At 47.0% G+C, this 144,179-nt stretch overlaps 1 protein-coding gene, 1 long non-coding RNA gene and 2 other non-coding genes across 4 annotated transcripts; 2 read left to right on the top strand and 2 right to left on the bottom strand.

Annotated features, from left to right (window-relative positions):
* The first annotated feature begins 47,623 nt into the window (after nucleotides 1-47,623).
* Nucleotides 47,624-47,733, top strand: LOC114806979. The gene has a single exon (XR_003755032.1). It is a non-coding gene; the product is annotated as a U6 spliceosomal RNA (small nuclear RNA).
* Nucleotides 47,734-59,134: 11,401 nt separating this feature from the next.
* LOC120638052 lies at nucleotides 59,135-118,416 on the top strand. The gene is made up of 3 exons (XR_005659508.1): nucleotides 59,135-59,209; nucleotides 107,877-107,928; nucleotides 118,332-118,416. It is a non-coding gene; the product is annotated as an uncharacterized LOC120638052 (long non-coding RNA).
* ARHGEF37 (Rho guanine nucleotide exchange factor 37) lies at nucleotides 93,354-130,650 on the bottom strand. Its single transcript, XM_029051241.2, has 13 exons — nucleotides 130,494-130,650; nucleotides 118,323-118,534; nucleotides 117,357-117,480; nucleotides 112,853-113,000; nucleotides 110,428-110,627; nucleotides 109,528-109,658; nucleotides 107,914-108,018; nucleotides 104,189-104,299; nucleotides 102,852-103,181; nucleotides 99,624-99,752; nucleotides 96,244-96,439; nucleotides 94,807-94,979; nucleotides 93,354-94,119 (listed from the first exon to the last, which is right to left on the bottom strand). The coding sequence occupies exons 2-13, from the start codon at nucleotides 118,521-118,523 to the stop codon at nucleotides 93,892-93,894; spliced, it is 2,076 nt and encodes a 691-aa protein (XP_028907074.1). The 5' UTR covers nucleotides 118,524-118,534; nucleotides 130,494-130,650; the 3' UTR covers nucleotides 93,354-93,891.
* Nucleotides 124,150-124,288, bottom strand: LOC114806670. The gene has a single exon (XR_003754732.1). It is a non-coding gene; the product is annotated as a small nucleolar RNA SNORA7 (small nucleolar RNA).
* Nucleotides 130,651-144,179: the final 13,529 nt, after the last annotated feature.

Below are 144,179 nucleotides of genomic sequence, written 5' to 3'. Positions count from 1 at the left end.
CTTAGCTTCTCTGTGACTCAGTTTCCTCATCTGTAAAATGAGGATTAAAAACCTGTTATCTCGCCCCCTTACACTAGGAGCCCCTTATTTAGGTGGGGATTATATCCTACCCAATTGCACCGTTATCTACTCCAGTGTTTAGTACAGTGTTTGACACCTAGTAAGCTCTTAATAAATACCATTATCATCATTATCGTTATTATTAAGATTATCATAAGGTCCCTCGCTCTTTTCACCCAATTTATACTAGTGATAGAGTCCTGACACCAACCTAAAGTTCCCAGCTTGTTCAGAGCTGCCAAACCTGTACATCGAGGGTGGGTAAGCGAGCTCGCTCTCATGGCTTCCCCATAATAGATGCCCACGAGGTACCGTAAAATTCCCATCAGGAAAAGACCACTCGATCAATCGTGTTTACTGAGTGCTTATCGTGCGCAGAACACCGCACTAAGCACTGGGCAGGGAACGTGTCCACCAACTCTGTTATACTGTACTCTCCTAAGTGCTTAGTACTGTGCTCTGCACACAGTGAGCACTCAATATCCAGTGATTGATTGAGGGTACCATAGGACAGAACTGGTAGACACATTTCCTGACCTACAAGGAGCCTCGGAGCTGGCTCCTTTCCAGTCTCCCTATGGCAGCGGGGTGAACAGTCGTCTCTCTCAGGGGGTGAAGGGAACATATGGGGGCAGGGAGGGGAAGGAACCCTGGATCTTAGGTCTTAATTCTCATGTTCCAGTCCTGTACCTCTGGGGTTAGAGAGCTCCCGGAAAATGTGGGTACGCTGACCCAGATCTGGACTGCTCTTCCTTGGAGGGGAAGAGGGAAAGAGGAAGGGGAAGGAGTCCAGAAGAAGAGGCGGGGAGTAAAAGGCAAGCCCACTGTGGGCAGGAAACGTGCCCGTTTATTGTTATATACGGTAGGCGATCCGTAAATACGACCGACTGACTTTAGAAGGTAATAATAATTATGGTATTTGTTAAGCATTTACTATGCGCCAGGCACTGAGATGCAGAGTGGCTTAGTGGAAAGAGCACGGGATTGGGAGTCAGAGATCACGGGTTCTAATCCCATCTCCACCACTCGTCAGCCGTGTGACTTTGGGCAAGTCACTTCACTTCTCTGTGCCTCAGTTACCTCATCTGTAAATTGGGGATTGCGACTGTGAGCCCCACGTCCCACAACCTGATTAACCTGTATCTACCCTAGAGCTTAGAATAGTGCTCGGCACATAGTAAGCACTTAACAAATACTATCATTATTATTATTATTATTCTAAACGCTGGGGTAGATACAAGGTAATCAGGTTGTCCCACATGGGGCTCACAGTCTTAATCCCCATTTTACAGATGAGGCAAGTGAGGCACGGAGAAGTTAAGATCTCACTTGGGACTCGCACCCAAAGTAAGAGGGAGAACAGGTATTGAATCCCCATTTTGCCGATGAGGGAAGTGAGGCACAGACAAGTGACTTGCCCAAGGTCACACACCAGGTTAGTGCTGGGGCCAGGATTAGAACAGAAGTACTCTGACTCTCAGACCTCTGTTCTTTCCACTAGGCCATGCGGCTTCTCAACAGAGTAGGCAGACAAGATCTCTGCCCTCAAGGAGCTTCCAGTCTAGGCAACGGTGATTCCCTAAATCTCCGTTGAGTGGTCTGACGCGAGCAACACTAGGCTGGGGGACGCTGGGGCCTGTTTCACTGATACTTACAGGCTCATTTCCACTCAGAGCTGGTAGGTTGGGAGTGTGGAATGACTAGATGGCTGTGCTTTCTTGCCTCGAAACGAGCAAAATCAAGGAGAGCCCAGGGAGGAAGTGCTAGCCCAACTCTGGCAGCTCCGTCGGCACCCCATAAATCCCCGCTGATGACTTGCGGGTGAGAGGGGTGAGGGCGTTCGGCCAACTTGAAACGTGGAATTGTTCTGGGCTTAGGGAGTGGCATGGGAGAATGCCTGAATTCAGGAGCGGGAAGGCGAGGATGAAAGTAGCAGCGCGGTTTGCCGGTACCGAGGAGAGGGATTATAGAGAAATGGGAGTTGCTGGAGAGACCAGGGGCCAGCACAGGCTTGGGAGAGTCACCCCACCATTGAGGGATATTTTTGTTTAACTCTGGGGGTGAGCTGTGGGCAGCAGATTAGGCAGGAGCGTTTCTTCTGCAAATATAACAAAGGGGAGCAGCTATTTCCACGCCAATGGGTATGCTTCATCCTCAACTGTGCAGTGACCGGGCCCTTTTTAAAGTAAATTAATGCTTCCAAAACCCAAGAGACCATTTCTCAAGGGTCGGCCTAATTCCAGTTCCATGATTTACGTATGCAGATCAGCTCCTGGCTGTACGGATGGTCGACATATTAACTTCTTTTCTCGATCAAGTTCCATTTCCAAGGATAAACCGGCGTGGGTGAAGAGTCCATTTTGGACATTTTGGAGAAGCAGCATAGCCTAGTCGAAAGAGCTTGGGTCTGGGAGTCAGAAGGACCTGGGTTCTAATTCCAACTCCACCACTTGTCTGCTGTACGATAACAATAATAACAATAATAACTGTGGCATTTGTTAAGTACTTACTGTGTGCCGGGCACTCTACTAGTGCTGGGTTGGACATGGGCAAGTCACTTCTCTGTGCCTCACTTGCTCCCTTTGTAAAATGGGGATTAAGACTGTGAATCCTAGGGGGCATGGAGGTGTCCAACCTGATTAGCTTGCATCTATCCTTATCTATCCCAGCACTTAGTAATAATAATAATGCTTATTATTATTATTATGGCATTTGTTAAGCGCTTACTACATGCCAAGCACTGTTCTAAGTAGTGGGGTAGATACAAGGTAATCAGGTTGTCCCACGTGGGTCTCACAGTCCTTAATCGCCATTCTACAGATGAGGTAACTGAGGCGCAGAGAGGTTAAGTGACTTGCCCCAAGTCACACAGCCGATAAGCAGCAGAGCAGGGATTAGAACCCACAATCTCTGACTCCCAAGCCCGGGCTCTTTCCGCTAAGCCACGCCAGTACAGTGCCTGGCACATAGTAAGCATTTAATAAAAACCAAATATCAAAAGTCTAGCTTTTCTCTTTCTTCTCACTCTGCTGTTTCCTCACTTACCCTTTGGACCCCTGATCGCTCAGTCTGCCGCTTTGGCTGTGAAAGAGGCCGGGAAAGAATCAGGGGATCAAGGGGAGGATCCGATCCAGGGCCCCGAACTCAGTCGGAAATGATTTCCTATCACGCCCCGGGCCGCGCGGACGTCCTCCCTGCTCTCCTAGACTCAGGCCCGAGGATTGGAGGCCGGAGCCGGGCTATTTTGGAGTGTCTAGCTAATCTCGCATAACCCCGGGTGGGGGCCAGAACGAGGTCACTAAACTTATCGTGTCAGTGACATTACAAATGAAAGGGACACCGATCGGCCACAGCCTTCACGGGTTAACGGACCAGATGCCAATTGCCGTCCCTACGGGAGTCATTTCCCTCCATGGGCCACGGGCCCTAGCCTCATCCCTACCCCAGCTGCCTTTCGGTCTCTGCCCTCGCCCACTCGGGACTCCTGGGTCACCGACCCTTCTGGGGGTCCCGAGACCAGCGCTGACAGCAGGACCTGAGACCCCGGAGTCCCGTCGCCCTCTCGGGCAGGCAGCCGTCCCCCGCAACGCGACCACCCACGCCAGATGGCCGACTGGGCCGAGGAACGGAGCCGCCATCCCTCACTCAGCGCTCGAGGTGAACTCTCCGGAATGGACGCCTCGGGACGGGGAATGTGAAAACGAAGACGAGAGGGACGGGATCGGCTCCCGGATCCTAAGCCCTTCCTGGCTCAGGCCCTCTGCCCGGGGCGACGGGGAGCTGTGTGAGACCAAGGATCCCGGAGGGGCAGCCCAGGCCTCCGTTCCTCCTGTGTGACGGCCGGAGGGGGCCCCTCGGCTCCCGCCTCAGTGCAGCGGGACAGCTGTGGACCATGTGCCCTGGACATCATAGACGATGCTTTATTTCCCCGCTGGAGACAGGCAGCTGCTACGGATTGCTAGCAGCTGAGACATTTTATCAGCAATCTCATTAGGGTCGCAGATGAATTTAACATTGCCAAAAAATCCCAGTGACTATGGCACCATTCAGCTAAAATCAATCCCTAGATTGGATCGGGAAGAGTAGAGCAGAGGACTGTCTGGAACTCCCTCCTCCCTGTGGTCCGCCAGACCACAGTGCTCTGCACACAGTAAGTGCCTAATAAATACTATAGATCTACTAGAATAATTTAATAATAATAACAATAATTCCGGTACTTGTTAAGCACTTACTAAGTGCCAAGCACTCTTCTAAGCACTGGGCTAAATCCAAGTTAATCAGGTTGGACACAGTCCCTGTCCCCCATGCGGCTCCCAGTCTCAATCCTCATTTTCCAGATGAGATAATAATAATGTTGGTATTTGTTAAGCGCTTACTATGTGCAGAGCACCGTTCTAAGCGCTGGGGGAGAGACAGGGTGATCGGGTTGTCCCACGTGAGGCTCACAGTTAATCCCCATTTTCCAGATGAGGTAACTGAGGCCCAGAGAAGTAAAGTGATTTGCCCAAGGTCACACAGCAGGCAAGTGGCAGAGCTGGGACTAGAGCCCATGGTTTACGTGGCTCAGTGGAAAGAGCCCGGGCTTGGGAGTCAGAGGTCATGGGTTCGAATCCCGGCTCTGCCACTTGTCAGCTGTGTGGGTGTGGGCGAGTCACTTCACTTCTCTGTGCCTCAGTGACCTCATCTGGAAAATGGGGATGAAGACTGCGAGCCCCACGTGGGACAACCTGATTCCCCTGTGTCCAACCCAGCGCTTAGAACGGTGCTCTGCACGCAGTAAGCGCTTAACAAATACCAACATTATTATTATTATTTATCCACTACACCACGCTGCTTCTCCTGGGAAATGTCTTCTTCAGGAAACCTTCCCTGACTAACCTTTCATCTCCCCACCCTATTAGCCTTCTCTTCCCGCACTGTCTACGCACTTAAGTCGTACCCCCTTAAGCACTTTGATACTCACCCTCCCCCCAACAGCTGTTACCCGTATTAGCTTATAACTCTGCCGTTTCCCCCAACTGTAATTCATTCTACTGTCTGCCTCCCCCCGCCCCCCGCTAGACTGTAAGATGCTTGAAAGGAAGGATCGTGTCTACCAACTCTACTGTTTTGTATTTTCCCAACCTCTTATTAAAGTCATCTTTGCACACAGTAAAGGTTCAGCGTGGCTCAGCGGAAAAGAGCCCCGGCTTGGGAGTCGGAGGTCACGAGTTCGAATCCCAGCTCTGCCACTTGTCAGCTGTGTGACTGTGGGCAAGTCACTTCACTTCTCTGGGCCTCAGTTCCCTCATCTGTAAAATGGGGATGGAGATTGTGAGCCTCACGTGGGACAACCTGATTACCCTGTATCTACCCCAGCGCTTAGAACAGTGTTCTGCACATACTAAGCGCTTAACAAATACCAACATTATTATCATTATTATTATTACCAATCATTCAATCCTACTTATTAAAAGCTTATTATATACAGAACAGAAATAATAATAATTGTTGTCTTTCTTAAGCGCTTACTGTGTGCCAGGCACTGTACTAAGCGCTAGGGTGGATCAGGTTGGACACGGTCCCTGTCTCACGTGGGGCTCACGATCTCGATCCCCATCTTACAGGAGAGGGAACTGAGGCTCAGAAAAGTGAAGTGACTCACCCAAAGTCACCCAGCAGACAACTGGGATTAGAACCCACGACCTTCTGATTTCCAGGCCCGTGTTCTTTCCTCTGCGCCATGCCGCTTCGAAGAGCTTGGGGGACTAAAATATAGCACAGTTGGGAGACACGTTTCCTGCCCTGAAGGAGCAGATCTTGGATCGACTGACTAAGCAAAGCACGGTCACCTCCGGTGTCGGGCAAAATTCTTGTTTCTTTCCAGACTCTTCCCTTCTCCCTGCTCCTCAACTGCTCCGACACAACCGCCTGTTATAGCAGCAGTAATAGTGGGAATAGTAATAGTAATATTCATTCAATCGTATTGAGCACTCACTGAGTGCAGAGCACTGTATTAAGCAGTGGGGAAAGTACAAAACACTAGAGTAAGAGGGGGAATAGTAATCGTCATAGTCATTCAATCGTCCAATCGTATTTATTGAGCACTCACCGGGTGCAGAGCACTGTACTAAGCCGTGGGGAGAGTACACAACACTAGAGTAAGAGGGGGAATAGTAATCGTCATAGTCATTCAATCGTCCAATCGTATTTATTGAGCACTCACCGGGTGCAGAGCACTGTACTAAGCCGTGGGGAGAGTACACAACACTAGAGTAAGAGGGGGAATAGTAATCGTAATATTCATTCAATCGTCCAATCGTATTTATTGAGCACTCACCGGGTGCAGAGCACTGTGCTAAGCAGTGGGGAGAGTACAAAACACTAGGGTAAGAGTGGGAATAGTAATATTCATTCAATCATTCAATCGTATTTATTGAGCACTCACTGGGTGCAGAGCGCTGTACTAAGCAGTGGGGAGAGTACACAACACTAGAGTGAGAGTGGTTACACTAAGTTGTAATAGGAGGAATAGTAATAGTATCTTTGACTGGGTATAGAGCACTGATCTAAGTGATGAGAGAGCATATGCAGGTGGGAATTAGATATGGTCACTCTCCCTTAGGGGGTGGCTCCCAATTTAAGAGTGTAAGTGGGGCAAGGGGACTGGAGACGGGACAGCTGAAACAATAAAGCAAGACACAGACAAATAAACAGACTACACCAAAATCAACAAGAGGCTGTACCTAGAGGAGCAGGATTTCAGGCTCCTTGAGGTTCGGAGTGCAGGGCACTCCCGTAACCACAGTGACCGCTACAGCAGCCGCCAAGTTCCCAGGGTTTTGTGGACACCTCATGCCGTGCGTGTTTTTTCTCTGTCGCACTGATGGGGCGGAGTCTCCTCGGTGGCAGGGAGAGAGCGGTGACTGGCCGATCAATCGATCAGTCATATTTATTGAGTGCTTACCGGGTGCAGAGCACCGTACTGAGTGCTTGGGAGAGTACGAAATAGAATTGGTAGAGATGTTCCCTGCCCACGACAAGCTTAGAGATAGATATTAATATGAATAAGTCAATATTGGGTTCGTACGTGAGTGCTGCGGCGCTGAGGGAGGGGTGAATAAAAGGGGTAAATCCAAGATCAAGGCGGACGCAGAAGGGAGTGGAAGAAGAGAAAATGAGGGCCTAGTCAGGAAGGCTTCTTGGAGGAGATGTGCCTTCAGTAAGGCTTTCAAGTAGGGGAGAGTAATCGTTGGTCAGATAGGAGGAGGGAAGGCGTTCCGGTCCAGAGCCTGGACGTGGGCAAGAGGTTGACGGCGAGACACAGAAGAGATGGAGGTACAGCGAGTAGGTTGGCATCGGAGGAGCAAACTGTGGGGGCTGAGGTGTCGTAGGAGAGCAGGGAGGTGAGGTAGGAGGGGTAAAGTGATTGAGAGAGAGGTTTAAAGCCGAGGGGGAGGAGTTTCTGTCTGACGCAGAGGTGGATGGGAAACCACCGGAGCTTCTTGAGAAGGGGGGAAACGTGGACTGAATGTTTTCGTAGAAACACAAAGCGGGCGACGGAGTGAAGTGTGGATGGTGTGGGGAGAGAGAGGAGGAGCAGCGATCAGCCGGGAATCCGATACGGTAATCGAGGAGGTCCTGAAGAGGCAGAGTGGCTGATTGTCTGAAACGGGGGATGCCAAGAGTGCCCAGGAATACCTACTATCCCTGGCCAGAGTGCACAGAGGAGTCTGAGTGTAGGGACCCTCGGTGAGGGAGGGAAATGGGTTCCGCGGCTCAGCGGACCCATGCCAGTTTCCACCTCCGTGAATCCCCGCAGCGTCCGTGCTGGGCCACGCGGGAAGAAGGCGCGTCTTCGTTATCTCATTATCATCGTCAACAACAACAGTTACGGTGGGCAGAATACCGTGCAGTTGCACCCCATGCTACAACTGAGTTACGTTTCTCGAATGGCTGTCTGGTGGGGTTTCCCTATAGACTTGCACGTTATAAAGTAGGGCTCATTCCAGAAGCCGCAGGAAAATGTAATAATGATAATCATAGCGATGATGGTATTTGTTCATTCGTTCATTCAATAGTATTTACTGAGCGCTTCCTATGTGCAGAGCACTGTACTAAGCGCTTGGAATGGACAAATCGGGAACAGATAGAGACGGTCCCTGCCCTTTGACGGGACGGGTAGAGTCTAATCGGAGGAGACAGACAAGAACCAGCGCTTACTACGTGCCAAGCACTTTTCTAAGCACTGGGGTAGATACAAGGTAATCAGTTTGTTCCACGTGGGGCTCACAGTCTTAATCCTCATTTCACAGATGAGGTAACTGAGGCACAGAGAAGCCAAGTGCCTTGCCCAAAGTCACCCGGCAGGCGGGTGGCAGAGCTAGGATTAGAACCCACATCTCGCAACTCCCAAGCCCATGCTCTTTCTACTAAGCCACGCTACTTCTCTAATAAGACTAATAATTATGAATCTTGTTAAGCGCTTACTATGTGCCAAGCACTGTTCTAAAAACAAGACAATCAGGTCGGACACAGTTTCTGTTCCCCATGGAGCTCGCAATCTGAGTAGGAGGGAGGACAGGTATCGTATCCCCATTTTGACAGAAGAGCTAACGGAGTCACACGGAAGTAAAGTGACTTTCCCAAGTTCACACGGCCGGCAAGTGATTGGAATCCGGGTCCTTGGATGCCCAGGCCTGTGCTCCTTCCACTAGGCCACGTGGCTGAAGTATCTTTATGCTGCTGTAACATTAAACACACCCCCTCAGTATCGCAGCTAGAGAGTTTCCGGTACCCCACCAATCTCGACTACGCGGGAGGGAGAGTCAAGCAGAGGCACACCCATTCCATTCCTGGTTCGGGCAGCGGCCGGCGAGTAGAAGACAATCCGCTACAAATCAAAACTCACATGTGCCGGGCAGCGGCGGCACGGGGGAGAGTCGAGGGTGGAGACTCGAGTTTACTGCGTGGAAGGAGGCGACGGTAAACCACTTCTGGATTTTTTCCCCAAGAAAACTCTGTGGAGACACTACCAGAACGATCGCAGATGGCGGTGGGGCCTTCTGGGAGAGAGATGTCCACGGTGCCGCTAAGGGTTGAAGACGCCGCCGCAGCGGGAGACGAGACAAGAACATTAAACATCTTGCGAAACGGTTGTCTAACGGTTGCTCAAGTATTTACTGCCATCGTTCTCGTCTGCCCGTCTCCCCCGATTAGACCGGAAGCCCGTCAGAGGGCAGGGACCGTCTCTATCTGTTGCTCTTCACATAGTAAGCGCTCAATAAATACGATTGAATGAATGAATGAATAATTCAGAACATAACATCCTAATAGTAACTAAATGACGTGAGAAGTGGTCATTCATTCATTCAATCGTATTTATTGAGCGCTTACTATGTGCAGAGCACTCTACTAAGCGCTTGGGTAATCAATTGCTAGTATTTATTGAGCACCTAGAGTTTGTGCAGGACCCTCTACTCTGTATAGCACAGTGAATGTCGGCCCACTGTTTGGACGGTGATCCCGTTATTAGGCAGGGATTGTCTCTATCTGTTGCCGATTTGTCCATTCCAAGCGCTTAGTACAGTGCTCTGCACATAGCAAGCGCTCAATAAATACGATTGAATGAATGAATGTTAGGGGTTCTTTTTTGTTTTCTAAGTGGTGTTTGTAGAGCGCTTAGTATGTGCCAGGCCCTGTGCTAAGTGCTAGGGTAGACACAAGCTAATCGGGTTGGACACAGTCCCTGTCCCACATGGAGCTCACAGTCTTAATCCTCATTTTACAAATGAGGTAACTGAGGCACAGAGAAGTGACTTGTCCGAGGTCACCCGGGAGACTTGTGACGGAGCAGGAATTAGAACCCAGGTCCTTCTGACTCCCAGGCCCGCGCGCTATCCATTACGCCGCACTGCTTCTCTTGTGATTCTTTCACCTTCGGTTTAACCAAAGATTAAAGGGGCAGGTTCCAGGGATAAAAGGTACCAATAAATAGATAAGAGATAAGTAAGCAGGCTTACACACAAATGCTCAGGCCAGACCGGGAAGATGGAGAGTTGAGCTTTAAGGGGTCTTTGAAGGAGGAGAGGGATGTGGTTTGACAGAGTGGACAGAGGAAGATCATCTAAATAAGAGAAAAACTATGAGCAGTGGTCAAGAGACAAGGGGGTTGTGAACGAGGTAAGTTAGATTCTCATGAAGAGTGTGAGCTGGGGTGGAGAGGGAGAAGAGAGCAGTTAGGTAATAATAATAATAATGTTGGTATTTGTTAAGCGCTGACTATGTGCAAAGCACCGTTCTAAGCGCTGGGGGAGATACAGGGTCATCGGGTCGTCCCACCGTGAGGCTCACAGGCTTCATCCCCATTTTACAGAGGAGGGAACTGAGGCCCAGAGAAGTGAAGTGACTTGCCCACAGTCACACGGCCGCCAGGCGGCAGAGCCGGCATTCGAACCCATGCCCTCTGACTCCTAAGCCCGGGCTCTTTCCAAAGAGGGAGACAGCTGGCAGTGGCTTAGTGAAAAGAGCACGGGGTTGGGAGTCAGAGGACGTGGGTTCTAATTCCGACTCCACCGCTTAGGTGTGACTTTGGACGTCACTTAACTTCTCTGTGCCTCAGTTTCCTCATCTGTGAAATGGGGATTAAAATGGCGAGCCCCACGTGGGACAACCTGATTATCTTGTATCTAGCCCAGCGCTTAGAACAGTGCTTGGCACATAGTAAACGCTGAACAATCACTATCATCATCATCAACCTTGAAGCCAATGGTCAGGAGTTTTTTGTTTTAATGAGAAGAAATGGGGCATCATTAGAGGTTTCTGAAGCAGCATGACCCAGGGGAAAGAGCCATGGCCCAGAAGTCAGAAGACCTGGGTTCTAATCCCAGCTCTGCTGCTTGCTTCCTCTGTGACTTTAGGCAAGCCACCTAACTTCTCTGGGCCTCAATTTCCTCCTCTGTAAAATGGGGATTCGGTGCCTGTTCTTCCTCCTACTTGGACTGTGGGCCCCATGGGGGACCGGAACTGGGTCAGACCTGATGATCCTGTATCTGCCTCAGTGCTTAGTACAGGGCTTGGCACTTAGTAAGTGCCTAACAAATATCACAATTATTGTTACAATTCTATTGAAGAGGGAAATGTGTTTCAAGCTTATCAATCAGTCCTATTTTTTGAGCATTTACTGTGTGCAGAGCACTGTGCTAAGCACTTGGGAGAGCGTGATAAAACAGAGTTGGTACACACGTTCCCTGTCCACAGTGAGCTTACAGTCTAGGGGGGGAGAAGCTACATTTTAATAGATCGATTCCTCTCCCTTGAGGATCATAAGGCCTCTCTGATGGCTGGAAGCAATTCTCCCCTTCATCCAAGGGTAAGGCAGCTGGAGAAGAGGGTACAGGCCAGTCAAGAGGAGGAGGAGAATGAGGAGGAAGAGGAAGAGGAGGAGGAGAAAGAAAAGAAGGAAGAGGAGGAGGAGAAAGAAAAGGAGGAGGAGGAGGAGGAAGAGGAGGAGAAATTCATTCATTCAATAGTATTCAATGAGCACTTACTATGTGCAGAGCACTGTACTAAGCACTTGGAATGTACAATTTGGCAACAGAGACAATCCCTGCCCATTGACGGGCTTACAGTCTAATCTGGGGAGACAGACAAAAACAATAGCAATAAATAGAATCAAGGGGATGGACATCTCATTAACAAAATAAATAGGGTAATAAAAGTATATAATAATGAGCGGATGAGCACAGCGCTGAGGGGAGGGGAAGGGAGAGGGGGAGGAGCAGAGGGAAAGGGGGGGGAAGGGGGTTTAGCTGAGGGGAGGTGAAGGCGGGGGCAGAGAGGCAGCAGAGGGAGCAGAGAGAAAAGGGGAAGCTCAGTCTGGGAAGGCCTCTTGGAGGAGGCGAGCTCTCAGTAGGGTTTTGAAGAGGGGAAGAGAGTTAGTTTGGCGGAGGTGAGGAGGGAGGGCATTCCGGGACAGCGGGAGGGTGTGGGCCGGGGCTCGACGGTGGGAGAGGCGAGAACGGGGGACGGTGAGGAGGTGGGCGGCGGAGGAGCGGAGCCTACGGGGTGGGCGGTAGAAAGAGAGAAGGGAGGAGAGGTGGGAAGGGGCGAGCTGATGGAGAGCCTCGAAGCCCAGAGTGAGAAGTTTCTGTTTCGTGCGGAGGTCGATAAGCAACCGCTGGAGGTTTTTAAGAAGGGGAGTGACAGGCCCAGAGCGTTTCTGCAAGAAGATGAGCCGGGCAGCGGAGTGAAGAATAGACTGGAGCGGGGAGAGACGGGAGGAAGGGAGATCAGGGAGCAGGCTGACACGATAATCCAGCCGGGATATTACGAGAGCCCGTAGCAGTAAGGTAGCCGTTTGGGTGGAGACGAAAGGGCGGATCTTGGCGATATCATAAAGGTGAGACCGGCAGGTCTTGGTGACGGAGTGGATGTGTGGGGTGAATGAGAGAGCTAATGCTCGGGGGGGAATAGTTGGGGTCGACTCTGAATTCCTTCCACGTATAAACATTTCACTGAAGGAGGAAGATCAGGAGGAGGAGGAGCAGAAGGAGGAGGAGAAGAAGGAGAATGCTTGGGGTTGAATTCCTGCCACCTGTAAACGTTTCGCTGAAGGAGGAAGAGCAGGAGGAAGAGGATGAGAAGGAAGAGGGGGAGGAGAAAGAGAAGGAGGAGCAGGAGGGGGAGAAGGAGCAGGAGAAATAGGAGGAGGAAGAGAAGGAGCAGGAGCCCCCTATTCACAATGCAAGATTTGGGGTTACTAGCTTCCTCCTCAATAGAAAGGGGAAATTGAAATTCACTCGTATTAGCAGATACCCAGAGAGTGATCTCTCTATCTTTATTCAGTGGAATATATTTACTTGTACTGAATTCACAATGAACGCATGGCACTCCAGGAATTGAACATGCAGCTCTTCTTTTAGACAAGAAGAGCAATCATCCGCGGAACAAATCGTTCCAGTTTTCATTTCACTTCATTAATGAGTCTGATCTTCCCCCCAGTGGAAAATACTAATAACCCGGGGTGGAGAGAAAAACAGAGAGTCCCTTCCCCCACCCTAATCTTGGATTCTCCTCTGGGGAAACTACCCTTGGGACTCGTCTGCTGTGTGACCTTGGGCAAGTCATTTCACTTCTCTGTGCCTCAGTTACCTCATCTGTAAAAATGGGGATTAAAAAAGTGAGCCCCACGTGGGACAATCTGATTACCCTGTATCTTCCTCGGCGCTTAGAACGGTGCTCTGCACATAGTAAGTGCTTAACAAATACCATAATTATTATTATTTTGACTTACAGCAGCAGACACCGCTTGGGAAACGGCACAAGCAAATTTAATAAGTGAAAAGTAGTGCCCATCAATCACTGAGAAGCAGTGTGGTCTAGTGGATAGAGTACCGGCCCGGGAGTCAGAAGGACCTGGGTTCTAATCCCAGCTCTGCTACTTTTCTGCTGTGTGACCTTGGGTAATTGGCTGACCTTCTCTGTGCCTCACATAGCTCAGCTGTAAAATGGGGGATAAGACTGTGAGCCCCACGTGGGACATGGAATGCAGCCATCCTGATTAGCTTGTATCTACCCTAGTGCTTAGTACAGTGCCTGGCACCCAGTAAGTGCTTAACGAATACCAGCAAAAACCAAAAAACGGAGCACTGACCGTGTGCAGCGACCCGCTCTGCAGGTGCAGAAAGTTGCCGGTCCAGTGTCTTCTCAACTCAGTCTAGGTTCCCTGCTGTTACAGCTCTGTTCATAACTGTCATGCTGTACTATCCCAAGAGCTTAGCACACTGCTCTGCACGTGGTAAGTGCTCAGTAAATACGATTGCGTGATTGTGAAGGACACAGGAGAAAAACTTCAGGCAGGGCCGCCTCCCTCTCCCTTCACTAATAAAAAGAGGAACGGCGTTCCCTTCTGACTCCGCATGGCTTCATTCATTCACTGTCATATTTTATGGAGCGCTTGGCACTAGCCGCCTCTAATAAGGTTACACAAGTCACCAACTGTCTCTTCTGGCCCTCTCCCCTTCCTCCTCACACTCCTTTTTTTATGGTCTTTGTCGAGTGTTTACTGTGTGCCAGGCACTGTACTAACCGCTAGGATAGATACAAGCCAATCAGGTTGGACACAGTTCTTGTCCCACGTGGGGGCTCGCTCACAGTCCCAATCCCCATTTTACAGATGAGGTGACTGAGGCACAGAGAAGCGAAGTGACTTGCCCAAGGTCACACGGCAGACAAGGGACAGAGCCGGGATTAGAACCCAGGTCCTTCTGACTCCCAGGCCCACGGTCTATCCACTAGGCTCCGCTGCTTCTCCGGTGTTTTACCCATCTCAGGGTCAATAGCGATACCTAGTCAATAGCGATAGCTACGGAAATATAAGCTAAAAAACCCAACTACTTTATCTGAGAAGCAGCATGGTCTTGTGGAAAGAGCACAGGCCTGGAAGTCAGAAGACCTGAGTTCGAATCCCGGCTCCACCGCTAGCCCGCTGCTTGACCTTGGGCATGTCATTCAACTTCTCTGACGAATCGCCAAATTGGACATTCCAAGCGCGTTAGTACTCTGCCCTGCACACAGTAAGCGCTCACTAAATACGATTGAATGAATTCTCTGTGCCCCAGTTTCCTCATCTGCAAAATGAGGATTTAATACCGGTTCTCCCTCCTACTTAGAAATGGAACCCCACCTGGGACCTCCTTATCTTGTAACTATCTCAGTGGTTAGGACAGTGCTTGGCACATCGTAAAGGCTTAAGGAAGGGTTGGAGTTGACTCCGAATTCCTTCCACCTGTAAACTTTTCACTGAAGACAGCGACAAGGAGGTTAGCTGAAAGTTCACGTCCGTTTCCGCCTGTCCACTGTTTCCGCCTGTCCAATATTTGTTTAAAAAGAATAAAACAAAAGTCAGGAGAGGTGTCGGGTAGACAGAGGACAAGGAGACGGAAGACTAGCCTACAAGTCTAGAAGGAAGCTGAAGAGGAGGTTCTCCTTACTCTGGTTAGGGGAGAGGTGGAGGAGATAAGCCACAGGTTTTTGGAAGAAAGCTGCAAAAACACAAGTTTTAAAGGCTGCCTCTTGTTGCCAAGAGGAAAAAAAAAATCAATATAGAGAAGACAAAAGGCTAGATCTGAGGGCTAACCCAATCTGACACTGTCTCTGTGATTTACATGTCACGCCGCTGACTCCGGACAGAGTTGGAACGTGGCTCATCCCTCTCCTCAGCGTTGTTCCAAGGCAAACCAGTTCCCTGTCCAAGGTCAAGATGGAGAGTCTCATCTTATGGGAATGAAACAGAGGAGCCACTGGTGGCACTGATCCCAAAACCTGACCCAGTGGCCTTGTCACTGTCACGGTCACCTCAGCTCTGAATGGTCTCCCCTGCTCTGAATAACCTCCCCAGTTCTGAAAGGTCCCTCTAGCTCTGAACAATCCTCTCAGCTATGAATCCGTTCATTTATTCCATCGGGTTCATTGAGCGTTTACGGTGTGCAGAGGACTATGCTAAGCGCTTGGAAGAATACAGTACAACAATAAACACATTCCCTGCCGACAAGGAGCTTACAGTCTAGAAGAGGGGAGACAGACATCAATATAAATAAATTAATTAAGTGCTCTGGGGCCGGGAAGCGGGGAAGAACAAAGGGAGGAAGTCACGGTGACGCAGAAAGGAGTGGGAGAAGAGGAGAGGAGGAGCTTAGTCTGGGAAGGCTTCTTGGAGGAGATGTGCCTCCCCGATTCTGAACAATCTCTGATCTATAAATCGAGAAATACTGCTGGAGCCTAAGAGGGATAATGCTTAGTACAGTGCTCTGCACCCAGTAAGCGCTCAATAAATACGATTGAATGGGTGAATAATTATTTTTTTTACCACACTCCCTATCTCTACATGGCAATATACGGTGATATCAAAATAATCTCTACAGTTTCCTCAGCTCTGAATGGTCTCCCCCATCTCTGCACAGTCTTCCCAGCTCTGAATGGTCTCCCCAGAGCTGAACGGTCTCCCCAGCTCCGGAAGGTCTCTCCGGCTCGGTCCCGATAGTCTAAACGAGGGGCCGGTTGTATTGGGCTGCAGGTTATTGAGTCAACAAATGTGTTTTTGATGCGGGAGGGCTCGCTGCCAGTGACACGAGCCACAGGCTGGAGAGTGACGAACGGCTAAGATCCAGCAGAACGCCCCGGATGACAGATCGTTGTGGCTGTTTAACATCAAGTTTCTCCCAAGTCTGGATTCCATCCAAAGGATTTCAACAACGTTGTCAGTAACAGGAGCTCCATCAAACCGGGGCCGTGTTCAAGTCACGTGTTGCCACATTCAGCGGGGAGAGCCGCCCCTGGCCTACCAGGAGCATGGAGCTGCACTGATAACTGTTCTGCCATGTCCAGTTAAGGCGAGGAATACTGCTGGAGCCCAAGAGGGTTAGTTATTTTTTACCACACTCCCTATCTCTACATGGCAATATACGGTAGTATCAGAATATTCTTTGCAGCAGCAGGTCACAGAGTTAAGGACTGGAGCTGATTTTTAAAGGGCAACGGGTATCGTGCATGACAGTTTTGCATGACAGTTTTTGTGGACGGAATCCTGGCCTCCCTCTACAGATGGTTGAATCCACCCACTTTGCTTACGAGCATTTTTCCTTTTTTTTTTAATGGTATTTGTTGAGTGCTTATTATGTGCCAGGCACTGTACTAACCACTGGGATAGATACAAGACTATAATAATAATAATGTTGATATTTGTTAAGCGCTTACTATGGGCAGAGCACTGTTCTAAGCGCTGGGGTAGATACAGAGTAATCACGTTGTCCCACGTGAGGCTCACAGTCTTCATCCCCATTTTACAGATGAGATCACTGAGGCCCAGAGAAGTGAAGTGACTTGCCCACGGTCACACAACTGCCAAGTGGCAGAGCCGGGATTCCAACCCCTGACCTCTGACTCCCAAGCCCGGGCTCTTTCCACTGAGCCACGCTGCTTCTCAATAATGACGACGATGGCATCTGTTAAGCGCTTACTATGTGCAAAGCACTGTTCTAAGCGCTGGGGGGCTATAAGGTGATCAGGTTGTCCCACGTAGGGCTCACAGCCTTCATCCCCATTTTACTGATGAGGTCACTGAGGCACAGAGAAGTGACTTGCCCGTGGTCACCCAGCAGACAAGTGGTTGGACACAGTCCCTGTCCCACATGGGGCTCACAGTCTTAATCCCCATCTTACAGATGAGGTCACTGAGGCACAGAGAAGTGAAGTGACTTGCCCATGGTCACCCAGCAGACAAGTGGTGGAGTAGGGATTAGAACCCGGGTCCTTCTGACACCCAGGTCTGTGCTCTATTTGCTAGGCTATGCTGGTTCCCCTGGCCTTCAGATGACAAAATACATATATTTTTTCACATCCAGCTGTCCACCTATAGGAAGTAGGGATCGAGACTCTCCTTCTTTGGCTGGGGGAGGGGGGTGGAAGGGAGAGGGGCAGGGGGTAAGGAGGTTAAAGGGTCAGGGTTATAGGTGAGAGTAGCAGGGAGAGTCAACCGATCAATCGAGGGTATTTATTGAGCGCTTACTGTTTGCAGAGCACTGATCTAGGAAAGTATAATATGATAGAGTTGGTGAACGCAATCCCTGCCCACGAAGAACTTACAGCCTCCTACTTAAACTGCGATCTCCATGAGGGACAGGACTGTGTCTGACTTAACTCGTACCTTCCCCAGGGCTTAAAAAAGGGTTTGACACATAGTAAGTGCTTAATAAAGACCATTGAAAAAAATGGGAGCTTGTCAAGCCAGTCCTTAACTAAGACATTTCGAGTTAGTATGGAAGGTGCTTGTGTTTCTAAATGTACATTCTTTTCATCTTTGGAATACACGGGTTTAATTTTACAACACTAGCCTCCTTTGTGGCACCTGTTCCAGGAGGTTGGGAAGTGGGGAAGAGGGGGAAACAGGGAAGGAGGAGGAGGAGGGAAATTTGAAGAAGGGGAGGAGATAAGCAGGAAAGTCCAGGGGATGGAGAGGGGTCACGGGGGTGGGAGCCTGCTGTTCACCACAGAGTTACCAGTGCTGATCCATACAACAATTTTACTTCACTTACAGTAAGGCCTGATGACACATTTTATGAGAAGCAGTGTGGCTCAGTGGAAAGTGCCCGGGCTCGGGAGTCAAAGCTTATGGGTTCTAATTCCGACTCCGCCACTTGTCAGCTGTGTGACCTTGGGCAAGGCACTTCACTTCTCTGGGCCTCAGTGACCTCATCTGTAAAATAGGGATTGAGACTGTGAGCCCCACGTGGGACAGGGACTGTATCCAACCCGATCTGCTTGTGTCCACCCCAGTGTTTAGTTCAGTGCCTGGCACATAATTAAGTGCTTAACAAATACCATAATTATTATTATTACCATAGCTACTTAACTCTTCTACAACAGGATACACCCATGTGGGTAATTTTGGTAACAAAAGAACTCCCGACCTTGCTGGAGGAAACCAATCCCCCACTGATAACACTGTTCCTGGGAGAAGAAAATCCAAATGAATGGATCACTCTGAGCAATCAGTCGGTCGTTCGTATTTTTTGAGTGCATGCTGCGTGCAGAGTACTGAACTAAGGAATTGGGAGAGTACAATACAACAGAGTTGATAGATAAATTCCCTGCCCACACTGACTTTCAGTCTAGAGGGGGAGACAGACATTAATATAAAAAATAAATTATGGTATATATGTACATAAGTGCTGCGGGGCTGACAGAGGGGTGAATAAAGCATATAAATCCAAGTACAAATGGCTTGATTTGAATCACATAGTGTGACAGTTCTTTAAAATCCCACTTCCTACACTCAGGCTCTCCTGATTGATTCTTTCTGCCTCTGGTTAAACTAAGTTGATTTCCTCTCTCCAATCCCTCCTAATAAGCAGCCAGGGAAGCAGAAACGGACCTGGGTCCTAAACCAAGCTCTGACACATCCTCTGCATGACCTTGGACAAGTTACTTAACTTCTCTGTGTCTCAGTTACCTCATCTGTAAAATGGAGATTGAGACTGTGAGCCCCATGTGGGACATGGATTGGGTCCAACTTTCAATCTACCCCAGTGCTCAAAACAGTGCCTGGCACATAGTAAGCACTTAACAAATCTGTTATTTGTTTATATATCTATATTAATGTCTGTGTTTCCCACGCCACCCCTTACGCCCGCCCTGCCCAGCCTGTGAGATCGTTGTGGACAGGACTGTGTTTGTTACTATACTGTACCCCCAAGTGCAGTGTTTTGCACAAAATAAGAGCTCAGTAAATATGAATGAATGAACAAATACCATTTTTTTAAAAAAATTTATAGCTACAAATTCCTAGGATGTGAGAAGGACTTCCCAGGATGGAAGGGTCAAAACGATTCAGATTCTTCCTCCCCTAATTGGACAGTCTTCCTCCAAGGATCTCTAAATGAGAATCAGAAGGAATAGAAGGAGCATGGCGTATGAGGAGCAGCGCGGCTCAGTGGAAAGAGCACGGGCTTTGGAGTCAGGGCTCATGAGTTCGAATCCCAGCTCTGCCACTTGTCGGCTGTGTGACCGTGGGCGAGTCACTTAACTTCTCTGTGCCTCAGTTCCCTCATCTGTAAAATGGGGATTAAGACTGTGAGCCCCACGTGGGACGACCTGATTCCCCTATGTCTACTCCAGCGCTTAGAACAGTGCTCGGCACATAGTAAGCGCTTAACAAATACCAACATTATTATTATTATTATTAATGGAAAGAACACGGGCCTGGGAATCAGAAGGACCTGGGTTCTAATCCCAGCTCTGCCACTTGTCTGCTTTATGACCCTGGATGAATCACTTTACTTCTCTGTGCCTCTTTTACCTCACGCACACAGTAAGCACTCAGTAGATACGACTGAACGAATGAAAGAACCCCGTGAAAAAATCAGAAGAAAAATGTTTCATCTCCTTGAACAACAGGGCCACGCTAAATTGTCAGTAACTTTTGAAGTGGTTGATTTGGTGGGTAGGTACCTTTGTAACTGTCACTTGTCTACACATCCAGTTTTTACTTTGAATATATGTGGTGAAACCCAAAGCCCAACCCCAAAACTGGCATTCCTGTCTTAAAGGACGGTAATGTGGAAAGCTCCCTTGACCTCGCCCAACTATTTGGTTAAGCCTTCGGTAACAGACTCACCTTGGCGAAGGAGCCAACCCGGTGGTTCCTTGGGAAATGGGTCAAAGCAAGCTTCCCTGAGAATAGTTTATTTATTTGCTGACAAATTACATAATGTTCCCACCAGATCAAAATCTCAACCCGAAAATGCAGTCCAGACTTAAGCAAGCAAAATACTTGAATCGACCCGAAAATATACTCCCAATCTTGACTACTCTCACGTCTGCTAAAAATGAGGTCTCTCCCAGAAAATGAAAGACCACCCTAATCAAAGGCAAACAGCACCACCCTCCACCCCCAACATCAGCCAACAGATCAGAGGGGTGTAAATTTCAGAGACCTTGATCTCACCAGGGCGAAAGACACCACTGTTTGCCCCAGGGGCTGGTTATAAACAGGCCACAGTTGCCCAGGTGGAAAAAGACAATCTGAGAGAGAGCAAACTGAAAGCGTTCAATAAATACAATTGATTGAATGAATGAACTGTTTGCCGAAGGTGGTAGGAATTTGTGGCACAAAATGGAGTCTCATCCCCTACTCTGGAAATTGTTCTATCAGTGGTATTTAATTAGCGCTTAACTGTGTGCAGGGCACTGTACTAAGTACTTGGGAGAATATAATATAGTAGAATGAGTAGACCAGATCCCTGCCCTCAAGAAACTTGCAGTCTAGTAGAGGAGACAGATAAATTACAGATAGGGGATGTCATCAAGTAGATATGTTCACACAACACTTATGTATGTACACAACTAACTCTGTTGTATTGTACTCTTCCATTCTAGCTCTATGTGGGGAGGGAATGGGTCTACCAACTCTATTATATTGTACTCTCCCGAGTGCTCAGAACAGTGCTCTGCACACGGTAAGTGCTCAACAAATACCACTGATTGAATGAAGACTGTAAGCTGGTTGTGGGCAGGGAATGTGTGTGTTATATTGTAGTGTTGTACTCTCCCAAGCGCTTAGTACTGTGCTCTGCACTCAGTAAGTACTCGATCAATATGATTGATTGATAGATAGTGACAATTTAAACGCTTAAGAGGTAGGAAAGGACTGAAGTGGCAATCGGAGAAAATAAAATCAGGGAGAAAACAGCCTACACCTGGAGGAGGGGTAATCTTAGAGGTCTTTGAAGAGGGGGAGAGCAAGTGGAAGAACATGACAGGGTGGGGAGAAGGTGTGAGCCTCAGGTCACTCAATCAATCAGTAGCGTTTTCTGCACCCCTCCTATCACGGAGAAGTGTTTCGAGAGCTTAGGCAAGTCTAGTAGAGTTGGAAGACATGATCCCTCCCCTCAAGAAACTTCCAGTCTGGTGGGTCTGTGACAGGAGATGAAAGCGACACGTGGTGGCTAAGCTGGCTTCAGAGGAAAGAAGTGGGTAAGCTGAGGGGAAGAGGGAGGAGAGGGATAAAGAGGAGGGAACTGATCGAGTGCTGAAAAAGGAGAGAATGAGAGATTGTAGAAATTAAAGAAACTGGATTCTACAGGTCTGTCCAGTTGCAGACCTTGGGGCTTTAGTCAGTCCGGGGCCCTGCTAGGGACGAGACAGCCATTATACCCAAGTCTGTTCCCAGCAGAGAGAGGAAGGGCACACGTGGATTTATGGTTCTTCTGGAAGACAGCATGGAAATTAAAGCAAAGGGAAAATGGAGTGAACCTGGTGTTCATGGAAATGAACTGAAAAGGACCTGCCCCCATTTCCTTGGCTGGTCAGTCAAGGTCAGGTTGAGGCCAATAAACCACTTTCTGAGCACTTGGCTCATGGAGCCACAGTCATGTTTGTTAATCATCATCATTATCGGTATGTATTGAGCACTTACTATGTATAAAGCACTGTATTAATTGAACACTTACTATGTGCAGAGCACTGCACTAAGTGCTTGAGAGAGTACAATACAACAGAGCAAGCAGGCATGTTCCCTGCACATAATGAGTTTAAGGGTGACAGTCGTTAGTATAGTCTGTAATGGAAAATTGATCAGTCAGTGGTATTTACTGAGCGCTTACTATGGGCAGAGCACTCTCCTAAGTGCTTGGGAGAGGACGATACAATAGAGTTGGTAGACATTATCCCTTCCCTCAAGGAGCTCACAGTCCAGTGGGAAATGACCAAAGAACCTCAATAAATAAGGATTTGGGTTGGAGTAAGAGGCTGAGGGGCCTGGTTGGGGGAGAAGGTGAGAAGGGATAATAATGATAATAATTGTGATATTTGTTAAGCACTTACTATGTGCCAGGGACTCTTCCTAAGTTTTGGGGTGGATACAAGCAAATCAGGTTGAACACAGTCCCCGTCCACATGGGACTCACAGTCTTCATCCCCATTTTTCAGATGAGGAAACTGAGACACAGAGAAGTGAAGTGACTTGCCCAAGGTCAGACAGCAGACACAAGGCAGAGCCGGTATTAAAACCCAGGGCTTTCTGACGCCCAGGCTCGTGCTCTATCCACTAAGCCATGCTGCCTCTCAGCAAGGTCATCTGCGGTGCAGCCTCAGCTCCAAAAAATATCCCTGGGGTGATTGCACTCACCAGGCTTCCCCAGCCTGAAGCAAGGATAAAACATTGTAGGAAAATAATAATTATGGTATTTGTTAAGCACTGACTATGTGTCAGGCACTGTACTAAGTGCTGGGGTGGATACAAGGAAATCGGCTAGGACACAGCTCCCTATCCCACTTGGGGCTCGCAGTCTTAATCCTCATTTTACAAATGAGGTAACCGAGGCCCAGAAAAGTGAAGTGACTTGTCCAGTGTCCCACAGCAGACAAGTGGCAGAACCAGGATTCGAACCCATGACCTTCTGACTCCCAGGAGCATGTTCTTTCCACTAGGCCGGGGAAAACCCCACTGCTTAGTCCTGTTGGATAGACAGGCAAAAAAGAGCAGATGAGTGTGACTAGCCCAGGCCATGCAGGTCAGCTGTAATGATTATAATAATCGTCATATCTGTGAAGTGCTCGCAATGTAAAAAACACTGTACTAAGTGCTGGAGTTGATACAATACAAGCAGATCGGACATAATCCCTATCCCTCATGGGATTAAGACTGTAAAAGGGACAGAACAGGTATTTTATCTGCTTTGTAACAGGTGAGGCAATTTTAGCACAGCTAGTTTGAGTGACTGCAAATGTCACACAGCAGGCAAGTGACAGAACCCAGCCTTCCTTACCCCCAGGCATGTACTCATTTTACTAGGCCTTGCAGCTTGGACCCCACAAAGAGTCTGGGGCTCTGGGAACAGCTTCTGCGACATTGAAATCACAGAGTCTGGAATTGGTTCATATCCTCCCCGCTAGCCCTTTCTCCCTCCCTGATACCTCCAACTAATCACCCTGCCTACATATTTCATTCGACCTTTTTTGCCCTTGAGGTTTTAGGGGCTGTCAAAGAATCCATAAAGCACCTAAACTGGGTTGATCCCATGGTCCCTAAAATTCTGGGCGCATCCCACTGAGGTTGGGTCTTCTAGTCACTTTCATTCTCACCCCTTGAGAAAGCCCAGTAGCACTGTTGAAGGGTCCAATATTTTGCCAGGGCTCTGAATGACCCAGAAAGGATTTTGGCACGTACCTGTTGACATTTTATAGAAAACAATTCGGGAACGAGGAAATCATTCTCTCAGAAATCAGCCATCCGGTGGGTGAGAGTCCGCCTTGATTTGGTTCCAGACTCTCAGATTTTCTTCTCCATAGACAGATTTCCCTCTGATAAGCCAAGTAAGGGAAACTGGGCCTTAGCAAAGGCCAAAGGAAGATGTCAGGAAAGGAAACTCAACCAAGGCCAGCTGCAGATGATAAGCGAGGTAAGCTGTTCATGCAGGTGCTCTGCAATGAGATAGACCTTGTGGAACTTCCTAAAGATGGCAGATGCCCCTCTCTTTTTTTGTTTGTTTTTTCAATTGTATGTGTTAAGTGCTTACTATGTGGCAGATATTGTGCTAAGCCCTAGGTTAGATATTCAGGATTCAGGATGCACACTGTCTCTGTCCCATATGGGGCTCACAGTCTCAATCTCTATTTTGCATATGAGGCAACTCAAACACAGAGAAGTGACTTGCCCTAGGTCACCCATTAGACAAGTGGTGGGGCCGGGATTAGAACCCAGGTCCTTCTGACTCCCAAGCCTATCCACTTGACCACGCTGCTTCTCAAAGACGGTCATGACCCTGGCCTCCTCAAAGGGTCCAGAGTGATTAAGTACAGTCTAAAAGGGGTGGGCTTAGAGTCGAGATCTCCAGGGCAATCTTTCAAGGGGGGCAGTAGGGGAGAAACTTGTGAAATGTGGCGTGTGACATACACTGTACCTACAGGGAGGCATGATAGCGTCATGCAGAACATAGAGCATGGACCTCTTGGCTCCTGGTTGGCCCCAGGGAAACCGAATGTCTCCGGCTAACCCTGGATCTCTCTCTGAAGCGCCACCCTCTCCCCGACTCCTTTCACTGCCTTTTCTGACAGACCAATGATAATACTTGCATTTGTAAAGCACCTTCTGTGCTGTTCTAAGAACTGGGAAAGACATAAAATCATCAGGTCAGACACAATCCAGTCCCACATGGGGTTCTCAATTTAATAAGAGTGGGACTAGATATAAAATCCCCACTTTGCAGATGAGGAAACTGAGGCACAGAGAAGTTAAGTGATTTGCCCAAGGTCAAACAGTAGGCATGTAGCGGAGCTGGGATTAGAGTCCAAATCGTGTGACTCCCAGACCTATGCTTTTTCCACTAGGCCACATTTCTCCTCTAATCAATCAATCAATGGTATTTACTGAGTGCTTATACTGTACTAAGTGCTTGGGAGTTGGTAGATATATTCTCTGCTCACAACAAACTCCCAGTGTGTGTGGGAGGGGAGATTATTAAGCCAAGGTGCTTAATGATCAACACAGCTGGAGGGGGTAAGGCGATTGGAGCTACGGGAGTTAAATAAGAGAAAATGGGGGTGTTGACTGAGTACTGCTAACACTCAAAAGCTATCGCCATCTCAGCAGTTAGGGTCTGCCAACCCTCTCAGGCCCAATTTGAAGTCTGTCACAACTGAAGAGGTTTTGCCCTGGACACAGATACAAGTATGTGGTTTGGATGAGATATTAAATCCCTGAATCTTTTTTCTTTATCTTTAAACTAGAGATTGGACATTTGACCACCTTGATCTCCTTTTGTAGTAGTTAGGGTGTTGGGGATTTAATCTTCTAAAATGGCTATAAAATCTTCTGGAAACATATTTGATTTGGAACAAATTCAACCCAACCTCTCAACTGGGAGAGGTTATGATGGCCATTAACAATTTCCAGTTCTATCTGGTTCCCTAGCTGGAGCCACGCTATTGCCGTTATAATCCCCGTGTCTCTACAGCATGGGCATAGTTCTGATAGTTCCTTATTTACCCTTGTCACAGTTTGGTGTATTACTTCTGCAGCCTGTTTTCTACTCATAAGGATGAGGAGTGACTGCTCTGTGCAATTTGGGAATGAATTTTGGTAATAGAGGAGTTAGGTGGGCTAACGGCGAGAGTACGGGCTCGGCCCTCAGGACCTGGGTTATAACTGTAGTTCCGTCACTTGGCTTTTGGGTGGCCTGGGGTAAGTCACTTAACTTCTCTGGGCCTTGGTTACCTCATGTGTAAAGTGAGGATTAATACTGTGAGTCCCATGTGGGCCATGGACTATGTCCCACCACTTGTATTTATTGCACACTTATTAACTGCAGCACATTATACCAAGTGCTTTGGGAGAGTACAGTACAACAGAATTACCAGATATGCTCCTTGCCCACAGTGAGTTTATAGTCTTGATTAGCTTGTATCTGCCCCAGTGATTCCAAAGGAGGTAACGGTAAACCGCTTTCGTATTTTTACCAAGAAAACTCTGATGACACTACCGGAACAATTGGAGGTGGGGTGTTCTGGAAGAGATGGGACCATGACCTGACAATATGACAACAGCCCCAGTGCTTAGAACTGTGCCTGATACCTAGCAAGTACTTAACAAACACCCTTCCCAAAATAAAGTGGTGGGAGTAGGGTAGTGTGGTTGGGGACAGAGAATGTGTCTGTTTATGTTGTATTGTACTCTCCTAAGCACCTAGTTCAGTGCTCTTCCCTCAGTAAGCCCTCCAAAAATACCATGGCTTGATTGATTTGATTATGGCTCACTGGCTTATTTTTCTAGGAGATTTCTTTTGGATTTCTACACGTACTGAACAGCATTTCATTTGAACGGGAAGAACTCGATGTACCACAGTGAAAGAGATCAGGATTTCTGAATTCAAATTTGGAGTTAACTGGCTAGAACTCTCACTTCTGTATCTAAGGGAAAGAAAAAACTGGTCAAGACAGAATAGGGTTAACAATATGTTTAAACGTGTTGTTGGTGTTCTGGAGATGCTAAGGACTGTGGAGGGTGAACAAAAGTTTCTTTTGCTTCATTCTATGTATTTTTCTGATAATCATTTGTCTGAGTTCTACAGTCTAGGGGCTGCTTATAAAATGGGCACTGAGGCAATTGGAAATTGGAGAAGCAATAATGGAACCTAGTAAAAGGAGCGTGGGGTTGAGAACCAGGAGACCTGGGTTCTAATCCTAACTCTGCTGGTTGTCTGCTGTGTGACCTTGGGTAAGTCACTATCTTCTCCGTGCCTCCATCTCCTCATCTGTAAAAGGAAGATCAAATAATGTTCTTCCTCCCTCTGACTAGGAGCCCATGTGGGACAGAGACTCTATCTGACCTGATTGCCTTGTATCTACCCCAGTGCTTAGCACAGTGCTCAACAGATAGGTGCTTATGGACTATTCCAATTATTATTAGTAATTCCAATTAGTAATTGATTAAACTGTAAGCCTGTCAAAGGGCAGGGACTGTATCTGTTACCGATTTATACATTCCAAGTGCTTAGTACAGTTCTCTGCACATAGTAAGCGCTCAATAAATAATATTGAATGAATGAATGAATTATTTACAAGTGGAAGCACCTGACTTGTGCCTAGGATTGATGGCTATTGTACTTTTTCCCTCTCTCCCTCTCTCTCCCTCTTTGATTCCCTATTTTTCCATCCATTCCATTTAGCCTATTGTCTCTGGAGCAAAGAAAATACATTAGTAAAGTTCTCCCCTGCTTAACATTGTGGACATCTTGGCAAAATTTTGTTGGGGTGGAAATGGCAAGATTGTGGTAAGGAGAGGAGCCCTTAAATATATCACTGATAGAACAATTTGAAAAACACTTTAGAAGCAGCGGGGCCTAGTGGATAAAGTACACTGGGAGTCAGAGGACCTGGGTTCTAATCCCCGCTCTGTCACTTGCCTGCTGTGTGACTCTGGGCAAGTCATTTAAGTGTTCTGTGCCTCACTGGCCTCAACTGTAAAATGGAGACTCAACTCCTTCACTTATCTGTAAAATGGGGATTAAGACTGTGAGCCTCACGTGGGACAGCCTGATGACCCTGTATCTACCCCAGCGCTTAGAATAGTGTTCTGCACATAATAAGCGCTTAACAAATACCAAGATTATTATTATTCCTACTTAAACTGTGATCCCCATGTGTGGCTGATTAACTTGTATCTACCCCAGTGCTTAGAACAGAGTTTGACACACAGAACTTCAACAAACACTATTTAAAAAACAAAAAACCACTGCATTAAGTCAGTATCTTCTAGATCCTAGAAATCTCTTATATGGCCCCATTGCCCATAAATCAGTTTATTTTTCTCTCGAGTATGAAGAAAAATCCATCAGTTAAGTCGGCTGTTTGGGCTAGAGACAGGACCATAAGAGAAATTTACTCATAAATAGTTGAAGCCGATGAGAAGCAGTGTGGCTTAGTGGAAAGAGCATGGGCTTGAGAGTCAGAGGTCATGGGTTCAAATTCTGCCTCTGCCATTTGTCAGCTGTGTGACTTTGGGCAAGTCACTTAACTTCTCTCTGCCTCAGTGACCTCATCTGTAAAATGGGGATGAAGCCTGAGCCCGCCACATGGGACAACCTGATTTACCTTGTATCTACCCCAGCGCTTAGAACAGTGCTTGGCACATAGTAAGCTCTTAACAAATACCATTATTACTATTTATTAATGTCATGAAGTGACTTACTGCTTTTTGGTGGAAACACAATACTCACCAGACTTCGTGAAACCATTTGGGGTTTGGGAGAGGTGGGCTTCGCAACTCACACTGAAATTAATTGGAGCCAGTAAACGGTGCATTGGTTGCCCTAAACCAAATGATTGTTCAAGTTGCAAATCTGCCCACCGCATTCTCTCTCAGAGAAATGTAGAATTGGGAGCCACATCGATCATCCTGTCTTCCGTAGGAGCGAGTTTTCGCTGCCTCGCCCAGTCTCTGATATAATTCACCGGCTGTGAGAGGTCTTTCACTGTGGTGAAAGCCGGGCCTCGTATCAGAACCCGAATTGATCTGTATCATGCTTAGTGTCTTTAACAATATAATGCTAAATGAGAAAGGGTCAAGGCAGGGACTGGTAGGTAGTTTGGTTCGTGCTGTGTCCCTGGGCATGTCCAGTTATCTGTCACCTAAATTTTGGCATTTTTAAAATGCTTACTAACTTACTACTGTACTAAGTGCTGAGGTGGGTACAAGCAATTCAGGTTGGACATAGTCCCTGTCCCATATGGGCTCCTAGTCTCAAAATCCATTTTACAGATAAGGTAACTGAGGCTCAGAGAAGTAAAGTGATGTTCCCGAGGTCACCGAGCCGACAAGTGGTAGAGTTGGGATGAGAACCTCCAGCGTGGTCTTCTCTGTCCCTTTCCCTGCCTATTTTTCTTCTTGCCTCCAGAGTTTCAGCTCCTGGCCCTCGCACCTCCCCGCGGAGTGGAGGAATAGGGTTGGGGGCTAGGGCCAACGTCTGGCGTCGGGCCTGCTCAGAGCCCGGTGCAAGGCTAAGAAACAACTTCTGGGCCCAGTGGCCCTCTTAACCTAAAAAAAGTGGTGAAAGAAAGCCTTTTCCATCCCTTCCAGTTGTTCCTAAAACCACTCCAGCCTAGGACTGGCCCAGGTACAGTCCTGGCCCTTCCAATAGGTCTCGCCACTCTGGGCCCAAGTGAGGAGATGGGTAGCCCCTGAACTTGGTGTCCCAAGAGCAGAGTTGTCTAGTGACTCCCAGTCACCACCTCTTGCAAACAGTCCCAGCCATCACTCACCCCACCCTGCAACGACTAGTATGTCAGCCAGCCTCCCGCCTTGGATTGTAAATTGCCGTGGCAGGAGAGTTTGCGTACGCCAATGAAGCTTAGGGCTATGCCAGTGAGAGATACTCTCTCATCAGGGTTACCCATAATGGGAAGCAGCGTGGCTCAGTGGAAAGAGCCTGGGCTTCGGAGTCAGAGGTCATGAGTTCGACTCCCGGCTCTGCCACTTGTCCGCTGTGTGACTGTGGGCAAGTCACTTCACTTCTCTGTGCCTCAGTGACCTCATCTGTCAAATGGGGACTAACTGTGAGCCTCACGTGGGACAACCTGATGACCCTGTATCTACCCCAGCGCTTAGAATAGTGCTCTGCACATAGTAAGCGCTTAACAAATACCAACATTATATTAAAGTGTCAAAGTTGATTCACCTGTGCTGGGAAGCGGCGGCGTGACAGGCGGAGGCGCTGGATGATCAAGTGATCAAATGTTGATCCAAGGCAGTGGCAGAGACTTTAGTTTTTACTGGGCAGAAGAAGGCAATGGTAAACCACTTCTGTATTTTTACCAAGAAAATTCCCTGGATATACACACCAGAATGACTCAGAAGATAGGACATTCTGGAGAGAATATGTACCTAAAGTCGCTATGAATAGGCAACGACTCTCCGACATCTAAAAAGGCAGGAACTCTCTCAAGTGCCTAGCGTACACACACACTCACTCAATCACTCATATTTATTGAATACTTGGTGCAGAGCAGCCTTACTTGCTCCCTTTATTCACCACCAGCACCAAAGCACTTATGTACATATATAACTTTTTAAAATACTAATGCCTGCCTCCCCTCTAGACTGTAAGCTAGTTGTGGGCAGTGAATGTGTCTGTTGCACTGTACTCTCCTAAGCGCTTAGTACAGTCCTCTGCACACGGTAAATGCTCAAATATGACTGACAAGAGTACAATATAAAAGTGGGTAGAGACATTCCTTTCTCACAATGAGCTTACAGTCTAGAGGGTTGAGACAGACATTAATATAAATAATTACGGGTAGGCACGTAAGTGCTATGGGGCTGAGGGAGGGGTGAGTAAAAGGTTCAAATCCAAATGCAAGAGGGATAATAAATGCTATTTACTGACAGAATGAATGAATGGGTCTCTATTCCTCCTCCTCTGCTTCCTCCTCCTCACTTGGTGTCGTCTTTTCCTGTAACTTATGCCTCATTAGCCCCTCTCATGTTCACCCTTGTTCATATTTGCATCTGTTCTGTAGAATGTGGAAAATAAAAGTTCTGCAGTGGGAAGCAACCTGGGTGTGGAGGCCAGAACAATGGGTTTGTCTGTGTGAACGTAACCCAAACTTCAGTGGAGGATTGAGCAACTATCCAACCAATTTGATCAGTGGGAGAAGCAGCACGATCTAGTGGATAGAGCGCAGGCCTAGGAGTCGGAAGGACCTGAGTTCTAACCCCGGCTCAGCCGCTTGTCGGCTGTGTGACTTTGGATAAGTTACTTATCTTCTCTGTGCCTCGGTTACCTCATCTGTAAAATGGGGGTTAAGATTGTGAGCCTCATGTGGGGCTTGGACTGTGTCCAAACTGATTTTAGCTTGTATCTTCTCCAGTGCTTAGTAGAATATCTGGCAAATATTAAGTGTTTAAAAAGGGCCATTAAAAAGGACCTTGCTTTTAATTCCAGTTCTGCCAATTGCTTGCTGTTCCACCTTGTCACTTAACGTCCCTGTGCCTCCATTTTTCTCAACTGTAAAATGGGGATTCACTACCTGCTCTCCCTCTGCTTAGATGGTGAGCCTCATGTGGGACAGGGATTGTGGTCAACCTGATTAACTTATATCTACCCCAGTGCTTAGAACAGGTCTCATCACCGAGTAAGCGCTTAGGAAATGCCATAATAAAAATGACCAAAAAAAATGCGTGGGCATTCAAATCAGATATTTCAGCTATGAAGGAATTCAGTCAGGTCAGATCACCTGGATCTTATGAATGTCTGGCTATCTACCATGAATAAATGAATCACTTAATTGCCAAATCCCCGATTCACTGTGTGCTATGTAGATACTGCCGGTGGTTTCAAGAACAATTCAGGAAATGTTTTCCAGAGGAAAATGTCTTGGGTGCTTCCTAAAAATGCCGTGTCTGTGAGAAACAGATGGTCGGTGGACTCCAGAGATTGTCTTGCAATATACGTATTTATATTCTTTTAATATATATTCTCCATCTTTAAGGAGGTCACAGATCTCTACGGAAATGTTTGAATCATTTCAAACCACATCTCAGAAGAGCAGTGTTCAAGAAGAGGAAACCCAATTTATGGATGAGGAAACTAAGATGTGGGGAGTGGAACAGGTCAAGAAGTAGTTTGGTAGAATCCATCAGCTTAGGGTGTACACGTCCTCTGAGGAGTAGAATCTGAAAAGACTTCTTTTCCCCACCTCTTTTGAAAAACTCCCAAACTGGGAGTTGGGAGACCGAGTCCTAGTCCTGCCACTGCCCCTGCCGTGCTAACCACAGACGAGTCACTTAACCTCTCTGCGCCTCAGTTTCCTTGTCTGTAAAATGGAGTTATCCGCCTCTTCCTACCTCACAGGGAAAGTATTAGGATACGGTGAGATAACTGATGTGAAAGCGCTTCAGAAATTTCAAAATGCTAAACAGAAAAAAAGGTGTCCCTATTATTTTCCTCCTGTTTGAAGGTGAGGTCCTCATGGAATGAGAGAGGGATCTTGGGGTGGGGGGAAAGAGCAGCATAACCTATCAATCATTTGTCGACCACTTATTGTGCAGAACACTGTACTAAGGGCTTGGGAGAGTGGGATGAATCAGTATAACATCTGGTAGACACATTCGCTGCCCATAATGAGCTTATGGTCTAGTGGGAGAGAGACATTAATATAAAGAAATGAATTGCCGATAGGTACCTAAGTACTGTGGGGTTGCCGGAAGAGTGAATAAAGGGAGTAAATCAGGGCGATGCAGAAGGGACTGGGTGAAGTGGAAAGGAGGGTTTAATCGGGGAAAGCCTCTTGGAGGAGACGTGCCTTCGATAAGCCTAGAGAAAAGAGCACAGACCTGGGAGTCGGAGGACCCGAGATCTATCCCAACTTTGCCACTAGCCTGCCGTATGACCTTGGGTAAGTCGTTTTACTTCTCTAGGCCACTTTTCCCCTCTATAGAATGGGCATTCGGTATCTGGTCTCCCTCCTACTTAACCTGTGACCCCCTTGTGGGACAGGGACTGTGTCCAACCTGACTGTCTTTTAATAGTAATGATGGTATTAAGTGCTTACTATGTGCAAAGCACTGTTCTAAGCAGTGGGGGGATACAAGGTGATCGGGTTGTCCCCTGTGGGGCTCCCAGTCTTAATCCCCATTTTACAGATGAGGTAACTGAGGCCCGGAGAAGTGAAGCGACTTGCGCAAAGTCCCACAGCTGACAAGTGGTGGAGGTGGGATTAGAACCCACGACCGCTGACTCCCACAGTACTTGACACAGAGAAAGTGCTTAACCAACACCGCGATTATTATTTAAGTACAAGGGAGACTGTCTTTCCAGAGAAAGAGAGAGATGATCTCCCAGCTGGTGTCTGCTGAGGAGGCAGCTCTAACGAGCATAGCAACATCTGTTTCAGCACAAATCCAGTTCTCTGTGTACCTGCTTCTTAATGACCCTGGGCTGGGAGGGGAAAGACATCCCCATGACCTTGAAAAGAAAAGTTCCTGTGTCTCTTTAGCTTTCAAATTCTAAGTTCCTGGGAGTCAGAAGGACATGGGCTCTAAGCCCAGCTCCTCTACTTGTCTGCTGGGCAATCTCGGGCAGCCATTTCACTTCTCCGGGCCTCAGTAACCTTATCTATAAAAAGGGGATTAAGATTGTGAATCAAATGTAGGACGGGGACTGTGTCCAACCTGATTAACTTGCATCTACCCCAGTGCTTAAAATGGTGCTTGGCACGTAGTAAGTGCTTAACCAGCACCATTATCATTATTATTATTAGTTAGAAGGACTTGGGTTCTAATCCCGCCTCTGCCACATGTCTGCTGCGTAACCTCACACAGGTCACTTCTCTGTGCCTCGGTTATCTCATCTACAATTCGGGGATTGAGACCGTGAGCCCCACGTGGGACAGGGACTGGGTCCAACCTGATCTACTTGTATCTACTCCGGCACTTAGAACAGCGGTTGGCATATAGTAAGCGCTTAACAAATTCCATAATTATAATTATTTCTCCTTAAATTCCATTCTGACTCCTCGCTCATGGGGCTACCCAAAACAAATCCTTCTGGGACCCACTGATCCCTTTGGGCTGCAAAGCTTCCTGTGGCAAGGAGTTCCCGTGGTGAGGAAAAGTACTGAATCTAATTATACATTACCACCGCACCTGAGGCTTCTGAGGGAGTGTACCCTGGGAAGTCAAGGAGGGAAGGCCAAGCATCCTCCCAGCTCCCTGATTCTCCCCCTAGAGCTGCTGTCCACCTTCTTGGCTGGGGAGCCATGGCGAGAGGAAATCTGGTGCAAAGGGAACGGCAGACATCCACTAAAAGGAGAAATGCCAGCGGTGCACGTGCCTCTCGGGGCCCAGAAGCTGCCCTTAATGCCAGGGCATCACCCGGCAACCATGGGCAACTATTTCCTCTGCTCCCTACTGCTCAACAACCCCCACCCCTACCTTTTTTATGGCATTTACGTGCTTACTATATGCCAGGCACTGTATTAAGTGCCGGGGTAGAGAGACAAGGTAATCACGTTGGGTATTGTACTGAGAATTAGGATAGATATAAAATAATCCCAATGGACACAGTACCTGTCCAACATAGATACCCCGGTCTAAGTAGGAAGAAGAACAGGGATTGAATCGCTGTTTTACAGATGAAGAAACAGAGGCACAGAGAAGTAAAATGACTTGCCCAAGGTCAGACAGCAGATAAATGGTGCCGCCGGGATTAGGCTCCCAGTACTGTCCACTTTCCTCTAGGCCACCCTGTTTCTCTATCCTATTCCTGGGCTCGTTCAAGACTGGCGTCTTCTCTCCTTCAAAGATGTGGAAGCAGCGTGGCTCAGTGGAAAGAGCACGGGCTGGGGAGTCGGAGGTCATGGGTTCGAATCCCAGATCTGCCACTTGTCAGCTGTGTGACTGTGGGCAAGTCACTTAACTTCTCGGTGCCTCAGTGACCTCATCTGTAAAATGGGGATTAAGACTTTGAGCCTCACGTGGGACAGCCTGATTACCCTGTATCTACCCTAGCGCTTAGAACGGTGCTCTGCACATAGTAAGCGCTTAACAAATACCAATATTATTATTATTATTATTTGGGACAGACACTGTATCTGATCTAGTTAAATCGTATCCAACACCTAGTACAGTGCCTGGTACCTAGTAAATATTTAACAAATACCATTATTATTAAAACTTTTTTATCAGAAACCTTAGTCAGAGACTACAGGCAGCCCAAGTACTGGGAAAGTGATTGTGTCCAACCAGATAAACTTGTATATACCCCAGTGTTTAGAACAGTGCTTGACAAATACCATTATTATTATTATTACTACTAAGTATTACTATTTAGTAAAAGGGTAGAGATTAGGAGGCAAAGTGTTATAAAGATTCTGACTCTGGGTGTGATGGGAATGCTGGTAAGGCGGGGTGGGAGGAGGGTGAAAAGGAGGGTGTTGCCTAGTGGGTAGAGCACAGGCCTGGGAGTCAGAAGGGCATGGGTTCTAATCCCGGCTCCTCCACTTGTCTTCTTGGTGACCTTGGGTAAGTCACTTCACTTCTCTGGGCCTCAGTTACCTCACCTGTAAAATGGGAATTAAGACTGTGAGCCCCATGTGGGACAGGGACTGTGTCCAACCTGATTTGCTTATGTCTACCTCAATATTTAGTACAGTGCCTAGCACATAGCACTCAACAAATGTTACTATTATTGCTATGTTGAGAGATGGCATTATTTCAGCCTGCCTGTGTCAGCGGTGATTGAGATTGTTTTGTTTTATTGTCTGTCTCCCCCCTCTAGACTGTGAGCCCGTTGCTGGGCAGGGATTGTCTCTGTCGCCGAACTGTACTTTCCAAGCACTTAGTGCGGTGCTCTGCACACAGTAATTGCTCAATAAATACGAATGAATGAATGAGAAGACGCGGAGTGTATTAGCTGCCGGGATCCTCTCTGTCCATCTTGGAGTACATTCACTCATGTCAGACTAAAGGCTCTTGCCGGTCGCTCACTCCAGGCCCTCAGGATCATCACAGTGAACTGCCAGAAAGTCTCCCCAGCCCTGCTCAAGCCTTCCTGATGTGGCAGTGTGAGGGCCTACTGATTGGTCCCCCTTTCCCTCTTTTTTTTAATATTAAGTATTTAGTATGTGCCAGGTACCGTACTAAGCGCCGAGGCAGATATAATCTAATAAGGTTGGACACGGTCCACATTCCACAAGAGACTCCCAGTCTTAATCCCCATTTGAATTCCCAGTCTTCATCACCATTTTACAGGTGAGGTCCAGAGAAGTGAAGTGACTTGCCCAAGCTCACCCAGCAGACAAGTGGAAGAGCCAGGATTAGAACCCAGGTCCTTCTGATTCCTAGGTCTGTGTTCTGTCCACTAGACTTCCCTCTTCAGGTTGCTGGCTATTTCGCTGCCGCTGTGTCATAAGGCCTTGGAGAGGGGATGGGAGGAAAAACAGATAATTAGTGGTCTGCTGACACCTTTCCGTGTTTATAGGCAAGTGGGTTCAAATGAGGACCAGGCTGAATTGAAATTGGCACTGAGTCCTTAAAGAGGCTTTGGCAGTTGTCCAGAGGTCTGGCATTAAATATGGAAGATCCAATTGCTCCTCTGTAGATGATTTTTTTTTCTCCATTTTTGTGAGTGTGGCCTACACCTACTTCTGGGCTTTGTTCTACTTGGATGGGTGGGGTCTGGAAACAAGTGTCTAAAAGGATCAGAGGCCAGAATTTCGCTTGATCCTTACTGAAGGCCCATCTCCTCCAAGAGGTCTTCCCTGACTAAGCCCACCTTTCCACTTCTCCCACTCCCTTCTGAGTCCCCTTACTTGCTCTCTTTATTCATACCCCCCTCCTAGCCTCACTGCATTTATATATATATATATATATATATATATATAAAATTTATATTAATGTCTGTCTCCCCTCTAGACTGTGAGCAGGGAGTAATAATAATTGTGCTATTAAGTACTTACTATGTGCCAGGCACTGTACTAAACACTGGGGTGGATACAAGCAAATCGGGTTGGACCCAGTCCCTGTCTCAGATGGGGCTCACAGTCTCCATCCCCATTTTACAAATGATTTAAATGAGGCCCAGAGAAGTAAAGTGACTTGCCCAAGGTCATACAGCAGATATGTGGCGGTGGCAGAATTAGAACCCATGACCTTCTGACTCCCAGGCCCGTGCTCTATCCACTGTGCCATGCTGTTTCTTAATATTATATTGGACTCTCTCGAGTGGTCTGCGCGCAGTAAACACTCAAATAAGATAGGCTGACTGACAGATCCATCCTGGGGGGCTGGAAATGAGGATTAAGACTGTGAGCCCCATCTAGAACATAGTAAGTGTCCAACCTGATTAGCTTGTTTCTTAACCCAGCACTTTAAACAGTACCTGGAACATAGCACTTCACAAATACCATAAAACCAAAACACAAAATTTAACTTTTCTCCGTTTCCTCATCTCTGAAATGGAGATTAAATGTATCCTCTCTCCTCCTCAGTCGGATCGTTCATTCATCTTACTGTGTGCAGAGCACTTCACTACGTGCTTGGGAAAGTACAATACAACAACAGACAGACACATTTCCTGCCCACAGCAAGCTTACACGGTCTCATTATCCATTTTATAGATGAGGAAATTGAGGGACAGAGAAGTGAAGTGACTTGCTCAGGTCACACAGCTGACGAGTGGCAGAGGCAGGATTAGAATCCACAACCTTCTGACTCCCAGGCCTGTGCTCTATCCATTATGCCATGCTCTTTCCATATCACCTTTCCACGGGGAGTCTGGAAGTTACGTACATAAGTGCTGAGGGGGTGTAAATATAAAAGGAGCAGATCAGGGTGCCAAAGGGAGCGGGAGAAAAGTACACGAGGGCTTAATCAGGGAAGGCCTCTTGGAGATGTGCCTTCAGTAAGACTTTGAAGCGGGAGAAAATAATTGCAGACCATTGCATCCTTCTCCCAGGCCTCAGGCTCTCTCTAACATCATTTCTTCCATTTCCCAGTTGCTGAGCTTGGTAGCAGGAACCTCAGAGGAGGGAGACTTGTGGCTTAAAAATTCAAAAGCCCCAAAACTGGGCAAATGCAAAGCATATTCTTTCCCAAATCAGTGGACAGACATTAGGCAGACATTCACCACATCTCCCTGCCTCTGCATGCAGAGATTAGTTTTTTCTGGGTTTTTTTTTATGGTATTTGTTAAGCACTTACTATCTAACAGGCACTGGTAATTAGGTTGGACCCAATCCCTGTCCTCATGGGTCTCACAGTTTTAATCCCCATTTTACAGTTGAGGTAACTGAAGCACAGAGAAGTGAAGCGACTTGCCCAAGATCACACTGCGGACACGTGGCGGAGACAGGATTGGAACCCAGGTCCTTCTGACTCCTAAACCCATGCTCTAATCACTAGGCCATGCTGCTTCTCTTCCCTGTGCATTCTGTTGGTGGATTCGTTCATTCAATCGTATTTGAGTGCTTTCTGTGTGCAGAGAACTGTATTAAGTACTTGGGAAAGTTCAATGCAACAATAAACACACATTCCCTGCCCACAACAAGCTTACAGGTGTATTTGAGAGTGTGTATAGGTGTTCCTCCTTAGCCTCTGTGAATTTCCACCTGTGTTTTTGTCTGCACAACTTGTGTTTATATTTCTACCGTTCTCTGTGGGGGTAGGAGGACCTCTCTGTCTCTCTGTACTTGTCTTCGGTTTGCTATTTTCTCGTACCCATCCACTGATAGGCTTGAACCCCAAACTACCTCTGGGAAACCCCCCCCCCCCACCCACTTCCTATGTGACACCCTAAAAAATCTGCACGCTTTTCCTAGCAGAGGCCGGAATATTGGGAGATCAGCCGATCGTATTTATCAATCAGCCGTATTTACCGCACACAGTAAGCATTCAGAGCAGTGTGCTAAGCCCTGGGGAGGGGGTAATATTACTACCGAGTTGGTATACATATTCCCTGCCCACAACCTAGAGGGAGCCGGGTTTTCGTGATCTTCCAAGCCGACACCTGCGGTGTTCTCGGGAAAGAAAGCGGCCGCACTGAGAAGATTCCTATAGCCTCCGGAGTCATTTAGGGATTGTTTGAGGCAGAGGGAGGGTTGGTCTGAGATCTTGGGATCCTAAAGGAATGCCAAGCCAGCTAAACTTTGCCCCTGGGAGTGGTTTAATGCTTCTGTAGCCACCGATAAAGTTAAACCCTTGATCTAGTTAAGGATTTAGTCCACAAGGCGCATTTTTCTCCGAGGGCAATACTATTATTGCTGCATAATTGAGCACGTTAGTGTAGGTCGTAGCTGTTGGCATCTGCCACCCGATCGTGTGACGCCCAGGATGTTGCCTAGGATGGGAAGCGGCCAGAACATGTGGCTAGAAGACCAGGGGAGCTGTTTCCGTGGCAGAGCCCATTAACTGCATCTCCTCCGAGCCCTGCAGTAGTCATTCATTCATTCAATCTCATTTATTGAGCACTTACTGTGTGAAGAGCACTGTACTAAGTGCTTGGAAAGTACAATTCAGCAACAAAGAGAGACAATCCCTGCCCACAATGGGCTCACAGTCTAGAAGGGGGGAGGCAGACATCAAAACAAGTAAACAGGCATCAATAGCATCAGTGTAAATAAATAGAATTATAGATAGATATACATCATTATTAAATTCAATAGAATTATAAATATGGCATATATACACACAAGCAGCATGGCCTAGTGGAAAGAGCACAGGCCTGGGAGTCAGAGGACCTGGGTTCTAATCCCAGCTCTGCCGCTTGTCTGCTGTGTGACCTTGGGCAAGTCACTTCACTTCTCTGTACCTCAGTTACCTCATCTGTAAACTGGGGATTACAGCCGTGAGCACCATTCTGTGGAAACCCAGTATGAGCTTGGCTCCACCTGGGGTGTTTCTCCCCATCTGCTACAGACCGATCCAGGAACAGATAAAGCGTACTTATTAAGTGCTTACTGGGCGCAGAGCACTGTACTCAGCCCTCGGGAGAGTACCATAAAACAGAGTTGATAGACATATTCCCTACTCACGACAAGCTTACAGTCTAGACAGGGAGGCAGATATTAGTGCAAACGTATCAATTAGTAATAAATGATGGTTAGGGTTAGGTAACAGGAACGAGGAAGGCGGTCAACCCTTGTTTCTTCCTTCCAATGTTTCTGCATCATCCCCCGATCTCAGAGCTGCCTACTCCCTTGAGCGGCAAAAGGAGGTGAATCCAGGGAGATTACCCTTGGATTTGTACCATTTGGACCCCTCCCTCAGCACTTATGTCCATATCTATAATTCATTTATATTAATGTCCTCCTCCCCCTCTAGGCCGTAAGCTCGACTTGGGCAGGGAGTGCGTCTAGTCTTCTACAACCCAGCCCCCACACTTTGCTCCTCTAATGCTAACCTTCTCACTGTGCCTCCATCTCTCCTATCTCACCTACGACCCCTCTCCCACGTCCTGCCTCTGGCCTGGAACGTCCCGCCTCCTCAAATCCGACAGACTATTACTCTCCCCCAGTTCAAAGCTTTATTGAAGAGACATCTCCTCCAAGAGGCCTTCCCTGACTAAGCCCTCCTTTTCTCTTCTCCCACTCCCTCCTGCATCCCCCTGACTTGTGTTTTTTATTCACTCTCCCCCACCCCAGCTCCATGGCACTTAGACATATTTGTAATTTATTTATATTGATGTCTATATTGACTGCTAGCTCATTGTGGGAAGGGAATGTGTGCGTTTTGTTGTTGTACTTTCCCAAGCACTAGTACAGTGCTCTGCACCCAGTAAATGCTCAGGAAATACATTAGACTAACAGACTGATGAGGAGACAACAATACCGGAATCTATGGGCTCGATAGCATCGGCCGGGCCCCGATCCCAGCGGCTTTTGTGGGATTTACAAAGCGGTCGAAGCACTCGTGGCGTGCGGGTGTTAACGACCTGCCACCCTGACGTCCAGCGACGGGCAGACTGGATGGGGCCGTGGCAGCCCCGCCGGTGACCGGGGAAGGAGAAGCAGCACTGGAGCTGCCTCCGCGGGAGGGAACCGAGCAGGTAGTCTATTTCACCCATTAGTAGCCAATCCTGGTGCCCAGGGTGGCCACTGGTTGCCTCCCTTCTCCTTCCTCTGCCCAGACAAGATGTTCATCACTGCCTGTCGCCCCAAAGTGACATTTTCCCCCTGCTCTTGATCAATCGATTGATCATCGGTATTCACTGAGTGCTTACTGTTTGCAGAGCACTGTACTAAGCGCTTGGGAGAGTACAACCAAGTAAACACGATCCCTGCCCTCATGGAACTTACAATCCAGCTGGGAGACAGACATTAGAATATATTGCAGGCAGGGGAAGCAACTGAGCTCGTTGTGGGCAGGGATTGTGTCTTTATAATAATAATGATGGTATTTGTTAAGCTCTTACTATGTGCAAAGCACCGTTCTAAGCACTGGGGGGATACAAGTTGATCAGGTTGTCCCATGTGGGGCTCACAGTCTTAATCCCCATTTTACAGATGCGGTAACTGAGGCACAGAGAACTGACGTGACTTGCCCCAAGTCACACCACTGACAAGTGGCGGAGGCAAGATTAGAACCCATGACCTCTGACTTCCCAAGCCCAGGCTCTTTCCACTGAGTCACGCTGCTTCTCTAGCCATATTGTACTCTCCCAAGCTCTTAGTAGAGTGCTTTGCACACAGTCAGTGCTCAAAAGATACAATTTGAGTGAATGAAATAATGAACTGAGTATAAGGATTTGTACACAAGGGTTGTGGGAATAGGGGGGTTGGGGTGAACCTACTTAAGTACCTACCACCCAAGTGGCTCTGCCACTTGTCTGCTGTGTGACCTTGGGCAAGTCTTGTAAATTCTCTGTGCCTTAGTTACCTCATCTGTAAAATGGGGATTAGTGCAAATTGTCAAGCCTAAAGTGTTTCCAGTGATAATGTATAGATCTGAAAGCTGGACAGTGAAATAGGATAGAAAGAACATCGATTCTTTTGAAATGTGGTGTTGAAGGCTTTTGTGAATAGCATGGACTGCCTGAGAAATATTTTTGGGGAAAATTAAGCCAAAGTGGCCTTTGGAAGGCCAAATGACTCCACTTAGATTAGTATATTTTGGACACCTAATGAGGAGGACTAATTCTCTGGAGAAGACGCTAATGCTAGGAAAAGTCCAGGGAAAACGTGGAAGAGACAAACCAGCAGCTCGATGGATAGAGACCGTGACAGAGATAACGGAAGAACTGTTAGGTTGCGGATTATGACAGGATGGGACGTTCTGGAGAAAATATATCCATGTAGTCATTATGAATCAGAAATGACTGGACGGCACGTAATAGGCCTCTGAGCCCCATGCGGGACATGAACTGTGTCTAACCTGATTACCTTGTACCTACCCTAGCACTTAGATTAGTGCCTGGCACATAGTAAGTGCTTAACAAATACCATTTTTTAAAAAAATTGGGAAATAGGGTAGGGAAATGAGCTTCTAGTCAGAGAAGGAAACCCCAGATTTTCCTAAAGACCATAATAGTAATAATAATAATTATTATCGTATTCTTTAAGCCCTTATTATATGTCAAGAGCTATTGAAAGCACTTGGGTAGACGCAGGCTATGGAGGTCAGACACAGTCTCAATCCCCCATGAGGTTCACAGTCTAATTAGGAAGGAGAATGGGTTTTGAATCAATGTTTTACAGATGAGCAAACTGAGGCCCAGGAAAGTTGTGACCTACCCAAGGTGACACAGCAACTAAGTCCAGCATTTAGAACGGTGCCCAGTGCTTAGAAGGCGTCCTTGGCACATAGTATGCACTTAACAAATGCTGTAATTATAAGTGGCAGAGGCAGGACTAGAACCCAGTTCCTCTCACTCCCTGGCCCAGCTCTTTCCACTAGGATGAGGTAATGACGATGATGGTATTTGTTAAGCGCTTACTTTGTGCCAAACACTGTTCTAAGCACTGGGATAGATACAAGGTGATCAGGTTGTCCCATGTGGGGCTCACAGTCTTAATCCCCATTTTACGGATGAGGCACAGAGAAGTTGTGACTTGTCCAAAGTCACACAGTTGACAAGTGGTGGAGCTGGGATTAGAACCCATGACCTCTGACTCCCAACCCCCTGTTCTTTCCACTAAGCCATGCTGCTTCTCTAAAACTACAGTTAATATTATTGATAGTATTTTATTATATCAAAGTGTTCTAAATCAATGGTATTTTACTAAGCGCTTATTAGAGTACAATACAAAGAATTAGCAGACAAGTTCTTTGTTCAAAACAAGCTTACAGTCTCGAGACAGACGTTATTAACCGACTGTACTGGCGCTATTAATACCAATAATATTATTATTACAGACAACCCAGGGCCAGGTTGGATTTTCTCTCTGGCTATTCAAGAGGGTTAAAACTGCAGGATTGCAATAGCTCAAGAGTTAGCTAAAATCATTCAACTCGAGATAAACAGATCCGGAATGCTTCGGTACAGCGACTGACCTCAATTTTCCCCCTCCCCAAGAAAGCAGAAAATATAGTCAGACTATCTGGAGTCCACCCAGAAAGGTAAAAAGAATTCACCATCTTCAAAGCCTTATTAAAATCCCATCTGCCAAAGGCTTTCCCCAACCAAGCCCTCATTTCCCTTACTCCCTCTCCTTCTGTGTTACCTATGCACTTGTTGGTTCATTCATTTATTGTCATGTTTATTGAGCACTGTACTGAGCACTTGGGAGAGTACAACACACTCCCTGCTCACAACGAGCTAATAGTCTAAGAGCTGTACCATTTAATCACTTGATATCCACCCCACCCTCAGCCCCACTGCACTCAGGTACCTATTGGAAATCTATTTTAATATCAGCTTCTCCCTTAAGACTCTAAGCTCCTTGCGGGTAGGGAATGCATTAACTAACTCTGTAGTATCCCGATCAGTCAGTCAGCTGTATTTATTGAGCACTTATTGTGGGCAGAACACTATACTAAGCACTTGGGGGAGTACAATATAATAGAAAACACACATTCCCTATATATGGCAATGGCTGAAACAATTCCTTGGCATTCAGATATTCTCAAAGATCCATGATCTCACCAAATGTTCATTCGAACCCTGGACTCCCCCAGAAATAACCTCCAGATTCCTCCAGTTCTGAACAGAACCAAGAACTTTGACAGGGTAGCCTACTGGGAAGAGCCCAGTCTTGGAATTCGGGGGATCTGGATACTAAACCTATCTCTGCCACTTGCCTGCTGGGTGGGCAAGTCATTTAAGTTTTCTGAGCCTCAGTTTCCTCATTTGTGAAAGGGGTGGGGAGGATTTTTGTCCCTCGCTCTTAAGTCCGTGAACCCCATGAGCGACAGAGGCTATGTCCATTCTGATTTTCTTGTCTTTACCCCAACGCTCAGTGCATCAGTCAATCCACTAACTGTAGTTATTGAACACTTACTGTGTGCAGAGCACTGTACTAAGTGCCTGAGAGAGTACACTATAACAGAGCTGGTTGATACATTCCCTGCCCACAAGAGAGACACAGTCTCCAGTCTAGGGCTTGGCATATAGCAGATAATGAACGATATCATTATTACTCTATGTAAACCACTGAAGTAGGCATTTGGGATATTACTGTAGGAATAAAAAATCTGGTCTTCAAATGGGAGAAGCAAGAAAATCAAACTGCCAAATATGCGGTGGGTGAAAGAGTAAGACCACAGACACCAAATGATTAAAAAAAAAAGAAGCAAGCAAATAAATGCATAAGAAATAAGCAGATGAATCACTTTAGCACTCACAAATCCACCTGGCAAGATCAAGAAGGTGCAGGATTAGGTAGGGAATGCCCCTTGTCGAGGAACAACGTTTTAGGAAGACTTTGAAAGTTAAAAAGGATGTGGTTTGGCAAATTTGAAGAGTGTCGATCATATTTATTGAGCCCTTACTGTGTGGAGAGCACTGTACTAAGTGCTTGAGAGAGTACAATATAACAATAAACAGATATATTCCCCACCCACAAAGAGCTTACAGTCTAGAGACAAGCTTGCAGTCTAGAGGGACGAGGGAAAAAGTTCCATGTTGGCAAGGGGGAAAGGGATGGGCATTGTTTTGGAAGTAGGAGAGTTGCAAGTAAGGTCCAATCAGAAAGTTAGTGTGATCTGGGGTGTATGGGGGAAGGGAGTGGATATCACGGGAAGGTGGCTCGAAAACGGACTTCGGCAGCTATCGCTGCTCTGTTAATGCCGCTCTTGCTGATGATGATAATGATCATAGCGTTTTAAATGCTTACTTTGTGCCAAGCACTGTACTAAGACCTGAGGTAAAGACAAGATCATCAGGTCCCACAAGGGGCCCACAGTGTAAGAGAGACTAAATCACCATTTTGCAGATGAGGTAACTGAGGCCCGGTGAAGTGATTTGCCCGAGATCACGGAGCAGGTAAGAGGAGGCTCTGGGATCAGAGCCCAGGTCCTCCAGTTCCCAGACCCGGACTCTTTCCGCGAAGCCACTAGACCACGCTGCTTCCACGCTGCTACTGCTGCTGCCGTTCGATCGTTTCCAGGGAGAACCTTGCCCCTTCTTGTTCTCTGCCGCACGTGGCACATCAAGGTCACTCACCCCGGAGGCACCAATGGATTGAGAGGGTGTTGTAGCTTCGGGGAGGATGAGGCAATCCAAGATGGCTAAATTCACCCCAGTTGGAGAGAGTATTTGAGGACACAGTCATAGGCAGTCCTGTTCACAGGGGAGAAACAGCCTTTGAACCTCTTTTTAATAAACAATCACACTTCTGATGCAGAATGAGTTTGTTTTAAGATTAGACACCTCTTGGATTGTGGAGTGTGCAGCAGAGCTGGGGCAGATGGGGGGGAGGGGTGGGGAGAGAGAGAGAAAGAGGAGAGAGGGAGATGATGGAAAGAGGGGGGATAAAAGGGAGAGAGGGGATAGAGAAAGAAGAAAGAAAGAAGGGGGGAGAGGGAAAGAAAGAAAAAGGAAGGAGAGAATGGGAAGGAGGGAAGAGATAGCATCTAGAATTACCTAGAATCTTTAATGGAAGCTAAAGTGGCAAGGTGATGCAGCCTCTGTAGCGTGGCCTAGTGAAAAGACCTTGGGACAGGGAGTCAGAGGGCCTGGAATCTAATCCCGACTCTGCCAATTGCTTGCTGTATGACCTTGGGCAAGTCGCTTAACTTCTCCGTGCCTCAGTTTCCTCAGCTGTCGTACCTACCCCAGTGCTTAGAACAGCGTTTGATCCGTAGTAATCACTTAATGAGTACCATAAAAAGGTCATCTTTTTATGGTATTTATAATAATGTTGGTATTTGTTAAGCACTTACTATGTGCGGAGCACTGTTCTAAGCACTGGGGTAGATACAGGGGAATCAGGTTGTCCCACGTGAGGCTCACAGTCTTCATCCCCATTTTACAGATGAAGTCACTGAGGCACAGAGAAGTGAAGTGACTTGCCCACAGTCACACAGCTCACAGGTGGCAGAGCCGGGAGTCGAACCCATGACCTCTGACTCCCAAGCCCGGGCTCTTTCCACTGAGTCACGCTGCTTCTATATGATTGATTCAATAAATACGATTGAACTAAGCATCAACATCTGTTATTTGTTTCTTCATCTAAAAATGGGGATCAAATCCTTTTAGCCCCGCCCCAGGGAATCTGAGCCTCACGTGGGATGGGAACTCTTGTGACCTGATTATCTTGTATGTTCCCCAGTGCTTAGTACAGTGCTTGACACACAGTGAGAGCTTACCAAATACCACCAGGATTATCATTATTAATAATGAGAAGAACTCTGGCCATGCTTCCCGAAGGCCTCACGGATTGGATGAAGACCATTTCTGGATGCCCAAAGCCAAACGGTCTCTTGGCTGTTGTCGCTTTATACCAGTCCGTGTTGAAGCTTGTCTGTTTCCAGTTCATCCTCAGAGTGACTAGTCTACCTGTCGTCGGGGTGACTGATTCATTCACTCATTCAGTAGTATTTACTGAGCACTTACTATGTGCGAAGCACAGTTACTAAGTCCTTGAGAGAAGGTGATATAACAATATAACACATTCCCTGCTCACGGCGAGTTTATAATCCAGAGGGGAGACAGACGTTTGAATAAATAAATTACAAATATGTAAATAAGTGCTGTGGGGCTGGGAGGAGGGATGAAAAGAGGGAGTAGATCAGGGTGACACAGAAGGGAGTGGGAGAAGAGGAAAGGAGGGCTTAGTCAGGGAAGGCCTCTTGGAGGAGGTGGGCCTTCAATAAAGCTTTGAGGACCGGGAGAGTGATTATCCGACTTTATTGTCGACAGTCGGGATTTCAGCTTCTGTTCCCTGTTCGGGACTGATACAATACAGGGCACCTTTGCAAAGGCCAGGGCTCCCTCTGCATATGTACAAATAGATATAGCTGTATTTATCTGTGACTTATTTATATTCATGTCTGCCTTCCCCTCTAGACTGCGAGCTCATTGTCAGCAGGGAGTGTGTCTGTTTATTGTTGTATTTTACTCTCCCCAGTGCTCAGTACAGCGGTCTGCCCACAGTAAGCACTCAATAAATACAACCGACTGAGTGGCCGAGTCTGCCTCACTGAGTTCCAAGGCTCTGCGGTAGCTCCTTCACTGGCAGGGATCTGGGAGGGGAAGGCAGTGGTCCCACAGCAAAAGAAGGGGGCAAGGTCCCCCTAAAGTAGATAAAAAGAAGCTGAAAGATTCATTCGATAGTATTTATTGAGCGCTTACTATGTGCAGAGCACTGTACTAAGCGCTTGGAATGTCCAACTCGGTAACAGAGACAGTCCCTGCCCTCTGACGGCTTACGGTCTAATCGGGGGAGACGGACAGATAAGAACGATAGCAATAAATAGAATCGAGGGGGTGAACATCTCATTAAAACAATAGCAAAGAAATAGAATCAAGGTGATGTACAGCTCCTTAACGAAATAAATAGGGTAGATGAAAGATGAAGCATAGCCTGGTGCGGTGAGCTCGGCCTAGGGAGTCAGAAGACCTGGGTTCTAATCCTGGCTCCGCCATTTGACTGCTGCGTGACCTTGGACAAGTCAGCATATATACTAAAATTGGAACAATAGAGAGAAGATTAGCAGGATCCCTGCACAAAGGTGACACGCGAATTCATGAAACATTCCACAGTTTTCCCTGACTTGCTCCCTTTCTTCTCCCTCACCCATATGTAAATATCTATAATTTATTTGTTTATATTAATGTCTCTGTCTCCCCCACCCCCCCCCCCGACCCCGACTGTAAGCTTGCCGTAGGCAGGGGATGTGTCTGTTTATTTTTGTATCGTACTCTCCCAAGCGTTTAGTACAGTGCTCTGCACACAGTCAGCACTCAATACATATTGAATTGAATGAAGTTCTCAATGCCTCAGTTACCTCATCTGTAAAATGGGGATTGGGACTGTGAGCCTGACTTGATTATCTTCTAACTATCGCATTGCTTAGTACGGTGTCTGGCATGTAGTAAGTGCTTCATAAAGACTTCCAGCTGCTTTCCCCAGCGCCCTGCCGGGACCACTCACCCGGCGAGGCTACCTTCCGCTCCATGAGCATTTCTGGGATCGTGCCGTGGCCACCTCTCCCTTGGGGGCCCTGGTGGTGGCCAGGAGGAGGATGAGTGTATGGGAGGTGTCAAATCACCTCTCCGAACAGCACCCTTCTCCTCCTCAGCCAGGAGTCAGTGACAGTCCCCGATCAGCGGGGTGGCCGGCAGGGACCCGGAGCCGACCAGCTGGCCAACGGGAGGGAAAGGTGGTCCCTTGGGGCATGAAGCCGCCGGCCACGGCCCCGTTTGTCCTCCACCTTCCGCAGCTTTCTGACCATCGCCATTATTTAGTGGATTTTGTCCAGCGGGGAAATGGGCCCAGTAGGTGGTCACATGGTGGCCCAAGGTGACTCCTGGGGACAGGGAGGGTGTCTAGCTGAGGGTCTTGGCTGGCGGGGAGCACTTGAGGCCTGGCACTACCTTGCCACTCCCCTCTAGGTCGGAAGCTCCTTGAGGGCAGGGATCATGCCTCATTACTCATTGCCCTTTGCAGAGCTCTGGGTACAGTGCTCTGCACACGGCGGTTTTTCTCTCCCAAGTAATTAATGGTGGTATTTGTTAAGCGCTTACTATGTGCCAAGCACTGTTCTAAGCGCTGGGGGATACAAGGTAAGCAGGTTGTCCCACGTGGGGCTCACAGTTTTAATCCCCATTTTACAGATGAGGTCACTGAGGCACAGAGAAGTGAAGTGACTCGCCCAAAGTCACACAGCTGGCAAGTGGCCGAGCCGGGATTCGAACCCATGAACTCTGACTCCCAAGTAATCTCACTGCACGCTCTGGCTGGACAGTAAAAGGCAGCGTGTAAGCTTGTTATGGGCGGGGAATACCTCTGCTATATTGTTGTACTTTTCCAAGTGCTTAGTACAGCACTCTACACACAGTAAGCACTCAAATACCATTGGCTGGCTGATGATTGATTGAATGTTGTCTTTTTAAATAATGTTGTCCTTTCATCTGTAAAAGGGGGATTAAAACTGTGAGCCCCACGTGGGACAACTGTTCACCTTAATAATAATAGTGTTGGTATTTGTTGAGCGCTTACTATGTGCCAAGCACTGTTCTAAGCGCTGGGGTAGACACAGGGGAATCAGGTTGTCCCACGTGGGGCTCCCAGTCTTAATCCCCATTTTACAGATGAGGTCACTGAGGCACCGAGAAGTGAAGTGACTTGCCCACAGTCACACAGCTGACAAGTGGCAGAGCCGGAGTTCGAACCCATGACCTCTGACTCCAAAGCCCGTGCTCTTTTCACTGAGCCACGCTGCTTCACCTTGTATCCCCCAGCGCTTAGAACAGTGCTTTGCACATAGTAAACGCTTGACAAATACCACCATTATTATTAAATAACCTGGCAGGGACATATCCTCCCGGAAGGAAGCAGCATGTCCTACAGGGTTGAGCATGGGCCTGGGAATGAGAAGACCTGAGTCGTAATCCCGGCTCAGCCGCTTGTCTGCTGTGTGACCTTGTCCAAGTCACTTCGCTTCCCTGTGCCTCAGTTACCTCGTCTGTAAAATGGGGATTAAGACTATAAACCCCAAATAATAATAATAATGGTATGTGTGAAGCATTTACCATGTGCCAAGCACTGTTCTAAGCACTGGGGTAGATGCAAGGTAATCAGGTTGCTCACAGCCTCTGTTCTACTTAGGGCTCCCAGTCTCAATCCCTATTTTACAGATGAGGAGACTGAGGCACAGAAAAGTAGAGTGACTTTCGCAAGGTCACACAGCAGACAAGTGGTGGAATGGGGATTAGAACTCATGACCTTCTGACTCACAGGCCTGAGCTGCTTCTCTACACCATGCAGCTACTCCTGTGGGACATGAACTGTGTCCAATCTTGTGACTACTCCAGCACTTAGTACAGTGTCTAATACATAGTAAGTGCTTAATACCTTTTTTATCTCATTTTATATTTTAAAAAGAGAGCGACGTAGAATTTGGGATCAAGAAGCTGGCTCTGCCGCTTGCCAGAGTGACCTCGGGCAAGTCTCGATTCTATTTACTGCTATCGTTCTCGTCCGTCCGTCTCCCCCGATCAGACCGTAAGCCCGTCAAAGGGCAGGGACCGTCTCTATCTGTTACCGATTTGTCCATTCCGAGCGCTTAGTACAGTGCACTGCACGTAGTAAGCGCTCAATAAATACTATTGAATGAATGAATGACCTCATCTGTAACATGGGAATCAAGACTGCGAGACCCACGTGGGACGGGGACTGTGTCCAATTGGGTTTGCTTGTATCCACCCCCAGTGCTGTGGACAGTGCTTGACACATAGTAAGTGCTTAACAAATGCCATTATCCCTATTTTAGGAGCAGGATGGGCCAAGGTGGTTCAGGGGCGGAAGTGAAGCGGCGTGGCTCGGTGGAAAGAGCCCGGGCTTTGGAGTCAGAGGTCATGGGTTCGATCCCGGCTCCGCCACTTGTCAGCTGTGTGACTTTGGTTAAGTCACTTCACTTCTCGGTGCCTCAGTGACCTCATCTGGAAAATGGGGTTTAAGACTGTGAGCCCCACGTGGGACAACCTGATTCCCCTGTGTCTACCCCAGCGCTTAGAACAGTGCTCGGCACGTAGTAAGCGCTTAACAAATACCAACATTATTATTATTAAGTGAGAGGAAGGGTCCCGGGTCCTAGCCGGGTCATGGATCTCCCTCCCAAGGCCAGGGGAAGGTTAGTTGGCCTGTGTTGAGGACTCCGAGGCCAGGACATCTATCGGAACACAGCCCAGATCAAACAAGATACGGTAAACAGCAAGTTCTCTGCCCCTCCCCGCAGTGGAACGCACCTCCCCGAGAAACAAGTCAGTATGTCCAGAGCCTGCAAGGTAAATCAGAGGCTTCGGGGCCGCCGGAGCCAAAGACAAACCGGTCACATGGACAGAAAGCAGGGTCTGCCACCCCTCCCAGGAACCCCAGGGATCGGTAGCCCCAGCCGAGGAGCAGGAAAGCAGTGACGTCTAGTGGCTGGGGCCCGGGAGTCACGAGGACCTGGGTTCTAATCCCGACTCCGCCACCTGTCCGCTGCGAGACCTTGGACAAGTCACTTCACTTCTCTTTGCCTCTGTTCCTTCACCTGCAAAATGGAGATTAAGACTGGGAGCCCCATGTGAGACGGGGACTGTGTCCAACCTGGTTAGCTTGGGTCCACCCCAGCGCTTAGAACAGTGCCTGGCACAAAGTGAGCACTTAAATACCATTTTTAAAAAAAAGCGCAGCCAGGGTGGGCTTCCCGCTACCCGGGAGAAGTCCGTGGCGTTGGCAGAGGCGGGAGGGGCCGGGAAAATGGTTCTTTTGGCCGGTGCAAAGGGGCAGCTGTACACTGTGGCCCAGAGATCTGGAATGGACGGCTCCGCTACCCTTTCTCCCCTTCCGGTTTTGGACCCCGCTTTGGCTCTGCCTTCTGTTCTGACCTTGCCCACAGTGAACTTACAGTCTAGAGAAGCTTAGGGAAAAGGAATAGTTATAGCCAGTAGTCTATAAGGAACAGCATCATCGTCGTCATTAACAACACAAGTATTTGCCACGTACACTGTTTTAACCTATTAAACTAAAAAGGTGTCTTGTCTTGTCTCATGCTAGTGACCCCTTGGACTCATCTCTCCCAGAACACCCCATCTCCCTCCGCAAGTGTAATCCGTAAAGTTTTCTTGGTAAAAATATGGAAGTGATTTACCACCGCTGTCTTGACACGATAGACTTGAGTCTCTGCCCTGGACTCTCATGCCACTGCTGCTCAGCACAGGTGAATTTTGACTTATAGCAGATTGTCTTCCATTCACTAGCTACTGCCCAGCTAGAAACGGAATGGGTATGCCTCTCCCTCCCATAGCCGAGACTGGTTAAGTACTGAAAACTCTCTCCAGGTGCGATTCTGAGAGGGAAAAGGCATCTTAATCACCTCCAAAGGGAGCTGTTGCTAGATAAGCCTGTGTCTGGCCTCTGGCCTGGAAAAACCTCCTTCCTCAAATCCAACAGTCACTCTCCCTGCCCTTCATAGCCTTACTGAAGGCTCTTCTCCTCCAGGAGGCCTTCCCTGACTAAACCCCCCTTTCCTCTTCTCCCACTCTCTTCTGCGTTACCCTGACTTGCTCCCTCTGTTCTTCCCCACTCCCGACCCCGCAGCACTTACGTACCTATCTGTAATATTTTTCATAGTAATGTCTGTCTCCCCGCCTTTAGACTGTAAGCTCGTTGTGGGCAGGGAATGCGTCTGTTTATTGTTGTATTGTGCTCTCTCAAGCACTAGTACAGTGCTCTGAACACAGTAAGAGCTCAGTAAATATTATTGAATGAATAGATGAATGAGGAGAGAAGGGCAGACTTTCATCATCGTCCTCTACCTTCCCCAGCTCTTCAAATTGCCTTGACTGAATCACATCTTTTTCAACTGTTTCATGGTATTTGTTAAGTGCTTATTACTTGTCTAGCACTATATACTAAGCGCTGGGATAGATACAAGGTAATCAGGTTGGACAGTCCATGTCCCACATGAGGCTCACATTCCTAATCCCCATTTTACAGATGAGGTAATTGAGGCACGGAAAAGTAAAGTGCCTTCCCCAAAGCCACAGATAAGCGGCAGAGCGAGGATTAGAACCCAGGTCCTTCTGACTCCTAGGCCCACGCTCTATCCACTGGGCCACGATGCTTCATCGGCTAATTCCAGCTAATGGGTCAACGGGGGTCTTGGGATGACGGATATGAAATCCTCTCTCAGCCGAAGCTTATGATGTTCATGAGGGCAGAGCGGGCAGCTGCCTTTGAATAAGTCTTCTAAAAATATTCTGTTTCAACCCACCGAGAGCACCCCTTTTTCTACCCTGTCTTCTAGCAAGGCCTCCTGTTGACCCCAAGGAGTGGGCGTGGGGGTATGCGTGCCTCAGTGGAACACATTACAGCTACCAGAAAGACAACTGAAATACCCTCCCAACACACCCGTCTAGGAACCTGTCCTAGCCTAGTGTGATTACTGGGCCAACCTCCTCTCTGATCTCCCTGCTTTTAGTCACTCCCCTCTCCAGTCCAAACTTCACTCGCTGCCAAGATCATTTTTCTAAAATGTCTCCGCACAACTCGAAGCTCTCTAATGGCTGCCCACTCCTCCTTCACATCAAAAAAGAATTCCTGACCATCAGCTTTAAGGCCTTCGATCAGCTCTCTCTCCCTCCTACAGATCCACTCTCTTCTCCCACTCTAACCCAGCTCACACTCTTTGCTCCTCTGAATCTCATCTACTCACAGTGCCTCGTTCCCATCTCTCCCACTGCTGACCTCTTGCTCCTGCCCTTCCTCCCGTCGAGAACTACTACTCCCGATAATGTATTCGTTAAGCGCTTACTATGTGCCAAGCTCTGTACTAAAAGCTGGGGTAGATATAAGATAATCAGGTCCCACACGGAGTTCATAGTCTAAGAAGGAGGGAGGTGTGGAATTTCCATTTTGCAGATGAGGCAACTGAGGCACAATCGTATTTATTGAGCACTTACCATGTTCAAAGCACTGTACTAAGGGTTTGGGAGAGTACAACACAACACTATAAAAGACACATTCCCTGCCCACGCTGAGCTTACCGTCTAGCACAGAGAAGCTAAGTGACTTGTCCAAGGTCACACAGCTAGTAAGTGGTGGAGACAAGATGAGGGCCCAGATCCTTCAACTCCCAGGCCTGTGGTCTTTCTACTAGGTCACCCTGTTTCCCTTTTCCCATTCCACAGGTTCTCCCATTCTTCCAAGCCCTTGTGAAATCCAGAAGGTCTTCCCTGAGGAATTTCTCGTCACCCCACCTTACGTCCCTCAACTGCCATTTTAGCACTTCCCTAGCACTTAAGTAGATACAATCCTTTCAGCACTGATGTACGTATCTTTACATAACCGCAATTTATTTTAGTCTTGCCTCCATCACTAGAATGTAAGCTTCCTGAACAGAATCCTATCTACTAATTTGACTGAACTCTCTCCAACACTCAGATCCGTGCTCTGCATACGTTAAATGCTCAATAACTGTGATTTATTGGCAATTTTTGATAGTAAGTGCTCAATAGTTTTGATTGATTGGTTAACTGATTGACACACAACAAACCAAAGGTACCACCAGAATAGGAGGGCACTTTGAGGATTCGCAGTGGCGTTTGACAACACCTCCCATGTGGAACGGTTTAGAAGACGGCCATAAAAGATTCCCTTTTTTATGCACCCGGACTCCTCAGGTATCACCGCTGATGTTTCAAAATCTAATGTATAATGGCCTGCCCTGAATCGTAATGATTATGGTCACGTTGATGGTGATAATGATAGCATTAATGATATCTGTTAAGCACTTACTATGTTCAGGCACTGTACTAAAAGCTGAGGTAGTTACAAGGTTGCGGAGGTAGATCCATCAACGCTACTCAGGTCCCACTTGGGGCTCACGCTTTAAGTAGGGTGTGGAATAGGAGTTGATATTGAATTCTGATTTTGCAGATGAGGGAAATGAGGCACAGAGAATCCAAGTGACAAGCGCAAGGTCACACAGCAGACGAGTAGGGGAGGCCAGGAATAGAACCCAGGTCCCTCCGACTCCCAGGCCACGCTCTATCCATTAGGCTATGCTGCTTCTCCATTATTAAAACTAGTAAGGGAACTAGTAAGGATGTGGAGGTAGATCCATCAATGCTGAGGTAGATATAGGCTATTCAGATCCCACTTGGGGCTCACAGTTTAAGTAGGGCGTAGAATAGGAATTGATATTGCGTTCTGATTTTGCAGATGAGGGAAATGAGGCACAGAGAATCCAAGTGACTAGCGCAAGGTCACACAGCAGACGAGTAGGGGAGGCCAGGAATAGAAGCCAGGTTCTCTGATTCCCAGGCCTGGGCTCTTTCCACTAGGCCGCTCCGTTTTTCGAAGAAAATAATAATAATGTTGGTATTTGTTAAGCACTTACTATGTGCCGAGCACTGTTCTAAGCGCTGGGGTAGACACAGGGGAATCAGGTTGTCCCACGTGGGGCTCACAGTCTTCATCCCCATTTTACAGATGAGGGAACTGAGGCCCAGAGAAGCGAAGTGACTTGCCCACAGTCACACAGCTGACAAGTGGCAGAGCTAGGATTCGAACTCATGACCTCTGACTCCAAAGCCCGGGCTCTTTCCGCTGAGCCACGCTGCTTCTCTATCCCATTATGAATCGTGGTAAGCGATTTCCTTTTTCCAAATAATGATTTACGGATATTGGCTTTGCAATCAAGCAGGTGCTCATCTTGCAACTCCCTGATTTGCCCAGAGGCACAAGTGATTGACTTTCAGGCAGGGGTGAAAAATTAATCGGGCCCAGAGTTCCCTTACTAGTTTTAATAATGGAGAAGCAGCATAGCCTAATGGAGAGAGCGTGGTCTGGGAGTCAGAGGGACCTGGGTTCTAATCCCAGCTCCTCCACTTGTCTGCAGTATGATCTTGGGCAAGTCACTTCACTTCTCTGTGCCTCAGTTATCACATCTGTAAAATGGGGCTTAAGACTGTGACCCCCCCCATGAAAGACATAGTCTATAACCAACCTGATTGTCTTATATCCACCCCACGCTTTGAACAATAGCTGGCACGGACTAAGCACTTAACAAATAACATAAAAATTGTGGAGGGTCACACATTAAATATTTGGCATTTCCAAAACCCATCATTAAAATTGTTGGGGCATTTATTGCCTAAAAATCCCTCTGAGAGGATTTAAGTCCTACCTGCACTGTAAACCAGAGAGATGTGTTTTTGATTTTTATGGGCAATGGTGTTATTTATGTAATTTTCCTTTGTGGGGCATAATAGTAATTTGATAGAATCGATTGTCAAATAGGGTACAGCCAGTCCGAGGCTATCTTAGAGAAGCAGTGTGGCTCAGCGGAAAGAGCACGGGCTTCAGACTCAGCGGTCATGGGTTCGAATCCCAGCTCTGCCACTTGTCAGCTGTGTGACTGTGGGCAAGTCCCTTCACTTCTCTGTGCCTCAGTTACCTCATCTGTAAAATGGGGATTAACCGTGAGCCTCACGTGGGGCAACCTGATGACCCTGTATCTACCCCAGCGCTTAGAACAGTGCTCTGCACATAGTAAGCGCTTAACAGATACCCACATAGTTACATTATTATCTTTTGTTCACCTCTGCCCTAAGTGGAAGGTATTTGCCTACATTATCAGTGCTTAGACCTCTACAAGAGTGAAAAAGATCCGTCAGGGTTCTGAACAGGCCTACTGCAGTCACGCCAATGCTGACAAACTGATTTATCTTACGCAATTTCAAAACCCAGGCTGAAAGTGATGCCGAAATGTGGTGAAAAGTCATCGGACCTAGGGATTGATCGAGTTGTGCTCAGTGGGTGTGCCAAACCATAGTTCATCTTTCCCAATGCCGTCTCCTCTGGAAGAGAAGAGAAAAATATTATTTATTTAGATTAATGCCTGTCTCCCCCTCTAGGCTGTAGGCTGGTTGTGGGCAGGGAACGTGTCTGCCAACTCTGGGGTGTTTTAATAATTATGGTGTTTGTGTCAATTTAATAATTAAGTGCTTACTATGTGCCATCCACTGTACTAAGCGCTGGGGTAGATACAAGTTAACCAGGTTGGCCCCAGTCCGTGTCTCCCAGGGGGCTCACATTCTTAATCCCCATTTTACAGATGAGGTAACTGAGGCACGGAGAAGTTAAGTGACTTGCCCAAGGTCACACAGCAGACAAGCGCCAGAGCTGGGATTAGAACCCAGATCCTTCTGATTCTCAGGACAGTGGTCTGTCCACTAGGTACTCCCCCAGGAGCTTAGTATAGAGCTCTGCACATAATAAGAGCTCACTAAATACCACTGATGATATCTAGGGATGCACACACAGCCCTGAAGATCATAATAATGTTGGTATTTGCTAAGCGCTTACTATGTGCAGAGCACTGTTCTAAGCGCTGGGGTAGATACAGGGTCATCAGGTTGTCCCATGTGAGGCTCACATTTAATCCCCATTTTACAGATGAGGTCACTGAGGCCCAGAGAAGTCAAGTGACTTGTCCACAGTCACACAGCTGACAAGTGGCAGAGCCGGGAGTCGAACTCATGACCTCTGACTCCGAAGCCCAGGCTCTTTCCGCTGAGCCACGCTGATGGCTCCCCATTGATTACATCACTGAGGGGCACTGGAATGGGAGGAATAGCAAAATCAGGCGAACACTGTGAGGGGTACTCATCAATCGGTGCTATTTATTGAGCGCTTACTATGTGCAGAGAACTGTACTAAGTGTTTGGGAGAGTGGCAAAATGCTGGCATAATCCATGGACTGCAAGATCTCCCTGTCAATTCCGGCAGAGTGTTGAAAAAGAGTGGTATTATTATATTTAGCAAGCATTTACCGTGCATCAAGAGAAGCAGCATGGCCTAGACTGTAAGCCCGTCAAACGGCAGGGACCGTCTCTATCTGTTGCCGACTTGTTCATTCCAAGCGCTTAGTACAGTGCTCTGCACATAGTAAGCACTCACTAAATACTACTGAATGAACAGTGGAAAGAGGACCTGGATCCCGGCTCCGCCATTTCTTTCATTCATTCAGTCAGTCGGTCGTATTTACTGAGCGCTCAAATTTAAAGCACAGAAGGAGGTGATGGTAAACCATGTCTGGATTTTTACCAAGAAATTCTGTGGATACACTACCAGAATGATTGTAGATGGAGGTGGGGCCTTCTGGGAGACATGCGCCGATTAGACTGTAAGCCCGTCCGTGGGCTGGGACTGTCTCTATCTGTTGCCGATTTGGCCATTCCAAGCGCTTAGTCCAGTGCTCTGCACATAGAAAGCGCTCAATAAATACTATTGAATGAATGAATGTGTCCATGGAGTCGCTATGGGTCAGAGAGGGTTCGACAGCATAAGTCAAGACAAGACTGTTGTAAGTGCCGGAATAGATACAAGTTAATCAGGTCAGCTACAGTCCCTGTCCCTCTTGGGACTCACACCCTAAGTAAGAGGGTGAATCAGCATTGAATTGTCATTTCCCAGATGAGGAAACTGAGGCACAGAGAAGTTAAATGACTTTCCAAGGTTACCCAGCAAATACGTGGCAGAAGAGGCCTTGGAACCCAGGTCTTCTGGCTCCTAGGCTCTTTCCACTCCATCACGTTGTTCTTATAGTATCGTATTCATTCTACAGTATTTATTGAGCGCTTACTATGCGCAGAGCACTGTATTAAGCGCTTGGAATGGACAATTCGGCCGGAGATAGAGCCAATCCCTGACCAATGACGGGCTCACAGTCTAATCGGGGGAGACAGATGGACAAAAACAAGACAACATAATCACGATAAATAGAATCAAGGGGTTGTACACCTCCTATCATATCATAAAGACCGTTAGCAGATATTATCCGAACCCTCTGGGCAGTACGGTGTCAAACACCTGGAGAATGAAAGTCTTTGCAAAGAGGAACAAGACGCACCTGAGCAAGGAAGCCCTAGCTGCAAAGTATCAGTGCCAGCAGGGATGAAAAAGAGGACTCTCTCCAAGATTCTGCCTCCAGCCGCTATTGTCAAATCTCCTTTGATGAAAATGACCCGGAGATCAATGTGCTGCTTGCCCCCAAACGAGCACCGCATCAACGGCATTTTGCAATTCCTCATTATCCTGATAAAAAGGGTGCCTACAGAAGCCTGCATGGTGACACCCAGACTAAGCTGCAAAGCATGTGACCAGAGGAAAGATCCCAAGGTTCAAGAGATCCAAAGAGGCTAAGGGATTTGCAACAGATCACTGGAACTCAAACCCCAGTGACCCGACAACTAAAACCCCAGCCTCTTTCCAGGACCAGCGGTACAAATAAATTAAGATGCTCGAGCTAATGAATGAACGATTCAGTCTCAGTGTAAGCCAACTTGATCTGATGATTTTATTAAGGTAATATTAACCGGGGCTAATAAGTAACGCCCTTTGGTTGTATAAATAGCAGAGCTAAGCTCCCAGTTGGGAAGCAGAAGATGGAGGAGCTGTTAAGATGTTGCTGACTTCTGGAATTCAAGCGACTGAAGTTCACTTCTGATGACGTGAGGTCCAAGTGAAGGTAGGAAGAGTGGAGAGGATTGAGGGGGAGCAAGAATGGGGCTGTGGTGAGTTCTAGTAATAATTCAGAATTGTGGTGTTTGTCAAGTGTCATGCACTGTTCTAAGCACTGGGGTAGGCACAAGGTAACCAGGTTGGAAACATTCCCTCTCACAGCCTAAACAAGGGGGAGAACAGGTATTCGATCTCCACTTTATAAATGAGGAAACCGAGGCCCAGGGGAAGTTAAGTGAGTTGCCCGGGGTCACAGACAGAGGACAAGTTTGTGTCTGCTGAAGCATGAGAAGCAGTGGGCCTACTGGAAGAGCCCAGGCCTGGAAGTCAGAAGACTTGGGTTCTAATCCTGGCTCCACCACTTGTCTGCTGTGTGACGTTAGGCAAGTCACTTCACTTCTCTGGACCTCAGATACCTCATCTGCATAATGGTGACTAGTAATAATTATGGTATTTACTAAGCGCTTACTATGTGCCAGGCACTGTACTAAGTGCTGGGGTGGATGCAAGCCAAGTGGACTGGGCCCAATTCCCATCCCACATGGAGCTCACAGTCTCAATCCCCATTTTCAGATGAGGTAACTGAGGCACAGAAAAGCAAAGTGGCTTACCCAAGGTCACCCAGCAGACCAGTGGCAGAGCCAGGATTAGAACCCATGACCTTCTGACTCCCAGGTCCGTGCTCCATCCACTATGCCATAATGTTTCCCACTCTGCCGTATTGTTTCACATTATACCATGCTGTTTCACCAGATTAAGAGTGTGAGCCCCATTTGGGACACGGATGAGATCCAACAAGAGTACCTTGTATCTATCCCAGCGCTTAGTACAGTGCCTGGCACAGAGCAAGTGCTTAACAAATAAATAATAAAGTCAATGCTTAATTTATCAGAGTAATTAAAAAAGAAAAGGTGGTACAGCTGGGATTAGGCTTCCAGGCCGGTGCTCTTTCTACTAAACCACACTATTTCTCTAGTGATGGATAAACTCCACAAACTCCTTGCCTCTTAAACTGTGAACCCTTTGTGGGTCAGGGATAGAGTCACTCCTATTACATTTGCTTCAGCATTTAGTAAACTGTTCGCCATCTAGTAAGTGCTTCAGAATATCAAAATGAATTGATTAGTTAAAAATAGCTACTGAGATTGGTTAATCACCAAGGTATATATAATTTCCAGATCTCTCCAAAGTCTTGAATTGAGTTCATCCTTGGAATGAGTTAATAATAGGAGACAGGCTGCAAAAACCAAAAGGGGATTTTAATAAAAACGGAAGGGGAAACACCCAGGGTTTTAGTCCATTTTTAAATAAATGTCTGGGCTATCGGTTCAAAATGCTAATTAATATATTTGTAAAAAATGTATGTCAAGCTCCCTGGCTTCCAACCTTAAATATGTAAATTCAAATTAATTTTTGTGACTCATTGAAAATATTCTCACCCACACCCTTGGATGAAGGGAACACCCCCATCAGGTGAGTAACAGATCTCTGCAGTCATTCCTGAGATTGTAGACCTTAGTAGATCAATCAGTGGTATTTATTGAGCGCTCATTGCATGCCAATCTCTATCACCCTGACTTGGTCCCTTTGCTCTTTCCCCCTTCCAGCCCCCCAGAACTTATGTACAAATCTTTCACTGAATTTATTTGTATTGATGTCTGTCTTTCCCCCTCTAGACTGTAAACTAGCAGCTTACAGAGCTTCTAGAGACGCTTCTAGAGAAGCAGCGTGGCTCAGTGGAAAGAGTACGGGCTTGGGAGTCGGCGGTCATGGGTTCGAATCCCAGCTCTGCCACTTGTCAGCTGTGTGACTGTGGGCAAGTCAGTTAACTTCTCTCTGCCTCAGTTACCTCATCTGTCAAATGGGGATGAAGACTGTGAGCCTCACGTGGGACAACCTGATTACGTTATATCTCCCCAGCGCTTAGAACAGTGCTCTGCACATAGTAAACGCTTAACAAATACCAACATTATGATTAAGCTCATTGTAGGCAGGGATGTCACTGTTTATTATTGTACTGTACTTTCCCAAGCGCTTAATACAGTGCTCTGCACACAGTAAGCACTCAATAAATACAATTGAATGAATGAATATCAAGAGCCTCGGAGAGTTCAGTTCAACAGAGTTGGTAGACGTCATCCCTGCCCTCAAGGAGATTAAAATAACTGGACACTGCCGCTCTTTAGCACTTCGTGGCAGGAGGCAGGGAATCCCTGGATCCAGATTGACTGGAACGTCACACCCTCCCCCTCTATCTTCCTCCTCCGAGGCCTGTGGTATCCCTGGAATTACCTAGGGGAAACAGGAAGTTTAACATAGAAGACGTTGACAGTGAGGTACCTGTATGTTCCCCCTTTCCTTCCCCCTCAATCAATCGACCAATCGATCATTTAGAGAAACAGCTTGGCCTAGTGGATAGAGCACAGGACTTGGAGTCAGGAGGACCTGGGTTCTAATCCCTGCTTCACCGTGTGTCTGCTGGGTGACCTTGAACAGATCACTTGACTTCTCTGTGCCGCAGTTACCTCATCTGTAAAATGGGAATTAAGACTGTGAGCCCCACGTGGGACAACCTGATTACCTTGTATCTCCCCCGGGAGTGTTTGGCGCATAGTAAGCGATTAACAAATACCAACATTATTATTCTTGGCACATAGTAAGTGTTTAAACAAATCCCGTCGTTATTATTACAACTATTAGTCTGCAGAAATGACTAGGAAATGAGAAATAGGGTGAGCGAAATAGCTAAAGAGGAGCAGTGGTGCTGAGATGTCAAAGGAGGGGATGTGATTTGGCAAGAATTGAAAATTATTCAGGGAAAGTCTCCCGCAGTAGGTGGGATGGCAGATGATGTTTGAAGTGGGAGAGTTCCAGGCAGGGGGAAGGGCGGGTGTTAGAGGAACTGAGGCAGGAGAATGAAAAACAAGGCTCAGTGAGGAGATGAAACTGGGGGAAACGGAGAGTGTGAGCCAGGGTGGAGTAAAATACAGTGGAAAGGTGAGGAGGCGAAAGATCAAGGCGAGCCTTAAAGCCAAGGGTCAGAAGTTTCTGTTCCGTGCAGAGATGAATGAGTAAGCTATCAGGGGATTTTGAGAAATGGTGACACAATTTTTTTAAATGGTATTAATTAAAGTGTTTACTCTGTATCAAGCACTGTTCTCAACACTGGGGAAGATTCAAGATAATCACGTTGAGCACAGTCCCTGTCTCACATGGGGCTCACAGTCTAAGTAGAAGAGAGGAGGATTTAATTCCCATTTTACAGATGAGTTAACTGAGGCACTGCATTAAGAGTTTGGGAGAGTGCAATGCAACAGTATAACAGAGTTGGTAAACACATTCCCTGCCCTCAGTGAGCTTACAGTCTACAGATGAACTCCATTTTCCTCCTTGCTAAATATGGCTCTCGTTAGGCACCTTACTATGTGCCAAGCACTGTTCTAAGCACTGGGGTAGATACGAGTTAATCAGGCTGGACTCAGCCCCTGTCCCACATGGGGCTCACACTCCAAATCTCCATTTTACAGAGGAGGTAACTGAGGCCCAGAGAAGTTAAGTGAGTTGCCGAAGATGACACAGCAGGCAAATGGCAGAGGAGGGTTTCGAACCTAGGTCCTTCTGACTCCCAGGCCCATGCTGAATCCGCTAAGCCGTGCTTCTTCTCGTTCCTTTCCCCTGGTAAATGAGCAGGAGATGAAGAGGATGGAGTAGAGGCCCAACTCCCCTTTTAATATTAATCAGAAAAGAGAAACATACAAAGGAAAAAAAAGGATATTCGACCAATTGGGGGATAACAAAGAATCCACAATGGCCACAGATCACATCAATCCAGCACTTAGTGTGTGCAACAAGAAAGCCCTCTCATCTAATTGGAACAGATTTGGATCAGGAGGTCTGCACTGGGGGATAAGTTGGAGGAGCGTGTCCTTTAAGAGAAGCTATGGAAAACTGCAGACCTGCCGGCATCTTGGGGGAAAGGGGAATGGGAAAGAAACCGATTCTCCCAGGCAGATCAGGGCTTTTCTGAACATGGCTCTGTGGGAAGTCTGATGTCATTATTTAGCCAGCTAATGAAATAGCTGTTAAGAGAGTAAATCTGTAAATATCAAATGGATAATGGAATGTTCAGCAATGGAAAACATCAGAGAGGGTGAAATCGAGACTTCTGATGCAATTACAAAATCGACGGTGAAAGGGGTTGAAACAGATGTTACGTATTCTGACTTTTTAACAGAAACATTTGACACAGAGTCTTGGGAAATTTGGCTTGGAGGGTTGTCGTGAATCCGCAAGGGACTGAAAGCAGCCACTGGGCAGAAACCAGGAGGCTCGTTGCCAAAGAAGCAGCGAGAGTTGGGAGGGGGAGGGAGGAGTCCACAGGGGTTAATGCTAGATCCAATCTGAGCAAAGATAAAGAAATCTGCATGTGAAGCCCACTCTTGGTGACATTTTTAGTAGCCGTAGTAGGAGAAGCAGTGTGGCTCAGTGAAAAGAGCGTGGGCTTCGGAATCAGAGGTCATGGGTTCAACTCCGGCTCTGCCACTTGTCAGCTGTGTGACTGTGGGCAAGTCACTTCACTTCTCTGTGCCTCAGTTACCTCATCTGTAAAATGGGATTATCAGGCTGTAAAATGGGATTATCAGTGAGCCTCATGTGGGACAAACTGATTACCCTGTATCTGCCCCAGCGCTTAGAACAGCGCTCTGCACATAGTAAGCGCTTAACAAATACCAACATTATTATATTTTTTAAGCACTTACTTCGAGCCAAATACTGTTCTAAGTTCTGACGTGGATACCGGTTAATAAGGTTGTCCCACATGGGGCTCACAGTCTAAGCGGGAGGGAGAGCAGGTATTTAATCCCCATTTTACAGTTGAGAAAGCCAAGGCACAGACAAGCTAAGTGACGTGCCCAGGATCACACAGTAAGCAACGGCAGAGCCGGAATTAGAACCCAGGTCTTCTGACTCCCAGGCTCATACTCCATCCACTAAACTAGGAATTAGGGCAGAAATTTAAGGTTGAGGAAAGGGTGTGGCTTACATGGAAGCAGTCACAATCGATCAAGACTATTAATTGAGTATGTACTTTGGTTAGAGCACTGCTGTCAGTCAATTTTATTTATTGAGTGCTTACTATGTGCAGAACACTGTACTACAAGCTCAGGAGAGTACAATATGACAATATAACGGCGACATTCCCTGCTAAGCTTACAGTCTAGGTGGGGAGAATCACTTGGGAGAAATCTGCAGAATTAGTATAAATGATCCCTGCTCTTGAGGAGCTTACAAGCCAGAGAAGGAGACAGAAAAGAAATTTACAAGTAAGAGGAAGTAAGGTTGTATAAACAGTACAGTGCTTTGCCCACAATAAGCGCTCAATAAATACGTTGAATGAATGAATATGCACATAAGTGAAAAGTGGTGTAGGGTGCAAAATACTGAAGAGCTTAGGTGATGTCAAAGTGCTTAAGTTTTTTGTTTGTTTTTTTGTATTTTTTAAGCAATCACTATGAGTCAGTCACTGTACTGCACTGAGGTGGATACAAACTAATTCATTCATTCAGTAGTATTTATTGAGAGCTTATTGTGTGCAGAGCACTGTACTAAGCAGTAAAGTATAGTTCAGCAGTAGAGACAATCCCTGCCCATACTGGGCTTACAGTCTAGAAGGGGGGAGATAGACAACAAAACAAGTAAGCCGGCATCAATATAAATAAATAGAATTATAGATATATACATATATAAGTGCTGTGGGGTGGGAGGGGGGATAGAGCAAAGGGAGTCAGGGGAGGTGACGCGGAAGGGAGGGGGAGCTGAGGAAAAGGGGGACTTAGTCTGGGAAGGTCTCTTGGAGGAGGTGAGCCTTCAGTAGGGCTTTGAAGGGGGAGGTTGGACCCAATTGATGTCCCACTTGGGGCTCAAAGTCATGATCCCCATTTTACAGATGAAGTAACCGAGGCCCAGAAAAGTCTTCAGGACCTACCAGGGCAGGGGTGCCTTGCCCCCCACGGGTGTAACATCCTGGGGATGGGATTGTTTTTCTAACCTCTGGAGGTGGAAGGGGGCAAGAAATGGTGCTGATCTTGGCCTCCCTCAGCCAGTCAGTCATACTTACTGAGTGCTTACTGTGTGCAGAGCACTGTAGTGAGAGCTTGGAGAGTACAATATAAAGTAACACAGACACTCTCTTCTGCGTCTCACCAACTTCCTTCTTTCGTTCATCCCCTCTCCCAGCCCCACAGCATCTGTAATTCATTTCTTTCTATTAATATCTGATTCACCCTCCTCCCCTGCAAGACTGTAAGCTTGTTAAAGGCAGGGAATATGTCTATTTATTGTTGTATTGTACCCTCCCAAGCGCTTAGTACAGTGCTCTGCACACAGTAAATGCTCAATAAATATGACTGACTGAATGAATAATGATAATTATGGTATTTGTTAAGCGCTTGCTATGTGGCAGGACTGTACTAAGCACTGGGGTGGATACCCGCAAATCGGGTTGGACACAGTCCTTCTCCCACTTGGGGTTCACAGTCTCAAACCCCATTTTACAGATGAGGGAGCTGAGGCACAGAGAAGTGACTTGCCCAAGGTCACACAGCCGAACAGTGACAGAGCGAGGTTGACCACAGCGAGCTTACAGTCTAGAGGCCGCTCTCTCCTTCCTCAGTATTTCGGCTTGGTTTGAGGCCTCTTCACATCCCCAACCAAACCTGAGGCCTTGCTCCTCACTTCCCAGGCCTAATCTGGATAACTTAGCTAAAGATTCCCTCGGCTGCTGCTGCCGCCATCCCACCCTCCGTTCAGGGTCTCAGACAGGCTGCTTCTCTTTCTCCGGTGGTCCAGCGGGGCTGCTAGGCTAGAGCCGAGGGAGTTGCCCACTGAGAGCTTAAAAAAGAGTGGGGGGGCCTAAAGGGGTTTTCCAGGTGCAACTTTGGATTCCTACCTTTTATTCACCCCACCCTCAGCCCCACAACACTTATGTCCATATCCATAATCTATTTCAGTGTTTATTTCCCCTTCTTTACCTAAAGCTACTTGTGGGCAGGGAACATGTCTACCAACTGTTATATGGTACTTTCCCAAATGCTTAGTATTATTATTACTGAGCTCCCCTTCTCCCTCTGCTCCCTCTACCCCCCTTCACCTCTCCTCAGCTAAGCCCTCTTTTCCCCCCTTTCCCTCTGCTCCTCCCCCCTCCCTTCCCATCCCCTCAGCACTGTACTCGTCCGCTCAACTGTATGTATTTTCATTACCCTATTTATTTTGTTAATGAGATGTACATCACCTTGATTCTATTTATTTGCTATTGTTTTAATGAGATGTTCATCCCCTTGATTCTATTTACTGCCATTGTTCTCGTCTGCCCGTCTCCCCCGATTAGACCGTAAGCCCGTCAAAGGGCAGGGACTGTCTCTATCTGTTACCGATTTGTACATTCTAAGTGCTTAGTACAGTGCTCTGCACATAATAAGCACTCAAAAAATACTATTGAATGAATGAATGAATATTATTATTATGGTGTTTGTTAAGAACTTACTATGGGCCAAGCACTGTTCTAAGCTCTGGGGTAGATACAAGGCAATCATGTTGTCCCCAGTGGGGCTCACAGTCTTAATCCTCATTTTCCGCATGTGGTAACTGAGGCAAAGAGTAATTAAGCAGCTTGCCCAAAGTCACACAGCAGACAAGTGGCAGAGCGGGGATCAGAACCCACGTTCTCAGACTTCCAAGTCTGTGCTCTTTCCACTAAGCCATGCTGCTTCTAGTGTTCAATAAATTTGATCGTTTGATTGACTGATTGGAGACAGGTTTCTCCCCAACTTTGGTGGAAGCTTGATAGCATGCATGCAGTAAAGATGGTGGAGTTAGTATCCTATTTCTTGAATTTCTGGGTCCCTATTCAATTGCCCTGAATGAAGTGAGTTCAAACCCCCCTAACCGGTTAAATACAACCCAGGAGTGCTGTTTTAGCATGACAATGAGTAATTCACCTTAGCTGTGCTCATCATCAACAATTGCTTATAGAGGCTACAGAATGAAAGAAGTGACTTCAGGGATCCAGAAGGAAATTATTTCTGAATTTAAACACAACCTGACCAGGCCAGGGAGACCGTCTGAAGTCCAAGTTAGAGGTTTGCAAGGACTGCTTTTTGCTTTGTTCAGTAATGACCATTATTGTTGTTCTGGTGATTAGGAGGGAGGCTTCAGGATTGGAGATTGGATTGGACAGAAAATCAAGCTGAATTTGCTGGCTATTGTCTGAACTTCAAGTATGTTTGATCACCATCATTATCATCATCATCAATGAGATTTATTGAGCACCTACTGTCTTAAATGCTTGGAAGGGTACATCTAGTAACAAAAGATGTAGTTCCTGCCTTCTAGGAACTTACAATTTAATGGAGGAGGCAGGCAAACTTAAATTACTTACAAATTATTTACAAAAATCAGAGGAAGAACAAGGGTACAGCAGATAGTACAAATATATCAGGAGGAGATAGCCAAAACAATAAATGGAATATAAAAGCTTTAATGCACTCAGCTTGCCCCCTATCTTCCCTTGCTGATTTCCTACTACAACCCAGCCCACTCACTTTGCTCTTCTAATGTTAACCTACTCACTGTACCTCAATCTCATCTATTTCACCCCCGACCCCTTGCCTACATCTGCCTTCTGACCCTAGAACTCCCTCCCCCTTCATATCTGACAGACCACCACTCTCCCAATCTTCAAAGTCCTATTAAAATAACTTCTTCAAGAGGCTTCACCCAATTAAGTGCTCTTTTCCCCTACTCCAACTCAATTCTGCATTTGGATCTGTTCCCTTTCAGTACTTGATATTCACCCAACCCGGAACCCTACAACACTTACGGACATGTCTAACTTATTTTAATTTTAAGCTTCTTATAATAATGATGGTATTTGTTAAGTGCTTACTATGTGCAGAGCACTGTTCTAAGCGGTGGGGTAGATGCAGGGTAATCAGGTTGTCCCACGTGAGGCTCCCAGTCTTCATCCCCATTTTGCAGATGAGGTAACTGAGGCACAGAGAAGTGAAGTGACTTGCCCACAGTCACACAGCTGACAAGTGGCAGAGCTAGGATTCAAACCCATGACCTCTGAGTCCCAAGCCCATGCTTGGAACATGTCTACCAACTGTACTGTATTGTACTCTCCCAAATGCGTAGTACAAGGCTCGGCACGCAATAAGCACTCAGGAAATACCACTAATAGAATCATCTATATTTGCTAGCGGAAAAACCATGTGACTAGGAGCCAGGAGATTTGATTGTAGTCCCAGCTCTGTCCATTGCCTGCTGTGCGATTTGGTCAAATCACTTAACTTCTCTATACCTCACTCATTTCCCACAGCTGTAAAATGAGAATAAAATGCCCATTTGCCCTCCCTCTTAAAACATGAACCCCATGTTAGACAGGAACTGGGTGCTAACTGATTAACAGAAGAAGAATGGCATAATGGATAGAGCCCGGGCCTGGGAGTCAGAAGGTACACCATTTGTTGGCTTTGAGACCTTAGGCAAGTCACTTTACTTCTCTGTGACCCAGTTAACTGTAAAATGGCGATTGAGGCCATGAGCCTCATCTGGGACAGGGATTATGTCCAACCCAGCTCTTAGTACATATCTGTCACATAGTACTTAAAGAATACCATTATTATTATGAATATTATCTTGCATGTACTCCAGTGCCTACTAAGTAGTAATCAATCAGTGGTATCTACTGAGCACTTACAGTGTGCAGAACACTGTACTAAGCATCTGGGAGAGTACAACAGACTTAGTAGACCTGTTCCCTTTCCACAAGGAGCTTATAGTCTAAAGGGGGAGACAGGCATTAAAACAAATTTTGGATATGAATAAAAGGACAGGAGTTGAAGATGAGGTGATTATCAAAGGCTTAAAGGGTACGGATCCAGATGCACAAGTGACACAGAAGGGAGAAGAAAAAAGGGGGAATGAGAGCTTAGATGGGAAAGATCTCTTGCAGGAGATGTGATTTTAGTAAGCCTCTGAAGGTGTGGAGAGTGGTGGTCTGCCTTAAGTGAAGTAGGAGGATGTTCCAGGCCAGGGGGAGGAAATGGACAAGGGGTCACTGGCGAGATAGATGAGATTGAGATACAGTGGCATTTGAGGAGCGAAGTGTGTGGGCTGTGTGAAGGTAGGAAATCAGTGAGGTGAGGTAGGAGGGGATGAACTGATTGAGTGCTTTGAAGCCTTTGGTAAGGAATTTCTGTTTGATGTAGAGGTGGATGGGCAAACGCTGGAGATTCTTGAGAAGTAGGGAGTTGCGGACTGAACCTTTTTTAGAAAATTGATCGGGGCAGCAGAGTGAAATAAAGGCTAGAGTCGGGAGAGAGAGGACTTAAAAAATATCATCATTATTGTAAGTGCTAAGGATGAATATGATCCCTTAGAGCCAAGGATGGTTGTTGGATTGACACAGCATGTGGGTTGGGAATTAATCAGGGAAGACTGCTTGAAGGAGACATGACTCGAAAAACACACAGCCGTGTTGATGTGGAAGCGGTGGCCTTAACCTCTCCTGGAAAGCAAGAGGAGGGGGAAGAGGAGGAGGAAGAGAAGGTGAAGCGGGGAGGGAAAGATGGTGTTGCAGTGCTCATTGCCAATGGTTCTTCGGGAGCGCCACTGACCATTTCTGCATCCAGTTGCTCTTGAGGCCAGGACGCACACAGGGAGACTGCAGGATAAGGAACGTGTCTACCAACTCTATTTTATTGTACTCTCCCAAGCCCTTATTACAGTATGGTAAGTGCTCAGTAAATATGATTGATTGATTAAAACAAGGGACAAGCTGGACCTCTCTAAACTCCACTGGAGGAGATGTTGGAAGAAAACTGTTGAGAAGCAGTGTTACCCAGTGGATAGAGCATGGGCCCGGGAGTCAGAAGGACCGCCCGGGCACTCAATGCAGTGCTCTGCATATAGTAAATGCTCAATAAATATGATTGACTGATGGATCTGGGTTCTTATCCCAGCTTGGCCACTTGTCTGATGTGTGACCTTGGACAAGTCACTTCACTTTTCTGTGCTTCAGTTACCTCATCTGTAAAACGGGGATAAAGACTGTGAGCCCCAGTGGGCTTTGTATCTTCCCCAGAACTTAGTACAGTGCCTGGCACATAGTAAGCACTTAAGTACCATAAAAAGGTGCTGCTTCTGCCTTGATTGTTAATTCCCCAAATCGCCCTTTTACTGCCAGTGTGGCTCCCTTAGAGATTCCACAGAAACAGTGCAGACCAGGTAGGCCTTAGATCTGAGACTTTCCATTTGGTCAGTGAGGGTTGAGAGGATGTGCACATCTTTGATTTGTATTTAAATTGGACAAAAGAGGTTGCTCAACTCACTCGCTTATGTCATAGGCTAGCATCACGTAGTGGATAGAGCAAGGGCCTGGAAGTCAGAACGTCATGGGTTCTAATCCCAGATCCCCCACTTGTCAGCTGTGTGACCTTGTAAAGCAGGTCACGTCACTTCTCTGTGCCTCAGGTACCTCATCTGTAAAATGGGGATTGATACTGTGAGCCCCATGTGGAACAGGGACTGGGTCCAATCTACCTTGTATCTACCCCAGCATTTAGTACAGTGCCGGACACATATTAAGCAATAAATACCACAATTATTATTATTATTCAGAAAGCTCAGGGGAGCAGACTGCCACGTCCCGTATGACTACAAGGATTCTGGGCCTGAGCCATCCTCGATGGGCATGGTTGTGGGGTTGTCGTCTTCTCCTCTCCTGAGCTAAGGGGTGAGGCCAAAATCTGGAAAGACAAACACACAAATACACAGACTCCCCCTCCACCCCCCACTCACACACACACATATCCCCTGCCCTCCACCCAGGGACAAAGCAGAACCAGGCAGCCCCAGAGGTGATGGCCAGAGTCAGCATAGTATTTATTAAGCACTAACGGTGTGCAAAACACTGTACTAAGAACAGAACGAGAATACACAGAAGGGAATTAGACCCAGTCCCTGTCCTTTGTGCGACTTACAATCTAAGATTTATAAGTAAGGAGAATGAACTAGAGAGGGGCACATCAGAAATGATCCCATCTTGACAGCATCAGTCTCTAAGCTGTCCTCAAATTAAACATGTCTAAAACTGAACTCCTTAATTTCCTACCCAAACCCCGTCTTCCCTCATCTTTCCCATCGTTGTAGACAACACCACTATCCACCCTGTCTCACAAGCCGGTAACCTTGGTGTTGTCCTCGACTCGTCTCTCACTCCACCCCCATAGTCTATCTGTCACCAAATCCTGTCACTTCTTCCTTCACAACATGGCTAAAATCTGCCCTCCTCTCCATCTAATCTACTACTGTGCAGGTCCAAGCACTTATCCTATCCCGCCTTGACTACTGAATCTGCCTCCTCGCTGACCTCCTGGTTTCCTGTCTCCCCCCACTCCAATCTATATTTTACTCTGCTGCATGGATCATTTATCAACAAAAACATTCAGTCCATGTCTCCCCACTCCTCAAGACCCTCCAATGGCTTCCCATCCACCCCCACATCAAACGGAAACTCCTTACCGTCGGCTTTAAAGCGCTCAATCAACCTCCCATCTTACCTCACTGATCTACTCCATCCCAGCCCGCACACTCCACTCCTCTGGCACCAGTTTATTCACGCTGCCCTGATCTCATCTATCTTGTCGCAGAACCCCTTTCCCACATCCTTCCCCTAGCCTGGAACTCCCTCCCCCTCCTCATAGGTCAGACCCCCATTATCTCCACCTTTAAAGCACAATCAAGGTCATATCTTCTCCATGAGGCCTTCTCTGATTAAACCCTCTTTTCCCCAGCTCTCTCTCCCTTCTGCGTAGTCAATACATTTGGATCTGTGACCTTTGGACATTTGATATTCTCCCCACCCTGAAGCACTTATGTACATATCTTTAAATTATTTATCGTAAACTGCTTATTTATTCATAGTGATGTCTGTCTCCCCCTCTAGACCGTAAGCTGATTATGGGCAGGGAACGTGGCTGCTAATTCTTTTGTGTCTTACCCTCCCAGGGGCTTAGAAGAGTGCTCTGCACATAGTAAGTGTTCAATAAATACCATTGATTGACTGATTGATTGACTTTCCTGTCTCCCATCTCACTCCAGTCCTTATTTCACTCTGCTGCCCACATTATTTTTCAAAAAAAAAAGTCACTCCACATTTCTCTACTCCTCAAGTATCTCAAACCGTTGCCCGTCCACCTCTGCATCCAACAGCAACATCTTACCTTTGACTTTTAAAGCACTCAACTGGCTCGTCCCCTCCTACCTTATCACGCTTGATTTTCTTCTCCAAACCAGCCCACACGTTTTGCTCCTTCACTGCCAACTTACGGTACCTCTATTTTTTCTATCTTGCTGCTGACCTCTCTCCCACATCCTCCCTCTGGCCTGTCATTTCATATATGACAGATCGCCACCTCCAAAGCCTTATTAAAATCACATCTCCTCCAAGAGGCCTTTGCCAACTAAGCCCTCATTTTCCCTACTCCCTCTCCCTCCTACATCACCCTGGCACTTGGATCTGTCCCCTTTAAGTACTTGATTTTCACCCTACCCTCAGCCCCACAGAACTTATCTACGTATCCATAACTTATTTTCATGTCTGTCTCCCCCTCTAGACTGTAAGGTCTGTTGTTTTGTACTCTCCTGAGTGCTTAGTACACTGCTTTGCACATAGTAGATGCTCAATAAATACCACTGATTGATTGAAACACAGAGCACACAGTCACCCTTCTATTGGGGCACCTTAGTTTGGAGAAAGAGAGAGGCCGCAGATCCAGAAAGAGATGGGAGCAGATCATGGGTAGGGTGAGACATTTGAGCGTGAGAAAGCTGTGAGGTTTAGGGAAGTGAAGTTTACTGATATTTCTAAAATAGACAACGGTGTCATGGGCAGAGAGAAAGAGCCATTGTGTCACTGTGTTTGCTGTCATACATGCACTAAATGGTTTTCCACTGGATCCCACTGATATACGGAGGTTATTTTTAAAGTTTTAATCCACTGCCCCTTTTAAAGACAAAAGTGAGGGAACTGACTCCAGATGGGACCCATTTAGAAGAGAATGGTATCTGTTAAGCGCTAACTACATGCCAGGCACTGTACTACTAAGCACTGGGGTGGATACAAGCAAATCGGGTTGGACACAGTCCCGGTTCCAAGTGGGGTTCGCGATTTCAATCCCCATTTTCCAGATGAGATAACTGAGGTCCAGAGTAGTGATTTGCCCAAGGTCACATAGCAGACAAGTGGCAGATCTGGGATTAGAACCCGTGACCTTCTGACTCCCAGGCCTGTGCTCTATCCACTACCCTATGCTGCTTCTTAATGAACGAATGAAAGAATTTAGCTGTGTATTTATTCATATTAATGCCTGTCTCCTCCCCTAGCCTGTAAGCTCTTTGTGGGCAGGGAACATGTCTATCAACAGTAACGTATTGAACTCTCTCAAGCAGTTAGTATAGTGCTCACCACAAAGTAAACGCTCAATAAATATGATCGATTGAAGCAATGATGAGCTGCTGAGTTGGAAGGTAAATTAATTCAATAATTCAATTGTATTTGTTGAGCGCTTACTGTGTGCGGAACACTGCCAATAAACGCTTGGAAAGTACAATTCAGCAAAAAATAGACAATCCCTGCCCCCAATGGGCTCACAGAGAACTCACTGAATTTAAGCGCTTACTCACAGAGAGTAACTAGAAGAGTTTCCTCTTGATCTACAGTGGAAATAGCTATGCTTCTCAGGTGAGTCTGTCAGTCAACAGTATTTAGTGAGCACTTACTGTGTGCGGTGCACGGTACTAAGCGCTTGGGAGAGTACTATAAAACAGTAAACAGACACATAAGCCCACAGTGAGCTTTCAGTCTAGATGGGGAGACCAACAGTGATATAAATAGACAAATTACAGATATGTACCAAAGTGCTGTGGGTCTGGGAGGGGGGTTGAATAAAGGGAGCAAGTCAGTACGATGCAAAAGGGAATGGGAGAAGAGGAAAGGAAAGTTTAGTCTGGGAAGGCTCTTGGAGGAGATTGGGCCTTCAATAGGGCTTTGAAGGGGGGAGAGTCATTGTCTGTCATACTGGAGGGAGTTCCAGGCCAGAGGCTGGCAGCGAGTCTCTTTTATGACTTCTGGTTTGGGATCTGATTTCATTTTCTTCTCATAATCATAATAACTGTGGTATTTGTAAAGTGATGACTACATGCCAAACACTGAATAAAAAAGCTGGGCTAGATAATCAGGATGGACACAGTACCTCATTTGCTCCCTGATTTGCTGAAGTCACGTGCCGAACTTTCATTCGGGTGACTGTCCTTTTCCTCCACTGAATAGCTCGCTCAGGAGATGTTTTCTGTTATGTGTTGAAACTCAACGTACACTTCTTGTAAGAGCAAGGGATCGGGCAGTAATTCACCAGCTTTACAACCCCTTCCCAGATCCGGTGTTATTATTCTAGTACTTAATGTTGTCAGTGTGTTTTGCAGCTATGATTATGAGTCATTTCTCATCATCTTCCTGTGAGGTAGGTCATTATTCTCAGCTTCTATTAGAGGCAATTGAGCCTCCGAAAGATTGACTTGGGCCCAAAAGCCACTCAGAAGTAGTGTTGAATAGCTTATCCATGAGGGCCTGGGCATACAAGGGGTAGAAAAAATGTGTGCTTTCTCTTTATTCTTGGGCACAATTGCTCAGGCTTGGCACAAAGAGTTCTTCTTCTGTTGTTTGGCTTTTGTTTGTTTTTTATGGCATTTATTATGTGTCAGACACATAGATAATTAGGTTGGACACAGCCCCTCTCCCCGTCTGAATCAGAGGAAGAAGGATGTAATCCCCATTTTACAGATGAGGTAACCAAAGCACAGAGAAGTTGTGGCTTGCCCAATATTGCACAGCAGACTAGCGGCAGAGCCAGAATTAGAACCCAGGTCCTCTGACTCCCAGGCCTGTGTTTTTTCCACTAGGCCATGCTGCTTCTCCTTCTCTTCCTCCTCTTCCACCTGCTTCCCTGCTGTCTCTCAAGGGGAAGTCTCCCACCTATACTCTGAATCATAAGATCGTATTTACTGAGCTCTTACAGTGTGCAGAGTACTAAGCGCTTGGGAGAGTACAATATAATGCTATTGGTAGACCTGTTCCCTGGCCACAGTGAGCTATTAATCATATTTATTGAACATTTACAGTTTGCAAATCTACTCCCTCCACATGAATTTTTGACCCTATTCCCTCTCATTTCCTAAAACCGCTTGTTCCCACTTTCCTCTCACCCCCCTCCACCCTCAACTATCTTCGTGGCCTCGCTCTGACAGCTCTTCCCTTCTGTCCTCCAACTAGCTCAGGTCTTTCCCCCGGCAAAGCGAAGCCTCTGCCCATCCCTCAGCAACCACCAGCAATTATGATATAATGATACAATAATCACTACGGTATCTATGTGCCAGGTACTGTACTAAGCGCTAGGATGGATACACAGTCCCTGTCCCCCATGGGGTTCACAGTCTCGATCCCCATTTTACAGATGATGGAACAGAGGCCCAAAGAAGTGAAATGATTTGCCCAAGGTGGCGGAGCTGGGATTAAAACCCATGACCTTCTGACTCCCAGGCCTATGCTCTATCCACTACCCCATGCTGCTTCTCCCTGCAACCATTCACATCCAAAATCACAGAAAGGGTCTTATACGTTCTCTGCCTTCATTTCTTTTTCTAATAACTCTCTTTCTGACCCTCTTCAATCAGGCTATTGACCCCTTAATTCTACTGAAACAGCACACTCTAAGTTTATCCAGATGTTCTTAGAGCCAAATCTACTCTGTTCTAATCCTCCTTGACTTTTCAACTGCCTCGGAGCTATTCCCCCACTTGAAAATACTGTGATTTTACTCTTCACCTGGTTCTTTTATTTCGTTTCTGCCGTTCTTTCATGTGGAAGTCCCGCAAGACCCTGCTCTGGGTCTCTGATTCTTCTTGATCTATTACACCCACATTCTTGGGAGGTCATATACTCAATCTGGCTTTAGCTACCACCTCTAGGTAGATGACTTTTTTAATGGTATTTGTTAAGTGCAGTAGACTAAGCACTGGGGTAGATAAGGGCGCTTACTATGTTCCAGGCACTGTTCTAAGTGCTGGGGTAAGATACTAGCTAATCAGGTTGGTGTCCCACATGGGCCTCAATGTCTTAAGCCCCGTTTGACCGATGAGGTAACTGAGGCACAGAGAAGTCTCTCATCCAAGGTCACACAGTGGACAAGAGACAGATCCAGGATTAGAAACCAGGCCCTTTTGCTCCCAGGCCCATGGTCTACCTACTAGGCCATGCTGCTTCTTGATAATGCCAATAATAATAATAATTGTGGTATTTGTTAAGCACTTACTATGTGCCAAGCACTGTACTAAGCTCTGATGTGGATACAAGCAAATCAGATTGGACACGATCCCTGCTTCCCCGTGGCTTAGTGGATAGTTAGATAGACTCCCCAAAACAGACCCCCAACCCCTAATCCCACAACTCCTATTGCTTCCTAGACTTTTCCGTTTGGATGTCCCACTGACACCTCAAGAGTAACATGTCTAAAACCGAACTATTCTTCATGCCCACAAATGTACTCCTTCTTCCAACTTTGAGGAGCTAGAAGGAGTGGTAAAGCTGGAGGGGTTTGTGGCAGCTGAAGAGGCAAAACTAGGAAATGACCAGCAGCCACAGCAAAAACTGGGCTTTTTTCAATGTGGAAGTGGCATAAGGGGTCAAAAGTTGCTTTTCTCTAGGGAAATGAGGGCCCCAGGTAAGTGCCAGAGGGTCTCTACCTCAGGAAAGAAGCAGCAGCAGCATGGCGTGGTGGATAGAGCATGGGCCTGGGAGTCAGAAGGTCATGAGTTCTAATCCTGCCTCTGCCACTTGTCTGTTGTTTAACCTTAGGCAAATCACTTAACTTCTCTAAAACTCAACATGTCCAAGACAGAGCTCCTTATCTTCCCTCCCAAACCCTGTCCTCTCCCTGACTTTCCCATCACTGTGGACGGCACTACCATCCTTCTTGTCTCACAAACCCAAAACCTTGGTGAAATCCTTGACTCTGCTCTCTCAATCACCCCACATATCCAATCCATCACCAAAGCTGGCATTATTTATATTGATGCCTGTTTACTTGTTTTGATGTCTTTCTCCCTCCTTCTAGACTGAAAGCCCGTTGTGGATCGGGATTGTCTCTCTTTATTGCTGAATTGTATTTTCCAAGCACTTAGTACAGTGCTCTGCACACAATAAGCACTCAGTAAATTATGTTTGAATGAGTGAATGAATACATTCTCTGTGCTTCAGTTACCTCACCTGTAAACTGGGGATTCATTCATTCAGTAGTATTTATTGAGTGTTTACTATGTGCAGAGCACTGTACTAAGTGATTGGAATGTACAAATCGGTAACAGATAGAGACAAAGTCCCTGCTCTTTGACGGGAATACAGTCTAATCGGGGGAGACGGACAGACAAGAACAATAGCAATAAATAGAATCAAGGGGATGAACATCTCATTAAAACAATGGCAAATAAATAGAATCAAGGCGATGTACATTTCATTAACTAAATAAATAGGGTAATGAAGATATATACAGTTGAGCGGACGAGTACAGTGCTGAGGGGATGGGAAGGGAGAGTGGGAGGAGCAGAGGGAATTGGGGGGAAAAGAGAGTTTAGTTGCGGAGAGGTGAAGGGGAGCGGTAAAGGGAGTAGAGGGAGAAGGGGAGCTCAGTATGGGAAGGCCTCTTGGAGGAGGTGAGCTGTAAGTAGGGTTTTGAAGAGAGGAAGAGAATTAGTTTGGCGGAGGTGAGGAGAGAGGGTGTTCCAGGACCGCGGGAGGGTATGGCCCAGGGGTCGACGGCGGGATAGGCGAGAACGGGGACGGTGAGGAGGTGGGTGGCAGAGGAGCAGAGCATGCGGGGTGGGCAGTGGAAAGAGAGAAGGGAGGAGAGGTAGGAGGGGGCAAGGTGATGGACAGCCTTGAAGCCTAGAGTGAGAAGTTGAGCTCCATGTGAGACAGAGACTGTGTCCAATTCAATTTGCTTGTATCCACCCCAGCACCTAGTACAGTGCCTGGCACATAGAAAATAAATACCTTAACAAATACCATAATCATTATTATTTTCTGATGTGTGACCTTGGGCAAGTCATTTCTGTGCCTCAATTACTTCATCAATACAATGGGGGTGTAAAACAGGATGTATCTTATCGCATTATCTGTTCATCCTTTACACCGAATACCTAATGAGAGAAGCCAGATTGGATGAAGACAAATCGGGAGTAAAGATTGGAGGAAGGAGTATAAACGACCTTTGTTATGCTGATGATACAACCCTACTAGCAGGAAGTGAAGAAGATTTGAGGGGCTTATTATTAAAAATCAAGGAACAGAGCAAAACGATGGGCCTACATTTGAATGTCAAGAAAACAAAGATCATCCCAACTGGAAGTTTTAACACGTTTGTAGTGGATGGAGAGAAGATTGAAACAGCTGACAGTTTTCCTCTCCCGGGATCGATAATCAATAATGAAGGAACTAGTAGCCAAGAAACATTCCAAAGATTAATGGTAGGAAGACTTGCTATGAAGAGCTTGGAAAAAGTCAAGCAATGTGCTGATGTTACAATTGCCACAAAAATACAAATTGTCAATTCTATGGTGTTTCCAGTGACGATGTATGGATCCGAAAGCCGGACGGTGAAAAAACAGGATAGGAAGAACATCGATTCATTTGAGATGTGGTGTCGGAGAAAGCTTTTGAGAATACCGTGGACTGCCTGAAAAACAAACAAATGGATTTTAGAGCAAATTAAACCCAAGTGGTCTTTGGAAGGCCAAATAACTCCACTTAGATTAGCATATTTTGGACACATAATCAGAAGAACTAATTCTCTGAAGTAGACACTAGTGCTAGGAAAGGTCCAGGGAAAAAATGAACAAGGCAGACCAGCAGCTAGACGGATAGAGACCATAATGGAAGAACCATTAGAAAGGTTGCAGTTTATGTCAGAGGAGGAAGTACTGGAGAAAGTGTGTCCGTGGAGTCGCTACGAATCGAAACGACCCAACAGCACTTAATAATGTTACAATGGGGATTAAGACTGTGAGCCCCAAGTGGGATATGGACTAAGTCCAACCTGATTAGTTTGTATCTACCCCAGTTCCTAGTACAATGCCTTGCACATAGTAAGCACTCAACCAGGTAAGGGTGGAGGAGAACAGAGGGAGTGTTGTAGAAGGACAAATGGGAAGGAGAGGTGGAGGTTGGGAGGCTGGCTCTGTCTCTCTTATTGAAGTGGGAACACAGGAATGGAGGAAGGTGGCAGAATCGGTTAATCATTTGTATTTACGGAGCGCTTGCTATGTGCAGAGCACTGTACTGAGCACCTGGAAGTGTACACTGTAACAGGGTTGGGAGAGATGTGCCCTGGCCACAACAAGCTTATAGTTTAGAGGGGGAGGCAGATGTTAATATAAATAAATTACGGATCTGTACCTAATTGCCGGGTGGCTGAGGGTGGGGTGAATTAAGGGTGAAAATCCAAGTGCACTTGGGGCTTAGGGTCTGGGGACTTTTTAAGACCTTTATCTGTTTAGTTCTTTCAGGGCAGGGATCTTGTCTGCTCTATGGTACCTTCCAAGTGCTTAGTATATTACTCTGCACTCAGTAAACAGTCAATAAATGCCATTCACTGATTGGCGTGCAGCAAGAAACGCAACAGAGATTAGTTAACATTGATCATGGTTTCTCTCATTTATCTGCTCTAACAAAGGTCTGAGCCAGGAACACAAAAGCCTTCCCTGTTCCTGGTCCCCGCTTGTTCAAAACCGGCTTTCCAGATCTGCTCTGTTTTGCTTTGCATCAGACTCCTTTGCCACCCTCTTGATTCCTCTCCAAAACGTAAACATGCCCCAGGAGTAACTGCTTGTCCGGAAACGGTCCTTGGTCGTTCAGTGACCAGGGAGCTCGTCTCAGAGGACGTATCGGTCAGGGGCTGGTCTCATTTCTCCACGGGTTTGCGTTGGGTTTCCCAGAGAACTCAAATTCATCCTCTTCACAGTGTAATGATGTCTCAAGGGGTCTATAGCACTCCATTCCAATTGCTTCGTAGATTTCTATTTTTTCATTCCTCCTTGCCCTAGACTAGGAAGATGAAGAAGAGAAATGACTTTTTTCAAATGGTATTCGTAGAGTGCTAACTATGTGCCAGGTTGTGTACTAAGCACTGGGGCAGACACAAGCTGATCAAGCAGTCCCTGTCCCACATGGAGCTCACAGTCTTAATCCCCATTTTACAAATTAGGTAACTGAGGCACAAAGAAGTGAAGTGAGTTGCCCGAGGTCACACAGCAGACAAATGGCAAAGGAGGGACTAGAATCCAGGTCCTCCTGACTTTCGGGCTGTGCTTTATCCACTAGGCCACGTTGCTCCTCCAGTGACTTGTCCACGGTCACAAAGACAAGTCAATGGAAGGGACTGAAATGGAACCTACTCTGAAGTTCTGGAGCAGTGGTTTTTTCAGAGGGGATGAATGAATGCCTTCCTTTGGATCTCACCTCCATTCCTTTCCAGAGTGTTGATGAGCTAGAGATAGAAGGCTTCCCTTCTTGGTAAATCCTTTAAATAAAAGTTCAGGAGATCAGCTGGCTGCTGGGAAGACATCATCAGCTTCCCTGATAGCTCACCTTCCTCAGATCTACATTCTAAGGCTGAGAGGGATGAAGTTTTCATAGCTTAGTAGCTCTAACCTTTAGGATGAAATGGCAACCCTGCTCTGCAGATTAGATTTGTTTTAAATCATCCTGCAAACCATCACCCTTATGTATTGAACACCGAGCGGGAACGTATACTAGAAGCAGAAGACGCAGCTGCAAAGCAGTGCAACCTGATTACCTTGTATCTACCCCACGACTTAGAAAAGTACTTGACACATAGTAAGCACTTAAATACTATTAATACTATAAAGTGGACTACCACAGATATTATCAAAGCAAGTTATTAAATAAAGCAAAAAATATAAAAGTATTAAGAGTGGCTGAAGGGATGACATCACCCAGGAGGTGAGGAATGCTTGCTGAAGGAGGCGGCTTTTCTTTGGAGGAATTTGAAGGTGAGAAGGAAGATAGTTTGGAGATTTAGAGGGGGGAAGGACTCCACAGAGGGGGACAAAAGAGCGCATTGGCTCAGAGACAGCAGGAGGGTCATTCGTTCATTCAATTGTATTTATCAAGCACTTACTGTGTGCAGAGCACTGTACTGAGTACTTGGGAGAGTACAGTATAACAGTAAAGACACATTCCCTGCTCATAACAGGCTTACTGTCCAGAGGGTGAGGCAAACATTAATATAAATAAAAGAATAAATTACAGAGTCAGGAAGAAGATACAGTTAGAAGTAGGGAGGCCAACAATAGCATCAGTGCTGAAAATTTTTTAAAAAAACACATTTCTAACCAGAGTCCAGAATTTATATTAATGTCTGTCTTTCTCACTCTAGACTGTAAGCTCACTGTGGGCAGAGAATGTACCTGTTTTTTGTTGTACTCTTCTCTCCCAGATGCTCAGTACAGTGCTCTGAACACGGTAAGGGCTCAATAAATATGATTGAATCAATCAATTGAACTAAGTGGGCTTTGTGGGAAAAGTTGGAGATAGTCACAGTGGTCTTCCAGGGGCAAGGGGGTCAAGCTAGGAATGCCAGTGTCACCTACTGCCCGGAAAGAGCCATTCCAGGACTCTTTCTTATTCTGGAGTTGTGCTTTTGTCAGTTCTGAACTCTGGCACGGGACCACACTCAAAAACGTGCCAAACTCTCCTTTGCCAATCTCTCTCTCTTCCTTTCTCCTACCGGATCGGGGACAGACCAGCTGAAAACCAAACTGTCCTGGGTAAAACTGGATAAATTGACCACCCTGGATAGGAGGTGAACTCGGGAGGAGCATAGAAAGCCAACTGGGATATCAAGAGAAAAAAGAGGGGATTTTTCAGTCCAGCGACCTTTGCTCCAAGCCTTTCCTCTCTTACCAGGGACAGAGAACTGATAGGGTTGATGGCACGGCGGCTCGGTGAGCTGAGGGGAGCAGATCATTTCAGTTTCAGCAATCTTACTTGTCCGGAGCCTTTCGCTTTTTCCCTTCCTTCTCAGAGAAAGGTTTGGGGTTGAAGTCTAAAATGTCCCGATGATTTGCATAACACATCCGATGAACTTGCTAGCAGTTTCCCGTTGGCTGAATAAATGAAGAGACGATATGGAGAGAGAAATGGAAGCCTCAGAAATCAAATGCTAGTTTCCCTTCAGGCTCCTCAGGAGGGTACTAGACACCCCCAGTTGGTTCTGTTCCATTTGGAGCTTGAAGTGACCTCCACATAGTAAGCACTCAAACAAATACCATTAAAAAGAGCCCACTCATTATGTTTCCTTGATTAGACGCTCTCCAAATTCTGCCGTCCACCCAGCTGTATATATGCTGCTTGTTTTTATTCTGAAAGCTTTGTACCACTTTCGTTCCTTCAGAGAACTTTCTCATCTAGGGCTTTATAATGTGACAAGACTGAGATATGTTTCCCTTTTCCCTCTGATCCCCCTCCTTCCCCCTCCCCCCCATCCCCGCTCTTCCCCTTTAGTAATAATAATGTTGGTATTTCTTAAGCGCTTACTATGCGCAGAGCACTGTTCTAAGTGCTGGGGGAGATACAGGATCATCAGGTTGTCCCACGAGAGGCTCACAGTCCGAATCTCCATTTTACAGATGAGGGAAGTGAGGTCCAGAGAAGTGAAGTGACTTGCCCACAGTCGCACAGCTGACAGGTGGCAGAGTGGGGATTCGAACCTGTGATCTCTGAGTCCCAAGCCCGGTCTCTTTCCACTGAGCCACGCTGCTTCCCTTTCCCCTCAGCACTGTGCTCATTCGTAGGTATTATTTATTACCCTATTTATTTGGTTAATGAGGTGTATATCTCCTTGATTCTATTTATCTTGATGATGTCTTCTTGGGTTTTGTTCTGTTTTGCTTTGCTGTCTGTCTCCCCTGTTGAGACCGTGAGCCCGTCACTGGGCAGGGATTGTCTCTATCTGTTGCCGAAGTGTACATTCCAAGCGCTTAGTACAGTGCTCTGCACATAGTAAGCGCTCAATAAATACTATTGAATGAATGAAGGAAGGAAATAGGACTGATTGATTGATTCCCAGTTGGGTAGGTGAGCGTTTAGAGCCACCTAGTGGCCAACAGTTGAACGTTCAGCCAATCGTCGCACAAGGCGATCCAGGGGACCAGGCTAAAAATAATGTTGGTATTTGTTAAGCGCTTACTATGTGCAGAGCACTGCTCTAAGCGCTGGGGTAGATACAGGGTCATCAGGTTGTCCCACGTGAGGCTCACAGTTAATCCCCATTTTACAGACGAGGTAACTGAGGCCCAGAGAAGTGAAGTGACTCGCCCACAGTCACACAGCTGACAAGCGGCAGAGCCGGGAGTCAAACTCACGACCTCTGACTCCGAAGCCCGGGCTCTTTCCACTGAGCCACGCTGCTTCCCCCAGAAGGGGAATTGGGATCCTTCTGCCACCAAAACAGGTTATAGAGATGCCAGGGCCTCTGGCCGTGCCCTTGCTTCAGCAGATAACGAGCAGGGGAAAATCCAGAGGGGTCACTTTGTGTTTTTTATGGTATATGTTAAGCGCTTTGCTATACATCAAGCCCAGTGGGGTAGGGAAATCAGGTTGGACACAGTCCCCGTCCTCCAAAGGGGTCACAGTCTAAGTCCCAAGGGGAAGGATTTAATACTCATTTTACAGATGAGGTAACTGAGGCACAGAGAAGTGAAGTGGCTTGCCTGTTGGTCACCCAGCAGACCAGTGGCAGAGCCGATGTTACTCATTCAATCGTATTTACTGAGCGCTTACTATGTGCAGAGCACTGGACTAAGCGCTTGGAATGTACAATTCAGCAACAGATAGAGACAATTGGGAAATTAAGCTCTTGCTATGTGCCAAGCAGTGTTCTAAGCCCTGGGGTGGATACAAAGTAAGCAGGTTGTCCCACGTGGGCCTCACAGTCTCATCCCCATTTTACAGATGAGGTCACTGAGGCCCAGAGAAGTGACGTGACTTGCCCAAGGTCATGAAGCTGACAAGTGGCAGAGCCAGAATTAGAACCCACGACCTCTCACTCCCAAGCCCGGGCTCTTGCCACTAAGCCACGCTGCTTAGTGCACGACATTAGAACCCAGCTCCTCTGATTTCCAGACTAGTGCTCTTTCAACTAGGCCGTGCTGCTTCTCAAAGTGTCAGAACATTGGGCTCTAATTCTAACAAGAATAATAATAATGACAATAAGAATATTAATAGCCATGGTGGCTTTTAAGTGTTTATTATATCCCAAGTAGTGTATTAAGCACTGGGTAGAGATGATCAGGTCAGACCCAGTCCCTGCCCCACATGGGGCTCACAGTCTAAAAGCAGTAGTGAATCCCCATTTTGCAGTTGAGGAAACTGAGGCACTGAGAAGTTGAGTAACTAGCCCAAAGTCACATAGCAAGCCAATAGCAGAGCCAAGACTAGAACCCAGGTCCTCTGGCTCTCTGGCCCAGGCTCTCTCCACTAAGCCACACTGCTTTCCATGCTGTGTCTAACCCGATTTGCTTATATCCACCCCGACACTTGCCTGACACACACTAAGTGCTTAGCAAATGCCACAGTTATTATTTAGAGAAGCAGCATGGTGTAGAGGACAGACCACGGGCTCGGCAGTCAGAAAGTCATGGGTTCTAATCCCGGCCAAGCCTCTAGTCTGCTGTGTGACTTTGGGCAAGTCACTTGCTTCTCTGAGTCTCAGTTCCTTCATCTGTAAAATAAGGATTAAGTCTGCGAGCCCCACGGGGGGCAGAGAATGTATCCAACCCCAACCCTTGCATCTATCTCAGTGCTTAGTACAGTGCCCGACACATACTAAGTGTTTAACAAGCACCATTATTATTATTATTATTATTAAAAATGGGAAACCCTGGGATTCAGAGCGGTTCTAATCCCCACCATCACCAGCCTCTCCGTGGAACTCCACCCGCTGCCAGGATGCCAGAGGCAGAAAACTGCCCTTTGCACTAACATGGACAGCACCTGTTGCATCATCAATCCATCAATCAATCGTATTTATTGAGTTCTTACTGTGTGCAGAGCCCTGTACTAAGCGCTTGGGAGAGCACAATGTAACAATATAACAGAGTTGGTAGATCCATTCTTTGCCCATGACGAGAATACAGTCTAGATGGGTAAATACAATTCGGTTATGCTCGTAAGTGCTGCGGAAGGAGAGGGATGAATAAAGGGAGCAGATCGGGGCAACGCAGAAGGGAGTGGGAGAAGAGAAAATGAGGGCTTAGTCAGAGAAAGCTCAGATTAGCATCCTTAGCATCCTTATGATGTGCTAGCATATTTTAACTACTTGCTTGGAATAAATTATACGGAAATAGTTCTTAACTGAGAATCCCATAATCTAAGCATCTCAGGATCTCAGTGGAGACTAAGCCCGCTTGTGGCAACTAAGATGATGATGATATTATTTGTTAAGTGCTTACTATGTGCCAGGCACTGTTCTAAGCGCTTAGATACAAGGTAATCACATTGTCCCACATGCTTGCAGTTACAGATGAGATCACTGAGGCATAGAGAAGTTAAGTGACATCAGAGTGACACAACTGATAAGTAGCGGAGCCGGGATTAGAACCCATGTCCTCTGACTCCCAAGCCCCTGCTCTACCCACTAAGCCATGATGCTTCTCAACGAGAGATAGATATCCATGTGTCCAGTTTACAGATGGTACAGAACGATCATTTGACAGGTCAGTGGCAGAATGAGCTAAAAGATCCAGAGTCGACAGCCCAGTCGTCTTTGGTGACATCCGGTCTGCGCTTGATTGAAAAAATTAGTAAAGCTCTTAATCTTGCAGATCTTTGGATTGGATTGCAGAACAAGCAGCATGGTTCAGTGGAAAGAGCAGGGGCTTGGGAGTCAGAGGTCATGGGTTCTAATCCCGTTTCTGCCGCTTGTCAGTTGCGTGACTTTGGACAAGTGACTGAACTGCTCTGTGCCTCAGTTAACTCATCTGTAAAATGGGGATGAAGACTGTGAGTCCCATGGGGGAACAACCTGATCACCTTGTATCCCCCCCAGTGCTTACAACAGTGCTTCGCACATAGTAAGCGCTTAACAAATGCCATCGTTATTATTATTATCTGCCATCAGTCAGTCAACTAATAGTATACTGAGTGCCTCTAGCCTGCATTCTAGAGGAGAAACACACAAAATAAATTACAGCTTGGAGGACGAAAGGCAGAAAGATGGCTATGAGGATGGGAAAATGGGTAAGTAGTAGGAGAGATGAGTTATTATGGACAGAAATGTTACGGGTAAGTTCCCTCTAGGCTGTAAGCTCACTGCAGGCAGGGGGTCACGTCTACCAACTACATTGTTTTGTACTCTCCCAAGCGCTTAGTACAATGATCTGCACGCCGTTAAGTGCTCAATAAATGCCACTGATGAAGATGACGGTTGATTGGGAGGGCATGAGTGCAGAAATGTCACCAAATTCCTGAGGTGGTCGTTGGGAGGATATGACCTAAGGAGAAGAAAGGCTAATCAGAGAAGTCCTCCTGGAGGGGATGGGATGATTTCAGAAGGACTTTGAAGATGATCTTTACTTAGCACTTTTTTCAATATTTTGAAAACAGTAGGCATTCAATAAATATTCCAGATTGATTGATTGACAACAAAGTTTCTCTCTTCTAAAGTCTGTTTAAATCAACAGCAGGCTACCCTATGTATTTTTTTACCTCATGGTATTTGTTAAGCGCTTATTGTGTTCCAGACACCGTTCTAAGAGGCCGGATAGAGACTGTAAGCCCGTCAATGGGCAGGGATTATCTCTATCTGTTGCCGAATTGTACATTCCAAGTGCTTAGTACAGTGCTCTGCACATAATAAGCGCTCAATAAATCCTATTGAATGAATGAATACAAGCTGATCAAGTTGGACAGAGGCCTTGTGCGACTTGGAGCTCACAGTCTTAATCCTCATTTTACAGATGAGGGTAACTGAGGCCCAGAGAAGTGAAGTGATTTCCCCAAGGTCACACAGCAGGCAAATGTCAGAACCAGGTCTTCTCACTTCCAGGCCCATACTCTTTCCAATCCTTAGCTTCCTGAAGGGGAATTTGAAGTGTTGGGTGTAATGGGTATAAAACAATAAAATAAGAAAAAAAGTACAAGAAATTGCAGGGCAACTTCTAGGTGATATTACCCCGGAGGTAACACAAATGGTATTGAATTTTTTCAAGATTCACTTCAGCTCCTCAGGTCAAAGGAACAGATTGACATTGCTGTAGAAAGTATGTAAAAATGTAAACATTAACATGAATGAGGATTGAACTCTGTTCTTTAGGCACACTATAAAGGGAACGAATTAAGCATAAAATAAAGTATCTGAAATTGAAAACAAAATATATAGAAGGGCATGTTATTATGAGGGATAAAAGACACTTCTTTCCTCTGGGTGGTCAGTTGGAATGTAAACCAAGTTTGTTGAGAATGAAGATTTGCCAACAACATTCACCATAGCTGCTCTGTAATTCATCTGGAATCTGAAGTCGATCTCAGAATTTTTAACAGTGGTACATCCTCAAAACTTCCCTCTACAGATATGGATGTTTCCACTCACACAAAACTGTACTGTCAAAATGATTGCCGGCCATTCTGGCCTGACTGGGGAGAGGGGCGGGGGTGGGAAGGATTGGGGGGTTTGTGTGTTTTGTGGGTTGCAGGGGGTGGGAGGCTGTAATAGCACACTTTCACAGATTTTAGAATCGATCAATCCTATGTTGGGAGCTCTTATTTTGTGCAGAGCACCATGGTTAGCATTTGGGAGAGAAGACTAGAGTTAATAATAATGATTATGGTATTTAAGTGCTTACTAATGTTCCAGGCACTGTACTAAAGCACCGGGGTAGATAAAAGCAAATAGGGTTGGACGCCGGCCATGTCCCATGGGGCTCATAATCTTAATCCCCATTTTACAGGTAGGGTAACTGAGGCACAGAGAAGTGAAGTGACTTGCCCAAGGTCACACAGCAGACACGTGACGGAGCCTAAATTAGAACCCAGGTCCTTCTGACTTCCAGACCCGTGGTCTATCCACTAGGCCTTGCTGCCTAGACAAGAGAAGCAGTGTGGCTCAGTGGAAAGAGCCCGGGCTTGGGAATCAGAGGTCATGGGTTCGGATCCCGGCTCTACCACTTGTCAGCTATGTGACTATGGGCAAGTCACTTCACTTCTCTGGGCCTCAGTTCCCTCATCTGTAAAATTGGGATTAATTGTGGGGCAACCTGATCACCTTGTATCCCCCAGCGCTTAGAACAGTGCTCTGCACATAGTAAGTGCTTAACAAATACCAACATTATTATTATTATGATCCCTACCCTCAAAGAACCTGCAACCCACCTGAGGAGAAACTGAAATCAATTACAGGTAGGTGGAAGCCAAAGATATAAACATAAGGACTAAGTGGTGGGAGGGTGGCTTAAGGACTCAAGTGCTTTGGCAATTTGGAAATGTTAAAGTTGAAGTAGCAAGGGAAATAAAACTTGGAAAAGCTTGTGGTGACTGCTAGGCCCTGGACAGCCCCACCTGGGTGATAAAAGAGCTTGAAAAATGGCCTCTTTTAACCATAATATTTTTGTGCCCTGATAACGTTCGTTCTTGCCTCTGTTTTTTTGTTAGTTTAGCTTTACGTATTCCATCTTTCATCATAGTAGTAACATCAATCAATCAGCGGCAGTTATTGAGTGCTTACTGTGTGCAGAGTACTGTACTAAGCACTTGGGAGGGTACGATGCAACAGAGTTGGTAGACACATTCCCTTCCTACAACATGCTCCCAGTTCTCAAATCCAAATGGGCAGTCACAGGCTATAAGGTTGGGAAATTCTACTGGCCACAGTGTCCTAGGCCGGAAATTCTAATTGCCAGAGGGTTCGGAGACAAAAGGAAACTTCCTCTGCCTTATTTCTCCAGATCGGGTCTCTTTCTCTCCCCAAGATGGATTCTGTTTCCCTTAATCCCAGCCTCGGACCTTCGTCTTCGCCTCTTCTGTGCTAAAATATGTAATGTTCAGCGGAGTAACAGGTGATCGGTCATATTTATTGAGAGCTTACTGTGCTAAGTGCTTGGGAGAGTACAAGGACAGAGTTGGTAGACCTGTTCCCTCTCCGCCAGGAGCTTACAGTCCAGAGGGGAAGACTGGCATTAAAATAAATTATGACTGTGTAAGTGCTGTGGGGCTGAGAGCGTGTAAATAAAGGATACAAATCTAAGCGCAAGGCTGATGAAGAAGGGAGAGGGAGTAGGGAAAATGAGGGTTTAGTTGGGGGGTGGCCTCTTGGAGAAGATGTGATTTTATTAAGGCTCTGAAGGTGACGAGGGTCGGGGGGTCTTTCCTATCTGAATGGGTGAGGGTGTTCCAGGCCAGAGGCAGAACGTGGACAAGGTGTCAGTGACGAGATAGACAAGATCAAAATACAGTGAGCAGGTTGGCATCAGAGGAGCAAAGCGAGTATGTTAAATTGTAGTAGGAAATCAGTGAGGTAAGGTAGGAGCGGGCAAGGTGATTGAGTGCTTTAAAGCCAATGGTTAAGAGTTTCTGTTGGATGCAGAGGTGGATGGGCAATCACTGGAGGTTCTGGAGAAGTAGTTAAACTTGGATTGAATGAGCACATTTTAACACCAGGGTACTGCCACTGCCAGAGTAAAGTTAAGAAAAAGAATATTTTCCTTCAGTGCAACAAGTCTTTATTACAAGAAGTTTACAATATCAGTTATTAATCTCAGGAAATCTTCCCAGATATGAACCAACATGTACCATTCCTCATTTAGAAGGGGAAACTGAGGCTCAGAGAAGTTCAGCTCCCCTCCCCCCGCTCCGCCCCCACACACACCCCAAGTTTCTGCCATGAGTCAACGGCAGAATCGGAACCAGAACTTTTGATTTCCAAACCTGGAGTTCCTCGTTTATGCTCCCCACTTGGGAAACCAAATGAGATCAGATAAATTATTAAATAATTTAATAATTATAGACTCACTGATCAACATCAACAACAAAAATCTACAGAACCACAGTCCTGGCTTCTCTACAAAGGCACATTGTTTGGAATTCACTGCAGACAACTGGTCCCATCTGTCATCCTGTCTCTGCCAGGAGTCCAAATCTTTTGGAAAATAACTTTCCTCATTATCCAGATGTTCGTAACTCTTAACCATGTCATTTCTGAGGACCAACACTCATGCTCTCTGTGTTCTAAGAAACTTTAAGGATTCCCCTTCTGGAATATGGTATCCATAATCAGCATTTGATTAGGCCTCTTGTGGCATTTAGTGCACATCATTCTGCAGGGAACATGTCTACGAATTCTGTTATACTCTCCCAAGTGCTTAGTACAGTGCTCTGCACACAGTAAGTGCTCAATAAATACCATTGATTGACTGTTTGATTGCAGTACACACTATATAGCAGAGAGTGTTCCTATTTGAAATGGTTTCCAGCTTAAATGGGAATTCTTATCAACAGATCACCACCTCGCTCTGTCTCAATCCAGCTAGAGACTTCAAGGATTTGTGGCCACGAATCACCCCTTACTTCTGGGCTCACTGGTAATTTTTGTTTTATGGTATTTGTTAAACTGTTAACTATGTGTCAAACATGGTTCTAAGTGCTGGGATAGGTGCGAGTTAATTAGGTAAGACAGTCCCTGTCCCTCATTTGGCTCAGAATCGAAGTAGGAGGGAGAACAGGTATTTAATCCCCATTTTACAGTTGAGGAAACTGAGGCACAGAGAAGTTCAGTGACTTGCCCAAGGTCACACAGCAGTTGGCAGAGCCGGGATTAGAGCCTAGGTCCTCCAACTTCCAGGCCCGTGCTCTTTCCGCAAGGCCACCCTACAGTCAAGCGAGGCTAGTCCCTCCCCTGGAGATAGAGAGATGAGCCCAGAGGTTTCTCAGATGGGTGATTACTTCTTTTTCATTGGACTTGTTCAGGGCTTTTGTGCCAGGTATTGTACTAAGGGCCAAGGTTGATAGAAGCAAATCAAGTTGAATGTGTCGATGCATCACACGGGACTCCCAGTCTTCATCCCCATTTTACAGATGAGGTAACTGAGACCCTGACCAATAAAGTGATTTACCCAAAGTCACCCACAATGTAAGTGGCAGAACCAGGAATAGAACCCAGGCTCTTCTACCTCCCAGGCCCGTGCTCTATCCACTAGGCCGTGCTGCTTCTCCTTCACTCCTAAGTAACCCCTCCCAAAGAGAAAGGTCATCTATGTAGAGGGCCATTCAAGTGATTGGCACTCCATTACCCTATTTATTTTGTCATTACCCTATTTATTTTGTTAATGAGATGTACATCACCCTGATTCTATTTATTTGCTATTGTTTTAATGAGATGTTCTTCCCCTCGATTCTATTTATTGCCATTGTTCTTGTCTGTCCGTCTCCCCCGATTAGACTGTAAGCCCGTCACAGGGCAGGGACCGTCTCTATCTGTTGCCGATTTGTCCATTCCAAGCGCTTAGTACAGTGCTCTGCACATAGCAAGCGCTCAATAAATACTATTGAATGAATGAATGAACCTGTTAACATCAGATGGAGCCCAGCCAACCACAGGAGAGGATTAGGGAGAAGGAGGCTGGAGCTAGCGATTTGTGGAAAAAGTTCCTGACCCTTTTAGCTTAATTGGAACCAGGTGAGCATGAGGATGGGCAGCCCAACTCAACTGATACCGGGGAATCCTGGAGGAAGGGTCGACGCAGTGAGTCTGGGACCTGTAGGTCTTCTGGAAGGGCTGTGTTCAGCCAGGTGGCGGACCAGGATTCCTGGGGGGCAGGAAAGGCAGCCCATGTCCACTTGCAGGGAAAGGTAAGGCTTTTGGGCAGTGGAGGATGGGAGGCTACCCCTTTCAGAAGTGATTTACCTTGATTTAAAGTCGGGTGCATAACTAAATACAAAATATATTGGTAAATCCTTAATTAAAAGCTGGTGATAACGCACAATCCCCAGTATATGTGAGAGTCACACATTTCCGACACGCAGTTTTGGAAGTGGCAGCATGGAGAGAGAGACTATGCATTCTCCAAGGCCTAATGAGTAGCCCTCTGGAAGCAGAACTAGCTAACTGATACCCAGATGCTTGTCAGCCCACCTGGAAGCACAATTCTGAAAATCAGAGGGGGATAGCATAACCTTAAGGTATCCGCTACCACAAACCCCTAAAATCACTCCTCTTTCAGTGGCACCAAGGTCCAGGGTACTTTTCTGAGCGGCTTCTTCACAATGGCTGCGGTGATCATTTCAGCGGAGGAAACGGTTTCCCAAACCACCACGATTCTACTTCTGTTGTCCAGTTGATCACATCTCTAAGCCAGGAAGAGGCTAGAGTGGCCCAAACAGGGACTGAATGTCCATGGAAATAATTCAAGCACTGTCTTGTGGAGACTGGGGTTCTGGAACATTCCCTACCAAAGGTACCCTGCTCATATCACTGCTCCATTGTTCCCTAGTCCTCTCTGACAGAAGGGAGTGACTCAGTCTCTAAATTCATTCAGTCATTACCTTCTTTACTAGTGGGATTGTACATTCCAAGCGCTCAGTACAGTGCTCTGCACATAGTAAGCACTCAATAAATACGATTGAATGAATGAATGGTGTTGACTGTTACGGTTTGGAAGCAACAGGTAGCTAGTGAGAGCCCCAGAGAGATTCCCTCCCAAAGCTCCTAATATCACCCTGTTGTGTTTTATATATTCCTCTAGGCCAAGGCTGGTGGTTATTTATAATAATAATAACTGTGATATTAATCTCTTGCTAGGTGCCAGGCACTGTACTAAGCGCTGGGGTGGCTACAAGCAAATCGGGTTGGACACGGTCCCTGTCCCACATGGGGCTCCCAGTCTCAATCCCCATTTTCCAGATGAGGGAACTGAGGCACAGAGAAGTAAATTGACTTGCCCAAGGACACACAGCAGACAAGCAGCGGAGCTGGGATTAGAACCCATGACCTTCTGACTCCGAGGCCCATGCTGTATCTACTAAGCCATACTGCTTGTTAGTGGTCAGTTCCTAGATCTGGTTGACTTCTGCCAACTTCCCGATATAACTTCTTCAGATTCTATCGATGAGGCTCAGCCCACCCATCACCGCTTGGCAGCTACCTGATTCTTACCCAAGGGTCTACACTGGGCTTTCATCCCCGAACAACCCACCCCCCCACACACAAACCGCACACCCTTCTTCTCTGGCCCCTTTACCTCACTCACAGTGTCACCCACATCTCCCCTCCTGATCCCATGCCACCCCCAGGCCTGACAATTAGCTCTCCTGCAGTCCTCGAGGACCACCAAGACCTGGGGGTAGAGACCGCAGGTGAGAGGCTTCCTCCCTTTCTGCCCCATCTCCTCTTCACCCACCCTGGGTTTCCTCTCCGTCCACCGGGAGTCCAGTCAACCTCAGGTTCTAACTTCGAACGCCATCGCCGGCCCCTCCGCCTGATACGGCGCCTCCACGGTACTTGCCCATTACTGAGCCGGTCCCCCCAAAGCAGCCGAGCCCCAGCCCCAGGGCTCCGGGACGGGCACCGTGACCAGGAAGGCGGAAGGCACGTAGCCCCGCTGCCCGCTCACTTCCACCAGGCTCCACTCGGGGCTGCCCTTCTTGTCGTGAGGCTCCAGGACGGTCACCACCTGACCAGCCTGCAGGCTGACTTCATGCCCGCTCCGGGCAGCGAACGGGTAAGCCGCCACCACCTGAAAGTGCACAGGGAAAGCCTTAGGAGCAAGCACGACCGGGCCTAGAGACTAAACTGCCGCTATCCCAGTTTCCTTCCGACTGGGGTGGGCTCTCGGAGGGACTTCGCCCCGCAGGGTCCCGGTCCTGATAGCGCCGCTCTGGGGACGGTTCAGTTTGTTTTAGCTTCTTGTGGTAATCTTTAAGCACTCACTACGTCCAGGGACTGTATTAAGCGCCGGGGTACGTACAAGCTAATCAGGTCGGACACCATCTTGACCCACATTTTCATCCCCGTTTGAATCCTGCATCATTTCTCGGATCTGTGTTGCCAGGCTCGGTGCCGGGTAAAGGGGAGAGGAAGAGGCAGGTGAGCCCGTCATTGGGCAGGGATTGTCTCTATCTGTTGCCGAATTGTCCATTCCAAGCGCTTAGTACAGTGCTCTGCATATAGTAAGTGCTCAATAAATACTATTGAATGAATGAATGAATGAATGATAGTCTAAATAGGCAAATCACCGTAGCCCTGCTTTCTCAAGCTGGTACCTCCCCATTCTGTCTCTGTCACTCTGTCCCTCCCTCTCTCTGTCTCTCCTTTCCCCAACTTCCTCGAGGTTTGGGCAGAAGGGTACGATAAGAATTAGGTGCCCGCGCCTACATCTGCAGAAAGAACAGAAATCCCCGGGTTTTCAATCAAACCTTCGTACTTGGAAAATAGGTTCCACAAAGTGGATTGGGGCCTTGGGATTCTCCAGGGGCGTATAAGAATGTCTTCTCTTTTCTCCCGCCTCATCCGGGGCCAACGTCTGGGTCTTGGAGGTCTGAGTTTGGACCAGGTGGTAGGGCTGCAGCTTTCCAGCTGGCACATACCCTCGGTGACCTGCAAAGACACATGGTGTATTGTGAGTCTGATCCAGCCCTCTTTCCAGTGGGGAGAGACTCCCTGCAGTCGACACTGCTGTGGAGTCTTCTCCGATTCCTTCTCTTGGTGGAGGAAACCGGTCTCCCTGAAACCAGTGGTTCAGGAACCCCAGCAGGGTGAAGGAATCTTGTGCTCCAGGGCTTAGTGCGCTTGGCACGTAGTAAGCCCTTAAAATATTATTATTATTCAATAAATTTCCACTTATTCTTGTATTTAAGCCCTACCGGTACCGCTGCAGAGCTGGGATTAGTAGCTATGACCCTCTGACTCCCAGGCTCACGTTCTACCCACTGTGCCACGTTGCTTGCTATTGGTCAATTCCAGAATTTGGTTGACTTCTGCCAGCTTCCCGTTATAATTCCTTTAAACTCTAACAGGGAGGGGCAGCCCACCCATCACCCCCTTTCTCCAGCCTTTCTCCAACTTGATCCCCTTTTCATCTGGCTATATTTTAGGAGTTAGGGTGAGAGCAGCAGGGAGGGAATGTGACTATTTATTGCTGTATCGTACTCTCCCAAGTGCTCTGCACCCAGTAAGCACTCAATAAATATGAATGACTGAAAGATACTGAGATGATGGGGATGGGAGTGGGGGAACGAGTCTGCTGCAACACCCATCATCTTTGGAAGGTTCCCCAAAATGAAGGGTGTGACAGACTCCATCCAAGAGAGGGTTCCTTCCCTCACTCAGTGCAAAGACGTGAGCAGAAAGACGGGAGAGCACTTTAAGATGGGCTCCTTAAGGATTTAGCCAGTGATCCAGTTCCCACAGCCAAAACCCTGACTTGCTTCTCTGCCTCGGACGTCTCAATGCTTCTCCGACAGCTTGCCCTCAGGGAAAGCAGAATAGCCTAGTGAATAGAGCACGGGCCTCGGAATAGAGAAGGACCTGGGTTCTAATCGCAGCTCTGCCAACTTGTCTGCTGTGTGACCTTGGGCAAGTCACTTCTCTTCTCTGAGCCTCGGTTACCTCATCTGTAAAAATGGGGATTAAGACTGTGAGCCCTGTGTGGGATAAGCTTGTAGCTTCCCCATTGTTTAGCACGTAGTAAGCGTTGAACAAAAACAACTAAAAAAACTGACGTGACTACGAACTCTGTTGAATCGTCCTCGCTCAGACGCTCAAGGCGGTGCTCCGCACACAGCGAGCACTCAATAAATACCACTGATGGATTGATCCGATTGGCTCAGAGCGGCAGCAGCTTCCCAGGTCCCGGGTTTACCTCCAGAATCCACCAGCCACCGATCCCGGTGGCCTTTGGTGTCCCGGTCTTGCAGGAGGGCCACGATCTGCCCCCTCTGCAGGACGAGGTCCAGCTCTCGGCTACCGCTGACGTTGCTGGTCACCTGGTACAGCTTGTCGGGGCCATGTTTGCTCACCAGCGCCTGGACCTGTCGCTCGGTTCTAGGGCTGAGAGGCTGGGAGAGGAGGGAAGACGTGGAAAATGCTAGAAGAAGCACCTCGTGACGCCGTGTAAAATCCCCCAGAGATCCTTCTTGTGCAGGTCCGCTGCCCACAGGGTTCTGCTCTTAGTACAGTGCTCTGCACACAGTAAGTGCTCAATTAGTGCTACACTTGGAGCCTGTTGTTGGGTAGGGATTGTCTCTATTTGTTGCTGAATTGTACTTAGTACAAGCGCTAAGTAAAGTGCTCTGCACACAGTAAGCGCTCCATAAATACGATTGAATGAAATTAATACCATCGGCCGATGGGCTACTCTGGTGCAGCAACCCCCCCCATGCCTCCCGACACGAGCTTTGGTGTGTGGTAATCATAATTATAATAATTATTATGGTACTTCTTAAGCACTTACTATGTGCCAAGCCCTGTTTTAAGCACTGGGGTAGATACAAGTTAATCAGGTTGGACACAATCCCTGTCTCCCATGGGGCTCACACTCTTAATCCCCATTTTACAGATGAGGTAACTCAGGCCCAGGGAAGTGAAATGGCTTGCCCGAGGTCACACAGCAGACATGTGGCAGAGGCGGGATTAGAACACATGACCTTCTGACTTCCAGGCCCGGGCTCTATCCACAATGCCACGGGCTTTGGAGTCAGGGCTCATGAGTTCGAATCCCAGCTCTGCCACTTGTCAGCTGTGTGACTGTGGGCAAGTCACTTAACTTCTCTGTGCCTCAGTTCCCTCATCTGTAAAATGGGGATTAAGACTGTGAGCCCCACGTGGGACAACCTGATTCCCCTGTGTTTATCCCAGCGCTTAGAACAGTGCTCTGCACATAGTAAGCGCTTAACAAATACCAACATGCTCCTTTTCTACTAACACCTTGAATTAACACATTCTTTAGAGAAAGCTGGGGCTTCGTGGACATAAAGAGTCACAATTTGTCCTCCCAGTACACATCCCTGGGAAACAAGGAGTGGGTAAATATAATGGTCAGAGTCCCTATTTTGAAGACTGTGAGCCCATTGCTGGGTAGGGATTGTCTCTATCTGTTACTGATTTATACTTTCCAAGCGCTTAGTACAGTGCTCTGCACACAGTAAGTGCACAATAAACACGACTGAATGAAAGGGTGTGTGAATTCCGATCTGAGACTTGTCTGGGATAAAGCTGCCATAAAGTAAACTGGAGTAACAATCCTCATATGTTTATTCTCTGTACCTCAGTTACCTCATCTGTAAAATGGGGATTAAGAGTGTGAACCCCATGGGGAACAAGGGACTGTGTCCAACCTGATCCGCTTGTATCTACCCCAGAGCTTAGAACAATGCCTGGCACAGAGTAAGCGCTTAACAAGTACCATAATAATAATGATAGTATTTTTTATTATTCCTCTCTGCCCTGGGCCATTGGACACAGCTGAATTTACTCACTCGGCAGAATAGGGGAGAACTGTGCTCATGATTCTGTCACTGAAGGCACTGAGAAATAGAGAGTCTAAGTGGCTCACCTCAAGGCTCATTGAGTCAGGGGCACAACTTGGATGCAAACCGAAGCCTGTCTTCTTCTCAGTGTCCTTTCCTCTAGGCTACACTAAGCGCTAGACTGTACGCTCTTTATGGCCAAGGATCGTGTCTGCTAACTCTGTTGTACTCTCCCAAGCATTTAGTGCACTGTTCTGCACAAAGTAAGCACTCAATAAATACCACTGACTGCAGCGTGGCTCGGTGGAAAGAGCCCGGGCTCGGGAGTCAGAGGTCATGGGTTCGATTCCCGGATCTGCCACTCGTCAGCTGTGTGACTGTGGGCAAGTCACTTCACTTCTCTGTGCCTCAGTTCCCTCATCTGTAAAATGGGGATTAACTGTGAGCCTCACGTGGGACAACCTGATTACCCTGTATCTATCCCAGCACTTAGAACAGTGCTCTGCACATAGTAAGCGCTTAACAAATACCAACATTATTATTAGTAGCTCATTTAATTACTATTATTATTATTAAATTTGTTAAACGCTTACTTTGTGTCAAGCACTCTTCTGAGCACTGGGGTAGATTCAAGTTAATCAGGTTGGACAGTTTCTGTACCACTTGGAGCTCACATTCTTTGTAGGAGAGAGAATGGGTATTTAATCCCCATTTCACAGCTGAGGAAACTGAAGCATAGAGGAGTTAAGGTATGTGGAAGAGCTGGGATTAGAACTCAGGACCTCTGACTCCCAGGCGCCTGCTCTTTTCACTTTTTGGGCAAGTCACTAAATGTTGGTATTGGTTAAGCGCTTACTATGTGCAGAACACTGTTCTAAGCACTGGGGTACAGGGTAATCAGGTTGTCCCATGTGAGGCTCACGGTTAATCCCCATTTTACAGATGAGGCAACTGAGCCACAGAGAAGTGAAGTGACTTGCCCACAGTCACACAGCTGACAAGTGGCAGAGCCGGGAATCGAACCCATGACCTCTGACTCCGAAGCCCAGGCTCTTTCCACTGAGCCACGCTGCTTCCCCTGGGCCTCAGTTCCCTCATCTGTAAAACGGGGATTAAGACTGTAAGCCTTATATGGGAAATGGACTGTGTTCAACCTGTTACTGAATTGTACATTCCAAGCACCGCACTTTAGTGAGCGCTCAATAAATACTATTGAATGAATGATTAGCTTCTATCTACAGTGCTTAGAGCAGTACCTAGCACATAAAGAATGCTTAACAAAATTTCCACTAAAAAAGCACTGTGAACACAATTTTGAGATGACTGAGCAATTTGTACTTAGTGTGCTCAAAACATGTTAAATAGTCTAATAGCACATTTTCTGGACAAACGATGGATCCCTCTAAAGAGTAAAATAAATGTGTGGCCTCCCTTAAGTGAGTAGGATTGGATTCCTTTGAAATAAATATAGTGAACGGGACATACGTCTCTAAGGTCTCCTTTTCCTCTCAAAGCCTACCCTCTTGACAAAGATGCCTGACCAATCAGGAGAACTGTCCCAGAATCACCACGGGATTTCTTGTCTGGTCCCGGCCAGCAGTCCTCTCCCAACCCAAAATTGCTAGGATTATACCTTTCCTTGGCAACCTGTTCTGGAGGGGAGCATCCACTGTGCTTCGGGGAAGACTGGGGTGAGCATTAAGACGGTTCCACCCCTCCCGCGTTTCCCCAGAGGTCACAGAAAGGTGAGATGCTCTACTTCCTGGACACCTACTTGTACTGTGGGGCTTGGCATGACTGCTTCAAATGACTGGCAGAAGGACTGAAGCCGACGGCTGGCCTGGTCCACTGAATCCTGCACCAGCTTTCTGAAGGTAGCCTCCGGGACTTGACTGTGAGGAAGCTGAAAGACAAAGAGAAGACTTATTAAATGAGATTCGCTGTGGGCGGGGAATGTGCCCATCAATTCTCCCAAGTGTTTAGTGAAGTGCTCCGCACACAGTAAGCGCTCAAGAAATACAGTTGATTGATTGATTGAGACCTCACGGTAGGGAGCAGATGCAGATAGCCTGGAAAGACAATATGCAGAGGCAGAGAAGGGAGGAAAGGTCCTCCAGTAGGTGAAGATTCCTCTTTTCCTAGCACTGGAGAAGTTCATTCATTCAATTGTATTTATTGATCTTTTACTGGGTGCAGAGCACTGTACTAAGCACTATAAACAGACACATTCCCAGCCCACAAGAAGCTATACACCGTCCCAAGCAGAAAACTCAGTGGCCCTTTTGGATTTTCCAGACATTAATGACACTTGAGATTCTCTGAGAGAAGCCATTACTAACGGCTCTCCTCTCTGATTTAAAGTAATTGGGTCTGGATTCCCTCATCGCTGTTAGGATTGTGGAAAGCTCAGAAGCACCTACTCTTCCGACCCTGAGGTTATGGCCATAGGAAAGGTTTCTTGCATCCCAAACCACCACAGGCACCAGTAGGACCTGTCGTGGGTGAACCAGCTCAAGATGGAGGTGGCTCTGAGCTGGCATCGCTCCGCCAGAGCCACCTCAGTCTTGAGGTGAAGACTTCACCTTCACTGCACTGACCAGGATTTCCATATCTCCTGCATTAAAGGAGGAGGCGTGAAGAATATTCTTAAATGGAAAGAGGCCCAGGTACATCAATAATTTGCCTGCGGTTGAGGTATTTCACGGACACCTTCAATCAGTGATATTTGAGTGCTCAATGTGTGCAGAGCCCTGTACTAAGCGCCAGGGAGAGTACACTGTAACACTTTCCCTGCCCACAGGAAGTTTAGAGCTTAGAGGAGAAGTGTATGGTCTTCAGGGCCAGCAGAGCCACTTTTAGAGCCCAAGACAGTATTTAATAATAATGTTGGTATTTGTTAAGCGCTTACTATGTGCAGAGCACTGTTCTAAGCGCTGGGGTAGACACAGGGGAATCAGGTTGTCCCACGTGGGGCTCACAATCTTAATCCCCATTTTACAGATGAGGTAACTGAAGCACCAAGAAGTTAAGTGACTTGCCAACAGTCACACAGCTGACAAGTGGCAGAGCTGGGATTCGAACCCATGACCTCTGACTCCAAAGCCCATGCTCTTTTCACTGAGCCACGCTATTTGTAGGAGATGAGGAAAGGCTCATATCAGGTTGGGGCTGTCCAATCTCAGTTGGGCTGGTTTCAAGATCTGATCACTCCCTCTCCCTTTCCTCAAACAGGAATGGGCCAGGAGAAAGAGATTCCTGTTCTGAGTGCCAAGCTCTTACTTTGTTTTGGCCCTCGTGTATTTATTTGTTTTTTATTTACTTGAGCCTATTATATGTCTCTATTAGTTCTCTCTGAACTATGCTTTTTCCCTAATGGATTGTAAATTCTTTAGTGCAGGGACTGAAACTTTGAATACTTGGATATGTTCCAGTGCTTTGCACACCATAGATGCTCAATCTATATTACCGTTAATTCCCACAAATATCATCTCCCCCTCTGAACCTTTAAGTCTGAAGCTTGAAACTTCCTATGTTTAAATCTTGCCTACAGTCAGAGACCATTAATACAACATAAAGCACAGTCTAACCTTCACTCCCAAGTCAAGCATAGGCCAGGAAGTCCGAGGACTTGGGTTCTAATTCCACCTCTGCCACTTGCCTGCTGGATGACTTTGGGAAAGTCACTTGACTGGTTTTTTATGGTATTTGTTAAGCACTTACTAAGCGTCAAGCACCGTACCATGCATTGGGGTAGGTACAAGCCAATCAGGCCGAACGCAGTTGTTATCCCACTTGGGGCTCACAGTCTAAGTGGAGGGAGGATCGTCTTGTAACTGCCCCAGCACCTACTACAGTGCCTGGCACATAGTCAGTGCTTAACAGATCCAATAAAAAACAGGTACTGAATATTCATTTTACTGTTGAGAAAACCGAGTCACCCAGAAGTTAAGTGACTTGCCCAAGGTCACACAGAAGGCAAGTGGCAGAACCTGGATTGGAATCCATGTCCTCTGACTCCCGGGCCCATACTTTTTCCACTAGGCCATGCTTCCTTTTTATGCCTCAGTTTCCCTATCCACAAGCTGGGATTCAACCCTTTTTCATCCTCCTACTTGAGACTGTGAGCCCAGTGTGGGGTAGGAACTTTGTCTGACCTGATTATCTTGTATCTACCCTAATGCTTAGTACAGTTCTTGGCATAATAACAATTAAAATTATTATAATAATTGTGGTATCTGGTAAGCATTTAATATGTGCCAGGCACTGTATTAAGTGCTGGAGTAGATACAAATTAATCGGGTTGGACAAAGTCCCCGTCCTATGTGGAGCTCACAGTCTTACTCCCCATTTTACAGATGAAGTCACTGAAGCCCAGAGAAGTGAAGTGACTTGCCCAAAGTCACACAGCAAACAAGTGCTCCATCACTTCACTGTTCTTTTATCTCAGTTCCCTCATCTGTAAAATGGGGATTACAACTGTGAGCCCCATATGGGACATGGACTGTGTCCAACCTGATTAGCTTGTATCTACTTGGCACATAGTAAGCACTTAACCAATACCATCTAAAAAGTTTTAGCCAATGACTCTTTTAGCTTTTCAGACATAATTTCGCTATTGTTCTTGTCTGTCCGTCTCCCCTGATCAGACCGTAAGCCCGTCAAAGGGCAGGGACTGTCTCTGTTACCGATTTATACATTCCAAGCGCTTAGTACAGTGCTCTGCACATAGTAAGCGCTCAATAAATACTATTGAATGAACGAATGAATGGAAAAAATGGTAGAATGGAATTAGAACCCAGGTCTTTCTGACTCCCAGAGCTTCGCTCTAACCACTAGGCCATCAGCACGTAGTAAGTGCTGAACAAATATGCCCATTTGGGAGTGAACTGAGGCTGCAGTTTTCATTAGTGCCGTGAATGGATTTCCCCACTCCTCCTCGACGATTGATCATGTCCTCTCCCTCAGCTGACTGGGGCGGGGCAGACCCATCAGCCCCCTTTACCTGGGCCAGCTTTCCCTCCGCCTCACTCAGCACCCGCTGGGCCAGGTCCCGCTGGAGGGCCATCAGTGTCCGGAGGATTTGCCCCAGCCACCGGGCGGCCACCTGGTTAAACCGGGGGAGTTCGGACACCAGCAGGGAATTCAGGGCCTGGTAGGTGTGCCTGGTGGCCTCCTCCTCGTAAGTCACGCTGCCCGTCTCGGCCCGCTTCTCCTCCACCCGCTCGAAGTCCAGCAGCTTGTCCAGACGCTTCCTGATGAGGTTCCGGGGCCCCGCGAGCGATTCCGTCAGGTGGCACAGCGGGCGGTACACGAGGCTTTCCAATCGCCGCTTCTGCCGGAAGAGACCAAAGGCCCTCAGACATGCTGCCGTCTCCCAGCAGCACCTGGGAGCACAGCTAACAGTATTGTAATAATAATAACAATTGTAATAGTGGTATTTGTTAAGCACTTATTATGTGTCAGGCACTGTACTAAGCATTGAGGTGGGGGGGAATAAGCGAATGGGGTTGGACGCATTCCCTGTTCCATATCGGGCTCACAGTTTTAAATCCCGATTTTACAGATGAGGTAAGTGAAGCCCAGAGAAATGAAGTGATTTGCCCGGGGTCACACAGCAGACAAGTGGCAGAGCCAGAATTAGAACTCGTGACCTTCTGACTACCATCCCCATGCTCTATCCACTACGCCATGCTACTCTCCCATGTGTTCAGTTAAGCAGATCTGACTGAAAATGGAAATGGGTCTTGTTCCCTTTATTACTTTCCGGGCCAATGACGTATTGTAGATACAGTGACAACCCTAACCCCTGGTAAGAACAGCAGACGCGACACAATTCATTCATTCAATCGTATTGATTGAGCGCTTACCATGTGCAAAGCACTGTCCTAAGCGTGTGGGAGAGTACCATTTAACAATAAACTGACACATTCCCTGCCCACAACGAGCTTACAGTCTAGATGATAATAACGTTGGTATTTGTTAAGTGCTCACTATGTGCAGAGCACTGTTCTAAGGGCCGGGATAGATACAGGGGAATCAGGTTGTCCCACGTGGGGGGGGGTCACAGTCTTAATCCCCATTTTACAGATGAGGTAATTGAGGCCCAGAGAAGTGAAGTGACTTGCCCACCGTCACACAGCTGACAAGTGGCCGAGCCGGGAATTCGAACCCATGACCTCTGACTCCCAAGCCCGTGCTCTTTCCACCGAGCCACGCTGCTTCCCAGTACATCTCCTCACCAAGCCCCTGCCCCCCACAAAAGCAGATTTGGGGCTTAGCTAACATTCTCACACTCCCATCTGCCCCAGGAGGAAATGAATGAACCAAGGTTTCACTTACAAACTCCAAGAAGACCAGATGGTGGAGATTATTCGCAAGTCGGTGGTAGTGTTGGACGGGACCCTCCTCAATCTCCAGGTCACATTCATGTGGTTTCGAGCTAAGGAAAGCCTAATAAAGAGTAAGAGAAGGACCTGAGAACCGACAGACCCAAAGCACATCTTCGTGTTTCAGAATGGAAAAGGAAACAAGCCCTAGAGAGCTTTCCAAGTCAATTTAAAAATAATAATACTGATGGTATTTGTAAAGCGTTACTATGTGTCAAGTACTGTTGTAAATGCTGGGGGAGAATCAAGCTAATAATAATAATGTTGGTATTTGTTAAGCGCTTACTATGTGCAGAGCACTGTTCTAAGCGCTGGAGTAGATAGAGGGTCATCAGTTTGTCCCACGTGAGGCTCACAGTTAATCCCCATTTTCCAGATGAGGTAACTGAGGCACAGAGAAGTGGAGTGACTTGCCCACGGTCACACAGCTGACAAGTGGCAGAGTCGGGTTTCGAACCCATGACCTCTGACTCCCAAGCCCGGGCTCTTTCCACTGAGCCACGCTGCTTCTCTAAAATGTTGGTATCTGTTAAGTGCTTACAAGGTGCAGAGCACTGTTCTAAGCGCTGGGGGAGATACAGGGTAATCGGGTTGTCCCATGAGAGGCTCACAGTCTTCATCCCCATTTTCCAGATGAGGTAACTGAGGCACAGAGAAGTTAAGTGACTTGCCCACAGTCACACAGCTGACAAGTGGCAGAGCAGGGATTCGAACCCCAGACCTCTGACTCCCTAGACCATGCTCTTTCCACTGAGCCATGCTGCTTCTCCAATCAGGATGGGCACAGTCCCTGCCCACATGGGGCTCACAGCATTGATTTCCATTTTACAGAGAAGTGAAGTGAGTTGCCCAAGGTCACACAGCAGACTAGTGGTGGAGCCGGGATTAGAACACATGGCCTTCTGATTCCCAGGCCAGCAAGACTGAACTCCTCATCTTCCCTCCCAAACCCGGTCCTCTCCCAGACTTCCCTATCACCGTGGATGGCACGACCGTCCTTCCCGTCTCTCGGGCCCACGATCTCGGTGTCATCCTTGACTCGTCTCTCTCGTTCGCCCCACGCATCCTATCCGTTACCGAGACCTGCCGGTTTCACCTTTACGATATAGCCAAGATCCGCCCTTTCCTCTCCACCCAAACGGCTACCTTACCGCTACGGGCTCTCGTTATATTCCGGCTAGACTACCGTGTCGGCCTTCTCTCTGACCTCCCTTCCTCCTCTCTCGCCCCGCTCCGGTCTATTCTTCACTCCGCTGCCCGGCTCATCTTCCTGCAGAAACGCTCTGGGCCTGTCACTCCCCTTCTTAAACAACTCCAGTGGTCGCCTATCGACCTCCGCTCCAAACAGAAACTCCTCACTCTAGGCTTCGAGGCTCTACATCGCCTCGCCCCTTCCTACCTCTCCTCCCTTCTCTCTTTCTACCGCCCACCCCGCACGCTCCGCTCCTCCGCCGCCCGCCTCCTCGCCGTCCCTCGGTCTCGCCCGTCCCGCCGTCGACCCCCGGGCCGCATCCTCCCGCGGTCCCGGAACGCCCTCCCTCCTCACCTCCGCCAAACCGATTCTCTTCCCCTCTTCGAAACCCTACTTAAAACTCACCTCCTCCGAGAGGCCTTCCCAGGCTGAGCTCCTCTTCTCCCTCTACTCCCTCTACCACCCCCCCTCCACCTCTCCGCAGCTTAACCCTCTTTTTCCCCCATTTCCCTCTGCTCCTCCCCCTCTCCCTTCCCATCCCCTCGGCACCGTACTCGTCCGCTCAACTGTATATATTTTCATTACCCTATTTATTTTGTTAATGAAATGTACATCGCCTCGATTCTATTTAGTTGCCATCGGTTTTTACGAGATGTTCTTCCCCTCGACTCTATTTAGCGCCATCGTTCTTGTCCGTCCATCTCCCCCGATTAGACCGTAAGCCCGTCAAATGGCAGGGACCGTCTCTATCTGTTACCGACTTGTTCATTCCAAGCGCTTAGTACAGTGCTCTGCACATAGTAAGCGCTCAATAAATACTATTGAATGAATATCCACTTCACCATGCTGCTCCTCACAAAATCATCCAGCGGCGTGGCTCAGGGGAAAGAGCCCGGGCTTGGGAGTCAGAGGTCATGGGTTCGAATTCCGGCTCGGCCACTTGCCAGCTATGTGACTGTGGGCAAGTCACTTCACTTCTCTATGCCTCAGTTCCCTCATCTGTAAAATGGGGATGAAGACTGTGAGCCTCACATGGGACAACCTGATTACCCTGTCTCAACCCCAGCGCTTAGAACAGTACTCTGCACATAGTAAGCACTTAATAAATGCCAACATTATTATTATTATCCAGCAAGATCCTGGTCTCGGTGATGGTGAAGAAGAGTAGCGTGGCTTACTGGAAAGAGCCTGGGGCTGGGAATCGGAGGACCTGGGATCAAATTCCACCTCTGCCACTTAACCAAATCGTATTGTTGAGCGCTTGCTATGTTCGGAGCACTGTATTAAGTGCTTGGGACAGTACAATATAGCAGAGTCCGTAGTCACGTTCCCTGCCCAAAACGAGCTTGTAGTCTAGACCTCTGTTTTGTGACCTTGGGCGGGTCTCTTAATTTCACCATACCTCAGTTACCTCACCTGTAAAATGGAGATTAAATCCTCCTCCTTGCAATTTAGCCCATGAGCCCCATGTGGGACAGGGACTGTATCCAACCTGAATATCTTATAGCTATCCTAGGGCTTAGTACAGTATTCATCGCATAATAAGAGCTTAACAAGTACCACAAAAACAAAGAAGGAGTGAGAGATGAACAGGCTAAGGATGAAGGGGAGTTTGCCTATGAAAGGACAGAGAATTCTAGGAACCTCTGGGATCTGCTTAGTCAAATTGGGGTGAGCCCAGGAAGCCTAAAGACGCTACAGTTGAAGAGCCCACAAGGATTTCTGCTCCATTTAGAATTGGGAACCTGTTCCCATTTCAGCCTAGAATCCCCAGGACTCTCCCCCAAGCAGATCAAAATTCCTTGGGTGGAACAGGATCACAACAGACCGCCCCAAAATATGTCTTTTTGGTTTCTTTAATCTGAACTGTAACAGCGTGGCCTAGTGCACAGAGCACGAGCCCGGGGGTCAGAAGGATCTAGGTTCTAATCCCCGCTTCCCCACGTGTCTGCTGTGTGACCTTGGGCCAGTCACTTCACTTCTCGGTGCCTCTGTTCTCTCATATGTAAAATGGGGATTAAGACTTGTGAGACCCGTGTGGGACAGGAACTGGGTCCAGCTTGATTAGCCTGAGTCTACCTCAGTGTTTAGCACAAAGTATGCACTTAAATACCAAGAATAAAAACCCAAAAAACAAACAAAACAAAAAACTGAGCCTCTGGGGCCGAAAACTGATCCATAACCTGTAGTCATTGTAGAATTTGGGCAGTTGGAAAGATAATGCTGCAGCAGAATTCAAAAAGTTAACCAGAGGATAGGAAGGAGGCTGGAAGAGAGGATGGTATTCCTGTGCCCCTAAGAGTCTTAGGGAAGAGTATACAACCATCCCTCTCTAGCACCTCTCTTCCAAGGCGATCTCATTTACTCAGTTTGCCCCTGAGCTGTTTCCAAGCTCTCCTTGTGAGCTGGAAGTTCTAACCATGAATGTCTTTGTCTCTCTTCCCTTCAGATCCTCTTTTTTGCTGATATATACTCAGTACAGTCACCTCCAAGTTCTTCAGGTAAGATGCCACGTTTTCCTTCAGCTCAATCACACACAACGTCACATCGTGGAACTTCTCTTCCAAATCGTCAAACTCTTTGTCTTCGGTCTGAAATTCAATAGATAGAATTGTTTTTTAATGGTATCTGTTAAGCGCTTAACATGGGTCAGGCACTGTACTAAGCACCGGGGTAGATATAAGCTAATCGGGTTGGACACAGTCTATGTTTCACGTGGGATTCACCGTCTTAATTCCCATTTTACAGATGAGGGAAGTGGGGCACAGAGAAGTGAAGTGACTCGTCCTAGGTCACACAAAAAGATGGAATGGAGCCGGGATTAGAACTCAGGTCCTTCTGCCTCCCAGGCCCGTGCTCTATCCACTAGACCACGCTGCTTCTCCGCGGATCACACTGGGATGGTCTGCCCTGCTTGACTTCATGGTCACGTGACTGCAGCAGCCCATTTCTCACTCCATAAATCATAGGCCCCAAACCACTAAATCACCTCTGTCAGGACGGCACCTGGAGAGTTTCCAGTACTCTTCCAGTCTCGGCTACTGGAGAGACACTCAAGCAGAGGCCTGTCCATCCCATTCCTAGATGGTGCAGTGGCTAGCAAGTGGAAGGCGATCTGCTACAAGTCAAAACTCACCTGTGCTAGGCAGCGGCGGCACGGGAGGGTCAAGGTCGGAGACTCGAGTTTACTGTGCGCCAGGCGGCAACGGTAAACCACTTCCTTATCGTTATCAAGAAAACTACCGATCCACTACGAGAACGTTTGCAGAGGAGGTGAGGCGTTCTGGGATAGACGTGTCCGTGGAGTCGCTTTGGTTCGGAGGTGACTCGACGGCAGACTTTGAGCCCATTCTGAGCAGGGATTGTCTCTCTTTATTGCTGAATTATACTTTTCAAGCACTTAGTACAGATCTCTGCACACAGTAAGTGCTCAATAAATATGATCGAATGAAGACAAGACAAAACATTTACCCCATCTGTAAAATGGGGATTAAAACTGTGAGCCCCACGTGGGACAACCTGATCACCTTGTATCCCCCCTGTGCTTAGAACAGTGCTTTGCATATAGTAAGCGCTTAACAAATACCACCGTTATTATTAATCAGTGAAGACAGAAGCAAAGCCAACCTCGCACCCTCTTAGGCAACCTCAGGGTTGCCCTATTCTGATCTGATCTACCTTATCTTCTACAATATGGAATTGTTCGTAGACATGTTCCCTGCCCACAGTGAGCTTGCAGCCTTAAGTGACTTGCTCAAGGTCCACAAGTGGTGGAGCTAGGATTAGAACCCAGGTCCTCTGACTCCTAGGCCCTTGCTCTTTTCTGTGGGCAAGTCACTTCACTTCTCTGTGCCTCAGTTCCCTCATCTGTAAAATGGGGATGAAGACTGTGAGCCTCACATGGGACCCTGTATCTACCTCAGCGCTTAGAACAGTGCTCTGCACGTAGTAAGCGCTTAACAGATACCAACATTATTATTATCATTTCCACATCGGTTTGTGTGTTGCTCCCGTCCCATCCCCCACGTCATTTCTAGATGTCAGTGGCCACGATGGGCAGCAAGGCCCCAAGCAGAATGATTTATCAGAAAGACACTCACCCTGGACACAATCCCAGCTTCCTGTTTAAACATCTGGCTCAGCCGTGTAGTCTTCTTGGAAATGGAGTGCGTGTTAATCCGATAAAACCGCTCCCTCAGAGTTAGGTGCTCAGCCTTGTTGTACTTAGTTGCTGGAGTGTGTACCGTGGAGCGGAGAGAAAGGGAACCCATTAAAGTTAGAGACACTGCTGAGAGATCTGGTTTAGGTCCTTTACACACCCTCAAGACTAGCGGTTGAAGGGGGAAATCTGTGAAGGCTAAAGACAAATAGACTTAGATACCGGATGCTACCGAATTCCTTTAATCTTCCATAATTGCGAAGGGGTGGCCTGGGGAATAATAATAATAATAGTATTTGTTGAGAGCATACTATGTTGGTATTTTTGAAGCGCTTACTATGTGCAGAGCACTGTTCTAAGCGCTGGGGTAGACACAGGGGAATCAGGTTGTCCCACGTGGGGCTCCCAGTCTTAATCCCCATTTTACAGATGAGGGAACTGAGGCACAGAGAAGTGAAGTGACTTGCCCACAGTCACACAGCTGACAAGTGGCGGAGCAGGGATTCGAACCCATGACCTCTGACTCCAAAGCCCGGGCTCTTTCCACTGAGCCACGCTGCTTCATCCAGCACTGTTCTAAAGGGTGGGGTAGATACAGGCTAATCAGGCTGGACATAGTCCCTGTCCCACATGGGGCTCAGAGTCTTAATCCCCATTTTACAAATGGGATAACCGAGGTACAGAGTGAAATGACTTGCCCAAGGTCACCCAGCGGACAAGTGGAAGAGTCGGGAGTAGAACCCAGGTCCTTCTGACTCCCAGGCCCGTGCTCTCTCTACTAGGCCAGCCAGCCAGGAGGAAGCAGGGGAGGGCACGTTGGCCAACTGGCCAACATCCTCACCAACTTCTCTGCGCCTCTTGTACTCGTTGATGTTGGCGTTGATCTCCTGAAGGGCCGCGGTGGCTTCCTGAAGGCCTGGGAAGGCACGGTCTTCGGGGGAGGTGTATTCCAGAATCTTCTGCAGCAGCAGAGGGTACTTGGTAATCCGCTGCACGGGCATCACCAGCAAGAAGCTCAGCCCTGAAGGTCCGGCTTGAGGCCTGGAAGAGAATGTTGGACTAGAAACATTCAGTCAAACTTCATTCAGTCGTATTTATTGAGCGTTTACTGTGTGCAGAGCACTGTACGAAGCACTTGGAGAGTACAATTCAGCAACAGAGACAATCCCTACCCAAGAATGGGCTCACGCTCTAGAAGAGGGAGACAGACAACAACAAAAAAAACACAAGTAGGCCTCAATAGCATCAAAATAGATAAATAGAATTATAGAAATCACTGAAAGTCCACCCCTCTAAGGGCTTGGATGTGAGGGGGAAAGCCACTGTACTCTCATCATGGGCAAGTATGTCTGCCGATTCTATTCCGTGGTCTGCCCCCAAGCATTCAGTATAGTGCTCTGCACACAATAAGTGCTCAATAAAGAAGCAGTGTAGTCTAGTGGAAAGAGCACGGGCCTGGGAGTCACAGGACCTCGGTTGTAATCCCGCCTCTGCCTCTTGTCTGAACTCAGGCAAATCACTTAGCTTCTCTCTGCCTCAGTTACCTCAACTGTAAAATGGGGATTCAGAGAGCGAGTCCTCTGTGGGACACGGATTGTGTTCAACCCGATTAGCTTGTATCTGCCCCATGTTTAGTATAGTGCCTGGCACAGTAAGCGCTGCACAAATACCTTAAACCTCAGTTAGTCGGTCTGCTAAATGGGAAGGGAGGCAGCAAGGCCTAGAAGCAAGAGCAGGGGACCAGAATTTAGGAGGTTCTAAACCCAGGTTCTAATCCCTGCTCTACTCTGAGCCTGCTGGGTGACCTTGGACAGGTCTCATGACATTTCTGTGCCTCAGTATCCTCATCTATTAAATGGAGATGAGGATAATAATTGTGGTATCTGTTAAGAGTTTACTAGGTTCCATACGCTGTACTAAATGCTGTAATGGATACAAACAAATCAGGTTGGATATAGTCCCTGTCCCACATGGGGCTCACAGTAATAGTGACATTTGTTAACTATGTGCCAGGTCCCGTACTAAGCACTGGGGTAGATACAAGCAAACCAGGTTGGACACAGTCCCTGTCCCACATGGGGCTCATAGTCTTAATCTCAATTTTACAGATGAGGTAACTGAGGGCCAGAGAAGTTAAATGACTTGCCCAGGGTCACCCAGGATCCAGGATTAGAACCCAGGTCCTTCTGATTCCCAGGTCCGTGCTCTTTCCACTAGGCCATGCTGCTTCTCAGTGCCTGCCCTCCCTACCTCTTCATCATTCAATCAATCACTGGTACTTATTGAGCACTTACTATGCACAGAGTACTGTACTAAGCACTTGGGAGAGTACAAAACAACAGAACTGTACTTTGACTGTGAATCCTCTGTGAGATGGGATCTGTATCTGAACTGAACTTCTTACATCTACCCGAGGGTTTAAGACATATTAAACTTTTTTTTTTTTTATGGTATTTGGCAAGTGCCAGGCACCGTACTAAATGGTGGGGTGGATACAGGCTAGTCGAGTTGGACACCGTCCATGTCCCTCATGGGCCTCACAGTCTTAATCCCCATTTTGCAGATTAGGTAAGTGGGAGACAGAGAAGTTAAACAACTTACCCAAGGTCACACAGCAGACAAGCAGACTTAAATATCATAATTAACTAACCTCATATTATCAGCTACTTGGGACAGAATTCCCAGCCCCATGGTCATGTACATTTCAGATAAGGATCTCTTAGGAGGCTGAGTCCTTAACCAAATGTTCAGTAACAAAATCGTCCAAGAGGGGTTAAGGATGAGCTCTCGGGCCTTTCCACTGGGCAGGAGAAAAGAAGGAGGGGGAAGGGAAGGAGTACGGATCAGGGTCCCATGAGGGCAGCAGATCCAGGATTATTTTCGTCAAGGGAGGAGGGAAGCGGAGCAAGCTAGAGTCAGCTGTCGGGTGTGCACAGAAGTCCGTCTTCTGGACAGAACAACTGGTCTCCGCTGGGGTTGGCGGGTCAGTCAGCTGCCGCCCTTGGAAAGGTCAGGCTGTGGGCGTCTGAATGAAAGCTTTTGTCCCTTTCTCCATCCTCAGGGCCCTCGGGTCTCAGAGCGAGCTCTGAAGCCCATTGGGATTTTCACAAGTCGTCTTCCACCAAGCCTGCTGCTTGGGAGTTTCGGGAGAACGGCAGCGACCGTCCTAAAGAACACTATGCTGGAGACGGGTAGGGAGGGAGAGGGAGAGTCTATTGCGGGGCTGGGATCCCACCCCAGCCAACTCCCCTGGTGCCGCTACTCACACCACCGCAGTGAGGACCTCCTGGATGCCCTGCTGAAGCCCTGCGTCCTTCTTGTACGCCTCCACCAGGGACAGGGCCTGGTCATAGTTGACACAGTAGGTCCTGTAGACACCCTCTATGTCCTCTCTGAGCTCCAGGAATAGGCTACCTGTGGGAACAAAGATCCCAGAGGGTCCTGCTGGCTCTCTTCGAAACAGCAGGAGCCCAGCTGACTCCCCTGTTTCCTCTCAGGACTCCCAGAGAGCCAGAGAGAGCCTGCCTTTCACCCTTTCCTCTGGGAGCCAGTATATTCCGACGGGACACCGTGTACCAAACACGGACTTCATAACCACATGTGGCTCCCAGAGGGTTTCTGGGCTGAAAGCAAGCAAGGTAAAGAGAAAATCCAAGAAGGTTTTGGGGGGACGGGGGTTGTTTCGTTTTGGGGATTTTTTTAATGGTGTCTGTTAAGCGCTTACTATGTGCCAAGCCCTGTACTAAGTGCCGGGGTAGATAAAACCTAATCAGGTCCCACATGAGGCTCACAATCTTAATCCCCATTTTACAAATGAGGGAACCGAGCATAGGGAAGAGAAGTGACTTGCGAGGGGTCACACAGCCCAAAACTGGCAGAGACTGAATTAGAATCTTTGGACTCCCAGGCCCGTGCTCTATCCCCTTGGCAACGCTGCTGGTTCTGCTGGTTTTAGCAGGTTTCAGGTTTCACATAAAGACCTGGCCAAAGCATTTTCATGATTACATATGTGACCACAGCAAAAATTTCTATGAGGATCACTTTTAGGGGCTAAATTCAACACTCCCTGCCTGGAACTGCTATAAGATAGCCAGCAGATTTCATTCTAGTTTTTAGCCACTTTTCTGGGGTGAATTACCAAACTAGTCCTGGGGTGGAGGGATCTGAAACAATCCACCATTTAAGCAGAGAGAAAAACAAGCCATCGGGCATATCCGAAGCTCACTCTAAATGCCGCCAGTATCCCGAGGCTGTGCTCCTCCCCTCAATCAGTGGTACTTATTGAGTGTTTGCTGTGTGTAGAGCACTATATTAGACACTTGGGAGAGTGCAATAGAGTTAGTAGACATGATCCCTGCTTTCAAGAAGTTTACGGTCTAGCGGAGAAGGCAGAAAAAATAATTTACAGATAAGAGGAAGTAAATAGGGATACGTATAAGAGTGCTTGTTCAGGAGGTTGGGAGTACACAGGCTTATTGGTAGCGTGGAACTGTTGAAGCAGTAGTTGGAGGGGAGATAATGAGAATGAATTAGAGAAGGCTTCTTGGAGGAGTTGTGATTTCAGAAGGGCTTTGAAGCTGGAGATTGCTGCGCTCTGGCAGAGGTGAAGTGGAAGAGTTTCAGAGAGGAAAAGTAAAGGTGTGAACAAAAGGTCACCTAAGCACTTGGGTACTCACACCTCTCCCTCACTTTTGCACTTCTTACATATCAATCAACCAAAGGCATTTATGGAGCTTAGCAGAGCACTGTGCTAAGCGCTTGGGAGAAACAATGCAACAGTTAGCAAACACATTCCCTGCTCATAATGAGTTTTACAGTCTAGAGGATGAGCTTAAAGTCTAGTGGATCTTCAGTTTCTTTTGCTTTCCCCAATGTGTAATTTATTTCTGTATCTGCCTCTCCCGCTAAATAGTAAGCTCCTTGAGGGCAGGGATCAAGTCTACTAACTGCTGAGAAGCAGCATGGCTTAGTAGATAGAGGACAGGTTTGGGAGTCAGAGGATGTGGGTTCTAATCCCAGCCCCACCACTTTTCTGCCGTGTGACCTCGGGCAAGTCACTCACTTCTCTGGGCCTCAGTTACCTCATCCTTAAAATGGGAATTAAGAGTGTGAGCCCTGTGTGAGACAGGGACTGTGTTCAACCTGACTAATTTGAATCTAACCTAGTGCTTAGAACAGTGCCTGGCAACACAGTAAGTGCTTAACAAGTACCATAACTATTATTAACTTTACCGCACTCTCCCAAGTGCCTAGACGAGTGTTCCATCCAGAGTACGAGCCCAGGAACTAATATGGATTGAGAGGCTAAAGACAGAAGAGGTTAACTTGAGAGCTGGGCTGTAGTGAAAGAAGAGAGTGGATATGTAGGAGGAAGAGAACTGACCTAGAGTCTTAAATCAGAGATGCTGGGAGGAATGTTAAGCATTTGAGATTTGGTGGGGAGTGGCGAGATATGTCGACAACAACATTTTGTGAAAACAACTGGGGCTGCAGAGTTTAGTACGGACGGAAAGCGGAAGGATAAGCTGGAGAGAAGGAGAGCAGCGAGGAGGAGGCTGAGGCAGTAGGCAAGCCAGACTGTGACCAAGACCTACTTTGCTGTGTAGCTTCAGAGCCTCCGGCACCCAAAAGACTGTCCAAAGTGCTGGGCTCCCTTTCTTCATGGCAGAGAGACATATGTGGGCCTGACCGTTCCCTGAAGACAAACCCTAGTACTCCAACTCGAGAGATGATGGGCTACTCTGCCCCCCTTCAAAGTCCTATTGAAGGCACATCTCTTCCAAGAGGCCTTCCCTGACTAAGCCCCATTTTCCCCTTCTCCCATTCCCTTCTATACTGCCCTGACTTGCGCCTTTTATTTATACCCCCATCCCAGCCCCGAGACGCTGATGTACCCATCTGTAATTGTATTTATTCCTATTAATGTCTGTCTCCCCCCTAGACTCTAAGCTCCTTGTGGGCAGGGAATGTCTGCTTATTGTTGTGTTCTACCCACCCAATCGCTTAATAGTGATTTGCACACAGGAAGTGCTCAATAAATACGAGTGAATGAATGAATGAATCCCCCCGTTACCCAGGGGAGAATAAGGAAGAGAGGGCAGGCGAACCCCAAGGTCGATATGGTTCTTGCCACAGTATGTCATAATACCCCAGCCTGGTCCACTGGCCCATTTCCAAAGCGTTTTAGTCAGGGAAAAATCCCAAGCAGTTTCCCCGTCACTGTGCCTCAGGAACCATGATGGAAAGGGCGACCAGTCTCTCAGTCAATCAATCGTATTAACTGAGCGCTTACTGTATGCAGAGCACTGTACTAAGCACTTGGGAGAGTACAATATAAGAATACACAGGCACATTTCCTGTTCACATTGACTACCACTGGCCAGGAACTTCCCAAAACCTCCTAAAGCATTATCCAATACTTTACCTTTCCCTCTAGACTGTAAACTGGTTGTAGGCAGAGTCTACCAACTCTGTTCGTACTCTACTCTCCCAAGCACTTAGTACAGGGCTCAGCACTCAGTAATCAGTCAATCGATCAATGGTATTGAGCACTCACTATGTGCAGAGCACTGTACTAAGCGCTTGGGAGAGTACAATGCAACAGAGTTCCCTGCCTTTATATTCACATTCCCTGCCTTTATAATAATAATGATGATGGCATTTGTTAAGCGCTTACTAGGTGCCAAGCACTGTTCTAAGGGCTGGGGTAGATATAAGGTAATCAGGTTGCTCCACGTGGGGCTTACAGTCTTAATCCCCGTTTTACAGATGAGGTAACTGAGGCACCGAGAAGTTAAGGGATTTGCCCAAAGTCACACAGCCGCTAAGTGGCAGAGCCGGGATTAGAACCCACAACCTCTGACTCCCAAGCCCGGACTCTTTCCACTGAGCCACGCTGCTTCTCTAGAGAAAGCATTCAGTGACATCACCCAACATTCCAGCCACAGAGGTTTATGCCCGAGTCTTTAGACCTGAAATGTGAATGCTCACTGAAAAGATCTTGGAGGGGAATCCTTCTCAAAGTTTTCATGAAAAAGCAGCATAGTCTAGTGGTTAGAGCACGGGCCTGGGAGTCAGAAAGATCTGCCACTTGCCAGCTGTGTGACTTTGGGCAAGTCACTTAACTTCTCGGTGCCTCAGTTCCCTCATCTGTAAAATGGGGATTAAGACTGTGAGCCCCACGTGGGACAACCTGATTCCCCTGTGTCTACCCCAGCGCTTAGAACAGTGCTCGGCACATAGTAAGCGCTTAACAAATACCAACATTATTATTATTATCCAAGTTCTAATCTCCATTCTGCCACTTGACTGCTGTGTGTCCTTAGGCAAGTCATTTCATTTCTCTGTACCTCAGTTCCCTCATCTATAAAATGGGGATTCATAATTATAATAATGATGGTATTTGTTAAGCGCTTACTACGTGCCAAACACTGTTCTAAGTGCTGGGATAGATACAAGATAATCAGGCTACCCCACATTGGGCTCCCAGTCTTAATTCCCATTTTACAGATGAAGTAACTGAGGCACTTGCCTGAAGTCGCACCGCTGACAAGCGGCGGAGCCGGGATTAGAACCCACTACCTCTGACTCCCAAGCCCGTGCTCTTTCCACCGAGCCACGCTGCTTCTCGAGTTAAGATGGCACTGCTCGCACCTGTGGCTGTTGCCCACCCAGAACCCTGGCCCCAGTTGGACTTTCCAGCTGATCTGATCCCGCTGATTCTCAACCCGGAGTGACTACCTAAGGGAAACCCCTCACTTTCGAACTTACTGATCAGACTAAGTTGTTCGGAACTTCCGGGAGCCGCCGCCTCCAAGCCTCTGAGGAGACGGAGAGAGACCAGTACGATGTCGTCCATGTTGGAGAAAAGTATGTCCAGGTCACCCTCCGGCAGCTGGAAAGGCCGAGAAAGCCACATGAGGCCGTGAATGGGAAACAGCCTGGCTTGAGCATTTTAATAGTCACTACAAGCGGGTTAGAGTCTCCATTCCAGGAGCTGGTCAGCTCTGGAAGTTGGGATTCTTGAGGGAAGGAAATACGGCAAGAGGGAGAAAGCTGGCAGTTTTTCTCCAGGGTCACTTCTTCGGTCAGCTGCCTAGCTGGGATGGCTCCGGGATGACCCGATGAATTTCACTTCCCGACGACGTGACTGTTACGGTCTTACACCGTAATAGATTCTCCTGCAGCCAGGGAGAATCTCTCTCCGCCTCGCCCCTCCCCGAGTTTTGAGTAATCTCTTTCCCAACATCACCCCCCTTAATCAATACCACAGTTCAAGTGTGTAAAGAGCGACGCTAAGCAATCGGACTCTGGAGTTGTATGTCTGCCTCTTTTTCTTTATGGTATTTGTTAAGCACTTACTATGCACCGGGCACTGCTCTAAGCGCTAAAGTAGATACAAGGTCATCATTCATTCATTCAATAGTATTTACTAAGTGCTTACTATGTGCAGAGCACTATACTAAGTGCTTGGGAAAGTATGATACAACAACAAAGAGTGACAGTATCGAGGAAACTCACAGTCCATATCCCAAATGGGGCTCATACCCTGAATCCCCATTTTACAGATGAGGAAACTGACGCCCAGAGAAGTGACTTGCCCAAGATCGCACAGCAGGCAAGAGATGGAGCAGGGATTAGAACTCAGGTCCTCCTGACTCCCAGGCCTGTGCTCTATCCACTAGGCCATGCTGCTTCGTGCTTCTTCCGCCCCCAACTTCTCCTTTCCTCCGTTACCTGCTTCAGGTGGCCCCGAATATCCGAGGTGCACAGCTGGAGAGTACGCACATAGCTCGCCTCTGTCCTGATCAGCTCGTCCGCGGCCAGCCTTTGCTTCGACTCCATTTTGTCGAGGGGCTCCGTTTCCTCTTTCGGGTGACTTTGGTCCCCCGGGCCCTCTGTCGTGACGGCTGTCTCGTCCGGACTGGAATCTGCCATGTCATCAGAAACTGAGAGACACAAAGGTAGGGGGTGTCCATTACATCACTAGTTTATTTCTGCCCCCCACGTCCATTGAGAGACATTGCTTTCTACACGTCAAAGGAAGTTGCTGACTAGCAAGTGTGACTAGTGTCCCAGAGGGTCACTTTGGTACTTGCCACTTGGGCCCGTAGAGAAGCAGCATGACTTAGTGGAAAGAGCACGGGCCTGGGAGTCAGACGACCTGGATGGTAATCCTGGCTCCACCACTTGTCTGCTGCGTGACCTTGGGCAAGTCATTTTGCTTCTCTGTGCTTCAGTTACCTCATCTGTAAAATGGGGATGAAGACTGTGAGCCCCATGTGGGATAGGGACTTTGTCCAAACCGAATGGCTTGTATACACGCCAACACTTAATACGATGATGAATATAGTAAGCGCTTAACAGATACCACAATTATTATGATTTTTGTTATTACGATTATTATTATGGTTCTTTCTGAAGTCAAACTGTAGCTTTCCGGAGGCCTCCAGAGCAGGCCTTCTTTGTGACTCTCTCCCTTTCAGCTGTAGACTCTAACGGTGGATGTTACCCCCAACGATCTCTTATTATTGATTCTGCTTCCTGGTGCCAGCTTTCCCCTCCTCCCACCACCTGAAGATGCATAAAGTAGCATAAAATAGAGGGCAAGAATAATAATAATAATGATAATAATTGTGGTATTTGTTAAGCGCTTACTGTGTGCCAGGCAGTATACTAAGCGCTGGGGTGGATTCAAGCAAATCAGGTTGGACTCCGTCCCTGTCCCATATGGGTTTTACGGTCTCAATCCCCATTTTACAAATGAGGTAACTGAGGCCCAGAGAAGTGAAAAGACTCACCCAAGGTCACCCAGCAGACAAGTGGTGGAGCAGGGATTAGAACCCATGACCTTCTGACTCCCAGGCCCTTGCTCTATCCACTCTGCCATGCTGTCAAACCTCCCCTGAGCTTTATCAGCAGCAGCCTGCTAGGAGCAGCTGATCAATCAATCAATCAGTGATATTTATTGAGTGCTTACTGTGTACAGAGCACTGTAGGAAGTTACTTGGGAAAGAATAATAGAGTTGGTAGACACGTTCCCTGCCCACAGTGAGCTTACAATCAAAAGTGGGGAGACGGAGAGAAATTACGGCTGCGGACATAATAATGATGTTGGTATTTGTTAAGCGCTTACTATGTGCAGAGCACTGTTCTAAGCGCTGGGAGAGATACAGGGTGATCAGATTGTCCCTCGTGAGGCTCACAGTCTTCATCCCCATTTTACAGATGAGGTAACTGAGGCCCAGAGAAGCTAAGGGAAAGCCCACAGTCACACAGCTGACAAGTGGCAGAGCGGCATTCGAACCCATGGCCTCTGACTCCCGAGCCCGGGATCTTTCCACTGAGCCACGCTGCTTCCCATGAGTGCACCAAACCCCCACAACTCAAAATTTATGGGAGGATGGGGGCTAGCACAGCTCCCTGCTCTCCTTAGCATCTCTCAACTGGTTCAACAAGATGGTGGCTTCTGGGGTTAATTACCAACGGGGCCCGGTGGCTTAGTTAATTACCAGGGGCTGTGGCTTAGTGGGCGAAGATTAAGCCAACCACATATTGTCCAGTGGAGGCTGGACTCCTCTCAGGTGAGAGACCAAGAAGAAGGCCCTGGCCTGAGGAGAGACCACGCAGAGAAAGCCCAGTGAGAATGATCACTGGGTCATGTCTCCCAGCCATCTCGCGTTTGGAAAATGGATCTTTTGCAATCTAGCAGAAGCGGAAGCAGCATGGCATAGTGGATAGTGTACAGTAGTGTGGCTCAGTGGAAAGAGCCCGGGCTTTAGAATCAGAGGTCATGGGTTCGAATCCCTGCTCTGCCACTTGTCAGCTGTGTGACTGTGGGCAAGTCACTTAATAATAATAACAATAATGTTCGTGTTTGTTAAGCGCTTACCATGTGCCCAGCACTGTTCTAAGCGCTGGAGTAGACACAAGGGAATCAGGTTGTCCCACGTGGGGCTCACAGTCTTAATCCCCATTTTACAGATGAGGTAACTGAGGCACCGAGAAGTTAAGTGACTTGCCCAAAGTCACACAGCTGACAAATGGTCGAGCCGGTATTTGAACCCGTGACCTCTGACTCCAGAGCCCGTGCTCTTTCCACTGAGCCATGCTGCTTCACTTAACCTCTCTGTGCCTCGGTTACCTCATCTGTAAAATGGGGATTAAGACTGGGAGCCCCACGTGGGACAACCTGATTCCCCTGTGTCCACCCCAGCGCTTAGAACAGTGATCTGCACACAGCAGGCGCTTAACAAATACCAACATTATCACTGTTATTATTACAGGCCTGGGAGTCAGAAGGTCATGGATTCTAATCCTGACTCAGCTACTTGTCTGCTTTGTGACTTTGGGCAAGTCGCTTCACTTCTCTGGGCCTCAATTACCTCATCTGTAAAATGGGGATTGAGACTGTAAACGTCACATGGGACAAGTGACTGTATCCAACCTGATTGCGACAACCTGATTCCCCTGTGTCCACCCCAGCGCTTAGAACAGTGCTCTGCACACAGCAGGCGCTTAATAAATACCAACATTATCACCGTTATTATTACAGGCCTGGGAGTCAGAAGGTCATGGATTCTAATCCTGACTCAGCTACTTGTCTGCTGTGTGACTTTGGGCAAGTCGCTTCACTTCTCTGGGCCTCAGTTACCTCATCTGTAAAATGGGGATTGAGACTGTAAACGTCACATGGGACAAGTGACTGTATCCAACCTGATTTGCTTGTATCCACCTCAGTGCTTATACAGTGCCTGGCACATAGTGAGTGCATAATAAATACCATCATTTTTTTTTAAGCTGCGTAGCTACCCCCAAATGTTCCCAGAGTCTCAGCTACAGGAAAGGGTGCTATTCATTCATTCATTCATTCAATGGTATTTATTGAGCACTTACTGTGTGCAGAGCACTGTACTAAGCACTTGGAATGTACAATTCGGCAACAGACAGGGATAATCCCTGCCCAACAACGGGCTCCTGGGCTGAGATCAGAGACCGGCTCAATCCTGTCCCAACCTTTTCCTCACCCACTTTCTTCCCTGCCGTTCCCTTCACGGTGCCTAGTTCCTTGATGGGAACTCGTGAAAACCTGGAAAATTCAGGACTCGAAAGGGGTGGGGAAGACTGTTGCCTGGCTACTGAAATGAAGCAGAGTTACAAACTTCTTCCTTGAAGGGCTTTTTGTTTTAATTGCATTTGTTGAGTGCTTACTGTGTGCCAGGCATTGTCCTAAGGGTTGGGTTAGATATACGATAATTGGGTTGGACATAGTCCATGTCCCACGTAGGGCTCCCAGTCTTAACTCCCTTTTCCGGGGGAGTTTATTGAGGCCCAGAGAAGTGAAGTGACTTGCCCAGGGACAGCCAGCAGACAAGAGACGGAGCTGGGATTAAAATTCAGGTCCTTCTGATTCCCAGGCCTGTGCTCTACTAGGCCACGCTGCTTCTTTTGAAGGTTGACAGAGAGGGGCAGCTGCGAATCAGGTTGGTGATCCCGGTGGGTGAGAGGGCCGGCTTCTGGGCCTGTGCTCAGTGAGGGGAAGAAGCCCAGGGTGTAGGAGGAGGTAAATACCATGCTAGCCCCCCTCACCCTCTCATAGCCCCTACCCCCAGCCAGCAGCCCACTACCTAGCTGTGCTCTATCACTTCAGGACTTTTGTGAGCCTCAGTGGAAAGAGCCTGGGCTTCGGAGTCAGAGGTCATGGGTTCGACTGCCGGCTCTGCCACTTGTCAGCTGTGTGACCGTGGGCAAGTCACTTCTCTGGGCCTCATCTGTAAAATGAGGATTAACTGTGAGCCTCACGTGGGACAACCCGATGACCCTGTATCTCCCCCAGCGCTTAGAACAGTGCTCGGCACATAGTAAGCGCTTAACAAATGCCGACATTATTAGTCATCCCAGATATCTCTTCTACAGACCTAGCATTTCATAGGTACATTCATTTATTTAATCTATTTATATTAAGGTCAGTCTCCCCCTCTAGACTGTAAGCTCCTTGTGGGCAAGAATGTGTCTGTTTGTTAATGATAATAATAATGTTAGTATTTGTTAAGCGCTTACTATGTGCTGGGGTAGATGCAAGGTAATCAGATGGCCCTCGTGAGGCTCTCAGTCTTAATCCCCATTTTACAGATGAGGGAACTGAGGCACAGAGAAGTTAAGTGACTGGCCCAAAGTCACACAGCTGACATGTGAGATTCCCCTGTGTCTACCCCAGCGCTTAGAACAGTGCTCTGCACATAGTAAGCGCTTAACAAATACCAACATTATTATTATTATTATGTGAGGGAGCCGGCATTAGAACACATGACTTCTGACTCCCAAGCCCGGGCTCTTACCACTAAGCTATACTGTTTGTTGTTATATTGTTATATTGTAGTCTCCCAAGCACTTAATACAGTGCTCTGCACACAGTAAGTGCTTAATAAATATGATTGAATGAATGAATGAATGAGGTTGTGGGGGATGGGTGTGGGGGATGACTGTAAGCTCCTTGTGGGCAGGGAATGTGTCTATTGTTATATTGTACTCTCCCAAGCGCTTAGTACAGTGCTCTGCACACAGAAAGCACTCAATAAGTACGATTGACTGACAGAACAATGGAACGGCACAGACGAGAGAAGGGAAAGCAGGACTTTGGAGTTTGCTTATTGTCAAACAGAAATCCCAGCCGTGGACAACAAGCCTTTTCTTGTCAGCAGTGGTGCTGTAGTATCTGTCCCGTGTGACCATCCAGGGACTGACCCTCACATCCTGTATTCATTGCTCAGATTTGGAAGTTGAGAATTCTGTGATTTGGGGTTTGTTTGGCTTTTTTTTTTTTTTTTTGGAGAAAAACATTCTGTTCGCACCATAATCCAATTCTCATCTTTCTCTCATGCAGCTCAAAGCTCCTGACTGCACTCATCACACCTTCTCACACAACTGGGAATAAGAAAAACACTCACGCAATTCCCGCATGCCCCGTCCTTATTTGGAAGCAGCGTGACCTAGTGGATAGAACACGGGTCTGGGAATCAGAGGGACCTGGGTTCTAATCCCAGCTCCGCCACTTTGATGTGTGACCTTGGGCAAGTTGCTTCACTTCTTTGAGACTCAGTTACCTCATCTGTAAAATGGGGCTCAAGACTGTGAGTCCCATGTGGGACGGGACTGTGTCCAACCTAATGAGCGGGTATCTACCCCGGCTCTTAGAACAGGGTTTGACATATAGTGAGCGTCATCACCACCCCTCTAACAAGACTTTGGATGCTCAACTTCAAACTCTCAGATGTATGATTGTTGCTGAGCCCATCTCATTCATTGATTTGAATAAACGAATGAATGGGAGAGTTTCTGTTGCTGTCTTATGCTGGCGAATTATGTCCGACCCATAGCGACTCCATGGACACATGTCTCCCAGAGCGCCCCACCTCCATCTGCAATCGTTCTGGTAGTGTATCCGTAGAGTTTTCTTCGTAAAAATACGGAAATGGTTTACCACTGACTCCTTCCTCTCAGTACACCTGAGTCTCCGCCCTCAACTCTCTCCCGTGCCGCTGCTGCCCAGCCTGGGTGAGTTTTGATTTGTAGCAGTTGGCCTTCCACTCGCTAGCCACTGGCCAAGCTAGGAATGGAATGGGTTAGGCCTCTGCTTCACTCTCCCTCCCGTAGTCGAGACTGGGAGAGGACTGGGAACTCTCCAGGTGCCACCCTGAGAAGCAAATGGGACAGTACAATATAACAATAAACAGACACATTCCCTACCCACCACGGAGCTTGCAACCTTCCCCTTGCTCCAAAGTCTAACTTCTGGGAGTATCTTTTGCGTGAGGGTGAGCATTGGGGTGCTCACAGAGTTATTTCGAGCTGCTCACAAGCACTCCCAAGAGCTCTCCACCTAAACCAAGCAAGGAGAGGTCTTCTTTCATCTCCCTGATTAAACCCTCATTTCCTTTTCTCTCACTCTCCTCTGAGTTGCCCTTGATTTGCTCCCTTTATTCTTGCCCGCTCCCAGCGCTGGGGTAGATACAAGCTAATCAGGTTGGACACAGTTCCAGCCACATAGAACTTATGTACATAGCTATAATTTATTTATATTAATTTATTTATAATTTATTTATATTAATGTCTGTCTCCCCCTCTAGACCGTAAGCTCTTTGTGGGCGGGGAATGTGTCTGTTTACTGTTGTACTGTACTTAGTGCTACGCTTACAGTAAACAAGGTTGACTGACTCTCTTGGAAGATCGCTGCTCCTTCCACCCACCCTGCATTAGATTGTAATCTTTTTTTTTTAATGGTGTTTAAGTGCTCACTGTGTGCCAGGCACTGTACTGAGTGCTTGGGTAGAAAGATACAAGCTAATCAGGTTGGATCCAATCCCTGTCCCATGTGGGGCTCAATATCTTAATCTCTATTTTACAGTTGAGGTAACTGAGGCAGAGAGAAGTTTAGTGACTTGCCCAAGGTCACCGAGCAGATCCTCTGAATCCCAGGCCTGAGCTCTTTCCACTAGGCCATGTTGCTGTGAGCAGGGAATGTGTCTACTAACTCTGCTGTACTGGATTCTCCCAAGAACTTAGTACGATGTTCTGCACACAGTCAGCGTTCAGCAGATGCCACTGATGGATAGATCGTTTGGAGCTTTAGGGAAAGAAATTGCAGAAACAGAATGGGGCAGGTCTGGGCAGAGGAAAGGGAAGAGTCCAGCAGCCAGAAAGAGGGAGAATGTAGGCAGAAAAGAGGAGACAGTAAAGGGAAGGGAGGGAAATGGAATCTGATGATTGAAGGGAGGAGAGTCAGGGGAATGTTCTGGAAGGGATGTGAGGGAAAGACTTGGCTGAGGAGCAAAAGGAGACTATTTGGTTCACGGATTTTTTTTATGGTATTTGTTAAGCGCTTACTGTGTGCCGGACACTTTACTAAGCACTGGGGTACATACAAGAGGAGCAGCGTGGCACAGTGGAAAGAGCACGGGCTTTGGAGTCAGGGCTCATGAGTTCAAATCCCAGCTCTGCCACTTGTCGGCTGTGTGACTGTGGGCAAGTCACTTAACTTCTCTGTGCCTCAGTTCCCTCATCTGTAAAATGGGGATTAAGACTGTGAGCCCCACGTGGGACAACCTGATTCCCCTGTGTTTACCCCAGCGCTTAGAACAGTGCTCTGCACATAGTAAGCGCTTAACAAATACCAACATTATTATTATTATTACAAGCTAATCAGGTTGGACACGGTCCCTGTCCTACACTGGGCTCAGTCTCAATCCCCGTTTTATAGATGAGGTAACTGAGTCACAGAGGCATGAAGTGGCTTGTCCAAGGTCACATAGCAGACAAGTGACGGAGCTGGGATTAGAACCCTGGTCCTTCTGATTCCCAGGCCCGTGCTCTATCCACTAGGCTCTCCTGCTTCTAACATTTTGAATGATAACAGGGGAAGGGGAGGTCTCGGAGAGGAGGTTTCTCAGGCTCCAAGTTGAAAAATGCAGGAGCAAACACGTAAGAGCAGGGATAAGAGAGATACGCCTGGGGGAGAAAGCAGGATGAAGCCCGTCTTCAGCCAGGGCTGGTTGGTTTATGCAGAACTGCACAGGTCCCAGGGGAGATGTGATGTGAAAGCATGAGATATTTTTTAAAAAATGGTGGCAAACCCTAACAACAGCAAAATACTAAATCTGACAATAGGCTTTGAGTTTAGGTTTAATAATAATAATAATAATAATAATAATGTTGATATCTGTGCTTACTATGTGCAGAGCACTGTCCTAAGCGTTGAGGTAGATACAGGGTAATCAGGTTGTCCCACATGAGGCTCACAGACTTAATCCCCATTTTACAGATGAAGTAACTGAGGCCAGAGAAGTTAGGTGGCACCTTCATTCATTCATTCATTCAATCGTATTTATTGAGAGCTTACTGTGTGCAGAGCACTGTACTAAGTGCTTGGACTGTACAGTTCGGTAACAGGGACCTTAATGGGTCCCAGAGTTCAGTGGACTGTGACAATAATAATAACTGTGGTATTTGTTAAGCGTTTACAATATGCCAAGCGCTGTTCTAAGCTCTGGGGTAGATATGAGCAGGTTGGTCACAGCCCCTGTCCCACATGGAGCTCACTGTCTTAATCCCCACTTTACAGATGAGGTAATTGAGGCCCAGAGAAGTGAACTGACTTGCCCACGGCCATTCAGCAGACAATTGGCAGAGCGGGATTAGAACCCATGACCTTCTGACTCCCAGGCCCGTGCTCTATCAACTACACCATCCTGCTTCCTAAATAGAGAATAACGGTCAGGATTACAGACCCATGGTGAAGGGCTTTAGGGCAGGTGGAAGATGGTTGAAGATTCCCCTCCCCTTCAGCGCTATAGCATGTATGTACTACTACTAATAACGATGGTATTTGTTAAATGCTTACTATGTACCAAGCACTGTTCTAAGCGCTGCGGTAGATACAAGGTAATCAGGTTGTCCCACGTGGGGCTCAAAGTCTTAATCCCCATTTTACAGATGAGGGAACTGAGGCACAGAGAAGCTAAGTGGCTTGCCCAAGATCACACAGCTGACAAGTAGCAGAGCTGGGTTTAATAATAATAATAATAATGTTGGTATTTGTTAAGCGCTTACTATGTGCCAAGCACTGTTCTAAGCGCTGGGGTAGAAACAGGATAATCTGGTTGTCCCACGTGGGGCTCACAGTCTTAATCCCCATTTTACAGATGAGGTAACTGAGGCACCCAGAAGTTAAGTGACTTGCTCACAGTCACACCACTGACGGGTGGCGGAGTTTAGAACCCATGTCCTTCCGACTCCCAAACCGGTGTTCTATCTTCTAAGCTACTCTGCATCTCGTGATGAAGATAACACCTTTCCCTTCCCCCGATCGCTAGACTGGGTGCGGAGGAATGAGATAATGTCTATAAAATTATCTGTATTCTGTGGAGGAGAGAATTTTTTATGAATCAGCCTAACAGGTCCCTTTTAACACTTTAACCTGCAGATATTTCTATCTGCCCATAATATCTCCAGTTTTTCTCCCTCTAAGCAAGGTCATGGAGCTAAAACATCCTCTAGACTGTAAAATCACTGTGGGCAGAGAACATGTCTATCAAATCTGTTGTATTATAAGCTTCCAAGTACTTTAGTACAGTGCTCCGCACACGGTAAGCACTCAATAAATACTTGTTTTGTTGTCTGTCTCCTCCTTTTAGACTGTGAGCCCGTTGTTGGGCAGGGATTGTCTCTAACTGTTGCCAAATTGTACACTCCAAGCGCTTAGTACAGTCATCTGCACACAGTAAGCGCTCAATAGATATGATTGAATGAATGAATAAATGCCAGTGATTGATTGATTTAATGGCAGGAATATTTGTTGCCTGATAGAGGGGAGAGAACTGTCCTGATGTTATGAGCCTGATTTTCCATTTTTGTTATACTCACTGTTGGAAATGGATCGGAATGACAGTCTGTTTATCAGGAGAGTCCAAACTTAATAACTGTGGTATTTGTTAGGCACTTACTGTGTGTCAAACACTGCACTAAGCACTGGGGTAGATAGAAAATAACCAGGTTAAAATCGGTTCCTGTCCCACAAGGGGCTCGCAGTCTAAGTAGAAGGAAGAACAGGTTTTGAATCGACATTTTGCAGATGAGGGAATTGAGGCAAAATGAAGTTAAGTGACTTGCCCAAGTTCCCACCACAGAAAAGGGATGGAGCTGAGATTAGAACCCAGGTCCTCTGACTCCCAGGCCCATGCTCTTTCCACTAGACCACAGTGCTTCTCACTTCTTGCTCCCTTTAGTTCAAAGAACCACTCATTACGCTGCCCCTGCTGCTTGAAAAGAGGACTTGAAATTGCTCTCAGCCAAAGACTGTAGTCACTTCATAATAATAACAAAAATAATGATATTTGTTAAGCACTTACCGTGTTCCAGGCACCGTACTAAGCGCGGGGTGGATAGTATCAAATCAGGTTGGACACAGTCCCTGTCCCCTGTGGGGCTCACAGTCTCCTTTTTACAGATGAGGTAACTGAGGCCCACAGAAGTGACTTGCCCAAAGTCACTCAGCAGACGTGGTGGAGCCGGAATTAGAACCCGTAACCTTCTGACTCCCCGGCCCGGGCTTTAGCCACTACGCCATGCAGCTTCTAAGTGGCTTCTAATCCCAGCTCCACCACTTGTCTGCTGTGTGACTTTGGGCAAATCACTTCACTTCTCTGTGCTTCTGTTTCTTCAACAGCAAAATGGGGATTCAATTCATTCATTGAATAGTATTTATTGAGCGCTTACTATGCGCAGAGCACTGTACTAAGCGCTTGGAACGGACAAATCGGCAACAGATAGAGACAGTCCCTGCCCATTGACGGGCTTACAGTCTAATCGGGGGAGATTCAATATCTATTCTCCCTCCCTCCTTCTTAGACTGTGAGCCCCACGTGGGACCTGATTATTTTGTATCGACCCCAGCATTTAGGAGAGTGCTTGGCACCTAATGAGTGCCCTGCAAATACCATAATGTTATTTGGTTTCAGCCTCTTCTACAGCAACAGCAACCCTGACTCTTCTAAGCATATGACCATCCCAAAGCCATACTGCAAAAGCTCCTTGAGAGCAGGGATCAGGTCTGCCGACTCTACTGTAATACTAATGTTGGTATTTGTTAAGCGTTTACTATGTGCCGAGCACCGTTCTAAGCGCTGGGGTAGACCCAGGGGAATCGGGTTGTCCCACGTGGGGCTCACAGTCTTAACCCCCATTTTACAGATGAGGTAACTGAGGCACAGAGCAGTTAAGTGACTTGCCCACAGTCACGCAGCTGACAAGAGGCAGAGACTGTACTCTCCCAAGCATTCAGTACAGTGCTGTACACCCAGTAGGTGCTCAATAAGCACCACTGATTGATTGAAATCCGAACTGTACATTCCAAGCACTTAGTCCGGGGCTCTGCACGTAACAAGCGCTCAATAAATACGATTGAATGAATTGAAAGGAGCAGGAAGGTACCCCGCAGGAGTAAGGAGATGAAGAAATGTGTGGCTGAAGAGTAGCATGGTGGAGTGGATAGAGCATGGAACTGGCAGTCAGAAGGACTTGGGTTCTAATTCTGGCTCTGACACTTGTCTGCTGTGTGACCTTCGGCAAGTCACTTTGCTTCTCTGTGCCTCGGTTACCTCATCTGTAAAATGGAGATTGAGACTGTGAGCCCCATATGGGACAGGGACTGTTTCCAACCCGATTTGCTTGAATCCACCCCAGCGCTTAGTACAGTGCCTGGCACATAGTAAATGCTTAACAAATATCACAATTCTTATTATTGTAAATGCTTAACAAATACCACATTTTTTTTTAATTGTAGAGGACGATGGCTGGGTATCTTATTTTGCCCTGCCGAGGGGGTTCCAGGCCCAAAAAGTTGGAGCACCGCTAAGTTAGTGGGCTGGAACCTAAAAACCGTGGCCATTTCTCTCACGTCACTCGCGGATCAAAACACTTATTTGTCTATAGTCTCTTATCAGCTAACCTTGAATGGCTTACAGGGATTTTCTGTCCAAGCAGCCCCAGCCTCCCCGAAACGACCCGTGTCTGTTCCACATTGAACCCGTGCTTCTGACTTCCACGCCTTACCTTCTCCTCAGAATCTTGCTAAACTTAACCTGGCAAAAAAACCAAACCACAATACTTCTTCGTCTCAGCGGGATGCTTCCTGTCCCTGCCTGACTAGGATTTCTGTTTCTCAGCCCTCTCGGGGCAGGGAGACTCCGTAAGGTGGTTAATTTCTCCACCTCTAAAGGAAGACGGCCGCGCCTTCGGTCTGCGCCACCCGGAGTCGGGGAGACATCCAGGGACACCATCAAAGCCAACTGTTCCAGCAGATCTCCAATGGCAACAGACTGATCATTGTTCCTGGCGTTCCCCATCTTTCCTTACCTCCTAATCCTCAAGGAATAGGACCACTGGAAGCTTTCTCCCCTCTCTCCAGGGCTTTGGGCGCAGTTGCTGTTGTCGCTGCCTCTGAGGAAGTTAATGATCGACACCAACCCTTCCTCAGCTGGTGTGTGTGTGTGTGGTGGGGGGAAATAACTTGCTGCCTGTCAGCCGCGGGCATGCGCAGGCGCCGGGCCTGGCTGGATCCTTTTGTTGCTTGTCATTCCCCGGTCAGACCGTTTCCAGGAGGAAAGGGACAGAGCGTGCAGTGAGATCCGAGCGGCCTGCCGGGCTCGACAGAGGAGCCGAAGCCAGACAACTGCTTCTGGCAGTCGGCCTGCCGCGGCTGGCAGAGCAGGTTGTGTGACTTAGAGGGGCCTCCGACCCGACCGGTCTGTCACTCAACAGGCTTGAGAAAGGGCAAAGATGGGATCAAAGGACCCCGGGGAGAGATATCGAAGAGCCGAAAGGATCTTTTTTTTTCCGGCACTGGCTAATAGCAATAATGGTATTTGGGGAAGCAGCGTGGCTCGGTGGAAAAGAGCCTGGGCTTCGGAGTCAGAGGTCATGAGTTCGACTCCCGGCTCTGCCACTTGTCAGCCGTGTGACTGTGGGCAAGTCACTTCACTTCTCTGGGCCTCAGTTCCCTCATCTGTAAAATGGGGATTAACTGTGAGCCTCACGTGGGACGACCTGATGACCCTGTATCTCCCCCAGCGCTTAGAACAGTGCTCCGCACATAGTAAGCGCTTAACAAATACCAACATTATTATTATTATTTGTTAAGCGCTTATTATGTGCCAGGCACCGTACTAAGATCTGGGGTGGATACCAGCAAACGGGGTTGGACATAGTCCCTGTCCCACTGGGACTCACAGTCTCAGTCTCATTTTATAGATGGTGGTAACTGAGGCACAGAGAAGTGAAGTGATATGCCCAAGATCACACAGCAGACAAGTGATGGAGTCAGGATTAGAATCCATGACCTTCTGACTCCCAGGCCCATGCTCTATCCACTATACCATGCTGCATGTTAAGCACTTGATATGTGCCAGACACTGTACTAAAGGTTGAGGTAGATACATGCTAATGATGGTGGACACAGTCCATATCCCACATGGTACTCACAGTCTTAATCTTAGGGAAGTCTTAGGGAAGCAGCGTGGCTCAGTGGAAAGAGCCCGGGCTTGGGAGTCAGAGATCATGGGTTCGAATCCCAGCTCTGCCACTTGTCAGCTGTGTGACTGTGGGCGAGTCACTTCACTTCTCGGTGCCTCAGTTATCTCATCTGTAAAATGGGGATTAAGACTGTGAGCCTCACGTGGGACAACCTGATTACCCTGTATCTACCCCAGTGCTCAGAACAGTGTTCTGCACAAAGTAAGCGCTTAACAAAACCAACATTATTATTATTAATCCCCCATTTTCTCTCCCCAGCTCTAGATTGTAAGCGAGACTATATGGGCAGAGAACGTATCTGCTAATTCTGCTTTATTGTACTCTCCACAGTGCTTAGTACAGTGCTCTGCACATAGTAAGTGTTCAATAAATGCCATATACTGATTTTACAGATGGACCTAAGCGAGGCACAGAGAAGTTAAGCGAACTGCCCATGGTCAAGCAGCAGACAAGTGGAGGAGCTGGGATTAGAACCCAGGTCCTCTGACTCCCAGGCCCGTGCCCTTTCCACTAGGCCACGCTGTCTCTCCATGTCTTAACAATTTCACAAGCAAATTGGGAGGTTTAAAGCAAAGCACCTAAGAGCTTTGTGTTAGCTCATCCTGACATAGCTGTTAGATTACATTGTCGCACAAGCTTTGGATGCTAAAGTGCTCCCACACAGGCTTGCGCCTCTTAGGTTATCTCGAGTGAAATACCGAGAGCGTAATTCCTCCCACTGTGTTCTCACTGCAGATATTTCTTGCGTAGGTGTCGGTCCAGTTCAGTGATTTCCGATTATTCTTTTCTCGCTGCTGGTTTGGACATCTCCAACTAAGAATCTTTAATAGCCAGGGATTTGATAAAGAAATCCCCTTTACCAGATACCACGGCCCCGGCTAAGAAGAGAAGCAGCGTGGCTTAGTGGCAAGAGCCCGGGCTTGGGAGTCAGAGGACGTGGGTTCTAATCCCGCCTCCGCCACTTGTCTGCTGTGTGACCTTGGTGGGCAAGTCACTTAACTTCTCTTTGACTCGTTTACTTCATCTGGAAAATGGGGATTAAAGGTGCGAGCCCCACGTGGGACAACCTGATTACTCTGTATCTACACCAGCGTTTAGAACAGTGCTTGGCACATAGTAAGCACTTAACAAATGCCATAATTATTATTAAGAAATGATATGTGACTCACTGCAGCTGCTCCTTGCCTCCACAGATCGTGGCCTAGTGGAAAGAGCACGGGCCCAGGAGTCAAAGGACCTGGGTTCTAATGCAGGTTCTGCCACTTGTCTGCTGTGTGACTTTGAGCAAGTTACTTAACTTCTCTGGACCTCTGTTCCCTCATGTGTAAAATGAGGATTCATTATCTGTTCTCCTTCCTTCTTAGACTGTGAGCCTCATGTGGGACCTGATTATCGTGTATCTACCCCAGTGCTTAGTTTAGTGCTTGGCACATAGTACGCATTTAACAGTTATCAGCATTATTAGGTAGTATTTGTGAAGCACTTTCTGCTTGCCAAGCACTATATTAAGAACTACTGTGTGCCAAGCACTATACTAAGAACTGGGTTACAAACAAGGTAATCAGTTTGGACACAGTCCCTGTTCCACATGGGGCTTACAATGTAGGTAGGAGGCAACACAGGTATTTAATCCCCATTTTTCAGATGAGGAAACTGAAGCACAGTGAATTGCAAGATCATATAGCTAGTAAGTGGAAGAGCTGGGATTAGAACCCAGGTCCTCTGACTCCTTGACCCATGCTCTTTCCACTAGGCCATGCTGCTTCTCCATTTCTTAACATTTCACAGGAGCACTGGGAGATTTAAGCAAAGCAGCCGAGAGCTTCCTGTGCACTAACTCATCCTAACAAAGCAGTTAGATCACACTGATAACAGAGAGTTAGAGATGTAGAAGGAGAAAAAGAGAGGGCAGGGATGTTGTGGCTAATTTAAATCTCTTCCCAACTAGGCAATGAATTTTAAATTCTGCTTCCAACAAACAGCATAGTCACTTTAAAGCAAGAGTCTATAATAATAATAATAATAATGATGATGTTGGTATCTGTCAAGCGCTTACTATGTGCCGAGCACTGTTCTAAGCACTGGGGTAGACGCAGGGGAATCAGGTTGTCCCACGTGAGGCTCACAGTCTTAATCCCCATTTTACAGATGAGATAACTGAGGCACCGAGAAGTTAAGTGACTTGCCCAAAGTCACACAGCTGACAAGTGGCTGAGCCGGGATTTGAACCCATGACCTCTGACTCCAAAGCCCGTGCTCTTTCCACTGAGCCACGCTGTCTATAAACTGGGCCTCAGGAGGCTTATCTTCCCTAAGCCACATGTGTCTCTCAAGCCAGAGAGGGGGCTTTGAAACGGTCACCACCATGAAAGACAAGGCTTTTAAAAGTGTTAGATGCATAATTAAGCAAATGAGGTTAGTTTGTGTTTACAATGTATGATTGAATCTTTGCTCACCAACTACTCAAAGCCAATCCACACACTTTGGTTTTTTAGTACCAACCTGCTTCCTGTACTTGGCTCTACCTCCCCCACCGATGACCCCCTTGCTCATGCCCACCCTATTTCCTGGAGCTCTCCCCTCCTTCTATATTTCCCACAAATCACCCCTCTCCTCATTGTCAAAGCCATTTTATTGCCATTGTTCTTGTTTTATTGCCATTGTTCTTGTCTGCCTGTCTCCCCCATTAGACCGGAAGCCCGTCAAAGGGCAGGGACTGTCTCTATCTGTTGCCGATTTGTACATTCCAAGCGCTTAGTACAGTGCTCTGCACATAGTAAGCGCTCAATAAATACTATTGAGTGAATGAAAGCCCTACTAAAATCATACTGCTTCCACGAAGCCTTCCCTGACTAAGCTGTCATCCTCCCACTCGATTTTCCCTCCCTAATACCTCTCCTACGCACTCAGTCCCACCCTGCAAACACTTAGGTACTCATCTACACCCACAGCACTTATGTACATATTCTTATACTTCCCTTATCTATAATTTACTTTAATAAATACTGCATTATACTCTCCCAAGCGCTTTATACTCTGCTAGGCACAAAGTCAGCGCTCAGTGAATTCCACTGGTTGATTGATTTGGCTCCGCTCTTTGTAGACAGAGAATGTGTCTCACAACTCTGTTTTATGGTACTCTTCCAAGCGCTTAGTACAGTGCTCTGCACAAGGTAAGTCCTCAGTGAATACGATTGATTATTCTGCCAAAAAGGATCGCTGACCCCCATTTAAAGGAAGCCCTGGGCCACTCCAAAAATGTACCTAGCCCCAGTATGAGGGCATTTAAAGGGCTTCGATTTCAAACCGAAGGTCTTTAAGGGCGAGAGTAAACCTCCACATCAGGCTAGGCAGCAAAAGCTTGCACTTTGGAACCCGCAAATCACCATCAGCACGATCAGCCAAAAATCTAAAATCGTGGTGGCGACACCATGATGAAACAAAATACCTACATGTTTTTTATTATGGGTGTTAATAATTTTTTAGACTGAGACAGTATCTCATGTCACGCAACGCTAACCCAACACGCTTTTCTGTTACTTCTATACATCATCTTGCTTTCTTGCACGGCGGCAAAGCCCACCCTCAGAAAAATAACTCAAGCTATGCTGTATTCAAGTAGGTTAGGGCATGTGTAGAAATTATGTCGGTGGGCTGGGGACACAGAGCGGAGGCAGGTTTGATGGTGGTGCTAAGTCCATGGTGTAGGGAAGGAGGGTGACAGTACTGGGAAGCTTATCAGTCAAAAAAAATCAACCAAATGTATTGAGCGCTTTACTGTGTGCAGAGCACTGAAATTAGCTCTTGGGAAAGTACAATATAAGAGTTTCCCTGCCCACAACGAGCTTACAGTCTAGAAGGGGAGACAGATATTAATACAAAGGAATGTTACAGATACGGACATAAGTGCTGTGGGGCTGGGAGGGGGAATAAATAAAGAAAGCAACAGATCCAGCAATTACCTGTAGATGAACACCCCAAATGCTGGCTTGGGCTGCCAGCGTCCTATTTTCATTCCCTACGAATGAATGTAACAGGGAAGCTGAGGAAAATCCCCGAGATCATTTACAGAGGATAATCATGATTGTAGAATTTCTCGAGTGTGTACATTGAGCCAAGCACTGTACAAAGCTCTGGGGGAGGCACAAGATAATTAGGCTGGACACAGTCTGTGTCCCAAGTGGGGCTCACAGCTTTAATCCTCATTTTACAGATGAGGTAGCTGAGGCTGGTGAAGCAGCATAGCCTAGTTGATAGAGCACGTGCCTGGGAGTCAAAAAGGACCTGGGTTCCAATTCCAGCTCCTCTACTTGTCTGCAGTGTGCCTTTGGGCAAGTCATTTAACATGTCGGGGCCTCAGTTACCTCATCTGTAAAGTGGGGATTTAGATTGTGAGCCCCATGTGGGACGTGGACTGTGTCTAACCTGATTTTTTTGTATCTACCCCAACACTTAATACAGTTCCCTGCACATAGTAAGTGCTTAACAGATACCATAAAAACAGATTTTTAAAAAAGGCACAGAGAAGCGAACTGACTTGCCCAAGGTCACACAACAGAAGAGTTTCTGAGCTGAGATTAGAATCCAGGTCCTCTGACTCCCAGGCCTATGCTGTTTCCAGTAGGCCCTGTTGCTCCTATTTACACCGTGGGGCCCATGTGGGGCCTGATTTTCTTGTATCTATCCCAGTGCTTAACACATAGTAAGGGCTTAACAAATGCCACAATTATGTGTGTGTGATAGTGATGAGGGAAGAAGGGAGTAGCTTCATTGTGTTATTTTACACAAGAATATTCTTAATGAATGATGGACCTTAAAATTCACCACTGCTCAGCCAACAGCCATTTAGCTCTGGAGAGGGAAGGAGACATGAAGACGGGAAAGGGGGTAAGAGATCTAGCTTGGAGGAGGTGACTGGATTCTACCGTACTGAGTGCTTACTGTGTGTAAAACATTATACTAAATGCTTGGGAGAGTACAATGTAACAACAAACAGACACATTCCTGCCCACAAGGAGCTTGCTGTCTAGAGGGGGTGACAGACACTAACATAAATAAGTAAATAAATAGGTGAATAAACAAAATAAATTGGGTTTGGGGTACGGTGGAGTTTAATTCTAATTCCAGGCCCGGTATCATTTATCTCCCTTCCACTGGGGCAAACATTACTCAGACTTCAACAAAGATCGATTAACGGTTGACTCCATTAGAAGAAGCGAGGATGGTGCTCTATTGGTATAATTCTTTAGCGAAGTAGGGAAATAGCGCAAACTACCACCATTTTAGGCATGAGGCAGACACAGACTGTTAGATGTGGCCTTCGGCAATGAGTCTCCAGAATCATTTGGCTACAGAGCCAAATGCTACAATCGCTACAGGGCTACAGAGTATTCAGCCCCAGAGCTTGAAGTGAAGAGGGTTGAAGAAGGATCTAGTTTCTCACTGAAACCATCCGACGAACATTCAGTGAACTTGAAATCATTCCCAGCTTTCTCAGTTCCTACACGGTCCTGCTTTGTGGTCTTTTATGGAGGCTGGAGAAGGGAAGCTTAATCTGAGCCAGTGGATAAACCATCCACTTTCTTATTTCTCCAGTGAAAATGACACCTACACCACCATACTTCCTTTTTTATCTGGCAATCAATCAAAGGTGTTTATCTGTTACCGATTTGTACATTCCAAGCGCTTAGTACAGTGCTCTGCACATAGTAAGCGCTCAATAAATACTATTGAATGAATTGAGTGTTTACTGTGGACTGTACTAAGCATCTCTAGACTGTAAGCCCCTTGTGAGCAGGGAACTGCTGTATTGTACTCTCCCAACCACTTAGTATAGTGCTCTACCCACAGTAAACTCTCAATAAATAAGATTGAATGAATTAATTAATTTGGGAGAGTACAATAACAGAATTGATAGAAACATTCCCTGCCCACAGGAGTTTACAGTCTCATCAATTATCATCTACCCCAAGTCCAAGAATGTTCTGGTTTTCCAAGGGTCTAAGAAATTCTTTTGTTCAATATGCTCTCTCTCAAAATGATTTTTCTTCCATGAAAGAAACCTCTCATTTTTAGAAAGAGGAAGAAAGATCTTTGTAATAATAGGTATTAGCATGTTGCATTAGATGATCATTTTTTTCCCTTCCCTTCTGCATGCATTTGGATTTGTGACCTTTGGGTATTTGATATTCGCCCCACCCTCGACCCCACAGCACTTATGTCCGTATCTTTGAATTATATATAATAAATTATTGATTTATGATAGTGTTGATCTCCTCCTCCTGTAAACTCGCTGTGGCCAGAGAAAGTGTCTGCTTATTCTGTTGTACTCTCCCAAGTGCTTAGTACAGTGCACGCGTTTCAGAAGATAAGAACCCATCTTGATCTGCCTTGTTTTTACTTTTTGGATTGGACACCATGCAGCACTTTGGGAGTTTGATTGCCTAAGAGCTCTAGTAATAATAACCTGGTGGAAAGAGCGTGGGGTCGGGAGTCAGGTTCTGAGTTCTAATCCTTGCTCTGCCACTTGCTTGCTGTGTGTTCTTGGGATGGTCATATAACTTTCCTTATCTGCAAAATGAGGATTGAATTCCTGATGTCCCTCCTATTTAAACTGTGAGCTCCATGTGGTAATAATAATAATAGTTGTGGTATTTTGTTAAGCGCATACTATGTTCCGGGCACTATACTAAGCATGGGGATGGATACAAACAAATTGGGTAGGGCACAGTCCCTGTCCCACGTGGGGCTCATGGTCTCAATCCCCATTTTACAGGTGAGATAACTGAGGCACACAGAAGTGAAGTGACTATCTTGTGTTTACCCCAGTGCTTAGAAAGGCTCATTTGTATATATTTTTATTACCCTATTCATTTTGTTAATGAGATGTACATCCCCTTGATTCTATTTATTGCTACTGTTTTTGTCTGTCTCCCCCGATTAGACCGTAAGCCCGTCAATGGGCAGGGATTGTCGCTATCTGTTGCCAAATTGTACAGTCCAAGTGCTTAGTACAGTGCTCTGCATATAGTAAGCGCTCAATAAATACTATTGAATGAATGCTCTGCACATTGAAATGAATAAATACCTTTGATGAATTGACTGGTTGAATGATTGATTGATAGGAATCTTTTGACTCTTAGTTTAGACAAAGGAAATGGTTTGATAGGGAAATCTCATTATTATATTTATTCCCTTCACTAAATTTACTGTGGTTCAGATGACATGAATCCTTCATCTCTCAGAATGGCGTTGTTAGATTTTATGGGAAAGATCTTTCTGACATGGAGGAAGTTGGTCAGGTGAGTAGGACATTTTGGTAGCTTGAAAAACCTGTTCCACCTACAAATTACCCTAACACCCTTCCTACGTGAATATCTGCTTATAAAACAGGAGTGAGGCCTCTTTTTTCAAATGCAGATGTATATCAAGATTCCGGGACCATTAACTGCCTCTCCTCCAGGCAGAGTAGGAATAATTTGGGTTTGGTAACTCTACTGTTTAGGCACTGATTCACCCAGTTCTCTTCTTTCTCATATCTCTAAATTATTATGCCAGTTTCGTGATAGCTCGTGAGCTCCTTGAGGGGAGGGATTTTGTCTTGTAACTCTATTTACTCTCCCAAGTGCTTACTTAGTATGGTGGTCTGCTTAAAACAGGCTCTCAGTAAACACGAATGATTCCTCGTTGTACTTACTTGGTAGCTAGATTTGGCAGTTAGTCTACTCATTTTGATTCTGATTGTTCCAAACAGAGGACACCGTGATCTGCTCATTCCATCTCCCTTGCCTCCTCCCTGAAACATCTTCCCCGTCACCTCCCCCTTCTTCCACCCAACAGACCGATCATTTCATTTCTTCAGATCTCTGCTAAAAAAAACAAAGAATGAAAACCAAAACACTTCCTCCACAGAGCTCTTCTATATTTTCCTACTTCCCTATGGTGTCACCAATTACTCCTTAGTACTTAGGTTTATCACTGAAAACAAGAACTATTCATGGCAACCAGAAAAAAACCCAGGGATTTTTGCATGCACCATTTTTTCTAATAATATAATGGTTGTTGTGGTATTTGTTAAACACTTAATATATGGCAAGAGCACTGAATTAAGCCCTGGGATAGACACAAGATAACCAGGTCAGGCTCGATCCCTGTCCCTCCTGGGGCTTGCAGTCTTAGAAGCAGCGTAACGTAGTGGATGGAGCGTGAGCCTAGAACTCAGAAGGTCATGGTTTCTAATCGTGCCTCTGCCACTAGTGTGCCATGTGACCTTGGGCAAGTCACTTCACTTCTCTGTGCCTCGGCTTCCTCAACTGTATAATGAAGATTGAGACTGTGAGCCCCATTTGGGATAGGGATCGTGTCCACCCCGATTTGCTTGTGTCCACCCCGGCGCTTAGTACAGTGCCTGGCATATAGTAAGGGCTTAACAAATACCACGATTATTATTACGGAGGGAGGATAGGTATTTACACAGATAAGGAAACTCCTGTCCATCTGTCTCTCTCCTCCTCGTGACTCTCCCAAGCACAAAGACCTCCAACACCTATCCAACACCGCAGGGCTCATGCCACCATATGACTGTAATTGCTCATTCATTCATTCGACTGCAATTATTGAGTCAGAAAGCCCAGCTTCATTTTGATATTGTTCACACTTTCTCTTTGCAACCCACACAGCTCTTTGTTTTCCTTTTTTGGTCCAACATATGCACAAAACAAACCGTGTGACTTCAATCAAAAGGCCACCCTGATCCACAGCTCAGGCTTCACAATGGAAGCCGGGGCCCCCTTTGAGAGAGGAGGCAGATGTCAGCTTATTGTTCGAGTATTAGAGGATTTTGTTCGATCTTTCCAGTGAAAGGCGCATCTATTGTTGAAAAGAATACACTGGATCAGGGCTGAAAGCGAGAACAGACCCCCGTGGAACTAGATCAAGAGAAGTCACGATCAAAGCCTGATTAAAAAAGGGACAGCTTTAAATTTCTCTAGGGGAACTCTGTCAGAGAGTGGAAAGCTGTGAAAACATGTCAGGGGATTAATAATAATAATAATAATGTTGGTATTTGTTAAGCGCTTACTATGTGCAGAGCACTGTTCTAAGCTCTGGAGTAGATACAGGGTAATCAGGTTGTCCCATGTGAGGCTCACAGTTAATCCCCATTTTTCAGATGAGGTAACTGAGGCACAGAGAAGTGAAGTGACTTGCCCACAGTCACACAGCTGACGAGTGGCAGAGCCGGGAGTTGAACTCATGACCTCTGACTCCCAAGCTCGGGCTTTTTCCACTGAACCACTCTGCATCTCCCTCAGTTTGCACTGAGCAATTAATTAATAGTTAAAGTTGAGAGAAAATCAACTGGCACCAGAAACAGACCATCAAATTAATCAGTCAGTCAGTTGTATTTATTGAGTGCTTACTGTGTGCAGAGCACTGTACTAAGAAGGAGTAGTACAATACAATGGAGTTGGTACGAGCTTAAGGTCTAGAGGGGGAAGACACGAATGTAAATAAATGAATTATGGAAATGAACATAAGTTTTGTGGAGCTGACAAAACAATCCAGTTCAAGGATGAAACAGAAATGAGTAAGTATAGGAAATTAGGGCTTAGTCAGGGAAGGCCTAAATTGTTGTCAACCCTACACAAGGCAAAAACAGTGCTTATTTGAAAAAAAAAATCTAGGTTCATCTTAGTGGTACAAATTAAATTTGTTTCCTCTTTCCAAAGGGGGATTCTTAATAATAATGTTGGTATTTGTTAAGCACTTACAATGGGCCAAGCACTGTTCTAAGTTCCGGGGTAGATACAAGGTAATCAGGTCGTGCCACATGGGACTCACGGTCTTAATCCCCATTTTACAGATGAGGTAACTGAGGCACAGAAAAGTGACTTGCCCAAAGTCACACAGCTGACTAGTGGCAGAGCCGGGATTTGAACCCACATTCTCTGACTCCCAAGCCCGGGCTCTTTCCACTAAGCCACGCTGCTTCTCATCACATGATTCATTTTGTAATAAATTACCTGGATGGGTTGAAAGGTCTTTGATGGAATTCCTAAAAGAGGGTGTGTGTGTATCTGTGTGTGTGCGGCTTCCTATCAGAGCTTCAACTTTTGTTGTCTTTTGTTCTGTGGCAATCAATCAATTGATGGTATTTATTCTCCAAGCGCTTAGTACAGTGCTCTGTCCATAGTATGCGCTCAATAAATACTACTGAATGAATGAATGAACCCTTGCAGAAAGCAGAGCACTGTCCTAAATGCTTGAGAGAGTACAAGAATAATAATGATGTCATTTGTCAAGTGCTTGCCTTGTATCAAGGACTACACAAAACTGCGACAGAGAAAACTAAACTCAGAGAAGCAGCACGGCCTAATGGCAAGAGCACGGGCTTAGGAAGCAGAGGACGTGGGTTCCAATCCCAGCTCCATCTCTTGTCTGCTGTGTGACCTTGGCCAGGTCACTTCACTTCTCTGGGCCTCAGTTCCCTCATCTGGAAAACGGGGATAAAGACTGTGAGCCCCATGTGGGCCAGGGGCAGTGTCCCGCCTGATTACCTTGTATCCATCCCAGTGCTTAGAACAGTGCCTGGCACATAGTAAGTGCTTAACAAATACTATAATAAGAATAATGATAACTCTGGACTGCTCTTAAGGTCACTGATTTCTAATAAATCCTTGCACGTGCAGGGAGGGTCTAAGGGAGATTGGGGTCGGAGCAGGCTGGGTTAGGAAGGTTGGGGAGGGATTCCTTCACAGGAGTAGTCATTAAATTCAAATTTGACTTGGAGGAGAAGTGATTTGTACCTCAGTGACATAGAGTTGGGGGTGTGGGGAGGGGAATGTTGCCTCTGTGTGTGTGTTTATTTGTCCTTGACAATGCCTCCTGATTGGAGAAGGAGTTTGCCTTCCACAGCTTTAATCCTATAAACCCTTGCACTAATCCTGCCCTGGTTCAAGGGGTTCTGCAAATATGTGATATGGTCTTCTAGGAACTTACTTCTTAGCGGAGAGAAACAGGACAAGTAAAGCACTCCCAAAGTAAACAAAATATTATAAAATACAATTTCATCATCAGTGGTATTTATTGAGTGCTTACTATGTGCAGAGCGCTGTCCTAAGCATTTAGAAGAGTATAATACACCTTGGCAGACACGTTCCCTGCTCGCAGTGAGCTTACAGGCAAGATGGGGAGACAGACGTTAATATTAATAAATAATTGATATATAATTAAAAGGTATGTACCTAAGTGCTGTAGAGTTGAGGGTGGGGGGAATATCAAATCCCAAAGGTCACAGATCCAAGTGCAAAATATATATACATTATTAAATATGATCAAACTATATATCGTACTTATAAAAGTCACTTGAGAGTTCAAGTGAAGGAAACGTTAACATTCTGAACATGTGTATAGATAAAACCTTCGTGTTAAAAAGAGTCCCAAAATGCTTATTATAATGAGTGCTTGTTTTAAAAGAATCAAAACAGATAAATAGAATCCTAGATATATACACACACACATATCATTTGTATATATTTTTATTACCCTATTTATTTTGTCAATGAGATGTACATCCCCTTGATTCTATTTATTGCTATTGTTTTTGTCTGTCTCCCCCGATTAGACTGTAAGCCTGTCATTGGGCAGGGACTGTCTCTATCTGTTGCAGATTTGTACATTGCAAGCGCTTAGTACAGTGCTCTGCACATAGTAAGCGCTCAATAAATACTATTGAATGAATGAATGAAAGAAGCAGTGTGGCTTAGTGGCAAGAGCATAGGCTTGGGAGTCAGAGGACATGGGTTCTAATCCTGGCTCTGCCACTTGTCTGCTGTGTGACCTTGGGCAAGCTACTTAACTTCTCTGTGCCTCAGTTTCCTCATCTGTAAAATGGGGATTAAGACTGTGAGCCCCACGTGAAACAACCTGATTACCTTGTATCTACCCCAGCACTTAGAACGGTGTTTGGCACATAGTAAGTGCTTAACAAATGCCATAATAACAATAATAATAATAATAATAAATTCAAGAAAACGATTTGGTCACGCTGTAACGTACTTCCTTCATCTCCTCTTTCGTTCATTCCTTCAGTCGTATTTATTGAATGCTTACTGGCTCAGAGCACTGTACTAAGAGCTCGGGAGAGTATAATATAGCAACAAAAAGACACATTCCCTGCCTACAATGAGCTTCCACTTCCTGTACAGCGTTTCTTCCTAAAGATCAAACAGGCCATAGCTACATTTCACCTGGATTTAAAGGCTGAGGGTTAGTTACTGAGGAGATTGCAGTGAGTGGCTTTATGAGATTCGCCTACAAAAACTCAGTTATTTTTCAAATGGAAATGTTCTCCTTTTTAGCCTTGAGGTTATCGCTGCGTGATTTTTATTTCCTCTACTCCTTCTCACCCACCCACTCTCCCCTTCATTAGCAGCGTATGACAGAATGATGGTGGGGGTGGAGAAGGCACAAAGCCAAGGCAGCGATTTCCAGCAGAGGAAAAAGGTGAGT

The sequence above is a fragment of the Ornithorhynchus anatinus genome, chromosome X1, assembly GCF_004115215.2.
Source record: "Ornithorhynchus anatinus isolate Pmale09 chromosome X1, mOrnAna1.pri.v4, whole genome shotgun sequence".
Taxonomy (NCBI): Eukaryota; Metazoa; Chordata; class Mammalia; order Monotremata; family Ornithorhynchidae; genus Ornithorhynchus; species Ornithorhynchus anatinus.
This window is presented reverse-complemented; position numbering and strand designations above follow the sequence as displayed.

Bases quoted from the DNA above. Each gene is read 5' to 3' on its own strand.
- ARHGEF37 (XM_029051241.2), bottom strand. From the start codon at position 118,523: ATGGCAGATTCCAGTCCGGACGAGACAGCCGTCACGACAGAGGGCCCG. The intron at 113,001-117,356 runs GTAAGTTCGAAA...TTGTTCCCACAG, and splicing joins CGAACAACTTAGTCTGATCA to GTAGCCTATTCCTGGAGCTC. The intron at 103,182-104,188 runs GTAAGTGAAACC...CTCTTCCGGCAG, and splicing joins ATCTGGTCTTCTTGGAGTTT to AAGCGGCGATTGGAAAGCCT.